The sequence below is a fragment of the Camarhynchus parvulus genome, chromosome 5 (assembly GCF_901933205.1).
Source record: "Camarhynchus parvulus chromosome 5, STF_HiC, whole genome shotgun sequence".
Lineage (NCBI taxonomy): Eukaryota > Metazoa > Chordata > Aves > Passeriformes > Thraupidae > Camarhynchus > Camarhynchus parvulus.
In genome coordinates, this window is record NC_044575.1 from 34,601,380 (window position 1) to 34,732,275 (window position 130,896).

The following is a 130,896-nucleotide window of genomic DNA, read 5'->3' on the forward strand; positions in this document are numbered from 1 at the left end:
GCTTTCTGGCATCTAGGATGCATGATCTCAGGCTCCATTGTTCTAATGTCCTATTTCCTGATATTTTTTTACCTCTACTATGTTCTCTCTCTAAAGTTACCATAATTTAGTGAAAGAATCTTACTGGAGACTTATTATATTACTTTTCGTCAAGTATGTTGGAAGGTCCTTGATGTGTGCCTAAGTTCATGTGGGACTAATATTGTCCACAGTGGGTGTCACTTTTTAAACACCAAGGATACAGGCCAGATTCAACTGAATTATCACAGACTGGTAAACCTGTATGAATGGCTGAATTGTGATTGCTGTCTCTGAGGATGTTTTTAGTCTGCAGAAAATAAAGGAAAATATGGCACTGCTAAAACTGAAGTGAAAAAATTACTAATTTACTAACATATCAAGATTTACCTACTTACCTGCGAAAGAGCACAGTTTCTAAGGTATCCCCTCCAGAAAAAAAATAGTTGAAAAGAACATGGGTATATCACTTAATAATCACTCTTCATATGTTTTGGTCAATGTTTTTATTTTCTGAGTTCTTTCATAAAGATAATTTGTAAACTAATTGATACTTTTGTAAAATATTGAAAAGTCCCTGTGAGTAAGAAAATATGGGCATTGAAAGGAATTTAAGCAAAGTCTTTTTTATTAATAGCATACTCAGTTACCATAGCTCAGCTGGCACACGTTTAATTCCACTGTGGTCTTTTTATTTTTAGTCCAAGGCTTTAGTTTCTTAAGCCAGACCTTGCAGCACTGAATGAAACAATTCAATAAAACCAATTTGGATACAATACTCAGAACTGGTACTTACTGCAATATCCAGTGTTGGTGACAGGCTGCCTGGAATCCTGCCAATGCTGATTTAGCAGTATATGCCAGCTCAGTGAGTCAGAAACAGTTTTTACATGTGCCAGCTCAATTGTGCAAGGTTGCTCAGAAATCCCTTTCAATATCCAGGCAGAATAATTGCTGTATTTCCAATATACTTTCCTTAGGAGAAAGGAACAAAGAAAAAGAGAAGCATCAATAGAATGGCTTTTACTATCCATTTTGTAGCCTGCTGTGGAAGGTCACTGCTTTGAAAATATTTCACTCTAAGTGAATATTTAGGTCATATGATAGCAGATGCAGCTTTCTGACATTCAAGTATGCAAGAGATAAAAGCAGTAATTGAAAGGATAACTGCTTTGAAACAGTAAGAATAAAATTTTTAAAAAGTCACTTGCCTAAAAAAAAAGTTTAGCAAAGACTGAGGAATGTACATGTGTATTTTGATGTAAATTTAGCCCACATATCATAACTGAGAGCAAAAAAAGAAAGATGGAGCGCAGGTATGATCTTTTTAAATGTGTTTTTAATTAAATGATGTGGTAACTGTATAGCTGTAGGAACATTACTTTCCCCTCAGTATAGAATGAGTTTGTATAAAATTTGTTTCAGACTAATTTCTTTAGAGTTCCTCTGTTCAGCTCACTATGAAATATGAAAAGGAGCACTTTTAAGAGCCAAGTCAAAATACCTATTCATCATTTGCCTGGGACAGTGTCATTACTGACAAGCTGCAAAAAAGGCAAATGGTAATTTAGGAAACCAGAACTCAACTGGAACAGGTTTTTCTCATTTGATTTTAAGAATAGCAATAAAACTGGATAAGAGGATAAAATTCATATTGTGATAGTCACTGAAGCCATCACTTACTGAGTACCTATCACGAGACTGGTTCAGTATAAAACAGGGAAAAGTTGCCATCTACTCAAATTTCCTTATAATAAAATTAGAATCTCAGTAAGAGAAACATTGTCTCAACACACAAACTCGTGTTCCCTATCCCAAAATCAAGTTAAAATAGCTGGACCAGATTATTTGGAAAAAAAAAAAGTCCTCCACTGCTATCCTTTGAAACAATAATCATCATGCTTATAACACTGTTTTTCCCCAAGGGGTGATGATCTTCTTTGTACTCCCACCTGTTTTTCTCACGTGACAAGTTACTAAGAGTCAGATAACTTCCTGCTGTTTTTAACCTCTGAAGAATACCTGTCAGCGTTTTTGTACCACTCTCTCTTTCTTTTCTGCTTCCACCACTGACTCTAACAAAACTGGCCAACCTTCCCACTGGAATTCATTCTTGATGAGTTTTATATGCCAGTTTCCTTTTATTTCACAATATCAGGCAGGCTAAGGCCCAGCTTATGCCATTCTAATCACTTGAAACACTGAAAAAACAGTTGCCTTTCATTTTCTCCTAGATATTATGTACCTTTCACCCTTCTTCAAAAGGAAATACTCAAGAATTCTTAACAATTGATGATGATGTGTTTATAATAACCACTTAGATCATAACATAAAAACAGCACCAAAAGAATTTAAATACTGACCCCAGTTTCTTCTTAAATATGGTTCACAACAAATACTGAAATAAAAAGATGGCTATTTTTTAAGTTTAAATTATTTTCTCATTCTTAGTCAAAATGAGCCTTTTAAAAAAATAATCTATTTAGATTAAATTTTAGTAGAGTATAAATTTAAAACAATGTCAGTGTAAGTAAGTGGATTGGATGGGGTTAACCCAGGATTGGGTGGGGTTTTGGTTGCTTCAGCTTCTCCTTTCTATCTACCTGCATTGAAAGACACATTCAAAAAATGTAAGTTCAAAAAAGTGTTGAAAACAATAAAATCAAACATCTTCAGGTAGAAAAAAATAGATATAAAAGCTGAATTTGCAAGTGTCCATATAATCTCTTGCCTACAGCTTTGGTTGTCCACAAACCTCCTTTCCACAATGCAAAATTTAACTCATGATAGAAATTAAAATGTTCTCAGAGAAACTTAGCCATCTGAGGAATGTAGTGGGGGTCACTGCAAAATATTGCATCATATAAAGATATTACAAGTGTCATAGTTACACACTATGCCAGATTTGTGCTCTGAAGATCAGTACAGATCATCCACTGAGCTGTTCAAACACATAACAGGGACACAGAGTACCATGCCCTCTTTTCAGGATGGAAACCAGGTTCTTCTTACTTTGAAATAACAGAGATAAACGACTTAGACTTCATTTCTGAATTACAAATATCTTCACCCAGGGATATATAGTGTTCAAAAGCTATAGGGATCAGTAAACTTCAGCTTAATCATGCATAATCTCAAATCCCAACATTAAAATAACTTGTATGGTTGTTTTTATTAATCAGAATTTTTCTTTTTTTTGATGCTGAACAAAGTCAGTACTTAATGAAATATCACAAAACATTTATGCAAAGTTGCTGAGAAAAATGAATATGTTGGTCAAATGACTTCTGATATCTAACTTTCTGCAATAGCAGCTTTGAAATGACTGGCATAATAGGGAAGATTTGACCATGGGTGGCATCTGCAAAACCGGGCACAGCATATTAATTATGTTGCCTGTATAGGTGGCAGGTTTTATGATTTTTGTATATGTGTGTGCAATTTAAGAAAAGAGTAAAGGTGAGAGGATGGAATTTTGATAGTGATGGATCACTGAATTTCCAGGAAAGTATGTAGGTGGTATTCTCAAGAATTCCCAACATAAACATGTGACAATCATATAAACATTCCCCTGCTTTAATCTCTTCCTGCAGTAAAACGAGTGAAGAGTGGAATAAATCCAGGAAATTAACTTGGAGAATATAAAACCATTATCCACTAAATAGAATTTAATTCCAAGAACTAAAATGTGTAAGGCTAGGTGGCCATCAACCTGTAGAGAGAAGAGATATACATAGTATAAGTGAGTTAATGTGCAATGATTGGACTGTGAGAGAAAATTTTTTCTCCCTATTCATGTTAAAATGTTTCTAGCTGCCCTGTGCTTTTTGTCCTTTTGAGGCAAGTAACCTAGGTTATATTTGAAATCAGTCAGAGAAGAGGGAAGCTTTTCACCAATTATTATTAAAGGCACTGGTTGAGAAGAATTAGTTGGAAGTTAACTGTGATGGGATAAGTAAAATCAGGTTCCAGAATGTGGTTGGGAACAAGCCTAACACACTTTGTTAGTAAAGCCTTTGCTGTTTCCTCTCCACATGATATATTTTTGGAAGAGAAAAATTTTGTATCACACTTCAAAGAGAACAGCACTGGGTTTGTATAAGTGAGACAATTTCTTGTAGTGGCCCTTTGGGGCAACTCTCAGTGTATATTTTTAGGTATATAAATTCAGTCATACTTTTTTCCTCCTGTTTTTCCTTATCATTATGCGTTATACCTACATTACACCCTAATATCCAATAACCTCTCTCTGAAGACAAAAGTTGCTAGGGAAAAAAAATATGTGTAAATTGTCTTATGTAGAATTTTCAGGGCTTCGATATAGAACCGCTCTTCAAAAATGTTTATGCCAGTCTTGATTCTGCCTCTGATTTGCTATAAAATATCAAACTCAATGTTCTTCCCAGATTTTCCAGTAACAGTTTCTGTCCTTTTTAACAAGGCTCTTTTGAGATGTTGGAGCACGTTCTCTGCCATTTTCTCTACTACTCAGAAATCAAGATCCTGTTTCTACTGATTACACTCATATAATATATTCCCACTGACCAGAAGGGGATGAGATCTGCTTGAGAGCTTTTGCAGTCACCAAGAGACATGAGGCTTTCAGTTGCTTGTAGCTTGACTTACCAATTTGAGCAATAGCAATAATCTCATTCAGTACAGAGATCCATAAAGACTAATGTTTTCTGATTGTTCAGATGTTATGAGATGGGTCACCCCTGTTGCTGATTACAATCAGGTGAAATAATTTTAATAAGTCAAAGTAATTATATCTGAAAGTTATTGGCTGTAAAAATCAAGATTGAATGTATGAATGGTAAGACTGTACCTTTGATTTTTGACAGTGGCAAACGAGCACTAATTTATCCTTAGAGAAATCTGTTTACACTGGATAGACTTACCTACATATAAGGAAGCAATAAAGTAATGGTCCTGACAAATTCAAAATTCAAGGTTTGATTTTACAGTTTAAATTTGAAGTTCTTGAAACATATAAATTTGAAGGAATTGTTGGAATGGAGAGAATAAACACTGAACACAAGGAATCTTCAAGTAGGACAACATCTTTATTATTTAAATGAAGATCATATAGGATTACATCATAATCAAGGTTTTATGTGTTCAACTGAAATGTGTGAACCTACCTGGGCAAAAAATTTATATATTTTTGCATTAAACTGATTGAAACTTTCAAATTTACCCTCTATAATTTTTTGTTTTCCAAATACATATCTGTCAAGCTCATGATTACTAAATGCAGTTCTGTCACATTAAAAAAATGTATCTGTGACAAAGATGAGATGACTGTGAACAAGGCCAGTGACACAGAGCTACAGCAGGACAGAATAAAGCAGAAGGTTTGATAATGAGAGATTACACTTTCCAGCTATTCTTGAGGACCAGAGGGAGGGAATTATTTGTCTTATGCTGGCAGCAATTTCCCTAAACCATGTGAGATGGCATACCTCAAGCTGTTGCAAATGTAGGCAGAACAACCACAGGCCATGGCTCTTAGTTGGATCTAAGTTCCCCAGGGTATAAAATATATTGAAAAGGCTCCTAAATAGGGGCTGAACACTTAATTTGACTGTTTGAATAGAAGTCCCTGTATTTTTCAATCACTAACCCTTGTTCACAGTTCCCTTGAAGCTTAATAATCAATTCTGATTATTTTTTTTTAATTAGATTATCTGCTCATGGTTACAGTTTTACAACTGTAACATATCATATGTGTTAAGCAGAATTTATGCACTGTCCCCTTCTTTAGGTTCTGTAAAGCTGCAATGGACTAAGGTTATTAATCTCCTGCTGTGCTTAAGTTCCCTACAGGTTAGTTTTAATAAAATGTTTGTTTCTTCAGAAAAGGGGCCACATTAATCCCTAGTCCTTGGAACCTTAAAAGTTAAGCCAAGGTTTCCAAAAGAACATTGGAAAATATAAATATATTACTATTTATTTAGAGATATTTTATTAGCCCATGATTCATCAGTTTTCTGTAAGGAAATTTTGGTTAATTGCAATGGTTAAACATTGTGTTGTCCATATTTCTGAATTGTTAATACTTATAGCTTTTTGTCCTTTATAACGTCATTGCAAGATAAAAAATCATTCAAAGTTTTCAGTTTCAGTGAACAAGAAACACCTTTATCAAAATACAAAAAACATCTATTCTGATGCAAATTCATGTCAGACATCTAAAAGACCCCTTTTGTCATTCCTCCACAGGAGCTGATTGATTCATACTACTAGTTTAAAATATACATACAAATCAGAGCACTAAATTTTTTTTTATATCAGATAGTGTAAACTTTTATTATAAAATACTTCACTACTACATCTATTTTATTGCAATTCAAACCCTGTCAAGTGTTCTGTAAGGATAATATGCCTTAGACTGAAGTAAGGCATTATGCTAAAAATCTACTGACTTTATCCACCTCATTCTGTGAAGGTAGGTAAGAATGTAAACGTGTGTATGTGTGTCTGCTTGTGTGTGTATCATGCAGAACATTCATAAATTGTCATAAAGATTAGTCACCTAATTAGTTGCTACTGTATATTATCTTTTAAAAGATTCAGATAGAAGATACATTGGCAAATGTTCAGACCATCTTTATGTTATTACATCTAATAGTAAACATAAACACATTTAATTATCATGCAAGCATGAACAATTATGCCATTACTTTGTAAACATACATGAAAGGTTATTCATCACTGTCAGACATTATAAAATATTAGTAATATAATGAAGGACAACCATACCAAACTTCTTCCCAGTCTTTGGTTTACTCATCATTTGAGAAAGTCACAATAATCTGGATAGTAACATGGGAGTTTGTATTTTTCTGATGGAGAATATATATCTGTTCTATCAGAAACACTGAGATTTATCTGTATGATTTTCCTGTTAATTCCTTATTGAAATTACTTATACAAACTTATACATCTGTGACAATATTTAGTCACATACTTGCCACCACAGTAAAGAGAAGCATACATCCACTTTTCTTCTTAAGAGACCTTAAAAAACCTGAATTATACATGTTTCAAGGTATGGGTGAGAAAAGAATATAGGATCATAGAAGCCATAATGTGCTTTTTAGTTTGAGTGAAAGCAGATAAGCAGTAGGCTAACAAAAAAGTAACCGTTTTCTATTATCATTTTTACACATGCTCCTACACATAAAAGACACTAATTTTAGATATTATCCAGACCTAAGGTTGTCTAACACTTTACTATTTTAGTATTCAAATTTGACTCGCATTTAAATCTTCTAAAATTTCAGACTCTGGACTGAAAGTCTCATGTCAGGTATTGGCTGCTGAATATTTTTCAAATATTTCCTCATACTATAAAAGTCTTTCATAAGGAGTTCTCAGTTTATGTCTGCTTAGAAGCAAAACCTTCATTTTGTCCAGCCAAATACAGCCAAGTTTTGAACTTTTAGATACTACAGTTCATTTTGTAGTAAGGAATCATGCTAAATCTTAGTAAGAAGCTTTTAGAATCGAGCTACATAATTTCCTGAACAATAATCACGCTTAACTCAATAATCCATGGCATTAGTCATGTTTCAACTCTACCCAGCAGCCATGATTCCCATACAGTCCAATGTATTCCAGTTTAGATAGTACAGAAGTGGTTTAGGCATGTCAGCTCCAAACTGCATCCATTCTAATATGTAAATTCTTTAAAACTTAGCCTGTGCTAAGACCACAGGCTCATTAGCTCCAGAGCTTCAATCTGCCAACATAACTATACTATTTCCAGCTTAATTTCTCCAGAATTTTTCTGTCGTGAGAAAAATACCTGTGAAGGATGCTGTGTAGTCTGTCACATCAGCCTAAAAACAATAGCCTGTTACTTACCACCTATTTTTGCAGATAGGCTGCTAAAGTTCTGTGCATGTTGCATGCAAGATGCAACATGGATTCTTTGCAGCTAATTTTTGCTATTTATTTTCTGGGAAAAAAAAATCTCAGAAGCTATATGTACTGCAGTGCAAGAGTATTAATTTTCTACCTTCAACCCAAGAATTAAGGTTGATTCAGCAATATTAATTCAGGCCTTACATGTATGTTTTAGGTGGTAGACCCTTATTTATTTGTTCTTGGAAGATTTTCACATTTTGCCTAATTGAATAGGCTACACTCTGTTCTGGAAACATATCAAGGATAAACTGCAATGGAGAATAAAGATCAAAAGAAAACTGATCCATCCATCATATGACTGGGAAAGTCTGTAGGACCACAGTGTGTCTGGAAATGGCAGGCGAAGGATAATGGATTTGAATTGTGACAGTGAGAACTGAATCTACCGCAAAGTTCTAATGTGATGGTAATTGAGACACTTAAATTAAAATTTTCATATGGCTGCTAATGGCTGCTAAAAATGGCCACATTTTCTAGGTACCTATTTGAGTCATCCTTGGCAGATCCATGCAAGTGCCAAGTGATCGCAGCTGTGACTGAAATGAATTGGATCTATGCTTGTTTTTTAAAATGCTCTGAAATTTTGCGCCCAAATGCATTCAATTAGCAAAATATTAGTGAAAATTTGATCATTTTAACCTCTTTCAACTCTTTAATTTCTTGCAGAGATTCCTCATTTCTGACAGAATTATTTTACAAGTTTTAATCATCTTATGATTTTAAAACAAATGTTTCTTGTTTTGATGTAGCTTACCTAGGCAGACTTGAATGTTCAGACTCAAAAGACCTATAATTCACCAAATATCTGTGCCTAGTGTCAAGTTCAGAAATTACATCAATGTTTGCAATACTGTTTTGCAGTAAGCCAGTTGAGCCTCTGAATGAATTTAGCACTGTAATGTTAGACTGACTGTAAACCTTAGCTGGTTAAATGAAGTTTCAGATGGGCACAGGGATGCTATTTCTATTGCATTATCCAGGAAGTTCACTTTCTTGCTTGTTTTCACTGTTCCAACACCCACTGGAAATGTGGAGTGTCTTCACCATTTTCAGAAACTTACAGACAGCATCATGCAAGGACATATGTTGAAGACTGAGATAATCAAGCATACATCAAAGATTTCAGTTTCTGACCTCTGGGCTACTTCCAAGCTAGCTTTCATCCGAGATGTGTTTTTATTTTTTTAATTAATTAAATTAACTGACAGTTTATTTCCTGGTGGTAACAAGATCATATTTATAAACAGGATATATTCTGTATATCCTACTTTGCAGCAACAGAGTTTCAGTAGAAAAATTTGGCTGTTTCTAGATAATGAAAGAAAGAAGCCTGGGAGGATCACAGAATCACAGAGTGGCTGAGGCTGACAGGTCATTATCCCCACACCTTACTCAGGCAGGGTGAGCTAAAGCAGGTTGCTCAGGACCATCCAGCCAGGGGTTAAGATTATCTCCACAGTCGAAGACCCCACAACCTCATCATATTAACATATTTGTATTCACGTTGGCTTATATTTGCTTCCACATATTTTCATCTTTTTTTCCCCTTCTTAAATTATTTAAAGTCCTTCCTACTAAATGGTTATACCATTAAAATGTATTGGGAATGAATACACCTCAGTTTTCATCAACCTCTAACCTACTTCTAGGAAAACTACTTTATTAAAACAAATGCAAATTAAACACAGTACCTTCTAAGTCTGATAATCAGAAGCATATTGAGACCTTATAGAATTAAAGACACAATGACTTTAACTGAATTAATTCCGTATTTGCAGATTTCTGTTCACTCTACAGATTTAAATGGTGTAGTCTGCATTTTCTACTCAGGTGCCAGGGCAGTAAAGGTGCAATGCATGCTTAAATTTAATGTAGTTTTTCTCCATTGAATCCCAAAGCATTCATGTTTTCCATGTTGCAAAGTTTCCATGTTTCACATGGTTGTTCTGCCATAGTAGAAGAGCTGATGTTTGCGGTCTGAGAAGCAATGTTTTGAGCAGTTTTGTTGAATATATCTGTTCTTCCTGAAAATTGAACTTTGAGCACTTACAGTTATGACCATTTATAAATTTATACTAGAATTCTTACTGTGATAGGTTGACAACCATTTTCTTTCTGAAGTCTAACATATTTTCCAAGTTATTGCTGGGTAATTGTTACACATTCCTCTGCCATCATCGCTCTAGGTAGGTTTTCTGAATTGTTTTGTGACTGCTTACTACCTTTTGCTAACAACATATTGGAAGATGCTAATAAAGTGTATGTTCTTCTTCTTATAAAACTGATGATTATTGGTTCTGATTAAATATTGTGAAAGATATTGTAGTAGTTCAGCAGACTATTCCCTTGGGGAGAATGAAGAGGTAGAAAAGTCTGTTTGTAGCTAACACAGGCAATCTTCCTGCATGCAAAACTCATCATTGCCTTTAAAACTATATGCTCAGAGTCCTCAGTCAGTAAGTGGTAGCGAGGAATGGAATATGCATGTGTGAGGTTTAGGGCTATTGTGAGGTTTGGGCTTTATTATTAAGGAAAGTGAGTTTTCATCCGAATGAAAGGCTTTGGTCTTGAAAGATAATATAGAAAAAGAAAGAGAAAAGAGAATACCCTAAGCCTCAAAGTGTCAGATGAAGTTTCAGGGTTTAAGTGTTAGTCCTGATTGTAAAATGATCAAACAGAAGGAAGGGAAATCATAACATGAATAGGATAACATTTCTGAACACAGAGCTTAATTTCTCTTGGAGACCTTAATCATGAGCAAAAATGGTTCAATTATGTTGTCAAAACTCAGAGTAGAAAAAAATGTAAAATAAATCACATGTAAAATTGATGGTGTGCATGTTGACGTAAGAGGACAAGGCTTGAGCTAGATGTGAATGAATGAATTCGAGAGTGAAGACAGGGAAGAGGTGACATAGTGATAAAAATTTATCCAACCTGTCCTTACTACAAGATGTCCCAGTTTTCTATTCTAGTGCTGAAAGCAAGATGAAGAGTGCCCCCTTTTTTTTTCTTTTACTTTTTTTTTTTCTGAATTTCTGGCCAACTTCCCTTTTCCCTGTGCCAGAATGTTTCCCTGAGAACCCCTGAACACAACACCCCAGTTTTTCACTTTAAAAATATGATCAGTCTGCAAGAAGATAGAATCTGCAGATTGCTACTGACTTACCAGTTAGTTTGGCATCATTTTCCACATGACCTATCTTGGGAGATACTTTAACTCACATTCTGAGTGAAGCTTCTGAACGGAAGCCTCGATGTTTAATGGTTGATTTTGCAGCACCAGACAGTCTCATAATTGTGATCTGAGTAACATCTTGGTCTGATGCTTTTCATATTTTCTATCTTTGCTTCCAGCTACATCAGTGTAAATATATTGTATTGTTGTGTGTCTCAGTCTACTGACACAAAATTTATTCTGAATACTGTATCATGAAGGACAAGAGAGATACAAAGTACACACCAAGTTTCTAGAATGTGATTAGTCTTTTGGTAATCATCCACCTTCATTAGCTAAATAAATACTTATTACATCTATCTGACAGATAACTAGTGATTTTCAGGAAAAATTATTCCAAAGATCTGTCATCACAGCTAGAAATCTAGAATCTCACCAAAAGTGTCTGGATGTAAATGCAGATTTGATGTTTTAAGGATGGAAGCAGATGGTCAGAAAGGGAAATAAAACCATTGATCTTTGACGGAAAATATAAAATAGATTCTGATTTCCTCATCCCTAGTTACCTAGGAGTGACTTGGAAATTCCTTTTTAGCATAAGTCTAGTGGGAAAAAACCCACAATTTACATCTTCATGGATCCTCAGACCTTTGCCATCCCACCAAGATGCTGGTGTTTCTCACTATTTGGGCAACAGAGGAAAAGAAAAAGAAGTTTCTTTATCTGTGTCAGGCAGTATATTCCACTACCATTTGAAATGCAGTTTTCCTCCATAATGAGTAAGCCATAGTATTTAGCTTTCTTAAAAAGCCTCTGGATGGAAGTGCAATGTGTTCTAATACAGTTTGCTTTCATGTGTGCAATTTGTTTGTGACTCATGAATCCCCATCAATATGCCTTCTGTAGAAAATGTTATAAATGCCATCAATCCTTTATTTGTATTTGAATCACATGCATAAGGCACTGAGATTTCATAAGATATCAAGCAGATTTTGAGAGGACAGCAGTTTTCATCTTCAAATTAAAAAAAAAATATGTATGTGCAAGGTTTTAGTGAAAAGTCAATATGAAAGAGCAACAGAAATTCCTGACAAAGCCTCCTCCCCTTGAATCCCTCCCACTCCTTCTCCGTTGTCATCCTTCTTAAGTATCACCTCTCCTTTCCATCAGGACTGGCACTCAAGAATAACAGATGGCAGCCTCAAGATTGTAGCACCCTTTAATGTCTGCCCTTTACTGTCTGGCAAAAGTGTTGACATTTCTGCCTTGAATGAGAACTGAAAACATGTAAAAATATATTCAACATGAACAGTCAGTGTCTAAGGTTGTTTACACACTGCTAATGGGCTTTGACTTTAATAGAATGATCCTTAGGTCTGCAGAACCCACAGTCAGGTGTGAACTGGATATTTTCTTCTGTTATTTCCGTTACAGTAGAGAAATAACCAGTCTTGCTGCTCATGGACTCAAGAGCTGTCCCTACTATTTCCATCAGCAATTATGCATGTACTGTTGTGGGTTTTCTTGCAAGTATTAACCAACCTATAATCTCCTAGAATTGCTCCCAGGAATCTCTGCCTCCTCCTCTGGGCAAAGTTGATAAATTGATAGGAAGAGACGAAATAAGAAGCTCAGGTGCTATTAAACATTGGGGTCTTAAGTAGTTACTGAATTTTGATATTCACCATTACAGGTTTTTGTCTTTAGTAGTGTACTGATGTTCAGAGGGTAAATTGTACAAATGCCTTTTCATTGCGGAAAGCAAAGTTTATTTATTTGTTTGCTGAACCGAATACAGAAGTAATGGAGTGAATTGATCATTTCTAAGAGTAAGCTTCAGGAAAATCTCTGGAATTCCTTTTTTTCTGAAGTACTCAAAATAGGTATCCAAATCCACAAGAACAGTATTTTCAGCAAAACATGAAATAGTCTCAATGTGGTGGAGCAGAGTTATGTCACAATATTGGGCACTGGCTGAATGCACCCCTGGCACTTCTGAAGAAGGCGCTGCAACTCTTGCAACTCATTTATAGCACTGATTTCTTTCTGGTGGACATTAAAAACCCCCTGTTTCCCCCTCATCATAAACTATCAGATAGCTCTTTCTATAATGTTTTTGAGACAGCATTTCATGTTTTATATGTTTGCAGAGTTTTGGGTTTTGTTCTTATTTGTCTTTTAGTTATTCCCAGTTGTTATGAAGCTGAAAATTCCCATTAACAAAGTACATGTTTCTTTAATATTCAAATATGTGGAACAATTCAAGTCAAACAGGTGACAAAATACAGCATAATTTACCAACAAATCCCTCAGATTAATGCATACTGCTTAAAGATTTAGCACAGAAGGACTACATATGTCTGGGAAATGAGTACTACTTTCTGCTTGCAAACCCTGTATTTTGACAGGCCATATTGTCTTGAGATAGAACATCAGAAAAAGAATGAATAATTTAATCAGAAATAAATGAGACAAATTGTATAACGGACAGTACATGGATTTCCTTCTTGAAAGCTGAAGTCTGCCCATGCTTCACATGACTGGACAACCATTCCACACTAAACAGTAAGCTGATCAGAAGCAGCTTTCTTCCTGCTAGTTTTTAAACCAAATAAATAAAACATTCATATTGCTGGCAGTTGCAGGGACATGTTAAGGAGGCACATAGCTTTGAACACCCTTAACAAAAGTCCATAAGGTGATTTTAAAATTAAAACTATTACCCAGCTGATTTGAAAAAATATTTTAGATGTTTTTTTCTTATTAAAAAAAAAAAAAACAAACAATAAAAAGGATAGATTTCACTTCTGTAAAAGTATTACAAGATTTACTTTGTGTATGCAAGCTTTTTTTAGAAAAAATATTCCATACTATTTTCTCATCTGAAAAAATTGAATACCTCTTCATTCGGTATCTCCCTTCTCTTCCTCAGCAACATGAAAAGCTATGGCACAGAATTCTTTTTAGATGGACTGAGCAGCATGAGAAAATCTGTCTTATTTTGGAAAAGATATATATATTAAGAATTAAATGTGAATGGTCTCTTTTCATCAAAAGAGTTGGAATAAGCATGTGGGGCACAAATGTCGGATGTCGAGGCATGCTGTTCCCGAATTTCCTCACTGTTCTTTCATATTTCAAACGCTGTTTTATTTCATCTTCACATTAGAACATACTGAGTGATAGGGTTAGAGAGACCAAGTGGTTCTGTTTGCCCGTCTAAGTCCTGGTTATTGGTATTTTGCTGACATCTAGTGGTGACAAACCTGTTAGCCAGATTTCTGTCCTGTGCTGATGTAGCAGGAGCATGGCTTTATGAGGAATGCTTGTAACTGGGGGGTGAAAGCTGGCATTTCATAAGCTGAAAAAGAAAATGCTGAGCAACCATTCCCTGCTTTCACTGCCTAATCACAGGGAATTGTGAACTTCTGGTACTTTCAAATACAAAAGATTTTTGTTATTCTTGTAGATTATTCTAGAATTTCAAAGTCAGGTTCCACTGATATTGTGAAAAGCCCTAACAAAATAGAAAACTAGAACCGGGGTTAGATGATGCCATAGTGAAACCTTGATAGCCAGCCTGTTCTTTAGTCTCTACCCACTGCCAACAAGTTAAAAATATTGTGTTCAAATTGGAAGTGTTTTCCTGCAATAAAGAAATACCTGGTGCTGAGAGAGTCACATGGTGGTTTGGAATGTGTCTAAATCAAAAAGAACAAATCTCAGCTGCCCTAGTTGTGAATACCAAACCAGTTACATATATTAAATGGCTGCCTTTGTTGGAATTCATATCCATATCTGCAAAATCACTCTCTGGCCCGATATATGCAATAAAATTTAAAAAAGGAATCAAGCTGTGAGAGTTCTCTTTTCTCTCCCTTAGAGAATTAGTGTTGAATAGAGATACTTTGGTTGAACAGCACTATTTTCTACAACACAAATGTTTTATTTTTAATAAATATTTATGAGGAGTTGGCAGGGGAGAAAGAGGTTATATTTTGATGATTAGAAAAAACAGTGATTCAATAAATGACATTAAGCTACTGGCTTTTCTGCTTTTGTTTCAAAACTATGAATATGTAGTGAGAGAGCATGTGAGAGTGTGTGTGTGTGTGTGTGTGTGTGTGTGTGTGTGTGTGTGTTTGAAAGAGAGTGTGTGAGACAGGTGGCAGCAGGGTTGCTATAGCAATTACTTGTCACTAATGATAGGAGGGTAATTACTGCAGCAAATTCCCACATAGCTATTCAGCACACAAGTTAGACTATTTCCCATCCTAAAATATTCGTTCTGAATGTGCAAGATTACCTTTTTCACCAGATGGCTACCAGCTACATTTCTAAAATTTACAACAGTGTAAAACCAGAAGTTCATTAATTATGGTCTGAATGAAATCAGAATTCAGCCACCACCATCAATTTTGAAAGATGTGGTGTCTTTTGGGGTATACTTTTCTCTAGATGCAATGCAAAATTTTGTTTTCCAGAATTCTTTTTGTAAGTTCAATGTCAAAAACATATTGAGGTCACCTTCAATGCTGCATTCAAGAAATCAAGATTAGTATGTGATTGAGGCTGACTCATCATTTAATTGCACAAGATGTAAATCAGGTTTTTCAGCAGTGAACTAATAAAATTAAACTATTAATAACTGTACAAACAACTACAAATCAGGCCATGAAGTAAAGTAGATTCAGGCATTGAGAGAGTCATTGAGAGAGTTCCTTTGCAACATCTTCATTAATATATTTTTCATTTCCTCTCTTTGCATTATTTGTAGTTAACAATGGCTTAGCATCTCCTGCAAATCAGAAAACAATCTATATTTCATCTTTAGGCTGCTTCATTCTGCACTGTTTGATAACAAAACAGAAGGAACTTCTTTCCTAATTTATAAATGAAAATTTTTATTTAGTGAAATCAGCACCAATAAAATTGTTTCAAAAGTGTCTATCTAATTTACACAAAAATATGATGTTACCTCAGCTACAGTATGCCTTAATGATTCTCTTTTCTTTAGTGATTCTCTTTATCCTTTTATTGTCTTTGAAATGAAAGTATGGATTACAGACATTGCCTCTTAATTAGCTGATGGCAATATGTAGAATTACAAGCTACTTTAGAGGGTTCATTTTTTGCCCCCCAGCTGGCTGGACTGTGATGATTTGAGAGAATACATAATATTTTCTCTCTTTCCATGAAAAAGTAATGAATTTCAGAACAATGAGCTGGAAAGACAGCACTTGGGCTTCCTGGGTGGATGAGATTGTCCACTATGCCATAATTAAAAACTGTTTGATGCTTTCCTAAACTGTATTTCTTTCTGATTCACTTGTTATGAAAAAACTGTGCATCTCTATTTATTCATGCTAAAAACAGTGCAAATCTGCTTACCTGGGCTTTGTTCATTTTCCATCCTTCTGAGAAAGTATTGAGATTTTGTATTTCCAACAGTTCATTGTATTAACATAAAAAGGATAACTTTCGTTTGGTGTACTAATATGGCTAGAAGAAACCCTTATAAAATGCAACTGTTTTCAGATAGTGTTTAGTCCTATTGAGTTATTTAAATTCCTAGATAAAAATAGGTGAGTATGCTGAAAGTTAAAATCCACTTGTCTGCTGTTGACCCTGTACAGCAAGTAAAATAATACTTGCTATTACAACATGAATAATTGTACAAATAGGTATTGTTTAAGTAAGGTCTATCACGATTTTGTTTCTTTTGTTTATGCCACAGGTGAAGGTTGAATTATAATCCGCTTCAGATTGTAAATCAGTAAATCTTATGAATCATTTTATCCTCAAAGAAAACACTTGAATTCCAAGAATTTAATGAAAAACACTTCCCATTTTTTCTCACTAAAAATATATAGCTTGGTGCCAATTAAAATTCAGTGCACAGTGTATCCAGTAACCCTGATAATCAGTAAAAACATGTCAGAGAGCAAAATGGTTTCTCCAACTGAATGGAAATTTCAATGTGCAGTTAAACTACAATAGGAAGAAATTCATTACTGGAATATGTGGCTGCCTCATAGCAGTTGAAATCAGATTAAAGAAACAACATGAAACTATATAAAATCCTGGTAAAAGTGGCAGCAAGGATAATGACATATATTTCAGCTTGTACCAATATCTATTTTGGCTCAGAAGAACAACAGAAAATATTGATCAGACTGCTACATGTTAGATCAGTGTACACGAATGACAATTTCTTCCCCAAAACCCCACACTGTTTTTATTGTTTCAGCTCTTTGACTCTTGCTGATTTGAGTTCCAGTCCCAAATGGACTTCTGATCAGCAGGGTAGCTGATTTCAGAATACAGAGAGAGAGAAAATGTGTAAAGTTCGTGAAGTACTCCACAAGCTCCAGCTTGCAAACCTCACAGAGATTGCAGCCCATCCAGCTCACAAGCTCTCACCTAATACAACAGGCTGTAAGTTGTGAAGAAATGTGTTTAAGTATAAATAGTCTCTACTGGCTTCAGGAAGTAAAACTGTTCCCTTAGTTTAGTCAAGTATTGCTTGCTGGGGAAGCTGAGAGGCCAATGTCCTAGGCTCACCAGTGATTTCTCCCTGTAAAATGGAAGTTAGCAATAATTGTGTGTATAATATTGTCTATTAGGTGGTGCATAAGGGCTTGCATTGTATGTACATACTGTAATTGTATAGAAAACATTACAGAGTGAGCCTGCTTTTAGCTTGATGCCTCATACAGTGGTAATTAAGGAGAACAGTCTTTTGATTTGCTACTATTTGCAGTTCTGCAGGAAAACTAGGTTTAGGCTATCTTGTGCTGTGCATTGTTGCCATGTTTAATCTTCTGATTCTCTAGGAACAATTACATGCGACACCTACGGGGAATTTAATTCCTCTGCTCCTGCCTCTATGGCAATTGTAATTATGGTGCAGTACTATTTGGGGGAGGGGGGGAAGAGAGAAAAAAATATTGTGTTTTTTAGAATATAGCACGGAATAATACCAAGATTAGATTTATACAACAATATAGATCCAAGAATTAGCTTCCAGAATTAACCCTGTGTTTCTTTTCATGAGAGGCCAGACAAAATAAAAGCAATTGGTTATTGCAAATATTCTCATGTAAAGCTTTCCATTCAAGCCTATCGAATGTGTGTATCCTCCCAACATATGTGGGAGTTATCACAGCTTCATTTTTTCCCCCTCCTTCTCCAGCTGAGGAAACTAAGGCACAGAAATGTTCTGCCTGATTTGTCTTTATGAAAAATCAAAGGAGAGCAAATTAGTATGTGAGAAATTTTGAATTTCTAGCATTTCCAAGCTCCTTTCTTTTAGTGGATGCAGCTTTGAAGGAAACATAATGGGCAAAACACATGGCTTTTTAAGCTATAAGACCTTAAAAAAAGTCTGTGAAATGAAACATAATAAATGAAAAAATGTTGCTGTGCACTACTCTGCAGATAAATCCTGTTGAGCAGAATTGAAGATGTCATTGTCTGAATCACACTGTATGATCTCAACCAAAGGAAGTTGTAGACAGGTTATGATATTGCATTCTGAAGGAAATTTAAAGAGAATCCAAAAAGCAATAGTGTATTAGAACTTCTTTTGTTCCTTATAAAAAAAGAGAAAAAATTATCTCTGCTTCATTTGCAGTAAGGCCTTTTGATTTCTTTTATCATTGTGATGATTTTCAGAACTCATCTTGATGGCAATTCAGTTAGAAATTAAACTGTCATCAAGAAGTCCTCCAGTGTCTTCACAAGTTAACACTCTTGGAGGGGTGGTGTACAGATTAAATCAGGAGAAATGTTCCACAGAATAGAGCCCATTCTGGCTGAAGAACTCATTTAATAATAATGCAGAGGCTTATTTGTCTTAAATAAACACTAGTCATGCAGAAGTGAAATGCACTCACAATTCTCCATGAGCCACCTGTTCACCTTAGCACCTTCAATAGTCCCCCTTACGTGAAACGCAGCATGGCCAAAACTGACCTATAGATAGCAAAAAGCTAACCCACTCCTTTGGTATAATTATACTGTACAAGAAGTATAGGTTTAAGATAACTACTATGTTTTTCATTTTGCAGTCTATCCAACATAAGTTTAGTCATGCCAGAGAAGGTATAATGCTATAATTGCCTGTATGAATCTTGGGAGACAATGTGCTGCAGAAGTGAAGGTGCACAGTACATACCCCTGCAGATCTGCTGCTGTGATTAACATGAGAAATTTTCATGAAAAAGAAAGTAACTAAGAGAAATGTGTTTTCTTCAGATAATTATCAACTTCTTTTGATACTGGCATCAACAGAACTGACAAGATCTCTTTGAACATCAAGATTACCTTTCTGTGCATTCTTTCTTATTAAAAGAAAAAATACCTACATTGACATTTTAAGCTTTTCCCAGTTTTCCTCTTAAAAAAGCAAAGGAGTTGATGGAAGATGTTTTCTAGGCCAAAGGGAATAAATCTCATACAAGAGCCAGTCTAATTTTTTCCACACAATCCTATTTTTTTATTTTCTCTCAGTTATGAAAACAGCTAGCCTTTTCACTCAGTAGTAGTTCCATGTGTGTACTATCCATCCATTCTCCCCACTGTGTATTATGTTGTAAAAGACTTCTGGACTGGTACAAGAAAGGTCAAGTTTTCCACTCAGAAAACAATCTGTGTGCTCACAGCCAATGTGATGATCTCCTTGAGAAGTCAGCACATGGGAACTGTCATTTGAAGACCTGCATTTTGCCACCATCTGCCAAACAATACTGAATAAGTCACTTGCAGTCTTTGTTCTTTGAATTTCTCATTTATGAGGCTATTATCAGCCAATATTTGCAGATTTTTTTGTGCTTCTGCCGTACATTTAAAGTAATTTTTTTTTCTTTACTACACCTTAAAACCATTTTTGGCCTTGTTTTCTCCAAATTTAAATATCTAACCCTCAATCTAGCCTGAACTGCATGCCTTGTTTTGTAATATGAACAGTGCAGGCATAGTGCAAAAGAGAAGAGACTCCAAACAGTGAATCTGAATGCGCTTTTAAACATACTTTCCCATTGCAGATATTTACAAATGAAACCCTGTGATGCAGCATTTAATTCCCATGAGAAGTGTTATTCTCATTATATCTTCTGTCCGTATACAAACTTCTGCTGTGTTACTTGTATTGCCGTTTTCGGCAGGGACTCAGAAGAGAGAAAGGATAGGAACTCAGACAGAATTACTAAACTGAAACACAAAGATAATGAACTCTAATGCAACAGGACAGCAAATTAAAAGACTGGGAAGTTGTTAGCCCATGCAAAAATAGGAAGAAAAAGAGCTTTATTCCATACTTTTGAAGCATTCTTCAAAGCTCAGAGAGCCTACTAAACGAAGCAGTCCAGCTAATCTGCCTAGAGCTCCTCAGTTTGGCTCTCTTTACAAAAGAAATCCAAGCAGACATTTTTAAGAGCAATTATTTTTTTATGAAAAGGAAATAACTAAGACCTAGAAAGGCACATTAGGGGCTAGAAGACACACCAATCAGGAAATGGTTTAAGATGCCCATTCAGCTCAATTTGTTTTAAAGTATTTCAAACCCCCTGAATACAGCAAATTCTACAAATAACCAAGTGGCTGGGAGACATAGTGCATACTGCCAAACAGATTTAAATGCAAAACCAAGACTCCTGTTTCCCAAAGCTGTGGAGGGTGATTATAAAATTGTCTAGTCTTAAGGCAAAATTAGTCTCTCTGTGTCTTGGTTTGCTTCTCTGTATTTGCCTACCACACCCCTAATGTTCTCCTTCTGTGGAAATATATCCACAAAAGAATAAACTTATATAGAAAATGGTAGTTCCAAAAATGACATGGATTTGGCAAAATTGTGCCCTGGTTCACAACATTGTCAGAGAGAAGTATTCAAGCATTATAAAATACCTTCTGTCCTTTGCTTTGGGATCAAAATTTAAAACACTTTAAGTTATGCATTTAATAACACATTTTCGAATTTTATTTGCTTTTCATTTTGAAAACCTTGAGAAAATCTATATACATTAATTTATTTTTTTAGAAACATGAAATCTATGAATTTGTCTTTTTATTTTTAAAAATCCTCAGATTCCCTCTCTATCCAAATAATTTTAGCAGTTGAAATATACAGAAATGCACCATGTCTCAAAAGACTGTGAAAAAAGCTGGAAGATCACAGTATTGGGTCCATTGGCTCCACTTCAATTTTATTGTTCCAGAAGTTTATGGGTATTGTCACATGAAAGGGTACAAACCTATTATAATACTGACTTTTCAAGTAACTGGCATTTTGAAAATGTTCTGACACTTACCTGGGATTGGGGGAATTTTCTTTTTATTCTGGAAAAAAAAAAAGTTCTCTAAATCTCTTAGTCTGGATAGGAACTTAAGAAGTAAAAGAAATGAAGGCAATGTTTCCAGATTTTGTAGGGAAAAAAAAGCCCTTTCACTCAGGAAATCAGATCCTCAGCTGTGTCTGCAGGTTATCGAAACTACGACATAATCTTTCTGCAGAATGAGAGTCCTTTGCAAGGCTTGCAAGATGGAATAATACAGAATATTTCTAACAAGAGTATTGATTGCAAAAGCACATTTTCTTTCCTCTTACCCACATTTCTGATTTTAAAGGCCTACACAATAATGGTGAAGTATATGAAGCTTAAAACCCAGCAAAAGCTGTACAAGAAGGAATCCCTGATGTCTGATCAAAGGCAAGTTATTTGAGAAATTTCATGAGCAACCGCAACTATTTGAAAGATAAACTAAAACCATCTATTGAGAGATGACATGTGAAATAATGTCTTTTAACTAAAATGTAATAAATGGGCATTAAGGCAGAATATGAATATAGTTAAATGGCAAATATCAGGTTTATTTCTTAGACAAGGAAACAATTCCAGAGACTTTCAGCAAAGAAGTACTGAGTGACACACAATAGAAGCAGTCAGCTTCCAGGTTTCAGCACAAGTTGCATCACATAATGCGAGGAACAGCAGGAATATATTAATAAGCATGTAACTACAAGACAAAGCTGTTGTGATGACTGCAGTTGTGCAGAAAAAGATTCTTTATTGGATTTCATAAAAATGTACAAAAGTTATTTTTCAGATCACATATTTTTGATATTGTAAGAAAATTAATATCAAAGATGGGCCCGGGAAATACAATGATATAGTGAAAAAAGGTATGAATTGTGCCTCCTTTATATGTCAGTTGCAAATTTTATATGAATGTTGCAAATTCACCGGGGCACTTTTCTAGAATACTGTCCATCCTTCCAATCGTGAGACTAAAGTCTCTGAATGCAAATCCAAAGTGGATTCTCATTATCTGAAGAAAAAGGTGTGAAAGAAAAACACCTTAACTAGCTTAATGACATCCAAAATTAGGATATGTGGAATATCTATAATACTGAATACCTTGTGAAACACCTGTATTATATGTAAGATTTCATTAATCATTCAGACTAAGTAAAAGCTGACCATGGCTGAAATTCTCAATCATGTGACTGGAATATCAGTGTTTACCACAAGTAAAAATTCAAGTGTTATGGAGTAAGAACTCCCAGTAAGTGAACACATATCTTTACACAGAATAGCTGCAACCAAAGATAAGGGAATAAGCTTTCCACCCCAACAGGCAGAACACAGTTACCAGGCATGGGTGTGAAAACAGAACTACAGCAAGAATGATAATTACATGCAGAAGGAAAGTGATGACTTTAACCTTTGAAAGAGACGATGAAGTGATTCATTCCATGGTCATGATAGCTATTCTTGTAGAACAGTATATCACACTCATTCCTGAGGATCAGTCCAGCAAAAAGCACCTAAGCTAAAGAAAGCTAAAGCTAAAAATGTTTACAGTTATGTCAGGATAGTCAAAATACTACAGCCTAAGTTCCTTCACTGACGAATTGTTACCTAAGCGCTAATAGCATGAATCATGGCACACGCAGCAAAGAAATGCTTTGATAGAAGCCTAGATAAATTAATTGTTTGGATTCAACATTTAAACCTTATGAACAAATGTACAATGGAACATAGAATCACTTTGGCTACAAATTTGCCTGTCTCCTGGACAGATATTGAAGTCACTTTATTGGATATTTGTTGCTATTTCTGTTTGGCATTATGTTTAGGTTTCATAACATAAACAGTTAGGTTATGAAACCTTGCAGTAAATGGCAAGCAAAATGAAGTCTCAACTTAAATGTTCAATTAGTTTTATTTAAGCATTAAAAGAATTTCCTGGAATACACTTTCATTTGAGTCAGATTTTATATACATTTGCCATTATCATTTCCTATCATTCAAATAATGTTTCAAGAAAAATGTTTATAAAACCTCATTTTGTTCTGCTAACCCTGCAAACTAAATATGTTTCATTTATTTTTAAATTAAGTGAAAATTAGCCAGGTGTGATAGATAAGTTTTCTATACACAGGTCTAAATATTGACAAAAGGAGACGTGTCACTGGAAAAATCATCAGTCTAGCAATTATCACGTTAGCATGTTAAGTGGAAAAAGATGTGAAACTTCCAAATGTGTCAATACAGATTATTTCATTTCCACCAGCTATCAGCTATACTGTGAATATCAGTGCCTTAGTGTCTATTCAGCAACAAGTCAGTTTTTGCAAGCAAATATCTTAAGTGACACGAAGAATTGTCAAATCTCTGGCAAAATTATGCACATGTCCTTGAGAAATGGTCTGCCAAGCAAATATTAGACATTTCTAGAAGGACAGACATTACAGGGATAGAGTCAGAGGCCACCAACTGGAACAACCAGTCAGCAAGACCCGTCCTTCTCACAGACGTGGCAATGATTTTCAGGCCCAAATGTGAGTGGACAGGGAACAGAGGAGAAGGAGCTGGTGACCAACCTTTTCTACTGCTGCTGTCGGTCAAAAAACATTTCAAGAAGTTCAATTAAGGGACATTGATTAATGAGCAGCAGACAAAGCAAGGAAGATAGAATAATGATCCTTGTAGCCAAACAGAGTGTATTTAAAACACATATTTTTCTTTACAATGTAAATAATTATTTTCAATAGCCCTGAGTAGACTAGTGCCTAAACCAGTGTTTAAGTTTTAAATCTTTCTCTTATCTACAATAGCACTGATAATTTCATAGTAGCTTACGAGAGCCACAGCTCACAGAATTCATTATTTTGGAGGGAGGCTTAGAGACTCAACCCAGTGAGAAATAACAGCATGAAAAAAGGACACTTGAGATGATTAACACTTTCTTGCAAGGGTCCTGCAATGTTGCAAGATGTAGGATCTTGGGAAAAAAAAAACACCTCTCAATTTTTGAGTGGTCTTGGAGAGGTTCCAGCTGACTGGAAGCTGGCAAATGTTACCCCAATTTTCAAGAAGGGCAAGAAGGAGGAGCCCAGAAACTACAGGCCTGTCAGTCTCACTTCAGTGTCTGGTAAAGTTATGGAAAAATTATCCTGTAGCCATTGAAAAACATCTGAAAGACAAAACAGTGACTGATCACAGCTTCATGAGAAGTTCCTGTTCATCAAACCTGATTTCCTTTTATGACAAGGTAACCCACCTAGTTGATCAGGGGAAACCAGTTGAAGTAATCCTTTTGGATTTCAGTAAAGCTTTCAATACTGTCTCTCACAGGATCCTTCTGGACAAAATGTCCAGCTCATAAATACAGCTGGATAAACACACCATGGGATGGGTGAGCAACTGGCTCACAGGTCAGGCAGAAAGGGTAGCAGTTAATGGGGTGACATCAGGCTGGTGACTAGGGGGATTCCATAGGGCTCCATCTTCAGCCCCATGCTTTTCAATATCTTCATTAGTGACTTGGATGCAGGACTGGAAGGGATACTGAGCAAGTTTGATACTAATACAAAACTGGGAGGAGCTGTTGATTCCCTTGAAGGCAGGGAGGCCCCGCACAGCGCCACCATTCTGCTAAGGCAAGCAGAATGGGTAGGGCTTCAAGCACAGTCTGGGGACATCTATAGAAAGAACACCACCGATTTCAGTGACATTGGGCCAGACCATTACTGAATTACTCCAAACCACAAGCTGAATTTGTATGGATAGTCTTGTGAAGAGCTACAGTACACCAGGATTGTTTTCTGGCTGAATTATGTGCCATCTTTGCAAACTCTCAAGAAGACCATCTAGAATGCATATGAGCAAGGTAGAATTTGTGATGTAGTTTAATCACAGAAATCCAGTTTCTGAAGTGCTGATCTTGCTTATAACAGCACTCATTGTACCGTGGTCCAATAGACCTTTTTAGGTGAAGAACAGTATCTTCTCAATTTAATTTGTACTGCTTTTTCCTTAGAAGCATCCTTATTTGATATTTTTAAGCCTCTTCTGCATTAGAAGTGCATTATGCAGGCTGCTGGTGTGATAGTCCAAGCATTATTTATATTTAAAACTATTTTTCCAAGGACATATATCTGTATTTATTGAGTCTTAATAAGCACTATCATTTTACGAAGATCTACTACCTTCCCATCTATTTCCTTCAAAAATTTACTAATCTTTGACTTCTAAGCAAGAATTCTCAAATACATAAAACAGTGACAGATTACTGTCTTACAAATATCATCATTTTTATGTAAAATGTCTCAATGAACAAATAGGTTTTTCCTAATTTTAATTGCAAACCATTTGTGTGGTATTAAATTTAAGATATTGCAATCATCCCATTCTTCTCTTTTTCAATGTCCTCAGGAGTCCATGACTTGAAATCTCCTTTAGTATTGATTCCAAGATAAAATTTCAGTAGCCAACAAGAAAGATATTTTAGTATTACCTTTTTATTTTTTTTATTCTCCCTTGGTGCTCAGCATCAAGCAAGATTTGGCCCCAAGTTGTGGAGATTTTAGGCAATAGCTTCCCCATGCTTAAATTTTAAAAGTAGTTGCCATAGCAACTGCCAGACACAGCATATGGTGTGTCTGTTACCTCCAAGATAACAGAGCAAGTTCTAAAGAATTTTCTTTACAATATGTTATGAACCTTTGTACTTTTTACAATTTTTCAGAGTGCAGTATAAGGTACTGTTGTTTCCTGACATTCTCTTCAAGTTGAATGCTCATTTTGTAACTCTCTCTTTCATATTAGGGAAATATTTCCCTCTCTTACTTGTATTTTTATTCACCCAATATTCAGCAAAACAAAAAAGAATAAGGTGGGGAAAATGAGATATTTTTTAAGTTTTATCTCAAGATTCTACTTAGTTTTGCTATAATGTTCCCTTTCCTTCACAGTGACAATCCAAAAGAAAAAATACAGAAAAGGCATAAGTCTTGTTTAAAATTCTCTACTATATAAGTGCTAGGCATGCAGACATTTTGCAGAACTCTATTCAGCCTTCAACCCCTTGATTCCCATATCTGTCCAGCTTCTCATCTCTAACGAAGAATTAATATATGTGCAAAGTGGCCTCAAACGAGGAACTCAGAAACACACCTGTCACCTCTTGTTTGGTAGGTAGTACATATCCCTTGTATAGCAAAGACTTATATCCAGACCCCTTTCCAAAATGGTTTTTCCCTGCTGTGTGTAGCTCCTAAAGAGAAAAACCTCTAGAACAGTTTTGTGGGTGGAATGACTACCTACCTTCCTCCACACACCAGGAAGATGCCTCTGTCCAACAGAGCTCACAGAAGTTCAGCCTTTCAATGCTCGCCTTGCTTTGCAGAATCACATGCAGATTTGAGAAATAAGGGTAATAGGCCTTTATTTCTCCTTCTGCACCTCTGTGGTTGTATAGGCTGAGACAGGATTAAAAGAATAGTTACTAGGATACATAATAATGTTCTGCTCTATAATTTTCTGTCCCCCGAGTCCTTCATTCTGACAACTTTCTGCAATTCAGGCACCTTCTGCAAAAATCTTCTAAAAAATTAAGAAATAAAACTGCACCAAAACAGGATGTAAGAGTGCACATTTAATTCTCCCCCTGAGGAGAAGCTAAGAAAGGGAATGAACTATTCATTATACACTTAGCTTAATGCACGACTGCAAGATGGTGACACTACTCCGATGAAGACACAAGATAGTGTAAGAACACAGTAAAATATTTTAAAGGGAACTTTGCATGCTTGTGGGGGTTTTTTCCCTTTATTTATTCTTATTTTACCATGGCTACTTCTCAAGGAATGGGTAGCCATTCAGTTATTGGAACTGCATATTGTTGCCTTCAAGAAATACTTGGTCAAATGTCTTGCAAAGAAATACTTTAATTTATTTACAAGTTGCATGGTTCGATGCAGCAATTATTAGTGTAGATGTATTTTTTTTAAATCATCTTTTGCTGCCTGGTCAAGGGGAGAAAGAGTCTAAAGAGCATAGCAGCAGGTACTATTTCTGGACATTAGCTTTCAGTGTAGCTTTCAGCAAAGCAGAATGATGCTACTTTGGAAAAAAAAAATAAGACGTTTTTCTGCTGAAAAGAGTGGCAGCATTTTTTTTCCTAGTAATAGCAGTTGAAATTAACTAAAAACCATAGTTACAGGAAAAGCAATGGTAGGAACTTCAGGTTTTAGCTGCTAAATGGCATGTAACAGAGAAGGAAGGTCATGTGTGTTTCACCTCATCTTGGTCATGCATTATTAATTTATTATTCTGGAGCATTTAGGAGAAGAAAATTACTCCTGGTGACCTGACTGATAGAAGAAAGGTGAGAAAATATGAGAAATATGTTTAATTATTTTTAATATTGTATTTATTATATACGATGTAAAAATCATTATTAAACGAAAATGCTATAATGTAGGAAGACAGTTGTCACCCACCATGCCCCACTTTTATTTGTGCTGTAGGCAGTATCAGAGTATATAGGCACAATATTGGTTAAAGTCACTTCAATACCCATGAAGGCCATTTTTGTCTTGAATTTCAGTTTTGGAGATCGTTATGGCTTACTTTTCCTTGCCAGCTCATGGATGGCATTATTTGTTGCATTGGACATACCTTTGATAATAAAGGTATTAAGGTCTCCACATGTTCCTAAGGGAACAGTTAATGTCTCATTCACTTCCTTCTTCTGAAACCACTTCCTTCCACTTAATCCTGAATTTTTCTAGTTCTAGCAAGCAGCCATCTCCATGGGCACTGGTGGTGTGTACCAGCCAGCCACCAGGCCACATAGTGTACAAAGAGGGTGAAAGAGGTAGGTTCCTTCAGTCCTACAAATAACCAAAGGGGAGATCTTAATGATCTTCTTACTGTCTTCAACTGCTTACTAGGAGGAAAAACAGAGCCAAATTCCTTCTATGGGACACAATTACAGCCCCATTCATGCTATAGTTGGTAGCATGAATTGCAACATGGGAAATTTCAGCTAGATCACAGGAAAAATGCTTTCATCACAGTCAAACAGTGGAGCAGGTTTCTCAGAGAAGCTGTGGCATTGCCACCACTCAAAGCTCAAGCAGGTGAGACACTGAGTAACCAAGTTAGTTGATCCTGCTTTGAGTGGAGCCAGATGACCTGAAAAATTCTCTTCCAACCTAAAGTATGTGGTGATTCTGTGATTCTATTCAGTACAGGAAAGCTCAGCAGGCAGTGTTTACCACTGAAAGAACTTCCCTAATTGAAAATCCGAGTATGCCTGACAGTTATAAGTGAAAGGGTGTGATTTATCCAAAGTAGTTGGTGCCACAGAGGGAGAGGTTAGTAGTTTTCACTTTTGGATGGCTTTTTTCTTTATTACCATAGAGTATGTTGAATTTAGTATAGTGAAAACATAAATAGCAGAGAATCAACTCCTGAACACGACTGCACCAAAAATAAAATATCCAAAAAGTTTCCTTTCGCTATGGCTTATTCTATTTCAGGAAACATAGAACCCAATAAGATATATGCAAAGCTCCTCTGTAATTAACTGTAAGTGAAGTATATCACCAAAGTGTATCAGTAACTCCATATAAACATATTTTCCCCCTGAATGGTTATAAACAGGTGCACCATAACCTCATTTTTAGCTTTTTTTCCACATAATAAATTCATTTTTCTCTTTGAAAAATGTCACTTTCTTTCTAGCAGGTTAGTCCCAGGAGGTCTGGTAACTACAATTACTCCATTTAAATATTCCACGGATCTGTCAAGACTCAAAAGAATTCTGTAGTGTCAGTTTAAATATAAATATATATAATTCTAGTTAATAATCATCACTTCAAGTCTGTTGTGAAAACTGTGTTACTCATTCGGAGTGTGTGTGATGTTGTGTATGTATGCAGCATTTGTTGCAGCATTTTCATTGATTTAATTGTTAAAAAACCAACCATACTAACGACAACACATCAATGACCTCATGCAGAAAACAACGTTGTTTTTAACAAGGTTAACTGATCTATAAGTGTTTTTTACTAATTACTTAAGGAAAAAGCACCAGAAATTTAGTAGCTTTTCATATAGAGTTTATGCTATTGTAAAGGCAAATACCAGCAAAACATATTTGATGCTTTTAATTTCTGTAACATTTCTATCTGAAGAAAATACTTTCATTTAACCGTTACCAGCACTTTTTTTTTCTTTGTGGGGTAAAGAGGTTTGGAGAAGTTGATAATTTTCTGCTACCTTATAAATAGCCTGAAACACTACATATTTAAAAGACAACCTTCTTAATGGCTTCAAAGCAAAAACTGTTATGTTGATCAAAAATATAAAACAGTATATTTTCTTTAAGTCTAATGTGTTCATTTGATCTTTATTTACTTACCCTGCTAGAATAGCCCTTGCAATACAGGCAGAAATGTAGCTAGTTTTACAACAAAAGTTTCAGTGTAGCAGAATGAATATGCCCTTATGCCCAGCAAACTAATACCAATAAATAGCATTTTGAAGCTTTTAATCACCATGACAACCCACCTCGGATTCTTCAATAAAATGGCACAAACATACTGATTTATGCACACCTGCCATGTGTTCATAAATATCATCAGTGTTGTGCATCTTAAAAACATATAATGCCATTGATGTCTTTCTCTTGGAAAGCTCATCAATCAGCACTAGAGCTACAACTTTATTTGTATCCTTCTATTTATATTAAGTGTTGAGTAAACAGTTCAGTTAAATAAAAAGACAAAGAGATACAGACAAAATATGTCTCAAACATATAAGAACATTTGTCGAGTTTGAAAATCATTAGGAAAAATACCTGATATATAAATAAAATGGAGGAATTACTTCAAATATTTACAAAACAGAATTGAAATTCACACGCTAGAACTCTTGAAAGTACTCTGTCTCAGAAAGGAAACAGTTGACTTAAATATTATAAGCAGAGTATTTACTAAGCTGTGTGAGTAGGGATCTAATTATTGATATGAGTCACATTCTGATGTAAATGCTGGTTATGCTAATGCTGGAAAAATCGTGACAAATGTTCAAAAAAACTGTCCCAAGACCAAAATTCAATTCAAGCCACTCTGGGATATGGGAGGTTAGAGACATCTACCTATGTAAAGAAAACAAATTCTCACTGCCACTTACTCAGCACTCACAAAATTCACCAATTACAGTCTTCCTGTTTACAATCTTCCCTGTTTTCAGGGCTGCTGCCCTGGACCAGCTGTGCCACCACAGCTGTAACATGCCTGCCAGGGCACAAACCAAAGGACAATGTATGCTCAGGACTGCAGGCAGGCCTGCCACACTTGTCTATGCATGGTGTGAATGGCTGACTGTACAGCTGCCACCACACGTCCCACAGTCTCTGTCCCTCTGTGCCCTGCCCCAGCCCTCTGGAGCCTCCGCTCCAGAGTATCTTGTGATCATTTCCACATAACCTGTTTTAACAATCTCTCATATCTGTAGCCAACCCAACCACACAGACTTTATTAGTCATGGTTAATTGAACGTATTTCAAGTACGATTTGTATCTGTTAGGACATTTTACAAGGTAATAGCTGTCAAACTGGGCAGATTTCTTTGTCCTTGCTTCTCTCAGGAGGTGTCAAAGGGTCGCCTACCATCAGTATCAATTTTGGGAAAAGCACTTTTCTACACACCCCATCTGTGGCACCCCAGGCCATCCCCCACTTTGTCATGAGTCTTCTTACCACAAGACCTTTTATCCCAATTTGTATGGTCAATCACAGCACATGACATGAAGAACTTGTGAATCTCTGTGCCAGTCTGGAAGCACAGCTGATAAACTCAGCTGAGACAGCTCTGAAATACCACCAAGTATTTTTTTGGGATAGACCTGAACAAAAATGCATAGCATCCTCCTCTTCTCTGATCCTTTCTACCATTGCTCCACTGAACTCTACTACAGATCAATACCATACATCCATTTGTAGAGGAGCAAAGGCCACTTGAGCATACCTGCATTTGCATGGTATTTCACAGCACTTGAAGGGCTTAGGATGGACTCAGGGCATGTTGAAGACCTACAGCATACATATGAATAGCTTGGTTCCTGGAAGAGTCTCAGAAAGCATCATGGATGCAAGCTGGTTGATTCCTGTATTTTGCTAAAAGACACATAACAGAACTGTGCTTCAGAAAATGTGAGGGAGCAGGGCAGTAGGGGCTCTTTGCAGTCTTGGTGTAACTCATGCTGCACTATCTGTCTACTCTGCAGACATCCTCCTGCAGTAATCTATCAGATATGTTAACTCTGCCCTATTCACTTAAGATTAGCTGTGAACTCTGTAATAAAAGTGCTAGTTTTAATATCAGCAGAATATTCTGCTTTTGCTCTACATGTCTATCCAAAAATAAAAGCTTCCTGCAACCAAGTACATCCTATAATGTAGCAATACTAACAACACTCTCTGTCCCAAAAACCTATAGTTTTTCCACCCCTCTTCCTATGACTCGATCATAGCGAAGACATAAGATGCATTCTAAGATGGCATTGCATTATATTATCAAATCTTTGTAGAACATAAATCCATAGAGACCAACCTTATTGTTTTCTCACTATTTCTTTAAGGCACTGTTAAAATAAAATTAAAAAGACAGTGAGCTGGACTTCTCATGGAGCCTGAATATAGCTGAGAGTAGATTGAGAAAGTCACAAGTTCAGAGACACTAACTCCTATTAATCATAGCTTTTTTACTTTATAGCAACTACATTGGTAACAACTTCATTTTAGATAAAAAACTTTCACTGCTCCCTGTGTTTCTAAAGGAAATCTAATATAGGGATCACAGGTTTTATATGGATTCAGCAGAGCTTTTGAGCTGTCAAGACTCAATCCAGGCTGTTAGAAGATTTAGCGAGGCAATGCATAGAAAAAATAAGCACCTTCCTCCTGTTGAATGAGTTTAAGTTTTAAACCAATACTTCACTTTTTAAAAAAATGTTTAATCTGCTCATTTTATAACAACTGCATCACATAGTTGATTCTCAAGTCCAAAATACCGCTTGTCTAGAATCCTAATGACATTTACAGGGCCTACAATTAAATAAACTAAAGATACTTTACCATCTCTCAGTGTCTTGTCCCTGTAAAAATTACATACTGCACTTCTACAGAAATGTATCTTTTCTTCTGTTTAGTTTATTAGATACAGAGAAGAAGTTTTAGGTATCTTTTTATGTCTTGTAGCTCTAGTCTCTAAACTATATGCAAGTACTTTCAGTGAAAAGAGAAAAAACTATAGTGGGAATAGCTTTATTGTCGTATTTTTACTAGTGGGTGTGAGAAGTGATTTAACTTACAGGTACTGATTATTTCATTGTATTGATATAGAGCATAGAGCCTACCATGATTAGTGAATCATTCGGACTGACAAGAGGAGGTGTAAAAAGTCTTAGTAGTTCTATTCTGCCACATCCTGCCACCTTAACAAAAGAAAAAGCTTTATTCACAAGTGGGGGTTAGTAAGCCATTAAAGTTCTTGATAACAGCTATGAATGCGTAAAACAAACACGTCAAAACCATACAGTATAGTTCTGTCATTGATTGGATAATGATATTCCTAGAGATGACTATCTTATCAGATGCACAATATAGCTGACTCTGAGCCTACATATGGTTTTAAAATAATCTTTGTAAACTTTACAAAATTAAGTTTATATGGTATATTCCATTTAATTTGTTAGTGTGTGACCTTTATTCAACAGTTTTATAAACCCATTTACTTGTTTAGATGTGAAAATATACCACAAACTATTAAAGTCTTTGCTACATTGTATGGAAGAAATTGTACTTTATATTTTTAAGCCTATAGCCCTGTGGCAGTAGTTGATTAAGAGAACATGAATATAGTCTGAAAAATAATTGTGTTTTCGACAATACTCAACCAAAAGTGAATCTGAGCCAGCAGTGCCCTGGCAGCCAGGAGGGCCAACCCTGCCCTGGGGTGCATCAGGCGCAGCATCACAAGCTGGGCAAGGGAGGGGTTTGTCCCTTGTTGCTCTGAGCTGGAGCAGCCTCACCTCCAGTGCTTGGGGCAGTTTTGGGTGCTGCAAAATAAGAAGGATGCAAAGTTGTTAGAAATTGTCCAAAGGAAGGCAACAGAGATGGTGAAGGGCCTGGAGGGGAAGCCATGTGAGGAGTAGCTGAGGTCACTTGGTCTGTTCAGCCTGGAGGAGACTGAGTGGAGACCTCAGTGCAGTTACAACTTCCTTGTGAGGGGAAGAGGAGGAGCAGGCATTGATCTCTTCTCTGTGGTGACAGTGACAGGACACGAGGGAATGGCCTGAAGCTGTGTTAAAAGAGGTTGGATATTAGGAAAAGGTTCTTCACCCAGAAGGAGGCTGGGCACTGGAAGAGGTTCCCCAGGGAAATAAGTGGTCACAGCACCAGTTTGACAGAGCTCAAGAATTTGAACAAGGCTCTCAGGAGCATGGTCTTGGTGCTGTCCTGTGCAGGGCCAGGAGCTGGACTCAATGATCCTTGTAGGTCCATTGCCACTCAGGATATTCTAAGATTCTATAAGAAATAATTAGCAGAATTTAGATAAATTCTCAGTCCTGCTTTCAGCAACATGAAAAGAAAAAGCTAACTATAGATATGTTTAAATATGACTATCTGTCAGGTTTTAGAAATATAGCAAAGCATAGGTTTGGAATAAAAAAAGTCCGGTTTTCTTTTCTTCCTCATCAGTTCTATTTTTTTCACTAAATTCAAGATGCTGAAAAGCAAGCAAGGGACTCAGATATATCTCTTAATTTCTTTTCAGTAGGAGGATATGATATGATATGATATGATATGATATGATATGATATGATATGATATGATGAGGATAATTTATTTATTTATAATTTATTTATTTATTATGAGGATAATTTTTTTAAATATGTAAACTATCTGCTTTCTTTAAAACTTAAAGTTTTGATTTTTTACAGTGAGGAATAGATTTTTAAATCATATTTTTCTCATTGTTTTTCCTATGGTATTGAAATAACACGTACCTTTCTGTTTGTGTGGGGTTTTTTCAATATGTATTATACATATCCAAAAATTTTGCATTCTATTTTTGGTATTATTAACTTTTCCTTTATTAGTATACATTAATATTTGTGGAAGTAGGGAAAAGTAATACACTGAAGGCATTAACTAATTTGCCTAGTAACAGAAATATTAATTGTAATGTGAAAGTTTTATTCATATTACATTTTTCCTTGCTATTATCAGAAGAAACAAAATAACGTAAGAGCTGTATTAGATAAGATTCAGTGCTGGTTAAAGAGTTCTGAACTAGTGACTATATTCCCTAGGAGCTGAAAGAGTTTTTATTAAGTACTGTTGTGTATTTGTTTTCCAAGAAATTAAGTTGCTTCTTCAACAAGTTACTAAACATCTGCCTGTTACTTGTAGCCAAATATTGAAGGGAAATCTTATGTCCTTTTTTCATTTTGTACAAAAGACAACCACAATGAGTCTGACTGCAGGACACAAACGTCAGAAAATGAAGTTGAGAAGGGTTGTGTATCCTGTACAATTTCATAGATAACACATTAGTAATGTCCCATTGGAAGAAAGCTGGAACATCTGGACAACTCTTTAGTGAAAACAAGTTTTATTTTACAGAATAAAAGTGAACAACATTTTTGACTGGCTAGCTATCTTCAGATAAGGAAGTTAGACTGCACTAAGTAATGCAACATGAAAAAAATATTGCAAGTTATCCTGGTCTAAGGTGAAGTTTGCAGGTCTAAACAGAATAATCTTTGTGCTTGTAAATTTAGCACAGCTTACTCTTAACAACTGGCATTTCATGATTGTTGATGACATCCAAGCTGCTTTTCAGAGCCATGCATAACAGTCTTTTTAGTTAAACATGAACTAAAAATTATGTCTGGCAATTCACCCTACTTATCAATTTCTAATTAATAAAAAGGATGAAACCACTAGAACTGAACTTACCCTGTAAAATGACAGGATTGAGGAGAACCATAAGAACAACTTAGAGACATGAATGGGGAAAGTGAGCACTGATACAGGATGTTGTAAGACTGATAAAGAATTCTATAAAGATATTGTTATTCAGCATCGAATTGTAAAAAATCTTTTTACATGAAGTGAAAAATTATAGAATTGTAAAGTTCGAAGAACAGATAATGCAATTATAACAGGATACAGGTGAGCTACTTAAATTATCATATTCCACTTAACTCAGTGATCATAATAATTTTGCAACTCTATTATTTTGAGCTATGAAGAATGATTTAGAAAATCATTGACTCCATCTAGTGGCAATTTTCTGTAATTTTTCACTTGCAACTGCTTCAGGAGAGAAATCTATTTCAAACCTTCATTTTAATTTGTTACAAGTCAAGAAACAACAACAGAAAACAACAATCAAGAAAATCAGCCCACACCTCTTGCAAGAACAGTTCTCAAAATATTCTGCAAAGAAATTCACATCATTTTTCACAAACTATAGTTTAGGAAGCTGAGATGGAGGGAAATGAGACACTTTTGGGCACTGGCAGAATATGGACGGGAGCCTCAGCTTCCCCAGCCGCAGGCTGTCCCTCAGGGAACCAGGATGACAGAGGCAATTTTTCTCCTTGGATATCTTTGCCTCAGATTACTGCTAGACTACTGGTGGCTGGTACTCTGAATGAAATAAAAAGGAATTAAATGCAGTTGTATTTTTCCTTTTTATAACTTAGAGAAGGCATATCACTGCATCCACCATGTTAGCCATTACAGGTAACCATGTTTGCAGGTTGCTGAGACAATATAAAGAATCAGACCTCAGAACATGTTCTGCTTACTCAGCCCCCACAGTGTACAATTTAATCAAAGTGGCAGCATGGCATGAAGAGATTTACACTGCAACTCCCTGATGATCTACCTTATTCCAGAAAATAAAAACACCCCAACACACACACACACACACACACACACACACACACACACACACACACACAAACACACACACACACGCACACACACACACACACACACAAAACCCAAAACAAACAAACAAACAGAACCATATAACAGATCAAGTCTCTAGGGCAATAACTGCAATTTTTACAAAACATTTTTCAAACTGTACTTTTTCAAAAAATTTTCAAAAGCATTTAACCCAGATGAAGTAATTTTGGATAATCTTATTTATATAACTACTGAAATGTAAGTCTGATAGAGAAGTTTGAGATGTGGAAAGACACATGTTTATTCAGGGTCATTGAAAGAAAAATTAAGTCCATAGTGATCAGAATCTAAGGAACTATAGAGAAAAGTGATTTTAACATTGTGAAGTTTTGGAGCTTTGGGGGAATGTGGACATCAAAATAGTAAATTTTTATTCCTGATTTTATAACAATACTTGTAAATTGAAGCAATATAGTGGGCCTCAGAAAGGAGACACAGTATTCATATCCAGAGTTTCCATAACAGGGCAACAAAAATGTCACTGTTCTAGTCTATGTAAAGTCAAATACATAATACTTCCCAATTAATAATTTGGAAACCTATCCATAAATTTTGAACTTATCCACAGCTATGAGGAAAATATTAACTAGTGCTAGGAATAAACATCATTCCATAAATAGGATGATTGCAATTCAACTCCAGCTTGTGCTGATTAACACTATCTTGTCAGTCACAGTCTGCACAGGCAAAAGAGCTATGACACTGAGTGAGGGTTTAACACTATAGTAAAATGGGCTTTCAGAGGTAAAATTTGAATGTTGAAACCATTTTCTGGTGAAATTATCCAAAGATTATTTTGAGGAAGTAAACTTGGCAAGCGCAGTGCTATCCTAAAAGCAGTGTAAACAGTACATGTCAATAAAGAAGCTTAGTTCCCCTCTGCTGGTTCTAGTCAACCACAGTTGATTCACAGAATTTCTACAGCTAAACCCCATCCCACTCAAACCCATCTTCTCTTTGACAAGAGTACTAGTGAAAAATCACTGGATTGAAGAAATTCTTAGCTACTAACACTTGTTCTCCCAAGCTATTATGTTGAGTGTTCAGGACACTGCTTCCAGGACAAAGTAGAAGGATTCTACGTGCTGTCCTTATCAACACCAGTGGGTGAAGAGAGCATTTTTAAATAATTCCCTAGACAATTGAGACTAACTTCATAGCTAATCACTTTAAAAATGATGGAATTTCATAGGATAGTTATCTCTCACATATGATTACCAAAACAAAAATTAGAGGAAAAGTTCTTTTCAAATTTTCAAGTAATAGAGATAAAGGGTGACTTCAGATCTTAATAAAAGCTAATTGCAGCCTAAAAGATCTGTCAGTCAGAATATATTACATCCCCTATGGCATCTGATTAATATTTTGGTATCCATAAATAAGATGTAGATCAACAAAATAAATTCAGTACTTGAAGCAAATAGAGTAACTGTATTTTTCATTGTAAGTGATGCAGCAGAGTTGTAAGTAACATAATTAATGTATTAAAAATCCCAGTGGCAGATACTGGCACTTTCTATTTCCCTTTTAAATTATACCATAGAGATGATCCCCAGTGCACAGTTCTGATACTGTGGTCTTGTAGCTGCATATTAGAACCTTCTTCTCCTATTACAATCGTACCTTAGAGAAAAGAAAATTGTCTGAGCAGACTTTTTAATAGTTTAAAACCAATCCATTTTATAATAAAATTATTTATTTGTAACTGTTTGTACTTTTAAAAATAATAAAGGCTGCTTTCCCTTGATTGTCATTCAATAAAAGAATGCATTCCAGGAATTAAGTAATCACCTGCTATTTTTAATCTTTTGTCTAGCCAATTTTCAGATCCTGGGCAATTTGCAGAATGTGAGAAGTCTGGATAATCATGGATGTGGTAGTGAATTTCAGCTCTAAATTTCTGCAATGAAATAACACTTATGAGACACCATCTCAATCTAAATTATTTCTGTTCTCCAAAACAGGTCTTCCTCAAGAGGAAGAATTCTTAGACGATAGTAAAATAAACACAGAGCGCTTATGTAAGTGCACCACAGCCTAAGTCAGATGCAGAATATATCATCATCATTAAAACCATCAAGATTTCAGGTTGTCTAGCCATTTAAGAGCTGAGAATTTAACCTCATCTCAGCCCTTGAGAAGAAGTAATAGGTTTATGATCAAATTTCCTTTCTGTGTAAATTCAAAGGACTCTGACTCATTGTCAGCAAATGATGCTTCCTTGGTTGTTTTTACTTCATCTGGTATTTTCCTTCCATCTATCCATGAAATTCCTAAGAGCAGTTCATAGGTCTTTCTCCCCCAGAACTCTTAACTGTGGCATCAAAAGGTAGGTATTGTGACCTCCCTGATACCTTCCTGCTTTTTACTTGTGGGTAGCTCCTGGCTGCATGCCAGGTACCCACCAAAGCTGCTCTCTCACTCTACTCCCCTTTGCAACTGGACAGGGGACAGGGACGGAAAGAAACTATAATAAAATGTTCATGAGTTAAGGATAGAGCAAGATCACTCACTAAACACCATCATCACAGACAAAACAGACTTGAATTGGGGACATTAATTGAATTTATTACAAATCAGAGCAGAGAAGGATAATGAGAATAAAACAAATCTTAAATACATTTTCCCCCTGCCCTCCCTCGTTCCTCAGGGTTCTATCTCCTCCCCTCTCATACTCCCTGCCATGGCCCAGGGAGACAGGGAATAGGGGTTTCTGTCAATTCCTGCCACTGCTCAGGGAGAGGAGTCCTTCCCCCGCTCCAGCATGGGGTTCCTCCCACAGGAAACAGTTCTCCACAAACTTCTCCAGTATGAGTCCTTCCCACAGGCTACAGTTCTTCACAAACTGCTCCAACATGGGGTTCCTCCCACGGGGTGCACGCCTTGAAGAACAGTCTGCTCCAGCATGGATCTCCCACAGGGTCACAAGTCCTAACAGGAAAGCTGCTCCAGCGTGGGCTCCTCTTGATGCTGACATCTCAAGAGTCACAAAAAAAGTTAATAATCTGCCCAGAGAGTTACAGGGAATGAGAAGGGGTTATGAAATAGGGTCATGCCTTATTCTTGCAAAAGGTGGAATATATAAAAATTTTCTTAAGAAAGGATGTTCTTTGATGTTTGATCTTTGCATACTTTCAAGCCTAATCAACAACAAAGATTTAATCTGTGAAACAGATAGCAGCCAAAAGCAAGCTGGAAGTGATGTCCAGGTGTTAGAAAGGCTAATTACTTATTTGCCTTGTTAAGGTTTAGGGATTGACAGGATCTAATGATCTCACACCTAAAGGGAGGTTAAACAAAATTTGGGAAGAAGGGTAAACCACAAAGAATGCATCATTTATGGGCCACAAGGACATTTCGCAGAACATCCAAGATAAGGAAGAAACTAATAAAACCAACTCAGCAACTGTGCTGAATCAGCTCCAACTGAGTAAAATGTAATTCCTTCATTCCAGCAGGGGGAAATCTGCAGCCACCAACTCACAGACCACCAACCCTGGAAACCCACTGACTCAAAAGGAAGACTGAGTATGCCAACTAATTAGCATGAGAAGGCAAGAGAACCATTAACCAAGAAGATAGAATATTAATTAATAAGAGAACCGTGTCATTATAGCTAATAAACATTAATGTCTTTGGTTGGTAAAATAGATACATAGCAAGAAGTTTTGCTAGTTGGTGTGCTTGATTTGTGGAAACCTCCACCTTGCACCCTGCACAGAATAAACAATGTCTGCTTTCTAAACGAGACTGGGCCTGTGTTTGGAGAGCTCCTAAAACTGACAACACTCCCTCCACAGGTCTGCAGGTCCCTGCCAGCCTGCTGAAGTGCAGGCTTCCAAAGGATTCACAGTCTTCTCTTGGGCATCCACCTGCTACAGTGTGGGTCTCCTCCACAGGCTGAAGGAGGATCTCTGCATTTTTGTGGTCCTCCATGGACTGCAGGAGCACAGCCTGACACATGTAGTCTTCACCATGGGCTGCAGGGGAATCTCAGCTCTAGCAGCTAGAGCACCTCCTGTCCCATCATCTCCTCTGACCTCAGTGTCTGCTGAGTTGTTCCTCTCACATTTTCTCACTCTGCTTTTCTTTGGCTGCAGAGATGTGTTACATCTGCACAATAACATTTTTCCTTCTTAAATATGTTATCACAGAGGTGTTACTGCCATTGCTGATGGACTCGGCCTTGGCCAGCAGCAGGTCCATCCTGGAGCTGACTGGCATTGGCTCTGCAGGACATGGGGAAGCTTCTGGCAGCTTCTCACAGAAGCCACCCCCAGTCCTCCAAACCTGGCCATGTAAACCCCATACATACTGAAGCAAAATACATCAGCAGAACAATCATTGAGGCCATCAACATTTTTCTTCTGCTTTTGTCAGACTTCAGTACTAAGCTTTTGTGGTGGAATTCCTATATTAGCATATAATGTTTTTTTAAAGAGATTAATTGTTACAAATCAACAAAGTTGCAAACAGACACTCTGGATCTTGGAGCTGGGATCTTCATTCATATGTAATTCAAAGGTATTTGTGCTGCACAGGACAATTGCACCCTCAGGGTACACCAGTAGTTTCACGTGGGAGTGGACATGTATTTCTGTCTTGTCTGGGTCTAATGAAAACAAAATGTTTGTAGGGTGCACTGAGGATGATTCACCATTGCCTGAGAAGGCAAAATTAGCATCCTGATTGTCACAGTTAAACACAAATGTCTTAAAAAAACATGCATATTTAAAAATCCAATGACTCATTTTTGTAAGGGCAGAATCCTTTTCAGATTTGTCCTTGTATCTGTAAAAAATTGTGAATGATATTCAGGGCATTATTATGAAAGGAAAAGAAAATGTGATTGACCAGATATTAGGTGAAAGGGAATTTAGAGTCAACTCTGAATGATGGTCAGCCCTTAATGACAATTCAGGGGTATGTTTCCAAATGCTTCCATGCTTTCCAAAATCTGGGTCTCTTTCTGACATTTTCATTGAAGAGCAGTATAAGCCCGACTATTAAGAAAAACTAGTACTAATCACCTCTTAAGTAAGGCTGTCCATAAGATTTTAGCAGATGTGCTCAAACAGACAGAAACCTTCCAATTAAAAAAAAATTATCATCTAAAATGTACTTTTAAATTATTTTAAGGTTTGAATTTTGTTTGATTTCTGTGTCTGCTGACTGCTCCCTCATCTGAGTTTTCTTGGATTGTTTAAGGTAAATTGTTTCACTCCACTCTTGTTTAATTATTACTGGACAAATAAGCTGGCTACAGTCTATCCAACTGAAAAACTTTGGTTCAGCAGATTTCACCTAAGTTTGATCAATTCTGCTTATTTGTAAAACCTATATTTCCACAATAAATTAAACAGAAAAAAACAGCCCTTAAAGGAACAACTCCTGTCCACCTTTAAAATAAATATTTATATAAAAGCTCAAAGAAAATGTTTTCTATTCTACTTTTCCTTTATAAGTAAGATTCTTTCCTAGAGGTGGTTAGGAATTTCATAAGCAAGGCTACTTATCTCACAAATTATGTTAAATATTTGCATGCTCAAACAAACATCTCAAGAAACATTAACCTATTTTAAAGGTTTAAGAAACACTGGAAGGCATCAGCATTCAGAGAACTAAGTGGCAGTAAAATTTCAAAACATTTTCCCAACTAGCTATTTTCCCTAAAGCTACTTATTGTGCAAAAACAGATACATTTTTCTTTTGTAATATTTTATAAGTGTCTGAATCAAAAGCATTTCATCAGCATCACCAATAATCTATTTACAAAATGCTTTCTGCAAGGCAAGCATTAGCTGATATTAAATACAGCTTTCAAACATAAAACACATCATGAACTATTGAAGTAAAACAGCACATTCACATCTACAGTCTAGAGTTTGATCATTTAGATTGGGAGAAATGGAAGTTTTTCTGACACTTACAGGATGAAAAAGGAAAAACTTTTTACATTTTTTAAACTGAATTTAAGAATCTCAACAAAATAGCAAGTAAAAAACCAGAGATATATAAACTATAGCTGGTCGTCACACGTGGGAAGATAATTTTAAAGTGCTTTGTGAGCTTCAGAAGAAAAGAATAAGTCCATTATTTAAAAAAATATATATAAAAAATTTTAAGGTAACCTGGACATCTTTCTTTTAAAAACAATTAAAGAATAAGGACTTTATTAGTTATTATGTTAATTTTATTATTATATAACCATGTAAATTGAGTATAACATGCTGCCATCAAGCATACATCCTAAAAGCTTTATAAGTTATGACATGACTACTAAGCATCTCCATATGTGGCTTGGAGTTTTAGACAGCTTACCATACTTCAGATGTTTAGAGGAGGTGCTGCTTGTCAGAGTTTTACATAAATATAGAAAAATGTTTGAGACTGTCTCATTAAATTAAAAAAAAAAAGAAACATTCATAAAACCCAGGAGAACACTCAGATACATTCAAATGTTAATATTTCCTTTAGAGGTTTTTCTCCCTTATGGGTAGGACTACCTGATTTCTGACTGAGACAAATGACAATAATAACTATAATAACTATAATAATAATAATTTTCATAACTCCAACAGAACAGCTGAACCAAAATGAAATATTCTGTATTTGGAATCATACAGCATACATGTTTGTATACAGCAAATATATTCTGTAATATATACCAGAAATAGTGTTATATATTACAAAAGATGGAGGTAGTATAATAACATCCTTTATTCGGTACACCATTACTTGAGACAGATATATCCAGAATGTGGTAGACTGGGATCAGACTCTCAAAAGACAACATTGAGGCTTATCATTTCCATTGGCAGTGCAACAATTCCTTATATATATTAGAATAGTTAGCAAGCCAGACAGGGTACAGACAAGAATGATACTCTACACTCCTTGAAAATGTGCATTTGAATCCATGAAGGAGAATGGAAGCTGTTCTGGATGGCAGGTAGGTCATTGGTTATTGGATAAAATGGGACGCCCACCATACTGTCGTACATTTAGGAAAATCAACATAATAAGTTAAATTTTCTTTTTCTTTTTTAATGAAGAAAATAATTGCCTATAATTGTCTTTCTCTACCTTTCACCCTGTTTCTTATCCATAGACATCCTTCTTTTCTTTTCAGAAGTACAGACTGGAAGTATTAACATCTGTTTAACAATGCAAGACTTGGCCAACACACAGAAGTAGGTAAGCCCCAGATACACAAACGCAGGAGGCAACTGAGACTGTGACAAAGACCAAGCCTCTGAAAGGCCATTGAAGGAAACATTCAGTCCCATGGAGATTAAGCTGAAACTTCTTAACTGATGAGGGGGAAGACGGTCATATATTTGTCAGGAAAGAACAAAGTCATTATGGGGTATTTTAGGGTAAAAAAGGCGTTATGGGATCTTTAGGGGAACGGGTGTGATGAAGGTACATTATAGGTAAAGAAGCACAGGAAAATAGAGGCAGTGGGACAATGGGGCCAGTTATGTGAAAACAAGCTGCAGGTCCCCACACCTACCTAACCAACTCCAGAATCCAGACAAACTCTCTGTTCATCTCAGTGTGCAGCTAGAGAACTTCCAGCCAGGGCAAGTGATCTGCCATCTAGCTTGGGGATCTGCAGAGACTCTGGGCTCAACAAATGTGGAATAAAGAGAATAAAGGTGTGGACCAGATATTGGAGAGACCAGACTGTGGAGGGCGGAGATGAGCGGAGAGCCGCTCCCGGTGGTGTGCAGGGGGTGGGTGATGAGCTGACACTGCTCAGCATTCCCGGCGCATGGAGCCGCTCCCGGTGGTGTGCAGGGGGTGGGTGTTGAGCTGACACTGCTCAGCATTCCCGGCGCATGGAGCCGCTCCCGGTGGTGTGCAGGGGGTGGGTGATGAGCTGACACTGCTCAGCATTCCCGGCGCTTGGACCTCGGCACTGCAGCATTCCAGCTCTGCTGGACAGGGGAGGAGCACTCGCCAAATCCCAAAGCCGCTGGAATGAGCTTCCTTGTGACGCGGCGCAACACCAGTGGCGTTCCAATGGAAAAACATCAGCACAAACATCAAATGCACAACTTTACTGAGAAACTCCGTTTTATTGCAGCTATGGGAAAAAAAAGGGTCAGCACGGCCTGACATGGTGGCAGTTTGGGCCCCTTGAGAACAAGCTGCAGAAGTTAGAAAAAAACTCTTACAAAAAACGCAGCTTATTGTTTCCTCAGGTAAATCCTCAGAGGAGGCTCGCCCGCTGTTCCGGGGCGGCAGGGGCGCTGGGCGGGGCGGGGCGGGCCGTGCTTCCGGCAGGGGGCGGATGTTGGGGTTTGAATCGACTGTCGGTTGGCGCGCGGCGCGCCCCGGCCCGGTTCGGTCAGGTCCGAGCGGTGAGTGCCGCCCTCGGGGCGATTCCGGGGCTGCGTGAGCTGCCGGGGCAAGGAGGCGGGAGCCCCTTCCTTCGCCGCGCGGGGAGCGACGTGCGGCAGCCTCCCAGCCGGTGCTTTGGGGAGCCGCCGCTGCTTGGCTCCCGCCGCTCGGAGCGGCCGGAGCTCCGGCAGAACTACCCAAACATGCTCCTTCTTGCCTCCGCGCTAGCGGGACATGGGCGGCGGCGCGGGGGGACGCGGAGTGCGGCACGGGAGGGGAGCGGGGAGCGTCTCGCACTGGACCTGCCGTGGCCCTTGTGCCGGGCGGCGGTGGCGGCTGAGCCCTGCGAGGCGCGGGGGAGCGCGGCCGCCTGAACCCCGGCCCTGGCTCCTCGGGACGGGACGTGCCGGGAGCGCTGCCCGCCCGCCCGGGGCTGGGCGCCGAGGGACGGGACTTTTTCGGGACGCGGCGTGAGCCGCGGGGTGACCTGGAGGTCCCACTGTGTGGAAACTCGGGGTGCACAGGTGGCTTCGGGAGAAGTCCTTTGTTTCGCGTGCTGGGGAAAACGTGTGCGTGATACCGTACCTCTTGGGGCTGGCTTTGTTTTTTTCTTTTTCAGTGTCTAGTTAAAAGACTCTTGAAACGCGTTACGTTACGGAGCAGTAAAAAATTGCAGAATGTAGCAAAATCTAAACACCCACTCTGAGGACTTTTCTGGCCGGTTTAGGCAAAGTAGATACGTTTTATTTACACCGGTTTTCAAGACACTGGGCGATAATGGGGTCGTTCCTGCCTTGCAAACAGACGGATGCGGAGTTGCTTTGTTCCTATGAAAAGCCCCAGAGGACTTACGCAGGGGGCCTTAATGGTTGATCCGCTTATCTTTTAACTTGTAGATTCGAACTTTGGGTTCACTTACCCGAAAGAATTTGAGAAAAGTAGAGGGAATTGGGGGCGGCGTTTTCTTTTTTTTCTATTTTGCTGGAGTCAAGGAAAGGTGGGAAGGTGATTTTCTTGTTTCCAGCCGCATATGTGCTTTGTCCACCTGTAGGGCTTTCTACCAAAAATAATCTTGGCTTGTGTGGCCGTGTATAGGCAGTTTCTTTATTGTATTACCTGCAGGAGCGTGAGAACGGTGAAACTGATAGTGACCATCCTGGGGAAATCCTGAAGAAGAGGAATGTGTGTGAGCTCCTGGGGTCTTTTGCTCCCTCGGTACCTGATTAAGTATAGTTATTCCTCTTTATTTAGAAAAGGGGAAGTGTGTTTCTGGGAAATGAATGGTCATTTATTTAATCTGACTATCAGTGTGGTGTGTCTTTAGGAATGTTTTCATCTAATTTAGTAGTGGTGCTTTGTTTGTTTTCCTTATAGACCGTTTTGTGGCCAAGGTCCTTTGTGCAGCTACTCCGGTTCTCAGAGGCATAGGGCACTTGCCTTGTGCCTGAGACTTCTGCCTCCCTTTCTTTTTCTTTCTCAATATGCTTCCTTCCCTAGATCTCCAGTAAAATTGGTCCAGGGCTTTATTTGCAATAGTTTGAATTAACCTACAGTTTGTTCTTGAAGCTGATATCTGGTAGTCATCAAACCTGTAAATACCGGCCCACGGATAGTTGGCAGTCTGTCAGGCTTGTGGTTTGACCCTTGGATTTGTTACTGGCTGCTTCCCTGTAGCGAGAGGGAGTTGTCCGCCTGCCTGAGTTCCAGCCTGGGAGATGCAGGCCATCACTCTTGGCTTGCAGAACTTAAGTAATGCTTTCTTCAGCTTCCTAAGGGAAGGCAAGTCGAAGATCTACAGTTGTCTTCCCGGAAGAGTGCTGAGAAAGAATAATAATTTTGATGCTGTGGTGAAGAAACTAGGGATTATTTGGTTTGGGTTGATTTTTTTATCCAAAAAAGGGCTAGGATAGGGTGCATGGTGGGGCACACAGTAAAGGGCAGCTCACGTTGCAAGTTAGATCACTGTTTCTAAATAAATTACTTTCTACTTCAGAGTGTAAAATACATTGTCCTACATAGTGTAAATTCCCTTGTATACACGTCCCAGTTTTGGATTCCTCACCTTTTTAGCTTGTGGGGTTTTTTTCCCTTTGGCTTTTTTGTGGATCAGGATTTCTCTGATCCAGGATCCTGCATTTTCTCCAAACAATGGAGACTATATTCATTGTCACATCGCTACCCAGTTATTTTTTTGTTTTCAAGTTCTTTGTATTAGTACAGTCTTTATTTGAGCAGAAGTCAGAGCTGTTTCTTAGGTTATCTGTGAACCATTATTTCTGTTGCTTAAAGTAAGTAAGAACTCTTCTGTACAAATAAGTTTGTAGATAACTAGCTGTTGCATTGGACTTTTTCTCTTCTGAAAATAAAATGTATTTTGTTTGTTAGCTTGGGGAAATAGGTAAAAGTTGCTGTATCTCTCGTGGTCTAAGAATTTTTTTCTGGACAATTGCATCCTGCATTCTGAACCCCTGTCTCCCACAATAACAGTTGAATTATGATATTCTTTTATCATAATACCACTTTTGGTTTATGGAGTTTATACACTTTCTTTGCAGTTTCGAACAAACATAGAAGAGCTGTATAATGTTCATTTATGCACTGGATATTTAATGGTATTTAATACCTTGTTTCTTTTGCATGACACACAGCCAGAAGAACTCAGGATGAGTAAAACGAATAATTTTGATGTTCAAAACACAAAAAGTGAGTAAAGCTTTTATAAAATAATTTCAGAAATACTTAATCTGCATATATAATGCTAGTCATTACTTGTTTTATTCATGCTCAAAGAGTAGGTGAGTTTCCAATAATCAAATTACTGTGTCCAGTTTGAGGCTCTTCAGTACAAGACAGACAAGGAGTTCCTGAGTGTCCAGAGGCCATAGAGATGATTTGGGGTCTGGAGTGTCTCTTCTGGGGAGAGACTGTGGGAGCTGGACCTGTTTAGTCTGGGGAAGAGAAGGCTGAGAGGGAATCTCATTAACACATATAAATATCTCAGAGGCAGGTGCCTAGAGGGTGGTGCCAGACTCTTCAGTGGTGCCCAGTGACAGGATGAGGGGCAATGGTCATGAACTAAAACACAAGAGCTTCCCCCTCAACATGTGGAGGAGCTTCTTTACTTTGAGGGTGGCAGAGCACTGGAACAGGCTTCCCAGAGAGGTCATGGACTCTTTCTCTGGAGACATCCAAAACCCACCTGCACAAGGTCCTGTGTCACCTGCTCTAGGTGGCCCTGCCTTGCAGGGGGTTGGACCAGATGATCTCCAGAGGTCGCTTCCAACCCTAACCATTATGTGAAATTGTGTTAGAACCACTTGTCTCAGGAAATTAAAAATAAATAACTTAAAACTTCTTTAGGTTTGTTTGCTGTAATTAGACTATTTTAAAATAGTAATTTCTGCAGATGTTTTAAGTAACCTTGTGAATTTAGCAGCCAAATCACGCAGAGCTGTGTTTGAGGTGTACCATTCAGCACTCTGTTAGGCTGAAGCAGTAGTCCTATTGTTACTACTGTGACTGTTCTGAATCTTACAATATTGTAAATGTATTTTATACATCTACTGGGAATTAAAGGGAAGCTGTTAAAAGTCCATGGAACTATGGACTTTTCTAGTGGGCTAGAAACTTTGGTAAGTGGGAAGTCCTCAAGGTTTTAGTTAAATGCAGTGTTGTCTCAAATTGTCAAATGCTTTTAAAAGCTGTGGTAGCAATTAGATGACATTTCACATGCACCTGGACATTGTTGGCCATTTGATAATTCTCTTTGGGTGTTTGGGGAAGAATATTTCAACTAGGAGCACAGTCTGCTTGTGAATTTAGCTTGGCTGATAGACCACTACTGAATCAGCAGGCTGGTGAAGTATTTTCTGTCTAGTAACTAGAGAAGGAACAACTAGTACATTCTCTTCTATCTGTTATAAAATTCAACAATAAGGAAAGGGGTATCTACTGTCCTTTATCCAGTAATCTACTTGAAGATGCATGTGATTGAAAGAGGTAAAAGCTACTGCTCTGTAGCTGATCCATAGCAATTCCAGTACACTCACTGTGCTTATAAACATGATTCTGTATTTTAGTCTGTGTTCTCTGTGGACGGACAGATGACTGCCCTGAAAAGTATGGAGAAAAAAGGACCTATGTGGAATACAATCTCACTGTTCATTATTACTGTTTGGTAAGTGTATGGTAATGATCTTTGGGATTTCTGCTTTATCTGAAAAAAAGGTGCAACAAGTATTTAATACTAATAACTTGTCACACTTTTCGAACAATTTTGTTGTTTCAAAGCTTGAAATGTGAGCTTTAACTCATAGCCTTGAAAGCTTGTACTTGTCAGGTGCAGCAGATGACACAAGTTAATCCCAACAAGCTTTTATTCAAAGCTAAATTCTGTTCATGGTCCACTTAAAGGAATTCATTAATTCTCCTAACCTATCATAGCAAATAGCAATGAAGGTACATGTTAAGACAAAATGAACAGTTTGCACTTACCTATTGCCTCCTATAAGAAAAATGTAGTTTCAAAATTTGAAATGTCAAAATTCCACCCAGTGTGAAAGGTACAGAAAAGGGTTTTTTTTCCATTTCTCAATATTTCTTGCTGGCTGAGCTATTGTCTGACATTACCCAGAACATTGTAACATTTAAGTCCTAATTTTCAGTTAAGTTATATGTACCCTGTTGATCATATTAGTATAGTTTCACTAATTAGTACAAGTGTATAATTTAAACAAAGCTATGGATATAACCTGCAGCTTTTGGTATCACCCTTGACATTTTCCAAGATTCATATTCCTAAAGGTATATTTAAATTTCCTCTCAAACTCTAAGTTGTTGCAGGTCTTTAGAATAACATTACTACTTTACAAAAAAAAGCCTTTTGTTTGTTAATAAAAATAATTTGAATTGTTCTCCCCAATCCAATTTTAAAATGGATGTCGAGTATCAGAAGTAATGTAGGGGGTATGTTTTCTCAACAAGTTCTTTAAAGTCTGTTGATTGTAGATGGTTTAATAGTTTGGATACTGAATCCTTTAAAAACTAAGGAGAGTGGAGGTTTTCTGTAGTTACATAAAGATAGAGAAATTTGGTTTTAAATAAATTTTAAGCAGCTGTAACGGAATAGAGGCCATTATACCATGTTAGTGGTAATTTTGTCCCTATATAAGGCCATATCAAATGATAAGAAAAAATCCTATCCTGATGAACAGATAGGAAAAGGCATGCATGCAATACTGAGCTTTAGGAGTTAAAAGGTATTTTAACTGCAGGAAGCTCATTGCAGTATCTTTAACATTTTTTTGTGTCTACTTCTTTTAAAAATGAGCAAAGCCCTGTGATTTTACTTAAATACAGTGTATGTTATATAAGAAAAGAGTTCTACAAAGAGGCACATTAGTGACGGTTTAATTATTCTTTGCCAAATGTCTCACAGTTGGAAAAATAGATTTAATTGGTTTGGGTATGTAATCTTACATTTATTTGAGTACAATATTGATAAAACTAGTTTAAATGGTACTACGTTGAAATTATAAAATGAAATTGTAAAGAATATAAATGGCATCAAGTTGTGAAACTCTTCAGTTATTTGAAGATTGTAATGTTGCTGCCTAACTTTAAATTATCATCAGGCTGTTCTGATTTGCCTAGTTACTTGATTCTGTGTTTATTTAAATCTCCTCTAAAGCGAATTACTTTCCCTCTTAGGTGATACTTCAGTACAGTTACTTCCTACTGTGCTTCATTATCTTCACAGCACAATTGTCATTCATATTAACTAAGCTAATTTAATTTTACTTCCTCTGAAGATTCATATGCTGAAAGTAATTGTTTGACAATTATCTGAATAGTCTGTATACTTCAAAAAGGAAGGCAAAATACACTGTCTCTGGCCCTACAGTATTATGCAGTACTCTGATGTTATGAAATACTTATTTTCATTTTACTGGTTATTGTTATGTCAGACAAAAATGTATTTCATATCAGATTTTTAATCATTAAAATATTTCCATGCGAGCTTTTTTAGACTAAACTTCTCACTTGATAAGCACAGTGTATGTAATTGTAAATCTTTAGATTAGGTGGATGTTTTGAAATACTTAATTTGTTTTTGTAGTTGATGTCAAGTGGCATTTGGCAGAGGGGTGAAGAAGATGAAGGTGTAGATGGATTTTTGATCACAGACATTAGAAAAGAAGTAAAAAGAGCTGCAAAACTGGTAAGAATGATGTCTTTGGTATTTACAAGGGGAAAAAGGTAACTTTTAAGTGCTCTTAGTACTGCCTGTGGGTTTTGTTTTCTTCTTCCAATGGACAATGTGCTGAGCCCATTCAAGCACCTGAACTTTACGTTTAAGTAAAAAGTATATTGGATTTGTGGAAGCCACAAGGAAAAAAAAAACCCTGCAGAAGTTGTCATGATCCCCCCTTAAGGAGAAGGAAGCATCTAAGATTTTGCTCATTGGGCAAAAGGAGTGACAAAAGTCAAAGGGTCCACTAGGGGCCAGAAAGTTTTATTAGTTATTTACACATTTGGCCTGGGCTTTGTGGGGGATACCTTTTTGGGGATAGGTTTCTCCAACCCAAAGGTAGATTTCTTGCCCTCTATGTAAATTAGTTATCATGAGCAGTCTGCTTTTCAGACCTTTCTGGAAGTAGGCTGGGGGGCTTTGGGGGTCTAAATCCTATCCCATAGTCCATGCCCACTTCAGCTACACATTCCTGCACTTGCACTGTGCTGTGTTGTGGTTCTTTCTCACAGACAAATGAATCTCTGCTGGACCCTCTGCTCCAGTCAAATCTTCTTTCTCGCAGTGTGTCCTTGGTTATCACTAGCAGTTCTTGTGTGTTACTGCCAGCAGTCCCTGGTTGGCTTGTGGTTATCAGTGTTTGAGACATGCACATTAGCCCCAAGCCTTCAGGGAACCCAGCTCCAAGGGTCTCGCTTTGGACCACTGTTTATAGGGTCACAAGAGGGCTTTAGTGACAGTAATTTTCCATCCTGGCTGGAATTTGAGTTGGTAACTTTCTCTGAAGCTTCAGTAACAAAAATACTATTCCACTTGGGTTGTTATTCAGGCAAGAAAAAAGCTTCCAAGGCTGTTTGTTATAAAACAGGAGCTCATTAGATACCTGTTAGTTCCTGGGAGCAGACAGTGTTTCTGATGAGCCTCAAGAGAGGCTTAGTCCAGTGCAGTTGGTTCAGGCTGAGGCTTAGTGAATATTTCTGAGATCACAGTGTGGCCTGGATGCTACATTACAATTCATCCCACAACTGAAGTCAGCTTCCCTGGGCCTCTAGAGTTTGCAACTATTGTTATTCCTTGGGTAAATTCCAGATAAATAAGAGTGAATTAAACTTTCATAATACCTCATGACATTGTGCTGAGCTTGAAGCTGAGAGTAAATAATTTATAGATGCCTATATATAAGCATATATATGTGTATGCCTATTATAGCTATATAAACTATAGGTACTGGTAAAATAACTTGTATGTTATCTTATATGGACAATATGCATATAAACCAATACATTAAGTCTAGGAAATAGCTGCATATGTTTACTCTTTGTAAAAGAGCTAAACCACATTAGTCTTGTCACAGTTTTAATCTGTGCTTTAGCTACTATTCTTTCTTACACTTTTTGTAACTTTTCTATTGGTTTAATTTCTATAATTTTACTTGCATTTAAAATGTTAATATTCTGTTTCCAAAACAAATTATTTCTAGAAATGTAATATCTGTAAGAAAAAGGGAGCTTCAATTGGATGTGTAGCTCCTAAATGCAAACGAAGTTACCATTTTCCTTGTGGGATACAAAGGGAATGCATTTTCCAGTTTATGGAAGACTTCAGGTGAGTTTTGGGGCTTTGTTGTTTTTCCATTTTCAATTTATTATATTTATACAGGAGGTGACTTGGGTTTCTTTCATGGCTTGTTATTGGATAGGCTGATAGTTGCAAATGACATCAGATTATCTAGGAAACAAATACCTGATTTGTGGTAGACATGAAAGTCAAACAGTTACATTGCGTACCTAATATTTTTAAACTCAGTTCTCAACACTTTTAAATACATCACTTTATGCTTATACACGTACTTAAGTTGTTTATAAAACTGAGCAGTAAATTCTGAACTCTGAAATAAGCTGCATAATTTGGGTTTTTGTTTGCCTGTCTTCTGTGCCTTTGTTGAAATGGCAGAGCTTTGGCTACCTGTATCTCTCAACAGTCACAACACAGTGTCTGCCATTTTGTTGTGTTTCCAAGTTTTTTAGAGATGGACTTGCAGGGGAAATGGGCTTAATATCAAGTGTCAAAAAAAAAGTTTTGTTTTCTTTTACTGTCATCTTTCTAGCATCTTGACTGTTGTCAAAATACTCTTGAGTGCATTATCCTTCTTGTGAGCTGAGTTTGTAGGGTGGATGGATTGAAGTCTGGCAGGCAGTTAACACAAAACAACTTGCATTACCTCAAGTACATGTAAAGATAAGATATTTTCAGAAGGATTTGTTCTAGAGCTGCATTTCTTGGACGTCATAGTATGCAATATCCCTTAGGTCAGTAGGGATTAGCCATCCCAGCTGCCTCACCTCCCAGTTCCTTGTGTATCCCTAGCCTGCTCACTGGTGGGGAGGGGTGAGAAACAGAAAAGGTCTGGACTCTGTTCAAGATCTGCTGGGCAATAACTAAAACATCACTGTGTTATCAACACTGATTTCCTCACAAATCCAAAACATCACCATACAAGCTACTATTAAGAAATTTAACCCTAGCCTAGCCAAAACCAGTATGTCTGCATTTTTAGCTTGTTGCATAGCACTTACTCATGAAAAATGGATTAATGAAATAATTTTGATGTCCTTGAATTTTATGAAGAAGGTTCTTAAAATGTTGTTTTGTTAACAGAGCCATAAATTACTCTTTTTTAGATCTTACTGTTGGGAGCATAGACCAGTCCAAGAGTTTATGGATAAAGAACCTAGAGGAGCTTCACAGTGCACAATATGCCTGGATTTGGTTGAACATCTTCCAGTGTACACTGTATTGAAAAGTCCTTGCTGTAAAAATGCTTGGTTTCATCGAGAATGCTTGCAGGTAATACAGGTTCTCCCTTTCAGTCTTTTTGCATCCATGGAGATCACATTTCTGTTTAAAAATAATGGAACAATTGCTTACTGGTAAGTGTAGGTAGTAGGTATGAAGTATACCAGGTTTGAAGAGCAGTACTTAAATTGCTTTATGCACACAAAAGGATTTTGAGGTTTTAATGCTATTAATTTTTCTCCCCCTGTGGCCCCTCCACGTTTCTGCGTGTATGATACATATTTCATGCCTTTGCTACTTTTAGGAACTGAAGTTCAACAAGTTTCTTGCAAATCATTATGTGCAGAATCTGAGTGCTAAAAATGTAATTTATCCATCATCAGTTCTCTTTGGCTAAATCCAAGATGAGAAAAAATTACAACTTTCTTTTTGTAAACTTACACTGGATCTGAAGAGGTTGACTGAAAAGGATGGTGCTTTTGTTTATGAATCTTATTCTGGCATATGAGCTCTTTCCTTAAAGGAAGAGAAAATCCTTGCCATTTGCTTTAATGTCAAGTCACATCATAATTGATGCCAGCTTTAACACCCATGTCAGGACGGTATCCATTAATGTAATGTGTCTGAATATTAAGACATAATTTATTGTCATATTAAGGATGGTAGAAATTCAATAATTGGTCTGGTTTCTTTGTTGTGTTTTTTTTTTTTTCTTGGCACAGTATCAAGCTTTGAGTGCTGGGATATTTTTCTTTAGGTGCACAGTATGTAATAACAAGGACAAATTTCAAATAGAAATGTTGAGAATGGGCATACACATTCCAGAAAGGTAAGTAATTTTGTTAATGATTACTCTTGGATGAAAACTTTGATAGGCTGTTATAAACATTTATTTTATTCTACAGAACTTGAGCTATTAATATGTGAAATGTTGGTTCTACCTTCAGTTGTAGAATTGTTCAGTTTAGTAAGGAGTAACCTGTTTCCTTTTAGATATGCATAAAAATTGGCAAAGGTGGAATTAGTTATATCAAGCACAAAACAGAAAGCTCTGAAAAGTCACTTTTAATGCCATGATTCAACTTAAATTCTAAACCCAATTAGAAGATAAAAGCACTTGTTAAATACAATAATTTTTCCTTAACATAGAGATTGCTAAGAAGTGTATCTTCTGTGTCCAAGTTTAATTATCTGAATTTCTGTCAAGACAGAATTGTAATTGGCTGATTACTCAGCCATACAGCTCCTATCTTCTGCTAAGGGATTGCAAAGGTTGTATTCGTATAATATCTGCTTCCAAAATTCCACACTGTTTTTCCTGTTTCTATCACCTTATGAGGCTCAAAATACAACAGAAAGAGATCAGAACGATGTTTCTTTGTTAGAAGTATTATTCCTTAATAACTACTAGTCTCTTCAGAGAGCACCATCAATTCCCTCTTGAGAGACAAGCTTAAGATTCTGGAGAGGAGGAAGAGTCAAAATAATTTATGAACTTGACTGTACTGGCCTGGAACATTCTGAGTTACCATTCATGAAACCAGTTTCAGTTGTAACTCATGTAGGCTGCCTAAACAAATATCTTTGTTTTCTATGAGAGAAAAAAGGGATGGAGACAAAGCAAATGTGCTGTGTCACTAAGTCATATGAAAAATAAAAAATACTTGAAATCAAAGTAACTTTATGCAAGAAAAAGTCTATGTGATTTCTAGTATTATTTTAGTTACTAGACTTCCCCCCTTCCCCCTCTGTTACCTAGAAACCCCGTCTGTTACCTAGAACATGAGATGATTGAAATATATTCATATGTTTATTGCATATTTCTTTTTCAAAATACAGGGCAACACATGGAAACAATCAGAAATAGAGTTCTGATATCCAATCTTCTGCCTTGTTTACAGGGATGCATCTTGGGAACTTGAAGAAAATGCATATCAAGACTTACTGCATTGTTATCAACACTGTGATGTTAAAAGGTGTCTCTGCAAGAAAGGAAGAGACTATAATGAACCTGATAGGTATGATACTTTAGCAGGAAAGTACAACTTGGGATAGAAAAGGTTTTTTGACATATTTTTCATTGTTGTTATTTATAATTTTTATTTACGTACATGTTTTGGTATTTTTCAGCATCACGTTTTAACGTCAAGCCAACATGTTGTCTAGATAGTGTGTTTGTTTTACTCAATATAATCATAGTTCAATACTGAATTTCTCTAACTTGATCTGGTTATAAAAGCCATGAAAACCAAATTTAAGGGATTATCAGTTACTTTGTCCTCATTTCATACAGGCTGAAGTAGAATTTGTGCATCAACACAGCATGTACCTAAATTAATGTTGTGTGTGTATCATTCAGAGTTTAATTCAGCAATTTATTAGGTATTAAAATACTTATAGCCTAACAAGAAGTTATTGTTGAAGTAGTAGACCTAAGTCAGTAGTTTGAATGTTTCCCTAGAGAGCTCTCCTTTAAAAGAATTACTACTTGGAAAAGCTGACTGGTGGATACCATAAAACAGAGGATTTTGCTGACTAGCAGGATGAGAAGAAAATAGTGCCTGCAATCTGTTGACTTCAGAACAGGGGAGTACTAATAGCCTCACTCAGTGCAAGGTACTGGAACACGAGTAGCTTTTTTTTCTCGTTGCAGCCAGTTATGAGTACCTCTTGTGTGAAGAAAGTCTCCTTGATTAGAATCAGTTCTGCCAGAGTGATAAAATTATGCTTTATTGGTTTAATGTCAGGATTGCACTTACAGCTAGTCTTTGCTTTAACTAGCCTCATTCTTCTGTCTAATTCTAAATACCTACATTTTTCCTTTTAGTAAATGGGAAATTCAGCGTTGCCAGTACTGCGGTTCTCGTGGGACTCATTTGGCCTGTTCATCTCTGAAGTCATGGGAGCAAAACTGGGAGTGCATGGAATGCAGAAGTATCTTTGCAAAATCAGGTGTGAACTTATGGATGTGACAGTGATTTTGTAAATGATAACTTGAGGTTATATAAGCATACTTTGCAACTAGAAAATCCATTAAATTAATGTAATATAATCCTACAGGGAAGTATAGCAAACAGAAAAAGCGTACTTTGGCTGCCTCTGAAAATTCAAATGGAACACCTTGTTTGCTGGAAGAGCCGCCTCCAAAGTCCCCTCGGCAGTCATCTGGATCTCCACGCAGTTTTCTACTCCAGTGTGTAATTTTCTGTTTTCTCACAGAAATTGATGATTGCCATAAGATAATACTTTAATGTGAGGAAATGGGAGGAACCTACGTTAAATTGCAAATCAAATAAAATTAGAATAAAAAATTTAGTGATTGCCGTTTTCTGAGTAAGCCATAAACTCTGGAAATTTGCAGTAGTTATTTGGATTTGGTGGCATGTAAACCATTTTTTAGTTTGGTGAAGATAGATCCTTGTTAAAGAATTTTAACAATTTAGTGGTAACTTAAGAATATACAAATGGGAAAGCTTTAAGTTTGCTTACTGGTATTTTTTCCATTTTAATAGTGTTCTAGAAGTCTGACTTAAAAGATAGATGTTCATAATAATCTTTTCCTCTGTTGTAATAAAAGCTTTTCAAGTTGGTAAAAACTAGTATTTTTAGTTTTTACTTGCTGTGTTAGTCAGGGCTTTTATCTGATGTATGAGATGCAACTAAAAACACATCCTAATTAGTCCACAATGTAATTAAATACAGAATCATTATTTTGAAAATTGCAGTTCAGGCACTGGTGGACTTCATGGCAATGGAGATACAAATGAGATTCAGAACTGATTTAGGGGGAAACTATAGTACTACCTTGAAATAGAAGTGTTCATGCATTCTTTAGTTGTATCTTCTTAAAATACGGTTTTGGCTTCTAGATCACCAAAAATAATGTGCCAGAACTTGTCACCGTGCTCACACCTAGAACAGCCAGCATCCAACAGAGTGACAGTGTCCCCATCTCCGGTGATGTCAAACTGGAACTGGTCCCTAAGGCACAAGTATTTCTTCTGTTTTTCTGATTTTGAAGAGTAATCTAGCACGTGTCTTTTTACTATATTTCCTACAGACTCTGTGTGTGTGTGGTTTTGTGTATATGCAGTATCTATATGTATCTGTGTGTATATACAGTATCCATATATATTTCTCTGTGTGAACTTACACAGTATGCATATATATTTGTGTGTGTGTATATGTATATAGTCTGTCAAAAATGAGATAAGTTTACACTTAAAATCGGAATTCGTAGCTTGAGAAAGGCTTCTGCTGTTTATAAATGCTAGAGGGGTGTGAGGGGAAAAGAATTGAAACCTACAGAGAGTTTTTAGGTTTGGTGGTAAGGGGATCAAAACCCAGAAATGCATATTTGTCCTTACTGATGCATGGCTAAACATTCTTTAGGAAATAGGGAATAAAAAGAATCCTAATTGCTTTCTTCTAATTAGACAGGTCCTAAATTTTTAATGTTTTTGTATTTGTACCATATGAATAGTTCGTGATGGTGCTAAAGTCAGTGCTAAAACAACATGTTTTAATATAGAATATTCAGTTTGAGGACAAAATTCATTATCTTCTTGTGAGTAGTTAATTTATGGATTCTACCTTATGTGCTAAAAATTCTGATGAGCGAATAAGGTATTTCTAGTAAATATGGTATTTGAGATAGTTTTGGTTGGAAGCTTGTAAAGAAGACATCTTGGTATTTTTTATGAGAATTTTCTTCCCACTCAAATATACTTTTTTATTATAGTGATGATTATTCTAATTTGGTTGCAAAACATCTGTAAGGCAAAATTATAAACTTCAATTTCTTACTTGTTTCGCTCTGTTTAAATGTTAACTCATGTGATTATTGTTTGGTACCGTGTTGGAGTCACTGAATTAAGAAAATCACTATTTGATTTATGCCAGGGTAATTATTTCTACCTCCTTTTTTCAGGTTTTAGAGGAATTCTAAAACTTGCCACTATAGTGTTTAAATTTTTTAAATATATACTAAATGTTTTACTGATATAATTCAGGCAATACCTGAATGTGCCACAGTGTTTGAAGAAGTGTTCTTCTTAATAGACTATTTAAATATTTTTTGTGTAACTGTTGTTAATTATAAATCATAGATTTAATCTGAGAATACATGCAATTTTCTTGTAGGTATTTAAGACAGCAACGAAAGGAAGTTTGTAGTATACTGAAGGAGTTAAAGGTACAAGTTCAAACAAAAACAACAAGACTTAACATCAATGCAGAAAATATTTGGAGTAGTGCTTTAAAAGGATTTAGACAGCGCATCTTCAGTCCTACAAACACTATTGAAGTAAATTTCTCAAACTGCAAAAATAGATCCAAGACAAATACTTCTTCTGCATCAAAACACCATTTCTTCCAAGTATTAATGCTTCACCTTCAGAATTCATCATTGCTTGAGGGCTCTTTTGGAAAGAACTTGTCCCTTGATTTTCAAGGTAATTAGTTGCTTTGTTCAAAAGCAAATTGAGAAGTGTATAACTTAAAATATTTTTTAATCTTCAGCCAGTATGAGTGTCAGTTCACAAGTATAGTCCTGAAGGATAAAAATCAGGGATTGATTTTTTTTATTTTTTCAGTTCTAAAGAGGGATGGTGTGTGGATTTGTAATTTAAAAAATTTGGGTTTGTTGGAAAAGTCGACTACAACCATGGAAAAACAGCATATAACTAGACTTGGAACTTTTTAGTTAGTGTATTTGTTTTCTTTAATTTAATTTCTTTCTTCCTGACTCACTTTCTCTGCTAATTATTTTCCTTTCCTCAAATTCCTAGAGCATTATTTCTCATAATATGCTTCCAAACGACCCCAAGTTAGCTTCTTTGAGTTCTTATGCTTCAGAATTAAATATGAGTTCAGTGTAAAGTGGAAGTTACATCTCCCAATCCTTGATAGTGGCTGAAGAGCTGGTGTAAAAGAATGTGGTAGTCCTATGTAAAAATATGGTCTTATAGTTTGAACTGTCAGAAGATAGCAAAAGTCATTAAGAAAAAACAGCACTATGACATTTTCTATTAAAAAATGATGATCAGAAATAATTTCTATGCATCTAAATAATACTTTTTTATTTTCAGCTTTAAAAGAAAATCTTTATTTTGAAGCTGGTAAAATGATTGCCGTTTCTTTGGTTCATGGTGGTCCACCTCCTGGTTTCTTTTCCAAAACACTGTTCAAATGTCTTGTCTATGGTCCAGAGAATGTGAAGCCAGCTTTGGAAGATGTTGCTGATGTTGATGTAGCACAAACAATAAAAACGGTAATATGCAATAAGTTTCTTTTTATTTCTTGCTCAAAACTATATTTGGAGATAGAGAAGGACTTAGTGAATATAAATTTTGTTGAAATTGAAAGGTATATTTTTCACATATATATATACACACATGTAGTAAACAAGTGCCTAACTTATGTTTTTATGCAGATAAAATATGCAAATAGTCTGTCCAGCCTACAGTCTACACTGCAGGACTGCTGTGAATTCCTCACTGCTGCTGGCTGTTTAAGACCAGTAACAGCTTTGTGTGATAAGAACACGCTGGTGAATGACATACTGATCTATCATGTAATCAAGAGAATTACTTTACCCCTAGAAAGGTTTGTTTTGCTTGAGTTTTCGAACTTCTTGATTCTTCTCCTCACTGCAGCTCTAAAAAATATGTTGCTAAAACTAACTTTCAGGTATTCTTACTTCTCCATTTAAACCACTGAAGTGTACTATAATTTTCAGTTGATTAAGTAGCAATGTTAACTAAGTAGTTAAACTTAAACTTATTTCTCTACATATCTGCTCTGACTTCTCCTTGGTCACATTATATTCCCTTTTCAACCTTATGAAGAAGGCAGATTCACAGTTTTTAAGCTACAGCATCACGAAGACCTTTGCACTGTAAAATTTCTCTAGTTTATGTTCATTTCTAATTCAGAATTGCTTGACTTTAGAATCTTCATTTTAGAAATGTTTAACATATGTTTAGAATTCAAATGAGTTTTCTAGAGTTCTAATTAGGGAGTTTGTGTGTGCTATTAGGAGTGCAGTATTGTGCAACAAGTGTAAGTTGGCCTGCTTAGAACATAAGCATTGCATTGATGTTTCTGTGAGGTAGTGATGACGTCATTAGCTGGAAAAGTTGCAGCTCTTGAGTGTTCTTTGATTGGTCTCTGGCCTTACTTCCAATTCACATTCTTCATTTGCTCAGTAAAAGTTTGTTGGATGCTATTTTTTCCAACAAGCATGGCCTGCTTTAAATTTCACATATAGTATTACCTCTGACAAATTTGTTTACTCTGTCTCAAAGAGCTATGGAAACTGATTCTTAATGTGAGGATTTTTTTAAACGAAGGTCAGAAGAATTTAGTCATTCAGTTCAAGGCCCTCTGGCATTTTTGAACAGTCTATATCATATTTTTAAATTAGTGAGTTAAAAAGTAAAACATCATAATTAGTGCATTTAAACAAATGCACGAATTCAAACACTTAAACATTAAGTTAACTTGAAACACCATGAGGTAGTGGAGTTTTGAGCATTTGAGAGATGGGCTTAAGGTGGGCGTAAGTGAGTAGAACAAGAAATTACTTGTCAATATAAAGGACTGAGAGTAACTGGAGAGTTGGGTATTTTAGCTGTTAAATTTTCTATGCCACTGGGCACCACTGAAAAGAGCCTGTCTCTGATCTCCTGTTCTCTTCAGATATTTCTACATGTTGAGATTCCACCTGAACCTTCTCTTCTCTAGGCTGAAGAGTCCCTGCGCTCTGAGCCTCTTCTCAAAGGGTTATGCTGTAGTCCTTTAATCTTCCTAGTCACCCTTTGCCAGAACCTGACACTGCACACAGCACTTAAAGTGTGGCCTTACTGCTGCTAAGCAGAGGGAAAGGATCACCTCCCTTGAGCTCCTGGCAACACAATTCCTAGTACAGCCCAGGATGCTGCTGTCTGCATTTCTCACAGGCAGAAATAACAGCACATAAGCGCATGCAAACTTGCAAAAGCCAAGCAAAGGCTATCTTTTAAGACAACTCATTTTGTCTATGGACAAGGAATTTAAGCTGTTTTCCCAAGAGCTATTTGTAAGAAAGAGAATTGCTATATTTTCTTACTAAAGTCAAAAGTATACCTTGTACATACAGTCAAGTACCAGGAAATAAGGTGAATTTCTACATATCACTGGTATTTCTTTCATCTCCCTAAAAAGCTCTACAGAAACATTTAGATTGTTAAAATGAGAGTTAAATGCATTTCCCAAGATAAAATGGGATTACTATGTAACCTTCTTGACAAGATTTAGAGACTGGAGATGGGGAAGATTTATTATATGCCATCTTGCAGCTTTATAAAATGCAGAGTTCGGATGCATGGTCACTCTTTTTGTATCCCCCTCTCCTAGTTTTAGGCAGGGTTTGAAAACGCTTGGTGTTCTGGAGAAAATGCAAAGGCACCCAGATGTGTTCTCTAGCATATTCTGCTACAAACCTGAAAGACTTTCAGCGGAAACTGTTTACAATCTCTTTACAATCCATTCCTCATCAGATGTAAATAAAGTTGAAGGTGCTGATTTTTGGATGGGCTATTTGCAAGATGTGGAAAGTAAGTTTTGGTTTGGTTTTTTTTTGTTTGTTTGGTTGGTTTTTTAAATGAAAAAATCCTCCCCTTCCTTGTCCAGGTTATTTAGTTGCTGGTATACATACAGAATTTGATTTGTAGATTTCAGTGATGTAAATAAATCAAAGTTTTGTAGTCACTATCAATTCCTAATTGTTCCTTCTTCCCCCTTTTTCTTACTAATTAGAATATCTGAAACTGTTGCCCCAGCCTTTATAGTGGTAAATATCTGAAAGATTGTCTCTGGGATTCCTGTGAATTAAAATATGAAAATCCAACACACAACCTAAGTGATACAGAAAAATCCTTTATTATAGATATATTGTCTGAAGTCTTAAAGACCTCTGTTTTCTATCTTTTGCTTGCAGAAGAGATTTTTGTATTCACTTAAGATTTTTCATTACTAACTGAAGTGGGATTTTCTTGCTAAACTTTTTCTTAGGTAGCCATATAACTGCATATTTATTCAGCATATTGATTTGATTTCATTTGTTTTTTTTTTTTCCTCTTAGCATTTAACATGCAGGGTAATGGGGCTTATGTGTAACAGACAATCAGTGATAAAACTTAATCCTTTTCTTTTAGGTGGTGACTCTGTAGTGACATTGGAGGATATTCTGCTCTTTGTAACAGGCTCCTCTTATATACCAGCCATTGGTTTTGACCCTGAACCTACTATTAAATTTTTACATATAAGGTATCCCATTGGAAACAGACTTCTTAATTGCTTAGAGCTTCCTAAAACAAAGAGGTATCATCAGTTCAAAAATAAAATGGAGCTCACCATCAGAAATACACTAAGAGTTGAAAGGGAGTATTTTTGCTATTAAACTGAACGTTGGAAACTTGAGTTTTCTGCAGGAACATCTGCTTTCAGTCCGCTACTGTATTTTTGGACAACATGCTTTTAGTATTTTATGACCTTTTCTCCAAAATTATGCCAGAAGTTGTAATGTTATGAGATGGAAAACAATTTTCAAATTAAAAGAAACCTTTTATCTCCTGAATAATTTTCCTTTTGACGTTGACCTTAAGAGTCCTACATCTCTTGCAAAAGTAGTTTAAATGTCAGCTTTTGCTGTAGACAGGTATGAAATGTTACCACACTCTGTAACAGGTAAGTATGTGGATTGTGTCAAATACTTAGGTAACTTATTTGTCAAAAACAAACCAAGTACATTTTGAAGATAATTGCTGTAGAGTGTTGTCTTGCATAAAACTGTGATGCAGTTCTTCAATTCTGTATATAGTTTTTCAGTTATTGTTTTGTATTGATTCATTTCTGTTCTTACGTTTCATAAAAACCTAGGAAAATTAAAATACCTGTAGTTTTATGGTCATTGTGGCTAGCACGTTGGAGGTCTGGAGGAAACAGCTAAAATAATACAGTGTAAGAACAAAATTCTGTTGAATTTCTGTCTCTGTTTTTAAACAAGATCTTTGACATTTGCACATTTCTGCATTCTACTGTCATACATTAATTTTTAATTTTTAATTTTACTATTTTGACTCCTAGAGCCAAAATAGTAAAAACCAGAAGGAAATCTTGAACATACCTGGTCTTTCAAAGTGAAATACAGGAGTTAAACTTAATGTTCTTAAGTATGAAAGAACAAAAGTTTGTTGCTTATTAGAACACATAAACTTGTCCTCCATTTAAGTATTTTCATTCAACCATGCACTAAAACTCTTTGTTAAACTAAAGGCAGTCAACCATCAAGCTTGTCTGGGCCTTATGCTTCTTTTATTCTAAATTCTTCCAGTTCAGTCATAGGCACATTCTGAGCACTGTATAAAATATATTTCAGTGCTGCAATAATTTGTGCAAATGGCTGGGCCATTAAGCTGTAAAATATACGTAGTGAAATTCCTATACAGCAACACTTTAATGTTACTAATGCTAAAAGTATGACATTAAAAGGACATTTAAATACATTCGTTTTAAATGTGTGCTGCTCTCTGTTTTGAAATTATACTATTTCCCTGTGTTAGTTTTGACTGCCTGTGCTATATGTCCTTAACATAAGCTGTGCTATACATGTAATTTAGATACATATGTATGTGTATGTGTCTATATGTATGCACATTATTCAAAATACTGGAAAATAATTATATACTTTTTTATTAATATAGCTTGGTTTGGATTGAAAATATAAGCAGGATTGCTTTACATTTGAATTATTTGGCAAGGAAGTACATCCACAGTGATTATAAATGGATAGGTGCTTCTGAAAAAATAATAGAAAGTCTAAGGAAATTATTGCAAGTCTTAGATCAGACATTTTTCATTACTAATGCCTAAAACAATCTAATCTCATCAGTCTTGTCATTATAAACTTAAGAATATTAGAAATTAAGGCAAGATTTATGGTGGTTTTTGCTTGTTGGCCAAAAGCATATTCAAGTCTCCTTTAAAAGAAACATATCATCTCTTGGAGAATGTAATTTGGCTTGTTTATATACTAAGCATTTTCTCAGTGTCTTCTCCAGTAATATTCTGTGTTTCTGATATTTGCATAATTTTTGACTCATATCAATAAATTCTTTGTATTCTTAGCTTTCCCAATGGTCTGTTACCATTACAGGGAGAGTGGTTTGGCACAAATTTGTTTACATAATAAGGATTCATGTTGTATGTTTGTATTTCTCAAATATAATAACTCTCCTGCAAATATTACATTATACTTTAAAAATGAGTGCAGTATTTGCTTTTCTTGCCTAGCTAATAATAAATATGTTCTCTAATGTTATTCTTCCATATGAGAAGTACAGATTTTACAAAAGTAGCAAGCAGAGTGTGAGTAATTTTAAAGGACGACGACTTTTGGTACCTGCAGTGGCAAGAGAAATTGTTCAGAACCTGGAACTAAATAAATAGCATTTTAAAACCTTCAGTGGGGAAAGAAATAATAAAACAATGTGAACATAAGGCTTCAAAACATACCTGATATTACAAAAATAGAGTTCACACCTTTTATTGCTTATGACTTTTGAACTCAGGAGCTGAAAGGCTTTTATATAAAGGCAGAACTAACCTATATGCCACGTGTAAAAAATGTCAACTTTAAAAGTATCTGCTATACAATGCCATATCCAAACTCTGAATTCGTAAAATTAGTAAAAACATAGTATGCAATATTGCTTGAAAGGGTTTTTCTTGCACAGATTTTGTTCCCACTGTCCAATACTGACATTACCCGTTCAGGACAAGTTGTCATTCCATTTCTATTGATTTGATCTGCTCTATCTAGACACTCCAATATAATACTTCATATATTCAAGCTGTATTCCTGAATGCTGCTATGAAAGGAATTTCCTCATTTTCAGCTTTTATATAGATCAGTCATAAATTTATTTGAACTGTTCATTAGAATTCCATTGAATAAGCTAACTTCCAAACACAGAATTGTATCCCTTGTCTTGACATTGTACAAACAATTTATATAGTAGCTATAAGGACCCTAGCTTTTTTATTGTTGTAGCAGATCACTGAAGTGCAATATGATGGGGTAGTTTTTATTTTACATAAACGTAGCCTTAGGCACACCTTGAAATTCGGGAGGCTACTTACTTTCAGTATTTCTGTAACACAAGCAGAATAATTGTGTATGCATCAGTGTATAAAATATATTCTTACAGATGCTGCGTCTTGTATAAGATTTGTCAGCACCATGAAAGAACTACTGCAGTCCTTTTTGTGTTTGGCCAAAGAACTTCACCCCACAGTTTCTGCATCAAACCCTTAGTTTCCATCTGGAATTAGCACATCAAATAAGCTATTTGTTTTCTAGACTGATAATTTTCTACTAAACGGTAATATATTAGTATCAGTGGGTTTAGTATGGTCTCCTTAACAATGTAGATAGAATAGAAAAACCACCATCAAGTATTTTAGCTCTATGTTTGAAAAACCAAGGAATAAGAAATCTGTGACTTGCTTTTTTACCCATTCAGAGGATGCTTATCAGAAAAAGCTGTTAGGTTTTTTAACTGAACGAAGAATGAAATATAGTCCAAAGGAGAAAAAATTTCTTCGTACTACAAGTCTAAACCATTGTGTGCTGCACCTTTGATTGTTTTCATTAAGATGTTATGTCCTGGAATTTGAAAACATGAGAATTTTGAATTAATTCACACTCACGTTCTGTATATGCAAAAAAATCTAATTTAAATAGAATTGCAACATAGAAGCCTACAAAATATGCCTTTCAAGTATATTTTGAATCTGTTTTATATGGTAAAACATTTTAAAGCTCATACTTTTCTGTTTCTTACCTAAGGGAATATCTAATAGGAAAAAAGAAAAACAAAAATGCAGAAACTTTTGATGTGTCAAATCATACGTGTACAGAAAATCATTTTCAAAGTGTTAATGTTTGTAAAAAAAACTATAACCCTCTGATTTTTGTATTACACAAACAATGTTATTTTTGAAGTTATGGAATTTAGAATGTTATGCAATACACTGTAATTTTGTAAATTTTTTTAGCTCTGACTTGAACTCTGCAGGATCAGTGCCTAAACTCTGTTGCATCTTCAAGCGATGTTTTGTAGCATCAGTGTTGAAATAATCAGTTATTGTGGGAAATACCATGTATATGTCCAAAGTGCAATAAAAGGTTAAGTATGTAGCTTCCGTGTTTTTATTTTGTTGATTTATGGATTTTAGCTCTAGAAGTGTTATCACTATTTTCTGTAGTTTCATTTGTGTACCTGTAGATTTACACAAAGGTGTATATGACATGTTTATCCGTGGTATCCAAAGCTGAGCGGGGCAAGGCGGCTCTTTCCCGGTGGGATTGCTGTAGGGGCGTGAAGGCAAGGGGCCTGCGGGCATGTGCGACGTGAGGTAGAGGGAAGGGAACTTGTAGCTATATTCCGTTGTGGTAACTCACTAAAACTACATGACTTTAGTTCTAGCTAGGTCCTTGGTTTTGAAACATCAGTCCTTCCATTTAGTCATGAGGTGGCATGAGGTGGTCGTGTCAAAACTGTCTCAGTTATTCTTCTTGAAACTTCAGTCCGAGAGTATAACCTACCACCTACTCAACAGAACAGGGGTGCCAAAGGCCGTCCCCGGCCCAGGGCTCAGCCGGCACAGCACGGGCCCGCGTTTTCAATCGTCAGCGGGCGATGCTGCCTCGCCGCGGAGCCGGGCCCGCCCCCGGCCCGGGGCTCGCCACGTGTCGCGGCGGCTGCGCAGGCGCGGCCGGGCCGGCGGCGCGGGAAGATGGCGGCCGGGATCCGGGAGAAGCAGACAGGTGAGCGCCCGCCCGCGGTCCCGGCACTCGGGCGGGGGGCAGGGGCCGGCCGCACGCCGCCGCGCCTGCCTCTGTCCCCGCTGGGCGGGCTGCGGGCGCCGCCGCGCCTCCGCCGCGGATTCGCGCCCTCTCACCCGGCTTGGGTCTCCCGGCAACGGGCTGGCGGCCCCTCTACCGCCTTCTCCTCGCCTCTGCGGCGGCGGGCCCGGGGCGGCGGCGCCCCGGAGCCTCGGGCCCCAGTTCTCGCAGAGGGACCTTGGGCCCCAGGCCCCGGGGACGTGGCCGTAGGTGCCGCCGAGGTGTGGAAGGCGCTCCCGGGGCGGGACTTGGCCGGGCCCGGGCCGTGAGCGGTGCCTTCTCCCGCGGCCGTGGGAGCGAGAGTACCCCACGTTTCGGTTTCTTTCTGCCCGTGGGAAAGATCGACGGGAAATAGCGTTTAATGGTGCAGAAATAAAGTTACTGTTGTCATGTTCTTATTAAGACAATACAGGGGCATCCATGTCTGTACTGACCCTCAAGAAGTTGGGAATACGATAATAACAACTAAACTGATTGTGCATGAGGATTTCTGTGAGTAAAGGGTTTGTTAGTTCAGTCCCTTCTTAGACATTGCTGAGAGTCCTTAGTTGATTCTTCTCTGCCATGATGCTGTTTCGTAAAGCCTTAGACATACTTCTAAAGCACAGGGAATGTCAGCTCCGTAGTCCTCTACTTCCCTTGTTTGCCAAAGTTGTAGTCGGTGGTTAAGCTGTAATCATGACACTTTCTCCTTGACAGCTGCAGTATCTTTGGTGGTATAGAGGGTTCTGGATGCATTTGGTTAGCATGAAATGTTTCAAATCATCTGCCTAAAAATCTCAGTCACAGTCTCTGTGGACATTAAATATTTTACTAGTATGCTTAATTTTTTGGTACCAGTCTACTTTTTTGTAATCTCATTCCTCTGCCATCTACCATTGCTAGTGCTATTTGATATTCTTCTGAAGTCTTTGCTTATCTTCTCTTTGCTGTCTTTCTAATAAAGCCTATTTTCTTTGAGCTTTTATTCTGTACAGCTTTATTCTTTTCTGTTCGGTTTCACTGTGTTCATAGGGTGGTTTGGGTTGAAAGGGACCTTGAAGATCATCTCATTCTAACTCCTGTCTGCTATGGCCAGGGAACACCTTTCACTAGGTTGCTTAAAGCCCCATCCAGCCTGGCCTTGAACACTTCCAGGTATGGAGTATCCACAGCTTCTCTGTACAACCAGTTCCAGAGCCTCACAACCCTCACAGGGAAGAATTTTTGCTTTATATCTCATCTAAACCTACTGTCTCCATTTAAGGCCATTCTCCCTTGTCCTGTCACTACATGCTGTTGTGAAAAGTCCCTCTCCAGGATTCTTCTAAGTCCATTTAGGTACTGGACGGCACTATAAGTTCTCCCTAGAGCCTTCTCCAGGCTGAATAAACCCAACTCTCTCAGCCTTTCCTCATAGGAGAGATACTCCAGCCCTCTGATCACCTTGGTATTCCTCCCTGCACTTAATCCAACAGGTTCAAGTTCTTCTTATGTTGGGCCCAGGTGTGGGCGCAGTACTCCAGGTGGGGTCTCACCAGCGGGAAACAGAGGGGCAGAATCCCCTCTCTCATCCTGCTGGCCATGCTGCTTTGGATGCAGCCCAGAGTACAGTTGGCTTTCTGGGCTGCAAGGACACATTGCCAGGTCATGTCAAGCTTCTCATGCACCAACACCGCCAAGTCCTCCTCAAGGCTGCTCTAAATCCATTCTCTGCCCTGCCTGTATTTGTGCTGCAGGAGCTTGCAGTTGATCTTGCTGAACTTCTGGGCCTGTGTAAACTTCATTTCATTAGTTCTGCTGAACTAATGAAATGAAGTTTACACAGGCCCACCTCTCAAGCCTGTCAGGGTGCCTCTGGATGGCCTCCCTTCTCTCCATCTTACTGAGGAGGAATTTCTTCGTGGAAAGGGTTAGACATTGGAATGAGCTGCCCATGGAGGTGGTAGAGCCACCATCCCTGGAGGTGTTTAGCTGGACATGGCACTTGGTGCTATGGTCTGGTTGATAAGGTGGTCATCAGTCAACGTTGCACTCACTGGTCCTGGAGGTCTTTTCCAGCCTGAATGATTCTGTGATTTTGTGACCATACCCAGCTTAATGTCATTGGCAGACTTGCTGCAGGTGCATTCAGTCCCACTGTCCATGTCACCAATTGTTGCTTGATTATTTCAGTCAGCCTTTACAACTGAATCCATGATGTCTTCTGTTAAGGAGGTCTTTTCCAAGGAGCTAGATTCAACAAATAAAATGTACTCAGAAAAAGGTTTCTTATCATTTAGTTATGGTCTCACCATGTATGTACACCATCTGTTGTGACCTTTATCCTGGTTCATAACCAGGATTGGTTTCATAACAAAAGCATATCATTGTGCAAGCAGAGTAAAAACCTGATCTTTGCCCCAGAGAACATTCAACATTAATGTAAAAGAAATGACAATATGAATACAGAAAAGGAACTCAGGCACTTGCTGAATGTTGACATGATTGTCACAGCACGTTTCTAGTTTGATTACTCTTTCTTGGCAGAGAGCTTATGCTAAGTTTTACTTTAGATATTAAACTCTGTGATGCAGCTGCTTCAGTGCCAGTAGTACCAAAGCACATAGCCATACAGCTTTATATAAAATTGCTCATATGGCTAAAGATGTCACCAACAGTGAGAGGCCAAAGAAACCAGGAACAACCTGTAATCAATTTTCAGAGCTGCTTCAAGGTGTTTCAAAAAGAAAAGAAAAAAGTATGAAGCGAGTGGAAGGCTGGAGTCCATCAAGACTCAGCACTCAGTGCTAGCTTGGATTTTCCCACATTTGTGTTTCACTTCTAGTAGTGTCATTTGAAAGGGCAGTTCACAGGAGGAAGCAGGGCATCAGTAACACTCCATGGCCATGGAGAAATGATATAAGAAAAGCCAAAGTTCTACTGAGATTGAGCTGTGCAGCATGTATCTCGAGAAAGGAGAAGTGCTTCTGCTGCAACGTTAGTAGCAAAAATGTGATTAGGAAAAGAGGTTGGATCTTTGCTAAATGGAGCTGGTCATTTAATGGTGATAGACACGGATAGGGCTGAGGTAACCAGGGCTGCCTTTGCCTCAGTCTTCACCTACAAACACTTCCAGGCCTTAGTGTCACTTTGGAGTCAATCACTGAGTGAATCCTATTGGAAAATACTTCTCTTCACGAGGGAAAACGCATGCATGAATTTATGTATGGTAAATCATGCCTGACTGGCCTAATTGCCTTCAGTGATAAAATTACTGGGTTTGTAGGCAACAGGATAGGAGTATTTAATTTACCTTGACTTCAGCAAAACTTTTGACATCATGGTGTTATATCCAAGTTAGGATGTCATGGACTAGATGGATGAACAACTAACTACGTTAAAAAACCTGGTTGGATGGTCAGGCTCAGAGGGTTTGTAATTAATCAGACATAATTACCTAGAGGCTGGTAACAACTAGAGCACTGCATGAGTGTGTTCTGTGACCTCTCATGTTTAAAATGACTATCAGTCACCTGGAGGGCATGTCAAAGTGTACTCTGATTCAGTGTGCAGGTGACAGTAAAATAGGGGAATCTCTTCTGCTTGAGGGCTGAGCTGCCATTTGGAGGCACCTAGATGGGCAAGAGGAATGGGCTAGCAGAGATCTCATGAAATTTAACAATGACAAATTCCTGCCCTTCTAAAGGAAGAGCCCCTTGTGCATCGAGGCAACAGTGTGGGGGGTCAGCAGACTGGAGAGCAGCTCTGCAGAAAAGACCTGCAGGGGGTCCTAGTGGACCATCAGCTGGAGGGAAGTCAGCAGGGACTGCTACCAAGGTGGTCAGAGGCTCTGGTGAGGCTGTAGCTCTAAGGCTTGTTCTGCCTGGATTTTTCTCCAGGTGGCTTCAGGGAGGACCCTACAGCAGCTCCCCAATACCTATGGGCAGCACTGAGATGGAACCAGGCCCCTTTGTAGTGGTGTATGGCAGTAGGGTGAAGCACAACAGGCATAAATTGCATAATATAAACAAAATGTTCAAACTGGATGTAAGGAAAAGCTTTTTCTCCACAAGGACAGTCAGTGCCACAGGTTGCACAATGTGGTTGTGGCATCTCCATCTGTGGAGCGCTGACTGCATCAAGCTCTGAGCAGCCTGGCCTAGCCTCAGAGCTGAGCCTCCTTAGGCAGGAGGTTGGACTGGAGGTCTTCCAAGGTCCTCTCCAGTCTGAGATGTGTTGTGATACTGTAGATCCCAGGAACTGCACTATGTTCATTCAGCCAGAGTCAGAAGTCAATTGTTTATACTGCTCTCCATTTATGAGCTAAGTGGCATCCATCCCTCTAATTTCTGCGAGTTTTTCCTCTTTTCAAAACTCTGTGATGATTTTGTTAGGAGTTTTAAGAGAATCGGCACTACAGCACGAATAGTCTTTTGCTGCTAGTCAAAGATGGGAGAGCAGCACATACTGTGCTGTTTAATCAGATCAATGAGGAAGGATTCATTACATAATAGATTTATAAATTAGAGGTAGGTAGAACAATCTGCTTTGGTTTGTATGTGGAATGGAAAGTTAAATTAAAGTTCATTCATCTTTCAGAGTTTTCCTGCTAAAAACTAAGGGTATTTTTGTATCCCATAAACCAGCAGTTTCTTCATATGAGTTCTCAAAATCTTTCAAACTGTGTGTTGATTTTAGTCAGGAATAAAGGTATTTTTTGTTTGGTGTGTACAGTGTTGTTCCTGTGGGGTAGGAAAAGCAGATTGGGGAATAAAGCAAACTAGTTCCCGCTGGACAGAATGCACCTTCAAGAAGATACTGGAATTAGTTTTAAAGCAAACCTTGTTAGAATATAGCCTGTATAACTAAGGAGAATTAATGTTTTAGAACTTGCTTCTTTGCCCTTTGCTGTGTCCTCTGGAGTCCATAAATTCTAGCAGATGTAAGCCACTTGTCAGTCAAAGCTGCATAAAAATAATGAAAATGTGACTTGTTGTATTTATATTTTGCAACGATTTTCCTTTCAAGTAGTTTTCCTTTCAAATGTATAATAAAATCCTGCTAAAGTCTTTAAGTCACTGTTTTTGAAGCTTCAAGATAGTAAAGCGTTCTTTGGCTTTATTTTCCAGTGGCTTTGAAACGTATGCTGAACTTCAATGTTCCTCCAGTTAAAAACAGCACAGGAGAACCAGTATGGAAGGTAAGAACTTTTGGAACTGGAACGTGAGAATTTTATGGTGTTCAGATTTGCAGATTTGAACTAAATCAAGTTCATCTTTCTTGTGTTATTAATTTGTACAAAATATTTTTCCTGTATTGTAAATGCACAGAATTGAGTATCAGAGCTGCTGAAAAAATACCAGAGTCAGAAAGAAGCCCATACAAATGGAAGAACTATTGATAGCTTGAAGAATCTGAGCTCAGGATAGCTTTGTTACTTTTAAAATGTAACTTGTAGGTCATGAGGAGTTTTTATTACTTACTTGTAGGTCATGAGGAGCATATATTCTGTCTCTTCATCCCTTGTCTTTTTTCACTAATTCCTATTTTCTCTTCTGATTTTCCTCTTGTTTTCTCCCAAATGCAGTCAGGAAAACTCTGCACATAAAATAACAAACTTCGAACAGCAAACTCTTGTTTGACAAGACACTTTACAGGAGATGGAAGTGATGGTTCTTTTTCCCCCTTTATCACTGCATTTCCCTTGGTTTTTCTTTTATATTTTATTTATTTGTAAGCACAAATGGAAGTCCATGACAAATTAATGATTTGTTGTAAATCGGTAGATGTTTAGATGTTGAAGCACTTTTGAAGTTAGGGTAGTAGTATGCTAAATCTGAATTCCTGTATCCACTGTATTCTACAGTATCCACATTTTAAAGCACTTTATAAGATGATGTGTGTCTGTTTCAGGTTCTCATTTATGACAGATTTGGCCAAGATATCATCTCACCTTTGCTGTCAGTGAAAGAACTGAGGGATATGGGGATCACTTTGCATCTGTAAGTTCTTTTTAAAATTGGAAATTCTTTTGTAAAAAGAACATTACTTAATATTCCCCAAAATAATTAACAAATCAGTGAAAAATCATTGAATAAATAACTGCTAGAATAAAAATTATAAACTTATTAGATTTGTTTCTAAAATCAGATGCCATTATGCAGAATCAGGGAGTGAGAGATCATTCCAAACAATGTTCACTAGGATTTCTTGCTCAAAACAGGAGGCCATTGTTCAAAAATAAAAGTTATCCAGTAGGTATTATTTTGGTATTTGTCTCTACAAATCCTTTTGCAATCATATATATTACAATTGTATTGCACAAACTGTTTCATGGGACTGTGTATGTTCTTTGCTTGTCTTTTTACACATAGATTTTACTTGTCTGCTGTCAAACATATGAAATCTTTAGGTATGATTTTAAGAGGTTTCTCATGTCTTTTTCCACAGATTACATTTACCTAGTCCATTGTCATTCCTTAGTTGTGGTAATAGTCATGAAGAAACTTTGAACATAACGTGTATTGTTTTCCAAGTTTATTAACTTTTGCTAAGTAAAGGCTAGAAATGGAAACAGTTTAACCTGCTTACACATCAGCAGAAACATGCAAAAAACATGTAAGCACCTTGTCTTCAAGCAGGAAAGGCAAGTTTAATAGAATTAAATATAGTGGTTTTTTTTACCACAGCAACAGTTCACATATGAACTTTGTGGATGCAGTATTTTAGCTTTCTCTGAATGGATGATCTGCTTTTGAACATTTGTATAGCCTTTTCTCAAGCTTTGAATAAACTTTGAACACATCTATTAATATATTCAGCCAAAAAATACACAAATGTGATTTATTTTCTTGCTAAAATTCTAGCTAAATATAGAAGGAAATTGTAGGAAATTTCATTTGCCTGTACAAATAAATAATTTTTTAAACTTTTTTCATTTTATACGTATAAGAGAAAAAACACATTGAAGATGTCTTTTTTCTTCCTGTCAGGCTTTTACATTCAGATCGGGATGCTATTCCAGATGTCCCAGCTGTTTACTTTGTAATGCCAACAGAAGAAAATATTGACAGAATGTGCCAGGTAAATTGCATCTGAAATGTTTCAAAAGAGCCCACACAACAATGTGTGTGAAGTAATCCTGCACTCACCAGAATGTGACTGTAACTACTAGCAAATTTGTCAGAAAAATATTACCCAAAATATTATTCTGCAGAACTTCAATTTCCCAACAAGTAGAAGGGTAAACGTGTCTCTTGTGTTTCAGAGGGAGTTAGGGAAGTGAAAAGACAAAAGGCAGTGGGTACAAATACTCCATTTAACATTAGAAAAAGCTATTTTAATGAGGGTGGCCAAACACTGGAACAGATTGCCTGGAGAGTTTGTGGAGTTTCCATCCTTGGAAAGGTTCAAAACCTGACTGGACACTATCCTGAGCCACGGGGACCATTTGATACTGCTTTGAGTGGGAAGACTGGATTAGGCTAACCTCAATTTTTAACATTTCTGGTAAGGAGATGGATGGAAGGTTGACATTTCTGATAAAGTAAGGAGAAGAGCAAAGGGTATTTTTGGTCAGCAGTGAAGTGTGGAATAGTAATTGCTGCCTTTTAGCTTAAATGTCATTTCCTGGTTTTCTGTGGTAGGTTGTTTATGTCTGGATATGTAACCAAAACACCATGTGTAGAGCTGTATGAACAAGCAGCTAAGCACTTCTGAAGGTTTAGTTTGATGGTGGATAACTGTAACATTACATAGTAAAAGTATGATTTCTTCTTTTAATTACTCAGGAATGTATTAGTACTTATTCAAGAAAATTTTCCTTTCTTTTAGGATCTTCGGAACCAGCTTTATGAGTCTTACTATTTAAACTTCATTTCTGCCATTTCAAGAAGTAAACTGGAAGATATTGCAAATGCTGCTATAGGTGCTAATGCTGTAACTCAAGTGGCTAAGGTAAGAAAGTCCCCCAGACCCTAATATTAGCACCATTAAAGCTATAAGACTGCGTTCTTATTTTCAGGCATGCTGAGGAGAAAAGCAGAACCTGCAGTCATCCCAATAGTGCAGCTTAGTACCATGCTTCAGCTGTCAAAAGTCAAAGTGTTAGAAGACTTTTGGGCTAAATGATAGGAGGGGAAATAAAGTGGTTTCAGAGGATTCTTGATTACATCAGCTGAATGAATGCTTTCAGTGCATATATGTTTCTGTAATATCTCCAAAATAAACTAAAAGAGCAGTAGGACTGCAGTTCTCATTTGAAATAATATTTCATATGTACACACTTTTACTGAGTACTCTCCTATACCTTTATGATTTAAAGGCATGTGTTAGAGATTTACTTCTATTTTTGTTGAATGGCTGCACCAAAACCTTTAAATTACCAAGTAATACACTTAAATACATTCAGTTTTTCTCACTCCAGTTAGTACTACTGGCATGAGAGAAAGAACTTGTGAAATAAAATGAACGCTACTGGTATTGTTTAAGCCTTAGGTCCTCAGCAGCAGGAAATTGGTATAGCACTGTAAACTAACTTTCTTAAATCTGTTTTTCAGTTGTGATGTCTCATTAATAGTTTATGCTATAGAGGAGTTTAATTTTTTTCCTGAATGCACATGGTATTACAGAAAAGTTAAAATTCATGAGCTGTAATGTCTTATTGTTCAGATATTGCCCTCCTTCTTTTCTCCTGCCTGAGAGCTCAGTGCTGATTATGTTGTAGTCCTTCATATTCATAAAAGGTGAACCTATATTATTGAAATGTCCTCCGCATGTGTTTTTTCAGTGATACTTGGCTGCTGAAACTTTGTGCACAGAAACAGTTGAAGTTGGACAGTTCTGGCACTTTCCAGTGCTCTAATATTTTGGGGTAATCACTCAACCCTTACACAGGCTTTTTAATTCATAAATTATATCTTGAATTTATTTTTTTTAATAGATACTTCTGTAAAATGTAGCAGTAAATCACATACAGGTTTTTTTTGTGCTTCACTCTGGATTGTTCTAACCATTATTCCTTGCTTTCTAGGTGTTTGATCAATATCTTAATTTTATTACTTTAGAAGATGATATGTTTGTATTGTGTAACCAAAACAAAGAACTTGTTTCATACCGTGGTAAGTAGAATTTATAGAAAAATTATACAGGAATGTCTGAAGTTGAAATTTACTTTTGAAATTGTAGCTAATAACCAGCAATTACCTTATTTTGATTTGATCTGCTCAGAATTCAGGATAATCTGTTAGGTATGTAAAATCATGAAAGAAACAGTTCTTAGGTATTCATTTCAGCATCTTTTATTACATGGTCATTGTTATACTGAAAAATAAATACAAAGTGAAACTGTGGTATAGACATTTATGGATAATAACACTTTATATGCAACAAATAACACTGGAAAAATTACATATTGTTTTCACATGGGGATAGTCACTGTGGGTGGGAAAGGGCATTCTAGACAATAAGCAATACTGATTGCTTCTGCAAGCATGTGAGCCAAGCATGTCAGCTTCTTCATAAAGTTTCAGAGTTGCAAGTGAAGTCAGCCTCCTGGAACTCTTTTTATTTTTTCTCAAGTCTTCTGTTCAACTTGGTTTGGAACCTAGCAGGAAAAGCAAGTGGCTGCCTTAAATCAGTTACCTTGGTGCTATGGCAGCTCAAGTCAACATACATACTAGTTGTCATAATTGTCCACATGATTTTCCTTCCTCCATTGTGGTGATTTTATGTGCACTTCTGACACATTCAGTGTGCTAAATGTACAGAGATCTACCACTCCACCACTCCTGCCCCTTACTCTGGATGTTACAGGGTATGTTGTCTGGCTGCTTCTGCTGTAGTTTTGCTCTCTTTTTACATCAGAACCAGTAATTTCAGAGTTGCAGAGTGTGTTTAATTGACTCATTCCTTCGAAAATACCAACTGATTTGTGTGATGTACAAATGCAATGAAAGGGAAGAAGCAGAAGTCAAGATAGTCCTATTTTTGCAGCAGCTCCTCTTTGCTTTAGTGTAGTTACGAAGTCACACAGCTAATTCCTGGTTCATGAAATACTCTTTAGTGACCAGATAGAGATGAGAAGTCTCTGTATGTCTAATATTTATCAGTGAGATTTTTCTGCTTTCTTGCCCAATATCTGAAGTCAGTACCTTTTCTTTAAAACTGGATCCATAATAACTGAGATATGTGTCACACACTGGGTGTCTCACACCGGGGATTGATTCCATTGGCAGAATGAAGGGCATTTTTGTTTGAAAAGCAGATTTAATTTTTTTCACTAAAACCTGATGTTGAAGAGTTTTAATACTAATTGTTTTGTGATGTCTTCCTGTGTGTATAAAGATAATTAAGTGACTATCGTAAGATTCCTTATGCTAACAAGGAATTTGAATTAAAATGACTGAAAATGTTTTACACCCATCAATTTCTATCCAGCATGTTTTCCTGTCTTGGGCTGCTGAAATTTGCCACCGTGTTTAAACCAGTGTAGAAGCGGCTGTTTCCAGAAGCTCAGGGAGCAGAAATCTGATCTCCCACAGAGAGAGATGAGTTTTCCATTAGAGCTCGGTTTGTCTCATTGTGGGAGTTCTAGATCTGACACAGACAGGCAGTAGGAGGGCAGAGGTGAGGAAGAGGTGGGCTTTTTTGCCTGTGGAGAGTATCCCTAGCAGGAGACTGCCAGTTTATAGTCTAGAAAAGTCAGTGTAATCTGAGGGTACTTAAAGATGGCTGCTGTTCTTGCAGCAGCACTGCTATGTGTGACCACAAAGGTATGTGAATGGGTGAGCTAAAATCAAATATCACAAAACAGGTTAATTTTCAGTTTCCTGATTCCTTGGCTGTGTGACTGCTTTTACAAAGAGATAATGTCAGGACAAATAAGCAATATAAAATCCTTCAATTATGTGAAAGACTTTCCTACACAGAAGGGACACAATACATTCTTTATGTTTAGTAATGAACAGGGTGATGAGTTTAAATGCAACAAGAATGTTTCTGATCAGATATTAGGAGCACTTTCTAACTTTAAAAATAGTGAAATACTAGATTATCTGTAAATATTATGGTATTTTGTGACTGGGAAGCTCTTTGAATTGGTTTAGATACAGAAATTACACGGGTTTAACTCATCTTTGGAAAGGAGGACCAACTAGTTAATCCCTCAGGCTCCCTCTGATTCTGTTTTCCTAAGACAGTGTATAAGGAAGAGTAAATGAGTAGTATTGGTATAAAGTTGATATTTGAGACATCCTGTTTCATGCTGAGTGCTTCTTTACCATTCTTTACAATTTGGTTGAATTTTTTAGTACAACAGGAAAATGTAGGTGACCTGTGCTTACTTTTCTGTAATAGATGCATTCCCCATAAGCTTGTTAGAGTGGAGAGAGAAAAACTTATAGAAAACATGGCAGAACATTTTACCAAAAGATTCTTAATGAAGTTTCTCAAAGGTTGATCTAAGGAGCAGGAATATTAAGTATCTGTGTTGGTTGCTATGGTACAAGAAAAGGAATATGCTGATAAAATGTGCATGGTAGACAAAATTAGAAGGCACTGACAGTATGCAGATTACTGGAACATCAGAATTGAGTACTTTAAACATATTAACAGGATGGGAAATAAATTTTAACATTGGAAAAGGCAAGAGAGTAAAAATTATGTTTTTTCCCCCCTGTAAAGTGGGAGACCACTAGTTGGGGATAACTACAGAATGATAACCCCAATGAATTTCTTCAAAGCTTTGTCATTATAGAAAAATACAGATATTGGGAATGGTCTGCCTTTCTTGGTGCTGATATTTCAAAAACTTGAAACTTCTATTGCTGCTGTCAGCCTAGTCAGAACTTTAGCTTACTAAGGGTAGTTGCTGAAATATAATACATGTCTCTAAAGTTCTTACAGGATAAAAGCTGGGGGGGAAAAGCACCTTTGAAGTTATAGAATGGTTATGGCTGTCCATGCATAAATTTAGGATGGGACGCTTATTAATATTTAGAGCTTTGAAATTCATTTTTGAAGAAAGAGGATAAGACAGGTAACTATGTGAGAAATTTTAAAAGGTAAAGTAAAACAAACAAGGATAGGATTTATGGCATGAATCCTAGCTGGTGCTTGACTTGAGATCTGTGATAAGATTTGGTTTGATGTTTCCTGTTGGCTGTTTTATTCTTGTCGGGGTTAGTTACTTAAGAGAAATGTTGCTGCCTGTCTTCTGTTTTGACCTAAATGTGGGAAGGAAATCTCACTTATCTGTCAAGTACAATGTTTTATAACTTGGGAATTACCCCTAATTTAGAGACTGATGGTGAATTTAGGAGAAAAAAAAAGGAATCTCCATACAAGAGGTGGGATTTAGAAATTTTAAATATAGAGAACTGCATACTATGATTATTTTATACAGGTAGTTCTTGAGAATTTTCTTCTTGAAAAATGTTAGCCAAATGGATGGCCATATCTCTTGTATAACATTTCTTAGTAGGTTTTTGTTTATGCAATACTAACAATCCAAAAGATATGTGTGCAGTGAGAGAGATTTGGAAACTATTGTATAGTGTTTGACCTAATACAGTAAGCAATAATTAAGTTCTGCCAGTGTTTTTCTCAGAAAAAAAAGGGAGTGGAAAATAACAGGTGTGGTGAGAGGGGCATTTCAGGAATTTAATCTCTTCTGCAACAAAAGCTGTTGACTACTAACAGCCATCAGATAAGAGGAGGATTGCTCTCTCACTATTCAAATGGCATAAACTTATTTAACCCTATTCTCTTTTCCACACTCTTTTAGCCATTAACCGACCAGATATAACAGACACAGAAATGGAAACTATAATGGACACTATTGTTGATAGTCTCTTCTGTTTTTTTGTTACACTTGGTAAGTTTCCAAATTCTAGCATATTTTCCATATTCAGTGAGATAACTAGAAGTCTGGTGATTTCATATAGAAAATTAAAAGCAGAATTAGATCTGTGACCAAAATCTCAATAATTCACAGGGTGGGATAATGATCTTGCTCAAATATCACTGCTTTCCGTCACTCAAATATCTTGCTTTATATCACTGCAAAGTACAATAAAGGTTGGCCTTCATGGGAATTGAGTCTTAGTCTTCAGTACCAATGAGAGGAGGATACTGAAATGCAAAGGTTTGGATGCACTGTTCTAACAAAATTCTAGTTTGCAATGAAGATAATAGTGCTTTGAGTTTGGATTTGTCATTCTTCAAGAAAAAAACAATCCCCTAAACACCACAGAATTAGAAGAAAAAAGTTCCTCACATAAACCCTGCAAAGATCTAACTGAAACAACTTCCTAAAGGAATAGGAAGATAAATTAAGTGTACTTATTTTGTTGTGAGTTTCCTTGATTCTTAGCTGATACATTTTTCATAGTGATGACATTTAATTTAAGTTGTAACTGAAATTGGTCCATCTGAGATAGCTTTCCTACAAGGGGAGCTGGGGATTGCCATGGGGCAGTTTGTTCAAGAGAAGTTCCCTTGGACTTATTCAGTTCTTTCAAGTGTTAGCGTGATACAAATTAATGTCTTTTCCTCAGTCATTTAAAATCTGTGGTTTTGGAATTTTCATATTTGTATAGATAAGTGAGAAACAGTAGCTAAATGTTTTGAAACCTGAAAGCCAATGGAAAATACGCTTTTGAAAATAGCATTACCATAGATAGATAGTCCTGGACATAGCAGTGAGTTGTAACAGATACATTGTGGTGGTATAATACTTATTATTGTGTTCAAGGGACTTCTAATCTTTTGAACATAAGTTCTAATGCATCTGTATGAGATAGTTTGTCCCGTCCAACAGTGGATGAGCTTTCTTTCTAATATATACTCTATTTCTCATAAATTGTTGTATGGAGTATTCACTTCTGTAAAACTTTAATATTTCTGTATAGTATTTTTCATTTCATAGATAAAGACTGCAAGAGAAAAATTTAATGTGAGTTTGTATTTAATCTCAAAATGTTAGTTAAAGTTGTTTATAAAAAGTAATGTAATAAAGAATCTGAAAATGGCAATGCATGTAGAAGTCAATGTATCTTTTATTAGGCGCTATACCTATAATCAGATGCTCAAGAGGAACTGCAGCTGAAATGGTGGCAGTGGTAAGAGCTGTTTTCCTAAACACCTGTCATTGCTTTACAACTTTCCAAACATCGCTTTCACTTTTCTCAGTACTAGATAAAGATCCAGTGTCATTGTATCCTTCTCCTTATGAAGGGAATAAAACTGGAAAAGAGATACATTCACTTTCCTTTCTGATTTCAGTCCACAGAACTTCTGTAGTGTTAGGGAATCAGATAATGGAAAACTTAAATATAAATAATTGTTCCTAATTTAGAGTTTATCAAGATTTTCTAATATGCATTATAATTAAGCTGCATCTACAACTTAAAAAGTGGCTGTTGGACCTGTGTTCCTGTGTGTATGAGTAAGAAATGTTTATCTATCTTATTGAGAAACCCTGCAAGTACAAGACATTTTTAGTATAGCAAATTAAACTGACATTGAACTTGATCATCAAATAGTAATGGAATGACCAAACTAAATCACAATTAACAACCTCTACAGAACTGTCTTCATTAGGAGTCACTGGGGTTCATTTCTTCCATCTTCTTCGCATCTTCTTTGTCAGTGAAATGGTAATACTGATTAAAGCATGCATTGTGCATGCACTCATTGAGGATAATCTCACTTTTATGAAACAATTGTATGGTAGTGTCTGCCAGCCCAGTTTGCTGCTTCTGCTGTGGTTCCCTCTTGATGCTTCCTACTGGTATTTTTTACTTGCATGTTTAGGGAATGGGTGCTAATTGGGAGGAGATTAGTAGACATACAGGAAACATCTTCAGTGTAGTCCTGGACATAGATAGAAATGCTGGAGGGACAAAATAGATGTAAGATTTCTTTATTTCCCATGTACAGTGGACCTAGTCTTCCTGCATTTAAGACTTTTATAAGCTACAAAAACAGCACAATAAATCTTTTAATGTTGATCATGTAAAGAGGTTAGGAAGCCATTGGTTTGCTAAAAGTGGTTTTGTTTTTTCCGTCCTCAGAAACTGGATAAGAAGCTCAGAGAGAATCTAAGAGATGCCAGAAACAGTCTTTTTACAGGTGATACACTTGGAGCTGGTCAATTCAGGTATTGTGTTAGTCATTTTATTTTTCATATTTCAGTTGTCTGGGTAAATCACCACTGTACTGAAAACTATTTACAAGAATTTGGTTCAAATTCTATATTAATAGAATTTACATACTTTCAAGGGAGTTTTCCAATCCCACAGCATAACCCATTTAAAAACTACTACAACTATTAAGAATATGGCCCTAGCACAGTAAGTCAGAATTTATGTTATGAACCAGTTAATTTTGTTCAGCCTCTAAACCTAGCAGGAGCCAAACTTCTGTAAATACACTCTGTTTACAGGGCTATGAAATGCAGTTGGATGTCTGAACATAGCTCTGAAGTCCTCAAAAAGAAAGACAGACCCATCTTCTTGCTTGTGAACACTACTATCAGTTTAGTTATATCAAAAGCAAGTGTTTCCCAGCTGATCCCTGTCTTGATCAGAGGACACTGCTTGAGGACTACCACCTGGATAATTAAGGTCTGTTAAGTCATGACCATTTGGGTCCTTTGTGGATGCTTGTTAAGCATCTGATAATGTGTTCTCAGTAGCATCCCTGTACACTGTTGCCCCCAGACAGCTGAATACTCCACAGGCTGCCTTAGGAAGGTGTGTTATGAGAGCCAGTACTGTTCATGAAAAGGAGGAGATGTATCGGCAAGACCATAGCTGAAGGAAACTTACAATCTGCTGACTGGATATAAAACAGTCATCATACTTTTATCTCAAATTAAAATCAAAGCTTGGATAAAAGGCACAAAAACATCAACATTGGCAAAAGGAATGAGCTTGAAAGGAGAGAGAATAGTTGTGAAATACCAGTTTCTTAATTTTCATGGGAACTGCATTGTAAGTACTGCTTTTCCTTCAGAGGAGTGGCTCGTTTTCCTGATAGTGTAGCATCATTGCCCTCAAAATTAAAATGCAAGGTAAAGCAAACAGGAAACTTTAACCAGTTGAATGGCTTCAGATCTTTAGTTTAGTTTTTCAGAATCAGCTGTCTAAGGCTTTTGAGATTATACATTTAAGTGAATATACTTACTGCAAGGAAATCCAGAGCATGGAATTTAAATGCTTTTTCTCTGTTCAAATGCACTTCAACTGCATGTTGTAGGGATTATATGCTTAAGAGAAATGGCTGTTATAATGTTCTGTCAGCTCATAGTCTTCCTATCTTCACTATAAGCTTTTCATGTAGCCCAAGACCTTTAGGCATGACTGCATTTTTTACAATTTTTACAAAATTGGGTATTGATGGAATTACCACATTGCATCTCAGAAGTTCATAATTTTTTTTTTATGGACTTTATATACAAGCAAAGAGCAAAATGAAATTAGAAACTCTTGGAAGTGAGATTCTGTATTTGAAGATCATAATGGGGATTAAGGTCAAATAGTACCCACTGAAATAGTTTTTTGGAACTCAAACATATATCCACACAAAGATGTATTAGTTAATACCTAAAAAGTCAGTGTTTCAACTTCTGCTCAATATTTTTATATTCGTAATTTCACTAAGTATAAAATAATCTCTTTATCATTACTAAGATTTGATTAATGGAATTTATCATAGTGATCAGCCCCAGTTATTTTTGGGAAGGCTGGAGGAGCTCAGCAGTAGGCAGTTTTGCTTTTATCTTGAAACAGATATATAAGTGGCTGATATCACTCAGGATGTTACTGGGGGGCTTTGACCATGTTTAAAGAAGTACTAACGCAGTGTCATCTTTTCAGCTTCCAAAGGCCCTTATTAGTCCTTGTTGACAGAAACATAGATTTAGCAACTCCTCTACATCATACTTGGACATACCAAGCTTTAGTGCATGATGTTCTGGTAAGGATAAATCTGATTTTGTTACCAAAACTATTTTTTCACTCAGTTTGTTGTTAAAACTTATTATCAGATTCTCTCTTAATCCAAAATCTGTTTTGTCTGTTTTATTGTTTTAATGAAGAACAACTTGGAAGATTTTCTCTAGAAGGTTTATTTAGCAATAATTTCTCAAATATTTTAAAAGTTGAAATCTTGGCATCATCAGAAGATCGCTAATTCAGCAATCCCAGCTTTTTTTTCAGTAGCTCATGATCTGTAGGTTATGCGATATCCAGACTCCATTAAGTGCATTTCAATTTTGAAAAAGAAATGCTTTTTATGTGTTTTTAAACCAGTTTTGGTTTTAGTTTGAACTTCTAAAAATACTTTTTCCTGTTTTTCTCCACAAGGTGGTGTAGGTGTTCAGTGCAGAGTGGTATGCAGTCCTACTGTAAGGAATCTAAAACAGATTTTTTAAAATTTTTTAAATTTAGATAACCTTAAGCTGCCTTTATTTCCTCAAGTTTATTTTATAAAACCAGTGGTAGAAATGTACTTGAATGATAGCTCATTCTGTTTACCTCAGATTTGTGCATTTTATGTATAGGTGTGGAGTAAATAAAAAAAAAGAGTAAGAGTAATTAGTATCTGGAGGTTTTTTATGTGCTGAGAGTTATTGTGAAAATAATTTCAATATCTGTCTTTGAGAATTAGTTTGGATTTATTATTGAGACTGCTATAGGCATACATGAAATATGCACATATGTGTTGATATACAGAGTTGATGGTGAACTGTATAGTTATCCATAGTGTCTAGAAACTTGTGTTGCTATGATGAAAATATTTCAGCACTAATATAACGTTTTAGGGCACTTGTAAATTTTATTTTATGTAATTAATTCATTATCACAAATCCTTCCCTGTTAAACTTAAGAGTGCTTTTTGCAAATAACAATTTATGGCCTAATTTCTTTAGGAAAGGGGTATCTGAAAAAACCACAGTTTGCACCAGGTTTTCTCCAGTAAGTGTTGAACTGGGTAGAGACTTGCAGATAGAAGTAGTGAATTTCTACAAGTTTCTTTTTAAATTAGTGTTGGGTGGCCTCAAGCATGAGTTGGGATAGGACTTCAGTTCATCAGGATGCAGTGATCAAAGATGTACTGGAAGCTGAGGACAGCTAGTGCTACAAATCTGGTGGGGTATTGGAGTAACCCTGGAAGACTTACTCAGAGATATTGGATCTCTACTGCATCAGTAGAGTTCTGTAGTTTCTCTGGACTAACCTGTTAAATGTTGTATCTTAAAAGTTCACAGAATAGGATTTTTTTCATGAAATTGTAACCAAGTGGTCTGTGGTTCCATGACAAGGGCAAAAGTTTAATTTCAAAACCATTCGAGTTACTTACCTTGAAGGCAAGCTTGCCAAACTCTTCACATACTGAGCGCAATATTTCATGAAATAACTGCAGTAGTCTTCTAAGACGCCATAAATTGTAACCATGAAATTGTTACCAAGATGTTGATTTTGTAAACTATGCTTTCAAACAAACTGGGTTTTGTTTAAGGTCTCACTTACAATAGTCCAGGAATGCTGGGCAGTGTTGAACTACCCAGGCACAAAGTTGAGTGCTGCATCCATTGAGATTATAACCATGCTGTTTCTACACAGAAACATGCTTACATGAAGGGATTTATATTTATGAATAAAAATCCTTTCATCAGTGGTTACAGAAAAATAGTTAGAGGCATGGAGCCATGATTAGAAGGCCTTATAAGGGTAAAATGGGAGGTTGAAAGGAAGAACACTAATCAATAAGAATTATCTTAGGAAAACTTGTAAATGCCAAAACTAACTTGAAAACGCAGGTTACTGGTGAGTTAAATGATCCAAAACATATATCTCTATTAAAAATTATCGCTAAATATAATTTAGCTATAATTATAAAATTATAAATTATAAAATAATTTTTTTCTTCAAGTATTTATCAAATGTGTGTACTTGAAATATACTATTTTTTTTGCTGAGACATTAAATACATCTCGTAAGATGAGGTTTGTGCTCCTCAACTGCACGTGTTTCCTTTGAGTAGCTACTTGGTTATGTTTCTATTCTGGCATGGATCATTTGAAGTATTTAAGTCCCTGCCGAGGAATAGCTAGAAACATTTTAAAACTTTATTTGTCAGTTTCACTCACAGTGATCAATTTCTGTATACAATAATAAAATGATGTTTTATTTCTGGAAAAAAAAAATCTATTCTAAAAGGGTCATAACAGTTTCTGTGTAATTGAAGATTTCACTCTGTCATTATTTCTCAAGCAAAGAGCACCTTTGAAGCTTTAAATGTCCTCGAAAAGAGCTAGGACAATGTCAGCAAGTGGAATACTTGTTAATACTCTTTGTTGAAAACCAGAGAGAATAGGTAAGCGGCAGAAAATACAGGGCAGTCTTTGGCAGTGGGGGAAAAAACTAGAAGATCCAAAGGGAGCAGTTGGTGATGCGAGCATAATTGTGTCCTCTAGCAAAGCAGTGTAGTTTCTATGTTCATGCATCTGTGGAAGAAGAAAAACTATATGGAAAAATAGCAGCTTTGTTGCAAAGTTTTGCTTTATCATCCATTCGCTGTTTTACTAGTGCTCAAAAAATGAGGGAAAGAGCTGTGAAGCTGAGGCTAAATAGGCTTCTTGCTGCATAATCCTGTTGCGGATGTCATCAGCTTCTTGGCAGCTTTGATACATATGTTGTAGCTATGTAAGTGAACAGATTTAGAAACACCTTTTGTCTCCAACATAGATACTTTTCTGCTTCGAAGTTTTGGGGAGTTGCTAGAGCACAGTCCTTGCTAAACAACTCATTTTCTATGCAGAAAACGGTCTTCAAAGTTCAGTGTCAGAAGAGTGCTTGCATATGAGATAATCAAATGTCTTTGCGTAACATTCACTGTTTTGTTTAGTATTGAACTGATCACAGTTCAGTAACTGTGAGTAATTTTGGAGTCCTTATATTGCTGTTGTTATTATCTAGTTAAGTAGTAAACTGTTTCCTACCTTATTATGAAGTTTCTAATAAATAGCTGTGTTAATATTTTTACAAAATATTCTAGAAAATATTTTGTTGAGTATAAAAGACTGAATAAACAAATTGTCAAATATTTGCATAAGGTTCTTCTTTATTTTAGGATTTCCATTTGAATAGAGTTAACTTGGAAGAATCAGCAGGAACAGAAAGCACTCCAGCAGGTGCAAGACCTAAGAAAAAAAATAAGAAGTCCTATGATTTAACTACATCTGATAAATTCTGGCAAAAGCATAAGGGCAGGTAAGCTGTAAAGGTATACAGTTTGTATTAATTTAGTCAATATAAACTCTAAGTATACTTCATATATGGCAGTTCTGTTTTAAGCTTCTTTGAAAATCTTTTCTATCTTGGGGGCCTTTCTTTGTAAGCTGTACTGGGTCTGGCTGAGATGAACTTCATTCCCCACAGCAACCTTCACAATGCTGTGCTTTGCATTGGTAGCCGGAAAGGTGTCAATAACACACCAGTGTTTTGGCTACTGCTGAGCAGTGCTCCCACAGCATCAGCACTATCTCCCCAACATTCCTCCCCACCAGCAGGCTGAGAGTGGGCAAGATCTTGGGAAGGGGGCATAACCAGGACAGCTCACTCAAACTGACTAAAGAGATACTCCATACCTTTCCATACCATACTGTACCATTCCATTCCATTCCACTGTTCAGCAGTAAAAGCCAAGAGAAAGGAGAAGTGTGCAGCATTCAGTGGGATTTTTTAAAAATGTTTTTCTTCTGGAGCAACTGCTCTGCCTACTGAAGCTCTGCTTCCTGGGAAATGGCCAGAGATCCTCTGTTGGAGGGAAGTAGAGAATAAAACCTGTAGTTTTTCTTTGCTTTCACACATAAGCTTTCCTTTTTTTCAACCACCTGTATCTTGACCTATGACTTTGGGGGGTTTTTCTACCTTGCTTTCTCCCCTGTCTTGCTGAGGAGAGAAGTGATGGAGTCACTTGGTGAGCAACTGGCATGCAACCGGGATCAAACCACTACATAAGGAATGATCTTTGCCAGTATTCATTGTCCATGATAATTGTCTGTTATTTCTTTGTTACAGAGCTCAAAATTGTTTTTACCAAAACTACATAAAATAATTGAAAGCAGTGAATGTATCTTAGAAAGTTTAAGTAAACCTACAGTAAGAAAATTAAAGTAAACCTACATTATGTCAAGATGTCATTATTTTCATTGATTTGATTCTGCTGCTTGATTTGTGTATTGTTATTTCCAAAAAGGTTTTTATTGTCTGGTTCTAGTATTTCAGTTGGTTGATTTAAGTGATCTTAATGCAGACTATTGCATTAGTCCTTTTCCAGAGGTGGCTGAGTCTGTTCAGCAAGAACTGGAATCTTACAGAGCCCAGGAAGATGAAGTCAAAAGACTTAAAAGTATCATGGTAAGTTTTATCACCTTTTTGTGTTTTATCTAATAAAACACATAATAGGGCTTGTAGAGATGCCTAGCCCGCCCTTGTCATCCCATGGACAAAAATTTGTATTGCATGCTGAATTTTAGGCATGATATGATCTTAAAAGTAGGACTAGAAGCAGTATATTTCATGAGAAGTTTCAATTTCTTGTTCATTGGTGTTGCAATTATATAACTTCCATACTAACGGAAAAACACAATCCAGACATTAATACCATTATGAGAAAATAGATTCTAAATGTACTGACTTTATCTGCATGCATGATATTTGTATTTATTATGACTATCTTTATTTCTCTTTTCAAACCCTTCCTCAAAACCCAGGGCATTGAAGGGGAGGATGAAGGAGCAATAAGTATGCTTTCAGATAATACAGCTAAGCTAACTTCAGCTGTCAGGTAAGTAGTCAATAATGCATTATTGTTGTTTAATTATCTGCGAACCATTTCTAATTTTTTTGTTATTGTACTTCTAGTATTCTTTGAAATAAATATCTTTAAATGGAGGCTGTTCAGCTCTGTAATATATTTTAAATGCTTTATAATTCTGATAGAGTTAAATGCAGGGTCCTAAACCAGTGCTTGCATATGTAACCTCCACAATGTGTTTGACTTTGGAGTCTTTCCTCAGCAAAGACAAGTAAACTAAGTGCATCATAGATTTGCTTGCACTCTTCCACCAAAATCCCCAACCTCTTCATTCTTTCATTAAAAAAAAAATAGTGAAATCCCCTTCTTCAGGTATGCTTAGGAGAATCATTACATCAATATGTTGTCATTTTTTAGTTCCAACCCTATCCTGTAATATTAGATTTTAATAGCTTTTAAAGGTCCTTTCCAACCCAGACCGTTCTATTATTCTATAAATGTTTTAGTGCCTACTGTATACAGTGCACAGTTCCACTAACAGTGCAAATCAGCAGGTTAGTTTGTATTTAATCTCTTCAGCTCTCTTCCAGAACTTCTGGAAAAGAAGAGGCTCATTGATCTTCATACAAATGTTGCAACAGCCGTTTTGGAGCACATAAAGGTACAATTGCTCTCTAACTTGAGTTTTCTGTCAGTAGTACTCCTTAACTTAAGGAATATATTTGGGGCAGTGAAGATAAGAAAATGAGCCTTCTCAATGGTGCTACTTTTTCAGAATTCACTGTGTAGCATTACTTAGTTGAAGGGTAAGAGAGAATGAATTTTGAATGCCTCTGCATGGAAAGCAAAGAACAAAGGTACTTTTCTTATCAGAATTTACTAGTATATTCTCATTTTTTTAATGGTGGCCACAAGCGTTTGGTTGAAGTCTTTCAAAAAATAAGTTTATGATGGTAGTATTTTGGCAATTCATGGCAAATTCATTACTTCAGTGTAAGCAATCTTCTGTTCTGTATGTGTTTGTCAGAAGGGCACTGTTGACTGCTCACCAGCAAAACTGATACCCAGTGATGTGGCAATAATGATGCAACTTACTGAAGTGGTCTTTCCAGCAGGGTCTGTGTTAGATGTCTTGTGCATAATTTAAGAACTTCACAAGGGAGTTTATCTTTCCTGTTTTAAGTCTGCTGCTTTTGTCAGAGACCTTGCAGAGGGATTCATGTCAAGTGAAGGCCCTGGTTACTGCCAGGATAACTTGGAAAATGGATTTGTTTTCACAGCATGAAAACAGAAATTGTAGATGAGGCTTTCAGAAACGCTGAAATTCTTTTCAGTTTTGGAAGGTGTTTCAAACACCAAGTCTCACTGAAAATCAGTAATTAGAGAGTTTTACCCCAAGCTACTTAAAATTCTTGGAAGGCAATGTGTTTTGAAGCTAGCTTTAACATTTGTAAAGAATGTAAGATCTGTCCTCAGTTATTATTGCTACTGATTTTTTTAAGTACTCCATATGAACAAGGGATTAATTCTGCAATTAAATTAATAAATTCATTTTACATATTTATAAAGTTGGAGAAGAGGTAAGTGTCTGTGCTTAGCTCATTACTGTAGGGGCTAGTATATGGGCTTTTACACTATTAGGTAGGTCAGTTTTCATATCTGACAATTTAAAAGCAGTACTTTAATACCACTGAAAAAAATTGAAGTTTTTTCAGTGGTATTAAAGTACTGCTTTTAAATTGTCAGAATTGAAGTCTTGAAGTCAACAATATTAATATTTTGATGCCTTGACTGTAAATTCACTTTTCCAGGAAAGATACTGGCATGATAATGTCAGGCCTAGACCAATAGTATTCTATATAGGATTTGTTGGTTGGAAAGCAAGTTTCAGAGCAAGATGTAGAATGGCAGTTACATCAGTTTGGCTTTCCAGTATCCTATTGGCAGTGAGCTGGAGTCAGATGCATTAAATGATAGCAACACACTTGATTACCTGGAGGTGGAAGGAATTGCCTTATCTGGGCACTCAGCCAGCTCTTGGCTTGCTGCTCTGATAGGGAAGTTGCTATTAGGGAGTGGCTTAGCAGTGGTGGTCCATTCCTCCACCATTCTTAATTCTGGTACTGCAAAGTGCTCAGGCTCTTTACCTTCTTATTGTATAAATGTCAAAGAAAATTGTGAGACAAATGGCCATGCAGTTTCTTCAATATATTGATATGTACATCTCCATCATCTTTTCTTTTGATTTAGAAAGCATCAGTTCATCTCCAGATATTTAGGAAACTGCCTTAAACTAATGCAGACAGACACATTTTTTCTATTGAAATTTGCTTATGGCAAAGCCTTTTAACTGAATCAATGTAAAGTTTATTCCACCTGCTTTCTTATGACCGTTTTCTCCTCTTTTTTCACCCTCCAATGTTAGAAAACGTATCTTTCAATCTTGAGCTGTAGAATTTTACTAGACAGGACATTATGCTACCTAATGGATTCCTCAAAAATACTCTCAAAAAGGGCAGTGTCTCATCCAGTACTTTTAAAAGAAATTCTGATGAGACATTGACTCTGTGATTAAGAGGTTTTATACACAGTTATATAATGAAACCAGATTAGGATAAGGCTGATTCTTTTTTGCAAGTAAGTGCTAAGGTCATGAGGAGCTAGTGGGACGCCATGCTCTTCTTCAGGTTACTGTATTTTCACTTCTAAAATAATCAGGAAGTGCATTCATACTTTAAAATAGACTATTTGCATTATCCATTATGGGATTTTACGATATTAATTATTTGAGCATTTTTCTTCACTATCTATATAAGGTTCTATGCAAAGAATGCAACAAGATCTGCTTTAGATATACTAAGTGAACTAAATTTTTCTTGTGGTTATACTTTAATGTTCAGTTTACAGCTGCTTTCCACATTCTCTTGGATCATTTTCTAAGACACAGCAAGAGGAAACCAGAAATTAATCAAATACTTACGGGTCCTGGCAGTTTTTTGGCTTAAGATTTAGTGAAATAATGGAAAGTATGCATCACTTTTTCATGAAGCGAGCCATCAAGTATTTATTGTCAGTGCTTAGAACAAATGCATCCTTGTTTTGCATTTATTGGTTTTTTCCTCTGCTGAAGCTGGTGACTGAAGGTCTGGACCCAACAGATAACAGATTTAGAGCTAGAGTTGCCTATGTAGCTGCTTTAAAGTTTCAAGTAATGCATATGTTTGCATGTCATTATAATATGAATAGAATTACTGATGTATGTTAAGTCATAAATATAAAGATGCACACATGTACTTTTGTAAAATGGTGGTTGGGGGGGTAGATTAGATAATCTCTTGCTAGAATTCTACAGATGTGAATTTAAGCGGCAGATTTTTATATGTATTGTTGTCTGTCTTAAATTACTTGTATTTGGCTTAAGTTATTTTTAAAATTCCTACATGGTTTTATTATGTGTCTCTACTTCTGCTTGATCTCAAGGTCTGATACTTTGAATGATCTCTTAATTGGGATTCACTTAATTGGGATTGACAGTAGCCTTTCAGCTTTTCAAATTCATATTTTTAAAGGAATTTCACTATTTTAAGTACTCTGTCTTAAATAAGGTTACGTTTTGGTCTTACACCATGTGGTATGTGTTTGTGAAATATGTACGTCATAGTGGGCCAGGCTGTTTTTCTGTAGTTCAGAACTGATAATTCATTAACCTTCTAGTTACAACAGCTTTTTCTGAGTTCAGTTACAGTGACCCTCCAGTCATCATTCTGTGCAGTTCAGTGAAAAGGAATTGGCTGTGTCTGCCCCTCCCAGCCTTCTTCCAGAGTTTCTCTTCCTCTCCATAGCAGCACACTATAATTACCTGACCAGCCTCCCTCATTCTGGAGACAGTTATTTCTGGTCTTTCTCTGTCAGCATCTTTAAAAAAGACCTCAGATAGTTTCTTAGAAAAATGTCTTCTCTCTTCTGCATATTTAAAATTAAGAACTTTTGTAGTGTAAAGAGGATAGAAGCGTTTCCAGCAAGTCTCTACAAAAATTACCCTCTAAGAGATTTTAATGAGTCCTGCCTCCACTTACTTGCTTTAAAAAGAATTGTGTTCATTTTGGAGTACAGTGCTCAAGTAGACTTTCCCATGCACTTCAGTAATTTTCCCTAAAATAAGTTTTGGCTTACAAACAGCCTATCTCTAAGGATGATAAGTTGAAAACTTTCACAAATGTATTTTTTTTAAAAGCAAGCTGAAGTGTGGCACTTTAACTGCAATGTAGGATCCTGTTTCTGAAGGGGCAGCCAGAGAGGTCTCTTGAATGAGATTAGTGTGGAACAAGATGTCATAATAGAAAGTCAAGAGCAAGAGGCAGAAAAGGAATAACTGTAAAAGTAAATGCATCTTTATTTTATTATTTTTATTATTATTGATTTTCTTCACATTGCTTGCCAGTTTGGCACCCATAAGAACATATTCTTTGCTGTGTTTTTTATTGAATCTACAGGATTGTTTAGCTCCTATTCCCCAGCTTTTCCTCTTGGCATGCCTGTGAGTTAGCCATTGAGTGGGCAAAATTGCACTTATTTAAATTAAATGGGACATCTGCTCTTATCAGCACCTCTTAGACAAGTTGGCTCTTCGAGAACTGTCTCGTTGATGTGGCATATCTGGGATATCTATCAAAAGGTAACTAGTAGTGTTTAAGGCTATTCAGTAACCCATATGAAATTTGATTAGGTGTCCATCCAATTCCTAGCAAACAGGTATAAGAAAAATATTGCCCTAATTAGATCTTTGCTAGTAACTTTCATTAGTTATCTAGTGAAGAAGCAGCTGAACAGACTTACCACATTGATCCATCTCTTTAGTTTGTCACATCAGACAGAGTCTCAAAAGTTTTACATTGCTGCTTACCTCTGATGTCCCTATTGTGGATAGAAAAAAAAATAGACAATGGATAGAAAAAAACCACATGGACCTGAAGTTTTGGGATTTTCAGTTGGGGGGTTTTCCCCCAAAGAGTACTGAGTTCACACTTCAGCAGTAATTCTGGGAAATTTTTGGAGAGTGAGTGTACATGTATCATTAATGTTTCAGTTTAGGCTCAAAGTATAGCACATATATGCAACCAGTGAATTTTTTTTGCTGCTGGTAATCTGTTTTGTTCAGCAGCCATAGTCAAACAGTCATAAAGTTGCACATGGCTGAGAAGAATTTTACCTATCCTGTGCTCCAAGTAAGTTAACAATTGTCAGTCTGTTCTTGAAATTGATGTTTGAATTACAAAATTTTATTTAGAAGTTGATCTGTAAACAAATACAGAGAATCAGTGAATCTTTTTATGTTGTACATTTTTACATGCCATTTGAATCAATTTCTCGTAAACAGATCAGCAGCTAAGATAATATGGGCTTTGCCAAATTCAACAGTAATATATTTAACTTTATAAGATCAAGTTTCCACATTTCAAGACAATCCCTTTTTTATTAGATGCCTTTTGTTGGGGAAAAATACTTTAAACTTAAAATCATTGAATTTAGCCTCACATAACAAGATACTAATGTAGATGAAATACAAAAAGCAAGTGAATGTAATGGAAATACTTAAAAATTTGTATTAGTTTCTTTGCAATTGCTTTATGTCTATAGAGAGAATTAAGGAAACTGTAACACAGAAAATCTCCAAGGCACTGTAGAATTGAGGTCTCACATGGTTTACCAGATACCAAATTGCATGTGATGTAAGGTCTTGGAAAAAGGGTGGTAGCTGGGTTCTATTCAGACTTCATACTGCTCTTTTAACATAAACTCAAGGTAAATATAGCTTGAAAGAAGCTCAAGTCCTTTTTTTTTTCCTCATTTCATGCATCTTCTATGTAGTCATAGTCACTATAACAATCAACAGAAGACATTCTTCTGCCCCTAAAAGTAGCAGGGGGTCATGTCTGAGTGCTCTTCATGGTAATTTACTTTATAAGCTATAATTGCAAGCATTCACAAAAGCGTTAAATTAAGTTGTTGCTTTGCAAGTAACTGCTCTTCTCAAGGAGTTCAGTAAGTGGTGACTGAGAAATTGAAGCATTGTATAGCTACCTGCATCATAAGCTAATCACCATATGCTTTCAATATAAAAATATTCTTGTAATTCATATCTTTTTTACTTTGCTTTCTCTTCTCTAGCTCTTTTTTTGAGGAACTTACAGTACTCAGCAGGTGAAATATCCTGATAGCCTTATGCTAGAGAAGCACCTTTTTTTTTTGAGAGATGGTAAAATAACTTTCTTGAAATTAATTTTTTTATTTGTGATCTCAGGAATAATTTTAGTAGATTTCAGGAATATGTGAAAACCAGACTTCCAAAGTTTTTATGTCCTGTCATTACAACTACTACTGCACTGAATAAAATATGCCATAGCAGTTTGGCATTATCAGGCAAAAATTCTCAAATCATTTAACTCAAGAAAAGCAAGGTGACTCTTGCTCACTCTGGCATTATCATTTCAGTCTCACAGCAGCAATGGTGTGGACCTGACACACTTCCAAAGCAGCAAGATGGAGATCCACTCTGCCAGTCTCCTGTTGGAGCCAATACATGGCTGAATGTGTTCAAACATCAGGATTTAGTTAGTTACCAGACACTAAGGTTTTGTAAGCTGAGTAGCTGTAACATTGGTTGTGATGCTACATTTTAATGTTCAAACACACATAATGATCTGCATTGTAATGGAATGTTTTAAAATAAGTTCTGGAGTGCATTTTTCTATTTTTAGCTTGTAAGATCACGATCAATAAGTGCAAAACTTATCTGTTTGTGCAGATGTGCTGCAATGCAGTCATTTACTTGCATGGCCATGCGATGTCTTCCATAAAGCTTTTGCCTCAATAATTTTGTATAGTCCCTGTGCCATCCTCCCTAAAAAGGATTTTCTCAACATCTAGATGTGTCATTGTATAATGAGAGACTTGTTTTCTGGTGTCAACAAGATAATCTAATTATAAACTTCTCCATCTTTGGTGTGAGTGAATTATGGCAAGCCTTTGATCTGAGGTAGTATTTCCGTACCAGCCCAAGCTGGCAGTTGCAAACGTTTCTTCAGGATGACGCCTTAATGTATAAAGGAATTTCCCATATTTATCTGCATTGAATAATTGTCTTGTGGTCTGGGAGCCTGGAGGTTCAGAATAAATTGGACATAATATTCACTTGACCATTATTTTTTCTTTTTACACCATAGCAATGTGTATAATGGCATATAGTTTTCAGCTGTGGCAAAGCCATGGTTGAAAACAAAGCTTCTCTTCCAGTTCAATATTCATAGCAGACACCCCTTGCTTAACTTGCTTTTTCACTTTCAGTATGATTATTAAATACACATCAACTTTCTGAGAGTTAATAAAAGCATATTATAATGCAAGCATTAGTTACTTTTACTGATAATTTATTTAAAAATAAATTTTTTAAAACTGTATTTATAACTTAAACTGCATACCTCTTGAAAGAGAAACTAAATATTCTTTCACAATTTTAAGATGTTAACCCTAACACTTACTCTTAAACAGAGTCGAAAGCTGGATGTGTATTTTGAATATGAGGAAAAAATAATGAGCAAATCCACTCTGGATAAATCTCTTCTGGACATGATTTCTGACCCAGATGGTGAGTACTTTAAATCTGAACTTGGTATAAAATTTGTTAAGCTAGCCAATAAATCTATACCTGCTTGGATTTCAACGTTGGTAAATAGCAACCTGTGCGAGATTTGTAAAGACAGTTTTTGATTGATCTTCAGTAGCAGTCTAGAGAGTTTAATGCTTCAGTTAAGTAATATCCGAAACATTAGCTACTTCTGCAGCTCTACCAAAATCCTACCCTAACCTCTTTTTTTTTGAAGGTCACTATATTTTAATTTTCGTGCTTTTGCAGTATTTAGTAGTGTAGCATGGCATTCTGTGGTCTGAACAATACTAATTCTTTAAATCCTACTGCACGTTTTATAACATAGACATACCTCACGAACACAATGAAAACATCATAGAATTTGATCAGATCAAGGGACTGTAATGTAGGTGGCTCCTGTTTGTGTGAGGAGAGAGATGAATGGGACAAGTGGAGAGAAGAGACACAAGATGTAAACTGGCCAGTTCACTGGGACTCAACCTGGAGCTTTGCATGTGCTGATTCAGCTGTGCCATGTCTGTTTTGATCATGTAAGAGCACAAGCAGTGCATTCCAGCTTCTGTGTCAGAGAGGGGTCATACATATCAGAGCATTGCACACCAGGGGTGCTCGGGTTCTCTGTTACCAGGAGTCGCTGGGGGTCTTTCTCTGAAAGGCTGACCCAAATGACTTCTCAGCTTTTTGTACTATTCCAGCATCAATTCTTCTTTCAATCTGTCACAGCCTGATGTGTGTCAAAACACTGACAGATTTCAGTATGACCTGATACCAGCTGGCTGGAAGAAAATAACGTGCACAGCAAAATTTTAAAACTTAAATTAAGATCTTGACTTGTCTGCATACTGGCAATTATGTTGGCAAACCTCAAGCATTTAGAGACCCAGGGTTCCTGCTTTTTTTCCAGCGTGCTTTTCAAGAAAACGTTACTGCATGATTATGTGTGTAGTCTTACAGCTACCTACTGAGCTTAATGCCTGCTTGTATAATGTTTGTGTAATGATTCATATTTATAGAAAGAGTGTATATACATCCTGCTGACATTCTCCAAAAATCTTTTAATAGTGTCCATGCTATATAATCAAAGGGCAGTAGGAGAAATAGTGCACAGTTGGTAGAAATCTGAGCTAAAATTTTAAAGATCTCATAATAGGTCAAGTCTAGAAACTAATAAGCTTTCAGAAAATCTAATGTCAAACGTCAATCTGTAATTCAGTACATTCATTTTTTTATTTGAAGCTAATAAGAATATGTATAATCTGTACTTTTGTTAAGCATCAATACAATTACTTTTTACTTGAATCCACATTTTCTATGCCATTTTAGAGTTCAGTGTAGAGCAAATTGTTTTCCAAGCCTGATGTATCTTACCAACATTCCTATTGGCAAGGTTCCTGGGTTTTATGCAAGAGAAAGATTAGATTCACAAGCTAGAGTTTTTCTTCATAAGCTAAGTATTCATAAGCTAGGTTTTCACAGTATTACGTTAGCATTTTATATTCATTGTCTAGGTTTAAGTTTATGTAAGAAAAAGATTTAAGTTAAACCACAGTGATTATTTTCAGGCATGCTGTCTTGTTAAACTGTCCAGCCTCATATTGTGTGATTCACTGAGAAATACCATCAAAAAACATTTTTAAGGAATAATACTTCAAATCTTCCTGTGCTTCTGGTGGATTATTTATTGGCATTATGTGTGGGGATATTTGTCTTGTGGACGATGGGATCTGCAGAGCTCTTGATGAAAGCACTTAGATGTGACCACTTAACAGCTGCAGGCTTCAGCCTCCCATTTGTTACTGTGTTGTTCTCATCTACCACTCAGGACTATTAGCTGCCTCCCACTTCAGTGGGTATTACCATACCCTGGAGGAGGGATAAAATGGGAGCTAGGGGCTGTCTGCTGGTTTTTCAACTTAATATAAAATTGGTCCATTCTAGGTTTGCCAAGTTAGGTTTTCTTCAGAATATTGAGCAGTTTGCCTCTCTGTGCTGTCACAGATCGTAGTCTAGAAAATGTAGTGAATATTTGACAGGCAATTCACCTGAGTCTTACAGCTGTTTATCACAGCTTTTATTGCCCAAGTGAGTTCCAAGTGGATCTCTACCTTGAAAGCTGGCTTTTGATATTGATAATACAAAGTTTCTTCAGTTCTTGATCTTACGACTTACTGGTCTTCAGTAAAGGTTAGTAAAACCTACTTTGAGAAGATTGTACCAAGTCATAAATGCTCATTATGACAGTGCTTACTCTTAACTTCTGCCAGACTAAATATATGCTCACTTACAAATAAAAGTTGCAGATTAGGTCAGATGGTATCCTGCTGACATAATCCACATTCCATAGTAGGGGAAAACAACCCAAAACAAACAATACAGAAAAAGAAAAACAGAAAAGAAAGTCATTTTCTTACCTGCAAATACAAGAAAGTGCAGTCTTGTAAAATATTGTACTGAACGTATCAGGCTTTTATAATGCATTTTAATTTGAAATGTTTATTTTGAGAAGTTGTTCTTCTGAAAACTTCATTTGAAACTATTGTCTTTACTAACAGTGATTCTCATCTAGAAAAATAGAAAATATGGTGTTCAAAATCTGATATAATAGTTTATAGTCTAAGTAATAGCTACATCAACCTTTTGATCTGGAGAGATGAATTTTGATTGCCTATGATTAATGCTTCCCAAGAATGGGAAGTGTTTTTCTCCAACAAAAGAGGATTTAGGAGCTGAAATCCTTTCTGAAGGCAAGGTGGAAGTTCAGGGGTTTTTTTCCTGACCAGAGGTTCATATAAGTGCTTTTGCAGTCCTCAAGTATTTCAGTACAGTGAACCATAGAACTGTGTAAGCAAGTTGTAGAGCTAAAAAGTATTATGCTGTGGCTTTTACTTCTATGAGTTTTCTTTAGTCTGCTTTTTCATGGACCTACTTCCAGATAACATTTGCAATCTCCACATAAAATAAGTCCTAATTTCTCTACATAATTTATTTAGTATGTTATATGAAGAATAATATTTTCTACAGACAAAAAGGGGAAGTGTAAAACTTGCAGAAAGAATGAGCACATCTAACCCAACTCTTAAAAAAATTGTCGTATGTCTTTCTGCCATTATACACATTGAAGAAGGCCATGGTTATCAATAACATTTATTGTCATAACTAAAGATCTGCATGTACATATGTATGGCTGCTGAAGAGCAGTTAATGTAGTAGCATAGTTACAATTGTAGTTTATAATTCTTTTTTTTTTTCTTTCTTACTGCAGCAGGAACTCCTGAAGATAAAATGCGATTATTTCTCATCTATTACATAAGCTCAGCTCAGGCACCTTCAGAGGTACCTATGTTCTTTACAGCTTCCAACACCAGATTCTACCACAAAGGATTTTCATTTCAGCACTAAGTAGATATTTCTAGGGAAGTATGAAATGCCCAGGAAGTTCTAAAACTTTAAATAAATTTTGCCTTATTGCCAGGAAATCTGCTCAGAAAGCTTTAGCCACCATTTCAAAGAATATGAATGACTAGTAGAGAAGGAGTATTACATTGTGAAATATTTAGATCAAAGCTACTGCAAGACACATCTTAGAATGCTTTCTATTACTCTGCTGCACTACTCAAAGAAGTAGGTGAAGCAAAACGAAAATATGACTCATTTCACTTCATCTTCATGTGTTCAAGAATTATTGAGTCAGTTGACTAGCAGGAGAATGAAGGAGAAATGCCTCTGCCAATATCTCAGTAATTCAGGAAACAATTTCTTCATATTTCTTTTGAACTTAGGATGATTAATTTCAAGGGAAATTCTTACAGTATAGAAACATTATCTGATGGAAAAAATGTTTTGGTTAGGCAAATAGAAAGTATTTGTATTAATGTATATTAGCTTCTCTTTGTTTATTATTTACTGTTTTGACATTGTACAGAAACCAGCATTCTGTTGGTGCTTGTATAAAGATTGTTCCATATCTGAAAGTACACAGGATTTAATTCCACAAATACTGTTCATTTTAATGGGATCTGCTCATGGCAAATTTAATTTCAAGTTGCATTTCTCTACTTGGTAGGAAATTAGGTTAAGAATCATAATTACTTTTTAAGTTGGGTCAATGCTATAACTTTGCACTACTTATTTAATATTTAGATAAGGATATCTTGTCTTTGTACATGGAGTTAAGAGTAGCTTCAACCTTTTATAATTCTCCACTTTATGATTTCAGATTGACTTGGAGCAGTATAAAAAAGCATTGATGGATGCAGGTTGTAATCTTGCTCCTTTGAGCTACATAAAACAATGGAAGTAAGTAAATTCTTTTTTCTCCCATGAAGCTAACTGGTCAATAGAGAACCCAGCATTGTATTCAGGAATTATGTGTTATTTCTCTTAAATTGTAAATTATCCTTAAATATTCATTTGGTATAAGTTTTTACTGTTATTGTTCTGGTAATACATGCAAATCTTATTTCAAAACTAAGCTCCAGTAGTGCCAGAACACTGTAGAATATGACATGTAGTAGTGCCCTTAATGATCCAGGACAGAAACAACTTACTGAATTAATTGAAAAGCTGTGCTAGTTCAGACCCCAAAGTTTTTTTAGTTCATACCAGGGAGTCATGCTGGATATCAGTTATTGTAGTTTTACATGGTATTTAAATGAAATACTTGTCTTTAACTATAAAATCTAATTCCTATTGTATTTGTAGGCAAGAGGGATGCATGTAATAAATAGTTACTTTCTGAAAGAGTTCAAAATGCAGGAGTTTTTTCACTTTCAGATGACTAGAGTGGAACATTCTACAGAAGTATGTGCCTTAGATAAATATTTGATTTCTATCCTTGCTTTCACAGAGCTTTCACTAAGATGGCTTCAGCTCCAACCAGCTATGGAAACGCTACACCTAAACCTTTGGGGTATGCTTTTGATTAATTTTTTGTAAACCTTTGGGTTCTTTTATCCTATTTTAGTAGTGCTGAAAGTGTGGTTAGCATTATACAAGGCCCAGAACAAAACATCTCCCTATTTGTAAAATTTTTAAGTTACAGACAATTACAAGCACTCATCTCCCCTTAACAGTGCATAGTACACACAGAGAGGAAAATAAAAGGATCTGGGACTAAATTCACAAACTATCTTAATACAGTGCTCTCTGCACCTGCACATTAAATGCACTCTCACAGGAGAGGAATTCAGCAGCAGGAACTGGGTCTGTGGCAGCTTTCACTTTGAGCCCTAAGTAGTCAGTGACAGAAGATAAAAACAGCCCTGTATATTCAAAATAATTTCTCTCCTGGGTTTGGAGACTGTCAGGGGTGCAAGAACACACTGGAATGTCCTGGACTGGGTGTCTGACTTGTTGAAAGGTGTAGTTATTTATTTCAAGGCACGAGAAAAAAAATTACTGTGCTAAAGTTACATATATCCAGTAAGGATATAAGACTAGGCTCTTCCCATTCTTCAGGGGGTTTCAGTCCTCATTACCAGCAATACCCTGTCACTGTTGTGAGGAATCTGTGACACAGTATGGTTAGAGAGAATTCTGGTGCTGTTTCACTTGGGAACATTGCTCTTTGGGTTGTTGGAGATGCTCAGCCTCTATCTTAACCCTGGTCATTGGGATACCCACTTGAAAGGAGCACTCAAATCCTTACATTACTGAAGTTGTAAAATAAACTGCTCAGTGGGTTAAATCCAAAGCCCCCATTGATAGGTGAGGATCTATCTGGTAGATTACAAGTGTATTCCCATATACTTGATTGCCATGTGATTTGAAGAATGTATTTTATGACAAACTTGTCATAAAATTACTTGGTACTTAGTACCAATTACTTGGTACTTAGGTCCTATTGACTTCATTGTGAATTGGACGTCAGTATAAAGCTTAAGAATACAAATGAAAAACAAAAAGATCTTATACATCATCTTTATTTTGTTTTTTCAGTCTGTTTTCACGTGTTATGAATACAGGATCACAGTTTGTAATGGAGGGAGTGAAGAACTTGGTACTGAAGCAACAAGTAAGTTTAAAAAATCAATTAGAAAGTCTATCATGAGTATTGTGAACATTTGGAAAAACAAATTTCGGTACCTTTGTCATATTAATAAAATTCGTTGTACAGTGAAAAAAGTAAACATAAATCTCTGCTTATGGATAGATCTATCCCTTTGTAACTTCCAGATATCAAATAAGTAATGAATAATTCACATTTTCTTTGAAGACCTCTTTGTAGCAATTAGGAGTGATTTCAAAATTATGAAAAGAACAGCTGTGGAATACTCAAAGTAAACTAGACCTTCAAACAATAAACAAAAAAAATATAACTCTCTGTACCTTTACTTAGAACTACATGCATTAGGTTAATCTATTTTAGAGTGATTAAAAGGCTGAAAGTGTTAGTTCTCTGTTTACTTACAATTCAGACCTTTCCTTTTTTCCCATGTGAGTGTAATGTACAGCAACCATAATCTTGTAATGTGCATGAAAATGCAAATATGTTCATAATGATATGACCACCTTCAAATATTCACTTAACTTTGTAAAATATTTCTGAGCATAACTTGCATGTAAATATACATCCTCCCAAAGAAAACAAACAACAAAAAAAAAAGAAACTGGTTGTATTAACTTGTAGCTGGAATGTTGAATTGTGGTTCTCAGCAACCTCCTTCTCTACAGAGGATACATTATTTTCCCAATATGTAATTTCATCAGATGGCAGTAAATAAATATTTCTTTACAGCTGAAAATCTTAATTCTGTAGTATTTTCACATCAAGATTTCTGAAAAAGAAGATCATTCATCATATTATAATTCAGTTGAAGAGTCAGAATTCAAATTAGAAATACAACGTATCAGAAGTAAATAAAATGAAATCTTAACTAAGTACCCTTTTGACTTACTTAATCTTATCATTGCATCGTTTGTTTATTCAGCTTATTATACACATAATTTATACATGAAAGATACCAGCTATCACAGAAAAGTTTAAAATTGGGGTCTCAGATTTGTAGGGCAGTTAAGTTAATTCTGCAGGAATTTCACTATGACTAGAATGATAAGCTGTGTTGCAGAGTTACAACTCAGTGGTATATCATGAAATATGATTGAGGAAAATTTATATATGCAGCTTGCCTGTGTGTTATATTTTATAGAGAACTCTTCTGATAAACTGTTACTTATAATAATAGAAAACAAGTATAGTCTCCAGAAGACTTCCTCCTCTCCTTGCGTTAAACATTTTGTCATTTCTTTAAATGTGTCGCTTTAAAGAGTTAATATTATTCTGTACAAAATGGCTTGCCTTGTTTTGCATTCTGAGGGAGCAAAAAGCCAATTTGCTTTGTTTTCAGGATTTGCTTTTCTGGCTTTTAATTTCTTCTCCAGGTATTTTAGGCTAGCAAGATGAGAAGCCTTTCTTCCTCATATTTGTAAGCCTAATGTAGGTCTGTGGTATTTCTATTAAAGCTGACTTTTTATTTTTCCTTCAGTAATTCAGGGATTCACATGAGTTTTCCAGTGTAATATGTAGCTCATCCTTTGGAATTTCCTCTTTTGATACAGTCTGTCAACAAGACTCATTTCCAATCCTGTTGCTATGTAAACTCACCCTCAGTTTATTATAACTGAAGTAGTTTAACTCCTTAATATTCAGATCTTTTGTCCCAGCTGACATTTCCTGTGTTAAATAAGGAACAGTAATCTTGAATTTCATGTCAGTTTATTCCTTTGCAGGTCATCCAAAAATTTGTTGCCAGGGCTGCTTTTTTTACCCATTTCGTTGACAACATGAATTCTTTTTTAGATTCACACAATTATCAGCATCAGCTTTAAAATTCTTTCCTTAACTGCAACGTATTTTTTAACAAGAATTCATATTTGATAACATCTGCATATGTTGGTAATACCTAAATAAAGCTCTGTTCCTGTCTTCACACTGTTTTTGCACTTTATGTCTTATCTTTATCCCCTAGCTGTATGCACCTCGGATGTTTGCATTCTTTTGCAGAAAAGTAGTTTAGGTGATAATAAATAAGCTTAACCTTTACAAAGCATTAGAAGGAAAACTGTTTAAAACAGTATTTCAGATGCTCTGTAAACTCTTCCATAAGTAATGATGTGCCTGGGAGTAGTTCTTAGTAATCTTTTCAGCATTCCATCAATTTCACATTGTTTTACAGAATCTGCCAGTCACACGTATTTTGGACAACCTTATGGAGATGAAGTCAAACCCTGTGAGTACCATTGCCTTCATATAGAGAGAGGTGGAGCAAATAAAATCTTGAGGCTGTGATATGTCATATGCAAAAGCTAATTTTTTTCATTATAGAAAAAATCCAATCATGCTGTATTTCAAGAATAGCACCATTTTCATAACTATTTAGTAAGACTTCTTTCATTTAAATAGTCTAAACAATGACAATTTATTGTGTCTCATTGGAACTAATATTTTTTAGATTTTTCCTATTCTAAGCTTCTACTACACTTGTGTTATACTAAGCTTCTGTTGCTCCTAAATTTCTACATTAAGCTGTAGACTAAAATATTTTTTGCATCAAAGTGAAAATTACATTTCCCACATCTTTAAAATTTGCTATGTCTAGGAAAATGTTTTACTACTGATTCAGTCATTCTTTTTGCAAGTAGAGGTGGTTTTTGTCAGAAAATTCCTCTTCTTGCCTTGTTTCTGTGAAAATTTACTCAGATATTTTAAATGTAAATGTTACAAATTTTTGCATTGCATGTGTGTTAGCTACACAGTCAAGGCATTGGCTAGAACTTACAACTAAAAGTAGGCCTGGTTAGTAGATTCAAAACATTCTTCTTAGTCCACTTTCACCTGCATGTATTAACTGTATGTACAGAGAGAAAAATAATGGTAAGATATGAAAATTATCAACATGCAAGTAATCCTTTATTTTCTCAAACTGTGCTTCATAGATGATATATGTCATGATTCTTAGCGGATAATTTGCTTTCTCTTAACAAACAAAGGAAATTACTCTGTTTCCAAAGTTGGTGGATTGTTGTTCTTGTTTGAAAGACTTGGAAAGGATGTACAGGGCTAACTTTGTTTAGTCAACCAGCAGAGGTCACCCAGAACACTTACCATAGAAAGCTGAAATTAAAACTATAGATAACTTACAAGAAGGTGAAAATTAAACCTTTTTTTTTTAATAAACATTAGCTTCCTCAGGCTACAAGTTTAGGAGTTGATTGAGAAAAGTTTACAAGTCATATGAGGGGTTTTTCCTGACTTGATTTTTTCACATTTACTTAGTAGAAAACAGCTACCAGCACTTTGATAGTTTGGAGAAAACATTGATCTTCTCACTTGAAAAATCAACGTTTGGGCCAATCTGTCAGTCAGCAGCTTTCTGTTCCACTGCCATGGCAGAGAGTCGTGGCACAAAACAGGGAGTCCCACTTTTCAAGTCATAGGAGATCAGGCAATCCCTAAAGGCTGATTCTCCCAACCTGCAGGAAAACTGACAGCAAGTTTGGAGTACGTTTCAGCTCAAGGAAGCAGGCCAGAGAGTCACTGTGGAATGTGTTTAGACTTGCTGTACTATCAACAGAAGTGAAATTGTATCTGGAAAAGGTCAATGTGTGGAAATACACCATTGTGGCTTCTATTCATCTTCTGATGTGTGGGATCCTTTTCTATTTCCCAGAATAGAAAACTACTGCACTGCAGGCAAAACACAAAGGGAGAGGAAAAAAGTTCAAGATTTAATTTTTTTACAACACAGAAAAAAGTCTCCTTTATAATTCAAGAAATCTTATAAACTACAGTAATCAGTGTATGAAATGTACATACTGATGAAAGGTATAATGCAAAATTAGAGCAGATAATTGAGAAGTCAAGCAATTATATACAAGAAATGTAAATTATTTATTTTCTAGATATTAACTGCAACAATAAAGGAAATATAAGTTGTACCACAAACATTCAATATATATTATTGTCAGTTGAAATCTTCCACCTATTTAGAATGATATCCTGTGCAAAACTCTGTGGGGTTGTCTGTAAATCACTTTGTGTGTTGCTTGTCTCTGCTGTTTCTTTTGTCTCTCTGGCAAGGACAAATAAGTCCATGCCACCCATGCTTTTCAAATTTTTCAGAAGCAGGAACAGCTAGAACAGATCTTACGGGCCATAAGATCTAAGTTAAGTTACTATCTTGTAACTTCTTAAATTTTTCTAGATTGTTTAACTATAGTTACACCTTTTCTTGAAAAACATATTCAGAAACATTCCTTGATGACCTTAAAAGTAATCAGTTACTTGTGGGTATTTTAATTAATAATATTTATTGTTAAAAGCACGATTTTAGGCAATTTCTTTTAAGGTCATATTTTAATAAAGAAATATTCTGTTCATAAACCTAAAACATAATTACTTTGTTTTGGTGTCATTAAATAGAGGTTGATTAAAACATTGAATCTTCATAAATAAAGTATACACAAATTTTAATTTATATCTATGAAATTGACCATGATTTACTATAGAGTTACGGAGATCCTTCTAAGGATCTTCTAGAAAATGGTTTGATTACTGAGTGAGGAAAATCTTTGAAAAGTGAGCCTTTACAAAGTGGTTTAGCCTCTGTCAATACAGTGTGTACATTTGTATTGACTTGAGAAGTAGATAGATCTTATTTGTGATATATATTAATGAAACTATTTTGGTTAATACTGTCCCTTTCAGCAGATATGGTACCTTTCAGACTTAGGACACCTTTCATGCATTACAAAGAAAAATTCTAATCCAAATTGGTCCGGATAGATTCTGCAGAAAAAAAAATACAGACTGAAAGTCAATGGGTCTTTTTCTTTTCCATGGGTCTTTTTCTATTTTAATTTGAAATATTGAAAACTAAGTTTATACATTCAGAAGTATTTCTTTTCTTCTGGAATTGCTTAGGGAAGTCACAAATTCAGTTGTATGTAAGGAAAGTGCTATACACTTGTTTTTCTTGGCAGACTTGCTATATGTTAAAGAAAATAAAATCTACTAGGCTTTCTTTTCCCTGCACCCTCAGCACTGATTTCAGCAGGAATATTGTATTTAAACAGCAACAATGGAAAATCCCTAGGTTATCATATTTCTATTGTTTTACCACTCTCTGTGTGTCTACATACACTAGCCCACAGTGAAAAAACACAGCAGTAATACATTCAGGAGTAAATGTTTGTAATATGTTTATTAACTCTGATTTTTAGTTCTGTCATTAATCTGTAATTCCCTCTAATAAGCAGAAAAGTTAAACTCTTTATCCCAGGTAAAGGTTTCTCAAATACCTCTCAGTTTTAGTCTCTCAATATCTCTCCATTCCCAGCTCTCTTTACCCCAGAGTCACTATACCACCTTTAGGTATGAAGCTGCAAAATCATGAATGCTGGCAGACTCTGGCAGTTGAAATTCCCAGTGGAGCATATAAAAGCATTTTACAGAGATTCAGTGGGAAATTAGATCTAAATTATTTTCTTTTTAAAAGCCAAGCTGCAGGATTATTTTGTGTAATTATATAAAGGTTTGTAATATCAAATAGATTTATTTTGTGTGTGTGTAACCACTGCATGTATATTTAATACTTTTTAATATTAGAGGTAGTTATGCTATGTGAGTTCCAGTAAATTCCCCAGATAATTTGTCTACTACTCAAGAAGTAGTATTTCTGCTCTACAGAATCATCAGAATTCAGAGGTTTTTGCATGTAAGCACACAGATAAACTGTAGTTCTGCATGCAGTTTATCGACAAACTAAACTTCACAGTACCTGGATGAAAATGTAGTATAGAAACAGGAGAAAGCCAAGAAGTTGTCAGAAGGAGTTACTAAGAAGTTTTGTTTTTCATCCATAATAATTGACAAAAATCCTGCTTGTTGCCAATAAAAATACTGGAAGTGCCTCAGTGTTCTGTGTGAAGAAATTTTTTTTCTATAGTTTAGAGAGTGAAACTTTTCAAATTTTTGTGGAACTCATTTCTTCTTCAAGAGTTTAATTTTGGTTTAATAGTAGTCATAAATCATGACATGAGAAGGATAAATTACATAACAGTAGCAGATTTTGATCTGTCTTGTCCATAGCACTCATTGCCACAGAAGTGTTTTGTTTTATAATGTTAAATCAATAGCAGATCTCCGTAATCTGGAAAATGTTCATGTTTGTTACTAACCATCAGTGTTCCTCTAAAGCTGGTAACAATTTTTCTTTCTGCATGCTGTCTTTCTGTTGGGATTCATTATGCAACCAGTGTATTTTTTGGAAAGTGTGTGATAGTCAATTTTAGGTGAACCAGAAATAAAAAGCTCAATAGCACACACCCTTCATAGCTTCTCACTATTGTTTATTTTGTACTGATTCGGTTATATACAAACTTTTTAAATACTAGTGGACATCACAATTAATGTTGAATGATTTGATGGGAAATGATGCTGGTTTCAACAATGTGTAATGTAATATATACAAGCAAAAATTCATTAGCCAAAATTCCAATCTTTTGAGATAAAAACATACTTTTTAATAGGAGACAGATGACTACCGGTATTTTGACCCCAAGATGCTGCGAGGCAGTGACAGGTGAGTTTTGCTTCTTTCCTTTTACTAATGAAATAGTAATGACTATTGAAATATAGTCATTACTAATGAAATGAAATACACTATTGAAGTGTAGTCACTATACTAATGAAATGAAAAGACTAATTTAAGAAATCTATTTTATTTTGCTTGCTGACTACAAGTAATTATTTTGATCATTAATTCTAAGTCAAGACAGTTGGTCTTGAAAGAATTTACAAGTGGGAACTTGGATCAATCAGATATATTTTTATAACACTGCAAAAAAATCTAAAAAGTAAGTGCTAACATGTACATTAGTCACAGGAATGTGCATTAATATTTAGCAATAATAAATGTTAGGGTTCTTCATACTGCTTGGTTTCTTAGAAACTTTGTGAGTTTTCACTGTTAAGTTTAATAGTCATTGGACAGTGCACCAAAATTTCCTTGTCACATTTTAAACAGTTACAATTCTGATTTTAATGCAACCCTTCTTTAGTAATTAGTTAATAAGTTCGAAAAAAAAATATTTAAATTTGACTGCATTTACTTTTGTTTAGGTAGGTGCACGTTTTATGTTCATGTGTATATGAAGGGAGGCTTGGATATAGTTTATTTTGCCAGTAAAAGAGAGGAAGTTTATAAATCTTGATTTTTGCTTTGCATCTTTAACTAGTAATTGTCTGATAGTCTCACTTAATCTAATATCCTAGCAAAAGAGAAGATACTTAATTTTGACATTCCTTCTAAAAATAACTGTAATTGAAGCTGTGGGAAAACAACAATCTCATTTGGTTGCACCACTTTATTACAGGATCAGTGTGGATAAAGTAGATCCAGGCTTGGGTTTAGTTATTTGCATGAAAATTCTGTCTCTGCTTTGTTCTTGAAACATGAAAAGTAAGAGGACGTAAATTTCAAATTATATGTATGTTTTATTGAAAAGTATTACGGATTATATAATTTCAAAGATAGGCAAATTTTGAAATTATCAAAGAGAAAAGTACTAGTATATTATGTTTCATTTTGATTTCAACTGTCACTGATTTGTGATGCTTTTATAGCATTTTTGGTGGATTTTGTGCAAAAGTGCTTACTCAAGCAGAAGGGTTTTTCCATTTTTTGCCCTCTCTGTATAGTTCTTACATTGCTTTAAACAATGTAGAAGTATTCATTTGCAGCAGTTCATAAATGTGGCATTCTGTGTATCTACAGTAGTCACCATAGAGAATAGTTTTTAATTTCTGGTTTGGGATTTGTATGTAAACTCAAGTTATGTTCCTTAAATCATATTTGGGCATGATAGCAGAACTCACGTAGTGGTTTGCTTAATTCTCCCTTCAAGTATTTTCTAAACAATAAAAATGTATGTTAGTTTTCTTGACAAAATAGTGATATAAAATAATATAATTAATGGATTTCATTAAAAAGTTACTGATTTTATTTTCTAATCTCCTTCCATTTTAAGAAATACTGGCATTTCTACTGACTGTGTTTTAAATAGAGTGGTAACTGCATTGCTGTAATTCAGTCCTAGCAAAACAGTATCTTTCTATCCTGTGTAATGCCTACCACAAGTATAAACAGGCTTTGTCCTCTGAAAGGATGACACAAAATGTGTGTGGATTTGTTGTATCATACTCAAAAAATGAGACAATTGGGGTAATAATTCTACTTACGGGAAGTCTGTAGTATTCCTGACAGACAAAGCAACACATTAGAGACAGCCATTCCGTTTTAAAACCTATTTTTCTGATACACTGGAGTCTGTGTTGACTCAGTTGTTCTTGGTCACTCAGAGAAAACGTCTTGAAATAAGGGAGAAGGTAATTTGAAGAGGAAAATGCAGTGGTTTTAAGCTATGTTAGAACATAAGATGTATTTGACTTCCTGAGGGTACAGGGCAGGAGGGCAGTGGTAGTGTGTGAGCAAAGGGCAGGAGAGCAGACTGACCCTTCACAGCTTTTTTCTTCACTTTCCCCTTCCCCTGAAGCTTCACGGTGATGCAGGAAAAGAGGTTTCTCCCCCTGTACCTGCCCTTGTGTTCAAATGGAGGAGTCTGTACCACCCAAACTTGTAATTTCCCTCTTCCTTCCTTTATCATTCTTTTCCTGCATAGCAGTGTTTGAGATTGGAAGCATCAGTAAGTGTGTATGCAGGCCCTGCAAAATGACTGCCTTACCTAGCTAAGATTCCAGGAGGTAGGAATTCTAGGTGCCATGAGTTGTGCTAATGCTGATCACATTTTTAACTCATTGTATTTGCTCCTAGGTAACAGCACTATAGTTAGAGCTTTTAAACTATGGAAGAATTGTTGTCATAAAGCTTATTATTCAAACAGCAACATTAGAAAGGATGAAGTAAAATTCCTATTTACTCGTGTATTCAGTCCTGTAGAATGAATGATTTTCCATAACAAATGGAAAGGCAGTTATTGTTCTATCTTACATTTTTGTCTAATATTATATAGTAGTCCATACTTATGATGGGTACCTGATGCTTATTTTGCATATTTCTATTAATGTGTAATGAAATCTGTGCTGTATTTTTTATAGCTCAGTTCCAAGAAATAAAAATCCATTCCAGGAGGTAAGTCATGTAGAAATTATTTTTCAGTGTTCATGTGTTAAAAATAATTAAATCCTGAAGTGCAGCCATTTTTTATGATCATGATTAAGAAAATGAGAGGTCTTATTTGCAAAAAAGCACTTAGACTAATTATATCTAGTTATTAATTATAATTAGCTGTTATTCTGAAGCTTTTCATCTTCATAGGACTATGTAAGTGCTAACTAATACTGGAGAAAAAAAGTAGAAATTTTTCCAGAATATAATTACAGGGATTTACTAATATCATAATTGAGTGAGAAATTTAAATCCCTCATTTTTAGACCAGACTTTCAGAATGCTCTCTAGATTTCATCCTTTGTCCAACCTTAAACAACAGCATTGATGTAAATGACTATATTAAGGAGTCTCTGCAGTAAAAGGAAAAAACCAAAATAATGAATGTTATCATTTCATACAAATGCCTGTAACTTTCAGTATTTTTCTGTGCAAATATTTACAAATAGGAAAAGTCTTACCTGATTACTACAAAGTTTCATAAGCAAAATATTTGCCTTGGCAATATACGAATGTTTCTTGTTTCTCATGAAATATCCTAATTATCCTTAGGAACAAAAGAAATACCATGTGGTATCCTAGATATATGTGGCTACAGATGGTCATACCAAAAATGTCAGTAATGAGATAAAGTCTATATAAAATTCATATAGTACAGTCAAACAATTTTGGATAATGAATGTTAACAACAACAATACAACTATTAAGTCTCCTTTTTCTAGACATGAGTTCTCCTTTAAACACAGCCCAGAAGATACTGATGGCTTTTATCTGTAATATTAGTAATTATTACTAATTGTGGGAAGGGAAAAAATGATGAAAAAATTACTAAAGGTAGGAAGGGAAAAATTATGAAAAAATTTATTTCTTTATGATAGAAGCACTTTATTTATGGCCCAAATAAGCATCCATTGCGATATTTTAACTCTTCCTGTGGTCATAGGAGACATCTCTGGACAAAAAAAAAGGAACATGTTGAAACTGTATATGAATGAGTATGTCTTAATAGAAGAGAGTGACCTGTTAAAAGCTCTCAGCTTGCCATTCTGCATCCTACCAAAACTTCAGATATCATCTTTCAGATAGGAAGCAGTGGTTCTGTATCCAGTTCTTATAAGAACACAGTGTGATTGTGATGATTTTTGTTGTGGGTTTAATTATTTGGTATATCACTAACTGCATACTCTAATAATATGTCTGTTGCCTTTTAGGCAATAATGTTTGTAGTTGGAGGAGGCAACTATATTGAATATCAAAATCTCATTGACTACATAAAGGTATGTGTACTTCTGTCAGTTGTAGTCCTTAACTTACTGATAGAAACCAGACAGAGCATGTCTTCTGTAATATTTAGTATTTAGAAGACAAAGTCTATGAATTTAGCTTTAACATCCTTATTCTTTACAGATTCTGGGAAAAAAGGAATGTAAGAAATCAGTAGAAATTGTGGGTTACTAATTCAGACCAACAAAGACTTACTGTTTCTGGTATTTTGCTCATGTTGCCGTTTGAAGTTGAGTAAATAAACTGCATTCTCTTTTATTTTGTGTTCAGACACACCTATGTGGTTGAAAACTGTCAGCAGATGTAGCAAACTGAATTAACCTATTTCAGAGTTGTGTTAGTAGTTTTCATGTGCTGGTGTTAAATAAAGCGGCTGTAGCATATCATAACCTTGAAAGTAAGGAACTGCTGAGAATTCTGTAGTTTTCAGAAATCTTGCAAAAGAGATACCCCAGTGCTTTTTTGTATGCAGTTTTGCAGTATGGAATCAGTTTAAACTCAGGCCTACAGATAACAGCATTTTATTGTATGACAATCTTACTTGAGCATAAAGTATGTTGTTTCAGAAACCAGTATAATGCAAATACTATGCTATCTGTTAGAGCAAGTATCAGATTGGCACCAATATCTAAGCATTTATTACTTACCCACAGTTAGAAATTTTCCCTACTGAGTTAATAGAAGCTCATTCTTGTTAAACCACATCATTTATTTCTGTATAGGAATCATTCAAGGTGTCATATTCACAAGTAAGAAAATACATAATCAACTATGTAATGCTGGTGTAACAGATTTAATTTCTCTGGTTCCAGCTGGTCAGACTAGCAGAACATGTGTATACCAAAAATCAGTGGATGGAGAAAAATAACTAAATCATTACAGTTCCTGGGAGGCAGGAGTGGTATTGAGGCACTTTCCAGGAATTTAAAAAAATGCCAAAGTAACCTTAGTAAAATTCTGAAGAAGGTAATAAATTATTTAACAGCAGCAGCACACCATTCTTTCTTCCTGATCTTAACCTTGTTCATGGTACATTTGTCCTGCCCTCTGGTAGACTGGATTGAGGCTTTTTACCCATAAGAGTAGATATGGAGCATTAGTCATTGAAAAAGTTATTCTACAAAGCACATAAGAGTTTGATGTCCAGGTAAATTTTGAAGAATGCAAAGTCAGAATGTGTGTGCTGAGTTTCTCCCTCTGACAGGAAGCCATTTTGAAGCAGAGCTGGTCTGGATAGAGGAAAGGATAGGAAGAGAAATGTAAATTAAAGAAATCATTTCGATTTGGCTTAGCACTCATCATTATCCTCAATAACAAATTCATTGAAGCATCTGCCTGTGGCAGAGTGTATTGGTAAATGTTTGGCTTGCTCCTTAGTCTACCCAAAGCCTCTTTAGCTACTATATCAATTCAAAAGATGCCCAAGAGCATGACTATTTGTTACTTTCTATTAAAAAAAAAATCTTCTGAATCCCCTAGAGCTTAGTTCACTTCCCTGATTGTAACTGCATGCTGACAGAGCTGAGCTTTGCTGTGTATATGTATATACAGGGCACTGGTGTGATGACAAATTAAACACTCAGCACTTCATACAAAGTGTCAGGAAGCTGAAGTTTGACAGGAATAAGAGGGCAAACAGGAGGTCATTTGTCAAACAGGAGAAACTGAAAACTGTGGAAATGGTAATGTTAGATCTTATGGAGAGTTGGAAGTTGAAAATACTCTTTCTTCTTCTAGAGCCTGTGAACAGAGGTTTTTAATCACATTTGTCACAGTTGTGACTACAGTATCACAGCTGAAGCGTGCTGTATGTTTCTCCACTCAGACTGTGTACTCGAGCAGTGGGAGATGACCTCCCCAGGGGGTCATTCCCTCACCTTTATTCCACTTAGGCCTTTGCTCTTGAAAAAACAAGGAAGGTCAATGAAAACCTTTATTCTCCCTCCCACCACCTGGAAACCTGTGTGCCTCTCCCAGGTGACACTTACAGTCTTATCCAACAAAATTTGCTTTTCCATGTGGTAGACTTTCAGCATCTATTGTTTCCACAGATGTAGCTTATTAATTATTCTCAAATTCAATCAGTCTTCCTCCAGAATAAAAAAGAGAAAAATCAACAGCTCTGTTCTTGCAAGCAGATACCACAGAGATTTTATTCATGGCTTTATTTTTCTAAGCACTATCTGTTTTGCCAGTTTGCTCCTGAAAGCACAGAGAAAGTATTTGAAAACTTTCTGAAACAGGAAGCAATGTTCATTCAGCTTTGACATTCCGGGATTTTTTGTAGAAGAATTAAGAGAAACCTTCAAATCTAATTATTTGTAGTTCTGTGCTAGAATAGACTATCTCACAATGTCAAAAAGCAAATATTTATACTGTCATTGAGGTAGATTGTGCCTTAAAATAAATGTATTGTCCAAGTTCAATTCATCATGCTGAAAATGTGTCATCATAATTGCAAGGCATAGGAAGCCTCCAGGAGGAGGCTAGCATACTGTTGTGTGCAAAAGAATGTAGTAGATCCTGTAATTTCCCTTTGTAGATGTTTTAAAAAGTACTGCTTGTTAATCCTCTACTATACTGTTAAACAATTGATTTCGTATGGACTTTTCTTTTTTAGGGTAAACAAGGCAAACATGTCCTGTATGGCTGCAGTGAACTTTTTAATGCCACACAGTTTATAAAACAGGTAGATAACTTTGATAACCTCTATAATATTTATTACTTCTTTATCTGTAAGTTGATTTATATAACTCTGCATCTCCATGGATTTTTACCAAAAAAACCTCAAATTAATCTGTGAAAGATTAACCTATTTTTATTTGCTTGAAGTGGGGTTTTGAAGTCATTATTTTTAATTAGGTGTTGAAGGCCTGTTATCAGTGTGAGTTCACACAGGTAATGCAGGCAAACAAGTTCATCATAATTGTCTTAATCCTACTGAAAAAAACTGAGTCAGTTCTTGGAAAATTCACAAACAGCATCTCTTTCTAGGGTTTTCTTGCAACTTTTTCAAATTACAAGATGTTTACACTTTTGTCCTGGTTTATAAATATCTACAGATATATAGATATAAAAGTGCTGGCCTGCTAGGAGCTTGATGTCCATACCTGTACTAAACTCTTTTTTTAGTGCTGTTAAAAACATCATTACTCCTCTATGCCTCATTCCAATACAAATACAAAATAAAAATTATTCATGGTGGTCGGCAAATAGCCGCCCTTCAGTAGCTATCACCTCTCATGGCTTTATGTCCTACTAAGATGAGAATAAGTTGTTATTCAAAACTGCATGTTAAAGAACTAAATTAATTCTTGTTGCACTTGAAGGAGACAAATAGTACTTGATGACTTTTACCTCCTCATTCAGCTTAATATTTTTTTTGTCTTGACTGTGTACACTTTGATTCATGAGATACATTCATGAAAATTTGAAGCTCAGGCCTTCTCCTCTGAGGTTATGAATTAAATATCCTATCACCAGAAGGCGTTTGGTTCTCAGAGACAAACAAAGCATATAAGACAGAAATATTTGCTGTATGAACTGGGTATTTGTTTGACTGAAAGAATAAGATTAGCAATCTAATGACTTTTTTCTCTTCATGTTTAGCTGTCCCAACTTGGCCAGAAATAAAACTGAAACACCATTACCTGGATGGAAACGTGACAACAGAGAATTGTTACAACATTCAGATATCTTCATATCTTAAATTTTGTCACTATATTAAAACTTTAACCCATTTCATTAATATGATAACTTTTAAAAAAATCTGTAATTAATACGGTGTATATCAGCATTTCAGAAATAAAACCTACTGTGGTTTTGGTGGAGGTCAGTTTCACTATTATTGCATTTTTATTGCAGTACTAGCTATGGTATATGACAGAACTGGCTGAAAAGTATGGCATTTTCAAGTTCTTATATGTAAGTTTCTGATACGGTAAGCAGGGCAATAGCTCTAAGAAAAGGTCAAGTCTGTCTTTAGGAGTTATGTTCTTCTTGAAAGCCAGAATATCTTTATGTAACATAATTCAGAAGAGCAGAACTGCCTTTCAGGACCACAGACAAAGAGCCTTAGTGTAAGAGAACTACTTCTAGTTCTTACCCTTTTATTTTACCAAAGTCATTTGATTTGTGCAGTCTTTGCATCATGGTCAAAAGATGTACTGGAAGATCTCTTCAGTACAAGTTTCTGGTACAGTAATTTAACTTTTCTTTTAAGATTAAGAGAAGATTGCTTGCCAACACAGTCAGTTTCAAACTGTAAAACTGAAATCTTTAATAATTTTCTTCTCTTTTTATTGTAACTGCTTTGACTGTTATGTTTGGGAAGAACCCAAGTCATACTCACAGAACAGCTCTTAACTTGTATCAGCACATATTTAAAATACCATTCTTAACAATTCCATTAAGTAGGGGCAGTTTAGTAGTTTAAAGAACTTATCAAAGAACATAACAAATTCTTTTTATAGGTGGAGGTCTCTGTCTTTAGAAATGCCCCCTCCGGAAACAGCTACTGGTGAGGCAATAATAGGACTTCAAAACAAGGCCTAACCCACTCAAAATGTGAAGACATTTCCTGTGGGTTCATTAGCCAACTGTGAGAATTACTGGCTTACTGTAAAATTTTCAGTAGTGCTTTTTGCACTGTTTTTCAGTGTTGAATGTTAGTTTTGCACTAAACACAATGCCCTTTCCCCAACTTAATTGTTTTTCAGAACATCTGTACAAGAAATGCAGTTGATCTATTCCTCAAAAGTATCACAAGAATAATACGCTTAATCTAGACCATGTTATCAAAAAGTAATAATGTTATTTAATTATCTAAGTGTTGTTTGTAATCTACTCCACAATACTGCTATAAATTTCTAATTTTTCTGAGTCAATAAATATATTTACTGTGGTGTTCATTGTAGTTGTTGCATGTGAACACTGTCCCAGATTTCAATAAGCAAGGACTCACTATCAAATTCAGTTTGTTAGTCTAATTCCATATATATATACATATATGTGCTATATTTGTTAGCAAAAACAAGGCCAAAGTGTGTCAGGAAAAGAAAATTACATTTAAGGTGTTTATTGCTTCTTGTGGGAGTTTGTTCCAGGCGCTTGAAATGATCCCTCCTCAACTGTGCTTCCTGTGCAGAGAGTTTTAACCTTGTGGCTGACAACCAGCTTAGGAGAAATCTGCCACTTGGTTTTTGTCCAGATCTTGGCACTGCTCACTTGAACGAGAAGCACTCCTAAATCCCAGCCTACAGAATTTGCTTTTGCAGTAAACTGTGTAAAGATAGAAGAATTTACTTTGGTGGCTGCATTCAAAAATCTGTTTTATGTCTTTAGTGACTCAGGAGACGGGTTTCATTCGTGCCCAGCTTTATAACTGGATCTTTGGGTCTGCTGTGTGAGCAGGCACTGATCAGTTTGGGGTTCAAGTTTTTTAAAAAAATAATAAATACAATTTTTGTATTTCAAACCTTCTTCTCCTTCATCTCCAAAATAGTTTTCTGGTATAGTTGTAGTAGTAGTCCTGAAGCTCTCTGTTACTTTAATTTGTGCATTACTGTTCTATCCCTGTAATAGAGTGCATGCCTCATGCTTCTTCCTTGCTAGCGTAACCTGAATTATGGCATGCAAGGTTTTGTTACATGGCCCATTTTCCCAAGTACCTGTGGATCTGGGAATGTGGAAGGTGGTACAAAAAGTCTCTGGTTAATTAGAGGCAAACAATGTTAAAAATAAGCTCTCTCTTTGGTAAGCTTCTTCAATTTACAGCTGTCACAGTGCCCTTCATGTCTTCAAAGGTCCCTTAAAAGGCTGTGCTTGAAGGAGGGTTATGCCTGGCTTAGTGAGTCTTTTAAATAAAATTGCAGCATTCACGTTGCTAATAAATATTTAAGGTGGTGCATGGAAGAGCAGTGAGGTTTGGAACTTTTCTAGCCCCTTCTCTGTTGATAAAGCTCTGACAGGGCCACCTGGTGAGGCAGCATCAACAGAAGTGCCAGCTTCTGGCACAGCAGCTCCAGCTTCCACATCTCAGGACCGGCAATTCTTTTTTGGTATCTACTTTCACATTTAGGTAAGTAAAGACAGCACAAGGATGAGTGTCAAGTGCTGTACCTGTTCTCAGGAAGAAAATTAGCAAATTAGCAGTCTGGTCTTCAGCTGTGGAAAATTCACAGTGAATCTTTCAGGAACTATGGACAAATCTTATAAACAGTTGCACACACTTCAGAATACATGCACATTTTGAAATTAAAGCCCTTTGCTCGCTTTCCTGATTTAATTTGAAGGTTTTAGAATATTTAGGTGGATATTTTGTGACTTAATGGTGAATTCAGTGGATATTTTGTGACTTAATGGTGAATTCAGTGAAAATTCTGTTTTTTCAGAATTAGACACTCTAAAGAAGTAACAATAAAAAAATTAAACAATCAGAATAAAGGAAAGAAGCTTCCGGAGACCAGCACTTCATTTAAACGGTCTTATTTGTATTATACTCTCTGATGCAAATCAGATAGAAATCTTAGGCTAGAAGTAAATTTTGCTGTTGATTGATGGTGCTCCCATCAATCTGAATGGAACATAAAATAGCAGGTTTTTCCCAAAACTCATAGGTTCTACGGAGACCAGGAACACTGCTATCAGTCACAGTTACAGAGCCAACCCAGCTGTGCCAACCATGGCTTCAGGACTAAAGCTGAACAAAGGGCAGCATTTCTCTTTCCACTTAAATGATACATTCCAAAATGGAATTGCTTAATGTTCAGTGTGCTGGCTAGAGCATTCCTATGAGATTTAGGAAGTAAAAGGTTTATAAGAGGGTACATGGGAACTTATTTCAAAACTACCACAACTGCATTCTTGAGATCTGAAATAAAAGGTGTTGGACTGGAACAGCATCATATCCCTTATTTAATGACAGTGGAGACACCCACTCCCTCTCTTTGTTTGGATCATTCATTAGTTGTGACTCATTGCTGACAGATAGCTCTGGCTCAAAGAAAGCCTGCCCAGTGTTCTAGTGGTACAGAAAAGTGAGCCGCAGTGTCAGTGAATTCTGTGTAGCTTCAGAGATCCGAGAAGATGTTAATATTTCTTACTGTGAATCCGTAGATTAATTGACCCACTTCTGTTTTATTTGGAAGTGGCTTAGTAACCCCATTCTGTGCAGCAGTTGCAGTTGTTTTCAGCAACATTCAGATATATTCTGCTCCTTACTATGGTCACATGTCACTGCAACACATACCATCCTTCTCACCAGCGTACAAAAACCTGTATGTTGAATCCATCAATGCACCATATTTTTTTTCTACAATTATAAACCATTAGGTAGTTCAGTTGCTGGAATTTTCAATTCTAATGATAAATTTCTATCTTTCCCTTTATCTGGTCATATCTTTCCCCTTATGTAAACCAAGCAGCACTAGATTTTATTTTCCTAAAATGTTATTCCAGCTCCTTCTCATAGGTTGACTTGCTTGATTTAGTAATGGAAGAGTGGTCTTTGTCCTGTGAAACCAGACTCCTATGCTCGAAAGCCTCAGAACTATCCATTCCATGTCCTATTTCAGTCTCCGCATCTCCTGTGTGCATTCCTATTTCTGGCAGTACAAAAGGGATAGATCAAAGGCATGCTGCTTTTGCAGAAAATTGGTTTTAGCACCTCAGCATAGACAGGTAATACAAATCATTTACTGCTCTGAATTCTTACTTGTATTATGCAGGTAGCATGAAAATCAATGGACGAAAATTAAGTCCTAGAAGGGGTATGTAGCTTTCCTTAACAATAATTGGTGTGGATTCAGTAATTTCTGACAGGAATAGAGTTCTCTATAGTGTTTCCTACAGTTAAAATCATTCCTCCACCTTTTCTCCTTCCCCAAATAATTTTTTATCTTCTCTCTACATATAGACTTTCCAAGGCTTTCAAATCATACTGAAGATACAGTTTTAACAAACAATAGGATTGTTCCTATTTCATTTTGCAGAGTAAACTTTTATAGGTCAATAATTTATTGTGAGTTAGGCTTAATTGAGCTGTTTAGTTTACTCCCTGAAATTATCTAGGACCACCTGTACATTCAGCTACAATGGCAAAGCCTCCTGGGGTCTTCTTGCATCTCTAACCAGGGGAATAATTGCAACATGTTGTATAAGTTGCCAAATGACAATGGGAACTCTGTTCTGAAGTGTTTATTACATTCAATCTGATATATGTTCTCAAAAGACTTTTTAAACCATAAATCAACACATATATATTTTATCTGTTCCAAGTGCAAATATCTGTGTTTGTTCACTTTTTCTATACCACAATATTCATCATATGAAATAGATTGAATAAGGTCAACATCTTCTTCCATCTACAGATCCCTTGGGATCAGTGTCTTCCTACTTGGTTTGTTCATTCTTTTATGCAGCATGTTCTCTGTATCCATTACAAAGACCCTCAGATCAGGTCACAAAGCCAAGGAAAAAAAAAGAGAGATGATGGATTATGACACAAAATGTTTCACAGGCAAGCGCAGTTTTTTCATGTAGAGCTTGTGTAATAGCAAAGCTAATTGTATTGTCAGTTTTGCTAGCACTGATATAAACACTCTGTTTTTATATGTCCAAGAAGTGAAACACAAGTGGTGCCATTTTTTCTTTAGATTGCCTTACCAGTATGTTCCTGTCATCTCAGAGGATGTCTCTTGCTTCATTTTCCTGGGATTGTTGGCAGCTAAACTGCTGAGCTCCAGCTGGGATGTAAATTCACCCTTGAACTGGAACATGATTCATTCCCATAGATAACTAATCAGCCATGGGCCCCATTCATTCAGGTGTTGTTTGTATTGGTAACTCACAAGGAAAGACACCTACTCCTAAATGTCATAGTCTGCTGCAGTACTGAGGATATTTTTTGTCTTCCCAGGGAGAAAAGCTCTGGCTTTCCCTCACTAGGATCATGCTTTGATAGCTCTTTGAAAGCAAACAATGTGAAAATAAACACTACAACACAGAGAAGGTAACTATATAAATCTACCTTCTGTGGGATTTATACCTCTGTCAGGCTGGAAATCACCTTTATCATACGAGAGATAAGTGATAGTTTGAAGGAGATCAGGGAGGAAAACCCCTCACATTATGCTGTGGGACTGTTCTGAATTTCTTACAGGGAAATTGTACAGGTCTTCACTGACCAGATCACCAGCTTTCTGATGTTCCTGCAGATCACACTTCTCCCCAGGGGGGGCATCTGTCTGTCAGCCTCGCCTTGCACAGGACAGGAACAGCTCTGCTGTTACCAGCCCAGGGCTCTCACGGAGGAGAATGGTGCCGTGCTCTCTTCTCACAGGAAAAGCTGAATCTGTGCCTGCTCAGGGCCCAGTGTGAAAACAGGGGAACCTAAAAGAGGTAACTCTTCTGCAGAGCCAGCTTAAAGGCTTTTTTAATGATAATACCTCTCCCTTCTTAGTTAGAATTAATTTTCTGTCTTTTTCTTATCTCTCCCTCTCAGTTCACTGCAATTTCAATGATCAAAAGAACAGTCCCTGTACTGTTGGGTTGGATCCTGCTTTGTCAAACAGTCAGTGAAAGCTTCATGAAATATCTGATGTTTTGTAATCATGGCAGTCAAATCGTGAACAAACAGTGATGCTTCCCAGATTGCTTTTCCTCCTTTAGGTGTCATTAGTAATTTGTTCTGCTATTGTCCTGGCCTGGCCTCCCTGTGTGCAGTCTCTCTGTCTGGTCAGGATCTGGGCTTCAAGTGCCAAGCTCACCTGTATCCCAGCCAGGCTCCAGTGTCCCAGCAGAGACAAGGATTTAGCCTCAAAATACTTGTAGTGATACCTCAGAGGAAACAACTCGTTCCCTTCCCAAACCCACAGAAATATTTGTACAGCTAAAGTTCCTGAAGCAAAAACACATCACATTTAGAAGAATCCTTTGGCACAACATGACCTTGCTTTCTGTTACCTATTTCTAATAAACACACATTTTGGGAACAAAAACAGTGCTAAGAAAATAAGTGCAACTCTGGCTACAGAAAGGATGAGATCTGGACTGCATTCTTTGGAAATTTTCACAGCAAGATATTATGGACAAATGTCTCTATAATTTAGTTAATATGCCACATTTTGAAGCTGTTCATCTATATATATATATATTTACTTTTTCTACAGTGGCAATAGAAAAATCTAAGGGACCTTTAAGTGTATTCACTTAAAGGCAATTTGCATTGTCCAGTGTGATAAGGATTGGTAACTGAAGCATTTTCAGCCTGTCATATAGAAGGAAAATGGAAGGAAAATGTGCCATTCCCACAGCATCAAGGTGTAGAGATCACACAGGCAGCAGCATGTGAAGGGAAAAGATCATAAAAAGACTCCAGCAAAAGTCAAAGGGGGAGATTCTCCCCTAAAATGAAAGTAAAGGAGAGAGTAATCCTACCAGTCAGCAAGCATACAGAGACACTACACAGGCTCCCAGGCCCTTCCCACAACAGCCATGAGCAGAGGACCATGAAATAACAGTGGGCTCCATCCCAGGGGTGGTCCCAGGGTACAGACCTGCTCTCTCCCTTCCTTCTCAAGATGGCCAGGGGAAAAGCAAAGCACTAAGTCATGAACCTCAAGTGACCACATGTGGTTGGTAACATCAATCACCAAACAGAGCCAGGAGGGAAACTCCAGCCTCTAAAATGATGCCCTGCTGAGCCAGGTGTGAGACTGGATCCATGCTGGCATTCTTCGCTCTAGAAGAACCAGTTCCCAAGGAACTAGTGAATAAATTCACATATTTAGGCACAGGAGTGAATACCAGGAAAAGAATGCCACCTATGCAAAGAGAATTTGTTGTCAAGATAAAAGCACAAAGAAAATACAGTTCAAGTGACTACAGGTGCCTCTGAAATCTTGCACATTGTTTGGTGTCGCAGCTCCAGGTCCATCCTATAAAACTTTGTGGGTATACAAAATAAAGGTGAAGACAAACAACATGAGGTTGATCCTACAGTTGTTTTATTGGAAATCCTAGATTGAAAAGGCAGGAAAATCTCAGCCATGTCCACATATCAGACAAAAGTTGGATATAAACTAAAGTCATCTTTTGCTACAAATACCAATACAGCTATTTTGAAAGAAAGCACATGAAAACATCAATATAAGCCATTGGACTGCTTTGCAATGCACACAATCAGGTTCAAGTCTTTTGAAGAGACTGGTTCTCCTACAAGGATACACAACTCTGTGAGGATCTAATTCTTGTAAAATAATGAAAGACCAAAAGGCGAGGAATATTTAACTGCAGTGTCTTATGCTGCTTTGTGTGTTCTTTTGTTCCTCCCCAAATTCATCAAAACTCATAAAAAACATCAATACTTTATGTACTATAATGGCAGACCTGCAATACATATTTACACACACAAATTTCATTATTAAATACAAAATATGGTTTTAAGAATCTTAACATTTTCCATATTAGTTATAATTAGATGAATGTGTTGCCTTCCTTATGAAATGCTTTTATTTCATTACATGCTTGAAAGATCCCCACATCTAAATTAAGGAAGTCAGTAATCAGTTGTTTTGAAACAGGAAAAGTTGACATGATTATGTGAATTAAAGCAGAATTATTACTCATCAAATTAAATCAAGTTATTTTGCTTGCTATTTACTTTAAACCTGACTGGTAGGTCGGTATTATGGGCTATACTCTAAATGGAATGCAGTTAACTTGAAACTGATTTTTTAATTATTGTTTTAGTAAAGGTGTTTTTCATAACTCATTGTTCATTTTTCCTTTCCCCACTGTGTTCCAAACGTAGCTGTCTGAAAGTTCATCTGGCAGAGGAAATGTTTCCAGTTTGCCTACAGATACAGCCACACTGGGCTCATAGCAGATGCTTTTGTAAGCAGTCTTTAAACTTTGCCATTTCAGAGGCAAGCACTCTTGATCAAAGGATGAATAAAAAGAAAGGCCTCAGGAGATTCCTTCTCAGCCAACTACCTCCAAAGGGTCCTCTCGGGTTATGAGCTCTCTGAATCTCAAAGCTACCTATATTTTCTATTTTTATCTTCTAAATTTCTAGACCTGTAGACCTGAAAGCAGCTACCAATCTTCCTTGTAGATTAAGCATACTTCATCTTGTTTCACACACTGCCTTTGAGGAAAGAGGGAAGGGGAACCATGGATGGAAGCCAATGCTGTAGCGTAAATACCCAGCTGATCTGGACATCTCCCCACAGGATAGTGTTGTCCCATGGACCACAAAAGAGGTTATGTGTGTAGGAAGAATGCATGTTACTTGTTTTGAGAGCTGTGGATGCAGAACAGAGCCCAAAGAGCAGCAAACATCTCGCGTGACGGTGCAAAGAGCAAAGGGAAAGTGCACCACAGCCCCCGTGTGAACACTGCCCTTAGGCAGTGAGGCAGCAGCAGTGGGACAACAGGGAATGGGAGTGAAGGAGGGAGACATATGCACGGTGGGAAAGAAACGTCCAAGAGGAGTAAACAGCCCCTGTTTGAGAGAGAATAGCTCTTAACTGGAAACTCTAAAAGAAAAGATGTAAAAGAAAGAACTGGCACGCACACATGCAGAATTATCCTTGTAGAAGGAAAGTTTTTCCTACTTCAAGAGAAAAGGGCCCTATTTTACTGAAATGAAATACTGGCTACTTAATAGGACTTAACAAAAAAAGAAAAAAGGATCTGAGAACAATGTATCTATTATAGCCTTGTTTTCCAGCAGATGTTTTGAGGTGACACAGAACAGTTTAGTGGCTGGATGTTCTGTTTTAAAGACCATGCTGTGAGTCGTTCCGGAACAGAGCTATTTGGGCTATACAGGGCTCTTAAATTACCATTTTGAAAGTGTACTTAAGCTAGTAAGCTATGGGTAGCTAAAGAATTTCATTTGAGGAATAGGGGCAGGAGGCCAAGAAAGGTACCTCCAAACGGAAAATGGGCTTTATCAAGTCAGAGTGCACAAAAAATACTAATCTTATCTGGTTTTTGACACATCACTCTGCAGCCTTAGTAAAATAGCACATTTTCCTCAAATTCAAAACTAACACTTCTAGCACGTAGAAAAAGAGCATTTGCCTTCCAAAAATATTTTTTCAACAATCAGGTGTCTGAATGTGCTTCCCAAAGAATGAGAACATGAAGAGAATAATGATGCTATAAACTATGTCTGACCTTTAAACAGCTCTCATTTTGAAACAGGCCTTCACTGAAGCAATGGCACTATTCACAATGAAAAAAATTAAGGTTGCTCAGCATGAACTTACCTTCCAGAAGTTTGAATAAATGAACTGCTATCTAAGTAGAAAGAAATCTGAGAAATTCCCCCATCTCATTAGTTCTTCCTATGTGACAGAGGCCTGGGAGTGATTGCAGGGCCAATATGGGTACCTGCACATTGCTCAGACTGTGGGCAGTTGCTGTCCAAGTCCTACCCAGAGCTTCTGCAGGTTTGTGGGCAAAAAAGCATTTTATTTGACTCTTCAGAGCCTACCATAAATGTATTGCTGACAAGCCTCTGTTCTTGACTGGCAACTTTCACATCAATTTGATTGAACTATTTTCAGAGCTGCTCTTGCCCATCACTGCCTGAAAAATCCTTGCCCAAAAACCCTTATCTTAATGCTGTTCCACCATCAGTATTTTTATAGGAAAAGGTTAAAATAACATAACTTCAAATTTTTCTATAGCACCAGCAGCAGTAAAATATTCAAATACATATGCTATAATTTATAGTGAAGATATGTGTTATGGAAAAAAATTTATTATGCCCAGCAGTGTTTACTGTTGTACTCTTACTTCTGTCTACAGCAACCACTTGGAAATGAGCACTTTCTTTTTGAGGTTAAACATTCAAAGCTGTTTAATGTTCAAGCAGTGCCTTTATGAAAAGACACCTATCCAGGATCTGTAGAGTTACCTCTGAAGACATTCAGTTTATCCAAAGTCTTGACTTAATGCCACGAGCTTTTGAATGCATTGTGTCTCTAGTAAGAAGTCCAGACATTTGAGAATAATCAGCTGAGCTGAGTATATTTAAAATCCCAGAAAGTGCAACCACAATGCAAATCACAGGAGAAAGACAGTTTTCCATAGTTCCTGTCTGAGGGGTGAAGCAGTCCTGACACAAACAGGACATTGTCCAGCTGCCCATGTGGTGTCCATGCTCCTGAGGAAGCTCCACTTCCAGCAGCCTCTTTGGTAAGCGCCAGTGTGCACTGCAACAAGCTGACACTCACACAGCCACCACATTCTGCCATGAAGTCAGTTAGAAACTACACAAATGCTTAAATTATTGCACCTATTAAAACCTCTGATGGTCAGCTTAATTATTGCCATCAATAACAAAGAAATTACAGACACCACCACTACCAAACAAAACTCCAAACTATTGGTATCTATGCAAAGAGTTCACTAAGAAAATTTTAACAACCTTAAATCTTAGCAATAACAAAGACCACTTAAAACTGTTTTCAGCCAAGTCTGTGGCACATTTGTGTTCATTGTCCCCAGGTATTGTGTATTCTAAAGGCTTGTGAGTTGAGAGACATTTGAAAATTACTTTGATTTTACTAAAGTATGCATATGCTTTATATAGAATCAGATTTTTCAAAAGAGCTCATTTTTATCTTAATTCTACTGCAAGTGAAGTCAGAAAACACAGGAAACAGCAACAGCCATATTACAGAGATCAGGCATCCATCCAGTCCTGCACCTCCAGCCTGGTCAGAACCACCAGTTTCAGAGATAAAACATTTCTGCAGCCCAGAACTTGGTTCTAATGCAGGTTCACATCTGTCACCCTAGTTTTTTAAGATTTTCTAAGCCTTCTGATATAAACATTCTTGTAGTGAACTGTTCCAGACACTTTCTGTAAATAACTGATTTTTTTGTCTTCTTTTATGGAAGAGGAGGAAGTTGATCGACTACTAGTTTGACCAGTGTCATTGGAGAGGTGTCCCTATCACCCTCCAATCCACTGTCACTTTTAGAAAACTATAAATGTTAGAGTCAAAGAATAAACTTCCTCTTTCTTGCTTCACCTAGAGAACCGTAGTGTGCTTGCATTCTTGCGTGTCCAATAGCGACACACATCCACTGTTGGGTGGTGCCAACAAATTAGCCCAAGCTACTTGTATTTCATAAGACATACTCAATGATCTTAGAGGTCTTTTTCAGCCTTAGTGATTCTATGCTTCATAGCCAAAAAATCTTGTCATTATGATTACTCTGTCTGAACATTTGATCTCACTGATATTTTGCAGAGAGGGTAGCTGTGTCCTAGCTTGCTTGATTTTTTTTTTAATCACAGGTTTAATGGTAGCAGTCGAACTACAGCCCAACTTAAGTCCTTTTTGAAAATGTGTAATATACATGCATAAAACACAATTTTTTTCCAAGGAAAACTACATCACCAATTGCAAGTTCAGAGCTATGCATTTGCAAACACTGAGGGCAGCACAGCAAAAATCTCTGCCCATGAGACAAGGTAGAGGGAGATCAACTACAATATCCCAATCACCCCTCTTACTTCCTCACAGTTTAATATGAGTCTTCTAAAAATCAAATATATTGGCAGCGGTGGGAAACAAACCCAAAATTTAAAAGGATGCTGCCTCCACTAATGGGTCACTTAGGTAGTGTTCACAACCATAAGAGTCAGAAAAAATATGCAATTTAAATGCAAGGAAACTCTTAGTGTCTTTATTTCCTTGAAAGTTCAAATTGTATGTGCTTACTAATCCTAAATGTGACTTTTATAATCTTGGCTCTTATTATACTGTTTCTTGGAAACTAAACCATAGAATGTTTTGGACTGGAGGAAAGCCTAAAAATTATCTAGTTCCAAACCCCCTGCCATGGGCAGGAATACCCTTCTCCAGACCAGATTGCTCACAACCTTGAACACTTCCAGGAACGGGACATTCACAGCTCCTCTGGGCAGCCCATTTCAGTGCCTTACCACCCTCATATTGAAGAACTTTTCCCAAATATCTAACCTAAGACTATCCTCTTTCAGTTTGTCCTTGTCCTGTCCCCTGTCATTACCTGCTCTTGTAAAAAGTCCTTCTCCAGAACTCTTGTGGGCCCTTTCAGGTACTAGAAAGCTACAATTAGGTCACCCTAAGGCCTCCTCTGAGGCTGAACAGCCCCAACTCCTTAGCATTTCCCTACAAGAGAGGTGCTCCCTCCCTCCTATCATCTTCTGGCCCTCTGGACTCAGTCCAGCAGGCCCATGTCCTAAGAAGTACTAAAATTATTTCCCTATTAATGCTAACGGTATTGCCCATTGCTGACTTGTTAATTTTCTCCAGACAACTCACTCTACCAAGTTCTCTTCTCTCTTTGCTTACTCACCAGACATTTTTCACCCAGGTATTTTCTTTCTCACTCACTATGACAATGAATGCCACTTGGCATTCACTATAATAATATTAAAAAATCAGCATCCTTGTATGGGAATATGTATTTTTATTTAGAACTCTAACAGTATCTTAATCCAATCAGCTTAAATAAGACCCATCAGATATGGCAAGGTTAAAATACATCCTCTGCCTCCAAACCCCTCTGTCAGGCAAGCAAGGGTAACAATGCATTTTTCTGCCTCTCTTCTTTGCACAGCCATCCATAGAGATACCCACCTACTGCCAGGCAAGGGGACTAGTGCATGCCACAATTGTTTCAATTAAATTTTCACTACAGTTAAAGCACAAATGGTTGGAGACTCTAAAGTTTGAAGAGTGTTACATGCTAGGAGGGTAAGAATTTTTTAATTTCCAAAGCCTGAGAATCAGTAACATAATGAGGCCACAGAGAAGGAAAGGTCAAGGGAGCACTTTGAATTTTTTTCCTTCTCAAAACCGCTTAAATACTGAAGAGGACAAGTGATTCACTTTGAAGTTACACTTTAAAACATTCAGTATAAGAAGGTAAAATTCTAGTGGTAAAAACTGTTTTGTTTCTTCCTGACCCTCCAGCAATCCTGCCCTTAATTTAAAGTTAGGATAACACTCACAAATTCTAAATCAGAAGATAAAGATTCACAATCTAGACTCAAAACTAATAATCAAAAACAACACATGGAAACAAATTATTGGACATTTCTACAGAATTTCCAGAATTTCTAAACACTCTAC

At 36.5% G+C, this 130,896-nt stretch overlaps 2 protein-coding genes across 3 annotated transcripts; both read left to right on the top strand.

Annotated features, from left to right (window-relative positions):
* The first annotated feature begins 44,778 nt into the window (after positions 1–44,778).
* On the top strand, positions 44,779–67,142 carry G2E3 (G2/M-phase specific E3 ubiquitin protein ligase). 2 transcript variants are annotated; one of them, XM_030949422.1, is made up of 16 exons: positions 44,779–44,848; positions 47,477–47,531; positions 48,908–49,005; positions 50,947–51,048; positions 52,559–52,683; positions 53,760–53,925; positions 54,597–54,703; positions 55,776–55,892; positions 56,702–56,826; positions 56,935–57,067; positions 57,744–57,866; positions 59,017–59,327; positions 59,964–60,145; positions 60,308–60,480; positions 62,272–62,471; positions 63,072–67,142. In XM_030949422.1, the coding sequence occupies exons 2-16, from the start codon at positions 47,492–47,494 to the stop codon at positions 63,314–63,316; spliced, it is 2,247 nt and encodes a 748-aa protein (XP_030805282.1). In that variant the 5' UTR covers positions 44,779–44,848; positions 47,477–47,491; the 3' UTR covers positions 63,317–67,142. The 2 variants fall into 2 exon arrangements, with proteins under 2 accessions (XP_030805282.1, XP_030805281.1); XM_030949421.1 differs by lacking the exon at positions 44,779–44,848 and having other exon boundaries at positions 47,321–47,531.
* A 543-nt stretch (positions 67,143–67,685) lies between these two features.
* On the top strand, positions 67,686–117,579 carry SCFD1 (sec1 family domain containing 1). The gene is made up of 25 exons (XM_030948902.1): positions 67,686–67,747; positions 72,916–72,986; positions 73,700–73,788; positions 74,779–74,869; positions 75,620–75,742; positions 76,818–76,905; positions 80,571–80,660; positions 81,851–81,906; positions 82,861–82,946; positions 84,667–84,766; positions 87,926–88,065; positions 89,124–89,214; positions 89,571–89,644; positions 90,194–90,275; positions 97,163–97,259; positions 100,543–100,613; positions 101,497–101,576; positions 102,127–102,189; positions 103,218–103,293; positions 105,455–105,508; positions 109,809–109,861; positions 112,396–112,429; positions 113,677–113,742; positions 116,370–116,438; positions 117,359–117,579. The coding sequence occupies exons 1-25, from the start codon at positions 67,717–67,719 to the stop codon at positions 117,380–117,382; spliced, it is 1,899 nt and encodes a 632-aa protein (XP_030804762.1). The 5' UTR covers positions 67,686–67,716; the 3' UTR covers positions 117,383–117,579.
* Positions 117,580–130,896: the final 13,317 nt, after the last annotated feature.

Coding starts and splice junctions, on each gene's coding strand:
- G2E3 (XM_030949421.1), top strand. CDS start 47,438: ATGGTATTTAATACCTTGTTTCTTTTGCATGACACACAGCCAGAAGAA. Junction 60,146..60,307: donor TAGCACAAACAATAAAAACG/GTAATATGCAAT, acceptor GTTTTTATGCAG/ATAAAATATGCAAATAGTCT. Junction 60,481..62,271: donor ATTACTTTACCCCTAGAAAG/GTTTGTTTTGCT, acceptor CCCCTCTCCTAG/TTTTAGGCAGGGTTTGAAAA.
- SCFD1 (XM_030948902.1), top strand. CDS start 67,717: ATGGCGGCCGGGATCCGGGAGAAGCAGACAG. Junction 73,789..74,778: donor ATGGGGATCACTTTGCATCT/GTAAGTTCTTTT, acceptor TCTTCCTGTCAG/GCTTTTACATTCAGATCGGG. Junction 82,947..84,666: donor CTTGGAGCTGGTCAATTCAG/GTATTGTGTTAG, acceptor TCATCTTTTCAG/CTTCCAAAGGCCCTTATTAG.